This window comes from Leucopleurus acutus, assembly GCF_964270905.1.
Source record: "Leucopleurus acutus genome assembly, chromosome: 2".
NCBI classification, from domain to species: domain Eukaryota; kingdom Metazoa; phylum Chordata; class Mammalia; order Artiodactyla; family Delphinidae; genus Leucopleurus; species Leucopleurus acutus.
In genome coordinates this window covers 176,197,049-176,341,227 of record NC_139143.1, presented here as the reverse complement: position 1 = coordinate 176,341,227, position 144,179 = coordinate 176,197,049, and the positions used below count along the sequence as shown (strand labels likewise).

The 144,179-nt window shown below is 42.4% G+C and overlaps 1 protein-coding gene across 5 annotated transcripts; it reads left to right on the top strand.

Moving 5' to 3' along the window:
* Window positions 1-53,912: 53,912 nt before the first annotated feature.
* On the top strand, window positions 53,913-131,893 carry ZBTB40 (zinc finger and BTB domain containing 40). 5 transcript variants are annotated; one of them, XM_082833324.1, is made up of 20 exons: window positions 53,913-54,040; window positions 75,475-75,566; window positions 79,747-79,888; window positions 89,164-89,933; window positions 90,410-90,543; window positions 104,467-104,659; window positions 105,261-105,418; window positions 109,028-109,220; window positions 110,959-111,095; window positions 111,495-111,696; window positions 112,056-112,189; window positions 114,358-114,526; window positions 114,813-115,280; window positions 116,040-116,246; window positions 122,042-122,206; window positions 124,792-125,006; window positions 126,228-126,390; window positions 127,088-127,174; window positions 128,398-128,624; window positions 130,431-131,893. In XM_082833324.1, the coding sequence occupies exons 4-20, from the start codon at window positions 89,237-89,239 to the stop codon at window positions 130,623-130,625; spliced, it is 3,744 nt and encodes a 1,247-aa protein (XP_082689450.1). In that variant the 5' UTR covers window positions 53,913-54,040; window positions 75,475-75,566; window positions 79,747-79,888; window positions 89,164-89,236; the 3' UTR covers window positions 130,626-131,893. The 5 variants fall into 5 exon arrangements, with proteins under 5 accessions (XP_082689450.1, XP_082689453.1, XP_082689451.1 ...); XM_082833325.1 differs by lacking the exon at window positions 53,913-54,040 and adding an exon at window positions 54,764-54,995; XM_082833328.1 differs by lacking the exon at window positions 53,913-54,040 and having other exon boundaries at window positions 75,391-75,566; window positions 105,318-105,418.
* The last annotated feature ends 12,286 nt before the right edge of the window (window positions 131,894-144,179 follow it).

Genomic DNA, 144,179 nt, shown 5'->3' with positions numbered 1-144,179 from the left:
GCTCCCTCTCAACTCCCAATGTTAGTCATTTTCAATTCCTCTTTCTCCCCCTTCTTCCCAACAAGCAGTCCATCAAAACCACCAGCTCTACCTTCCAAATCTAACTGGGATCTGACCACTTCTCACCATCTGTACTGTTACCTCCCTGGTCCAAGCCATCATCATCTCTCACTTGCATTATGACAATAGCTTCTCACTTGCATTCTTGCCTCCCTATGTCCACCTTCCATGTAGCATCCAGAATGGTCTTTAAAAATGGACATCAGATCTCTTTCCTACCCTGCTTAAACCCTCCAATGGAAAACCACTTCAAGTCCTCACCGTGGCCTACAAGGCCCTGATTCCATCTGCCACCACCTGTCACTCTAATCTCATCTCCTATGGCTCTCCCCCTTGCTCATTTCACACCAGCCACACCAACCTCTTTGCTGCTCCCCACGCTTGCCCGGCACACTCCTGCCTCAGGGCCTTTGCACTTGTCATTCCCACAGATATTCCCAGGGCTTATTCCTTCTCTTAAATCACTTTCAAATAGCCCCATCTCTGACTATCCTAAAATAGCACTCTTGCCCTGCTACTCTCTGTCCCTGCTGTATTTTTCTTTCAAGCACTTATCACTTCCTGACATTGTATTTTATATCATTTGTTTATGTGACTCTGTCCCTCTGGAATATGAGTTCTATGAGGGCGCAGGCGCTCTTTGTCTTGTTTCATCTCTGTGTCCTTAGTGCCTAGAACAGTGCCTGGTGCATAGCTGAGGCTTGGTAAATATTTGTTGAATGAATGAATATTCTGTTTTGCAAAGGCTGTTTTTGTACACATAGCAATGCTTCCCGCCTAGATGATGTTCTTATTGAGGAAAGGCATTGTATACTCCAAAAGCAATTCTCAGAGTCATCAAAATTGTCTCCAAAAATAGTGGTTTTGTTGGCGTAAGTCAGAGGTGGCAAGTAACAGCATCCTGCTTCAATTCTGCCCTTCCACTCCCATGACAGACATTATTTATAGATAATGATTAACCAGGCTTTTCCCAAAAGAGGGTTTTAAATCTTGGACAGGTGACGTTATAGACTGCATGTTTGTTTCCCCTCCTCCAAATTCTTATGTTGAAATCCTAACCCCCAAATGGGATGGTATCATAAGGACGGGCCTTTGAGGGTAATTGAGTTTTGATGAGGTCATGAGGGTGGGGCACCATGATGGGATTAGTGCCCTTATGAGAAGAGAAAGAAATTGGAACACTCTCTCCACCAGGTAAGGATACAGCAAGAAGACAACCATCTGCAAACCAGGAAGAGGGTCCTCACCAGATACCAGATGTCTTGGCACCTTGATCTTGGACTTCCCAGACTCCAAAACTGTGAGAAATAAATGTCTGTTGTTTAAGCCCAGTCTATACCAATATGTTATAGCAGCCCAAACTGACTATGACAGGTGAGGTACTGCTAGGGCAGCCCTCATCACAGAAAACACCCTGGCCATGAAAGTCTGGATATTTTCTTTGACATGACTCACAGCAGGGAGAGACCACAAATGTGGCAGGGGACAGAATGCCCAAAGGGGCTGGACTACTCATTTGAAATTGACATAATGGAGTTCAAGCAAGGTCAATGTTGTCCTGCATTTAAGTTCCCGAAAATCAAGCATTGCAATTTACCCTAAGGAAAAAATATAGAATGTGGGTAGAGATTTATGTCTAAAACTGTTTATCATGACCTTATTTGTATTAGTGAAAAACAAGAAACAACTCCACTTCCAGCAGGAAGGGATTGGGTAAGTTGAATCTTGTAGATCTACATGATGGACTCCTAGACAGCAGGGTTCTCAGCCTCGGCACGATCAACATTATCAGGCAGATAATTCTTTGATGTGGAAGCTGGCCTGTGCTTTGTAGGATGTTTAGCGGCCAGTAGCAATGCTCCCCACGCCTACCAATTGTGACCACCAAAAATGTCTCCAGACATTGCCAAATGCCCCCAAGGGGACAAAACCACCCTCAGTTGAGAACCACTGCTGCATATTAAAGAAAAACAATACTTCTTAATGCCATGGGAAAGCTTACGTTATTATGTTGGGTTAAAAAGAAAAAGATGAAAAATGTGGCTTCAACTATATTCATATGTAAAATAGAAAAAAGTTTGGAAGGGACCATACCAAGATGCTCACAATAGTCTTTGGGTGGTAGAATTGTGAAAGATTTTCTTTTATTTCCTTATTTTTGTGCTTAAACATTTATTCATTCATTGATTCACTAGGTATTTCCTGAGTGCCTATCACATACCAGGTATTATTTTAGGCCCTGGGGGAAAGCTGTGTACAAGACAGACGTAAGTACTACATAGAGTTTTGCCTTCACATAGGTTAAGTTCTAGGGCAGGGGGATAAGGGAGGAGGATAGACATTAAACCCAGAACTTGTGAAGAACAATACCCTGAGTGGGTGATTGCAGAGTATGAAATACGATAGGAGCAAAGCAGAGGACAGAGAACGGGCCTGCCACTTACTACCCACTCAATGAAAATTTCTTGAATGAATGAAGAGTCCTTAAAAGCTGTTAAGTAGGACAGCTAAATGATCTGATTTCCATTTTAAAATAATTCGTATGAAAAAAATTTATTTTGAAAAGGTAATGCGTATCTGTTCTTATAAAAGTCCAAGCAGCGTCAAGGAAAAAGTATAAGGGAGAATAGAAAAATCACATGAAATGCAGCCACATAGAGTACAGCCATGGCCAGCATTTCAGTGGACATCTTTTCCAGCATGCTTCTCACTCTCTCCCCTTCTGTTCCTGCCTATCTCTGCCTCTCTTTATAAGTATATAAAAACATTTTATGCAAGTGGATTCAAACCATTCATGCTGATTTGTAACCTGCTCTTTTCCTGCCCTTTGTAATTTTATGCTCATTGTAAACTTTCCACAGTGGACATATATTACTTTTATAATCCAGAACATTAGAAAAAGCAAAAGACCACAAAAAATAAAGTGAAACCCACAAATATAGGATGAGGGATTGCTGGCTGAGCAATAACGCTGTGAAGAAAGGCTTTGGGGTTTAGGTGGCCACAAACTCAGCATGAATCGACGGCGTAATGTGGTTTCATGTTATCAGACAATTCCCCAGCTCCTAGTCTGGGAAAAGCAAAGGGCAAGATAAACAGGCCTCTTTGGGCTCAGCTCAAGGGAACTCAGTGTCTGCTCAGTCCCCTGCCTTCTAGCTTTCAAAGTACCTCCTATGCGTGAAACCAACATGATAACAGCTAATGTTTAATGAGCACTTACTCTTTGCCAGGCACTGTTCTAAGAGCTTTAAATATATTAATTCATTTAATCCTCCCAACAACGCTAGGACATGGATACCATTATTATTTTCATCTTACAGATAAAGAAACTAAAGCCCAGAGAAGTTATGTAACTTACCCGAGGTCACACAGCTTAGTAAAGCATTATGAGAAATAACAAGAGGAGCAGGCTATGGGTCTGCCCTCAAGGAGCTGACAGTCAAAAAAAACAACTACAACAAACTCACATTAATTCATTCCACAAACATTCACCATGCGAGAAGTCCCATGAATACATCCTCTCCATCCAGGCTCAGTGGATGTTCATTTCTTCAGTCATCCAACAAATTTTTATTGAGTACCAACTATGTGCCAAGCACCGTGCTAGGCCTTTAGGAGACAGGGGTGAACAAGAAAAAGCCCCCACAGTCCAGCTTACAATTGAGTGGGCGATAGAAGCACTAACCAAGCAGATAAGTACATGATCTCATTTAACGTGGAAGTAAGCCCTGTGAAGAAGAAGCAAGCAGGGTGAGGGCTGGAACGGACCAGTGTGGGGCCTGAGCAGGAGAGCCTGTGTAGGTCATTTAGAGAGAAGTCTGTCAGGAAAGGGCTCTCAGATAAGGTAGTTTTGGAAAAGTGATCTGAACAAAGTGAGGGAGAAAGTTTTGGGAACAGGTGGGACAGTGCAATCCAGGCATAAAGGATGCAAGTGCAAAGGCCCTGTGGCATGAACAAGCTTAGAAAGGCCAAGAACACCCAAGAGATCCATGTGTCTGGATCAGAGTGAGTGAGGCAGAATTGTAGGAGATGCCGGCTGAGAGGCAGTCAGGAGTCGTAACACACATGGGTATTTGGCTGCCAGGTGGGACTATATTACATCTAGGCTTTAAGTGGGTTTTTTTAACATTTATTTATTATTTATTTTATTTATTTATTTTGGCTGCACCGGGTCTTAGTTGTGGCACGCAGGATCTTTCGTTGCGGCATGCGGGATCTAGTTCCCCGACCAGGGATCGAACTTGGGGCCCCTGCATTGGGAGAACGAAGTCTAACTCACTGGACCACTAGGGAAGTCCCTAGGCTTTAAGTTTTAAACAGGGAAGTGACAAGATCTGATGTCCACTTTTGAAAGATCACTGGGCTGGAGGACAGCAGGGAAGGGGGAAAGCAAGGAGACAGGAGGAAGCTAGGTCAGCATCAGGGGCACAAGCTGATGGGACAAGACCAGGGTGGCAGCGGAGTGCCTGTGAGAGTCAAGATTCACTATTCAATTAGCACTGACCAGACCCGTGGATGCGTTGGATGCAGGATGCGAGGGAGAGAGAGGAGGCAGGATGGTCCAAAGGGTTTGGGCGTGAGCAACCAGTGATGCCAATTTACCTAGATGCAGAAGACTGAAGGTGAGTAGGTTTCAGGGACTTCATCTGCTTTGAGATTCGGTGGGACTCCTCCAAGTGGGAAGCTGGATGTAAGAGTCTGGGGTTCAAGGGACAGGTCTGGCCTGAAGATGGACATCTGGGAGATGTCAGCGCATAGAGCCTCTGTCCACAACTTCAGACTGGATGAGACCACCTCGGGAGCAGGTGGGGAGGAGCCCTGTGTGCTCCAACATTTATGGATTTGGAAGAGGAGACAAATCCCAGAAGGGCAGCCCTAGAAGGTGTGGCCAGGGAAGGAGGAGGAAAACCAAGAGTGTGCAGTCCTAGAAGCCAGTGCTTGAGGCAGGAAGGGGAAAGCAGCTTTGACAAAGGCTGCTGAGAGGGTGACAAAGATGAGGCCTGAGATCGCCCACTTTGGCATCTGGTTGCCACGGAGACCCAGAATCCCCAGTTCCCGGTTCCAGCCACAGACCCACCAGCAGCACAAGGACCTCTCCTCTGCTCACACAGGTGTCTGGCAAAGGATCTCAAGAAAATGTCAGCCAGTGTCCTGGCACAGCTCTCCCAGACCCCACCAGGCACAGACCCCATCCCGGCCAGCATGAGCTGAAACACTCATGGTGCAGTTTGCCAGAGGCCTCACCCTGCACTGTCCACCTCCTCCACGCCCACCCCTGATGCCTGAGATGACAGCCCTCCACCCAGGAGGAGTACCACCCTCCTTCAAAGGTCGCTGTGAGGGTCAAAGAACCTGAGGGGAGTCCCTGTCCACTCAAAGGTGACAGTGAACACTTTGTACTATGAGCTCTGATGTTGGTTATCAGAAATTAACTCCTCCTTCCTAGGGCTTTCCTCTCCTTCCTGCTCATCCGGGACCAAACTCACCATCCACCTCTGCTCCCCCTGCCCCTCCTAACTTAGCCCATCTCCTTTTTCAGGGGTCTCTTGTAATTCATAGTCCCTCCAAGTCTGCCCAGCTCTCCTCCCTTTCTCCTCGTTACGTTCTCTCCCGCCATCTGCTGAGGAGATAACGGGGAAGGAATAACAGAAGTTAGAGATGATGATGGTGAAGACGATGAACACCCATATTCCCTTTCTGAGCATCTCTCTGCGCCTGACCTAGCGAGACGTCATCTAGACTTCCCTGCAGCCGCTGAGGTAGGTGCTCTCCAAGGGGTAGTGACCGTCCCTGGCATCTGCAGGACAATGGCAAAGCCTACTCTTTATTAAGCATGTGTGACATGTCCAGTTTGGGATGAGCAGCTTCTTCTCACTCTGCTTCCAGCCTAACATCAGTGGTAGGAGATAAATACTCTTTTTTAAAAAAATTGGGGTATAGTTGTTTTACCATGTTGTGTTAGTTGTTACTGTACAGTGAAGTGAATCAGCTATATGTATACATATATCCCCTCTTTTGGGGATTTCCTTCCCATTTAGGTCACCACAGAGCACTGAGTAGAGTTCCCTGTGCTGTACAGCAGGTTCTCATTAGTTATCTATTTTATACATATTGTTGTATATATGTCAATCCCAATCTCCCAATTCATCCCACCCCCACCTTTCCCTCATTGGTGTCCATACATTCATTCCCTATGTCTGTGTCTCTGTTTCTGCCTTGCAAACAGATTCACCTGTACCATTTTTCTAGATTCCACATATACACATTAACATATGGTATTTTTTTTTTCTCTTTCTGACTTACTTCACTCTGTATGACAGTCTCTAGGTCCACCCCTATCTCTACAAATGACCCAATTTCATTCTTTTTTACAGGCAAGTAATATTTCACTGTATATATGTGCCACATCTTCTTTATCCATTCATCTGTCAGTGGGCATTTAGGTTGCTTCCATGACCTGGCTATTGTAAATAGTGCTGCAATGAACATTGGGGTGCATGTGTCTTTTTGAATTATGGTTTCTCTGGGTATATGTCCAGTAGTGGGATTGCCGGGTCATATGGTAGTTCTACTTTTAGTTTTTTAAGGAACCTCCATACTGTTCTCCATGGTGGCTGTATCAATTTACATTCCCACCAACACGGCAAGAGAGTTCCCTTTTCTCCATACCCTCTCCTGCATTTATTGTTTGTAGATCTTTTGATGATGGCCATTCTGACCTGTGTGAGGTGATACCTCATTGTAGTTTTCATCTGCATTTCTCTAATGATTACTGATGCTGAGCATCCTTTCATGTGTTTGTTGCCCATCCATATGTCTTCTTTGGAGAAACGTCTATTTAGGTCTTCTGCCCATTTTTTGATTAGGCTGTTTGTTTTTTTGATATTGAGCTGCATAAGCTGTTTGTAAAAACCATATGATCATCTCAATAGATGCAGAAAAAACTTTTGACAAAATTCAACACCAATTTATGATAAAAAAAAGCTCTCCAGAAAGTGGGCATAGAGGGAACCTACCTCAACATGATAAAGGCCATACATAACAAATCACAGCAAACACCATTCTCAATGGTGAAAAACCGAAAGCATTTCCTCTAAGAGCAGGAACAAAACAAGGATGTCCTCTCTTGCCACTATTATTCAACATAGTTTTGGAAGTCCTAGTCATGGCAATCAGAGAAGAAAAAGAAACAAAAGGAATACAAATTGGAAAAGAAGTAAAACTGTCACTGTTTGCAGATGACATGATACTATACATAGAAAATCCTAAAGATGCCACCAGCAAATGACTAGAGCTAATCAATGAATTTGGTAAAGTTGCAGGATACAAAACTAATGCACAGAAATCTCTTGCATTCCTATACACTAACAACGAAAGATCAGAAAGGGAAATTAAGGAAACAATTCCATTCACCATTGCAACAAAAAGAATAAAATACCTAGGAATAAACCTACCTAAGGAGGTAAGAGACTTGTACTCAGAAAACTATAAGACACTGATGAAAGAAATCAAAGATGACACAAACAGATGGAGAGATATACCATGTTCTTGGATTGGAAGACTTGATATTGTGAAAATGACTATACTACCCAAAGCAATCTAGAGGTTCAATGCAATCCCTATCAAATTACCAATGGCATTTTTCACAGAACTAGAGCAAAAACTCTTAAGATTTGAATGGAGACACAAAAGACCCCAAATAGCCAAAGCAATCGTGAGAAAGAAAAACGGAGCTGGAGCAATCAGACTCCCTGACTTCAGACTATACTACAAAGCTACAGTAATCAAGACAGTATGGTACTGGCACAAAAACAGAAACATAGATCAATGGAACAGGATAGAAAGCCCAGAGATAAACCTACACACCTATAGTCAACTAACTTTGACAAAGGAGGCAAGAATATACAATGGAGAAAAGACAGCCTCTTCCACAAGTGGTGCTAGGAAAACTGGACAGCTACATGTTAAAGAAAGAAATTAGAACACTCCCTAACACTGTACACAAAAATAAAACTCAAAATGGGTTAAAGACCTAAATGTATGACCGGACACTATAGAACTCTGAGAGGAAAACACAGGAAGAATACTCTTTGACATAAATCACAGCAAGATCTTTTTTGACCTACCTCCTAATGTAATGAAAATAAAAACAAAAATAAACAAATGGGACCTAGTGAAAACTTAAAAGCTTTTGCACAGCGAAGGAAACTATAAACAAGACAAAAAGACAACCCTCAGAATGGGAGAAAATATTTGCAAATGAAGCAACGGACAAGGGATTAACCTCCAAAATAAATATTCTTATTACAACCGTTTCTCAGGTGAGAAAAGGCTGAGTTGTTAAGTAAAAGAATAAGTTGTGGATCAGAGTTCAAAACTTAATTGGAGGGGGCAGGGAGAAACAGAGGCAGAGAGACTCAGAAGTGCCTGCTAACCATTGTGCCACCCTGAGAAATGCAGGTGAGGGGGTGCATTGTGCATCAGATGGGGGAGCGGGGAAACACACAGCCCTGTTTCCCTGCAAGCCCTGCCCTGGAGGAGGGATCCATGGGTCCGTGGCTTGTGGCACAGTGTGGGATCCTGGAGAGAAGTGAGGGGCATGGGCACCAGAGGTGACTTGAATGTGTCCCAGCAGGACTGTGGCAGCCCTTGCATTTTTGTGGCATGAGGTAGAAATTTGAAACAATAAGGAAAGGAAGAAAAAGTGACAGAAACAAGAAAGAAAGAAATAGCAAGGAAACGATAAAATGTTACCATCTTGCAGGCGCCAGGCTGGGCAATGAAACCGCTAATGAGCCCAGGTTCACGGAGCCCAGCAACTAATTCAAACCAGACAGATAATAGCCCCGGAACGCCCCTGTCAGAGCATTGAGAATGCGCCCTCGAAGCAGGGCTGGGGTTGGAGTCCCCCGCACACCCCATGTTGCCCATCCATCCGTCCAGCAGCAGGGCTGCATCCAGCCAGGGTGGAGGGGGGAGGTGGGGCAGTGAGAATATACTCACCTGGTCCAGGGAGCCATCCTGGTGCCTTCTCGCCAGGGAACCATCCAGTGCATCACTGGAGGCCAGCTTACCCACAGCTCCACCTCTCCCCATTTCAATCAGCATTTCATGTTGGGGGATACAGATCCTGCTAAACTTTTAGGGAGCTTTCCCCCGATTTGCCTATTTTTGAGCATTTTAAAGTTTTTTCTTTAGCTCACTTTTCATCAAAGCGCTTGTTCATTTGAGTAATCAACTATAACTGTATTTTGATCATTTTGCCATGAGTTTACTCCTTTCTAAGTATCTTGATTTCCTTTTAGGTATCTTCGAAGCAGGATAATGTAAGGATGCTGGAGGAGGGTGACCTGGGTTTGAACCCCAGTTCCACCAGTACTAGCTGTGTGATCTTGGGCAAATAATTAACCTCTCTGTGCCTCAGTTTCCCATATTTAAGATGGAGACAATGATGGTCTCTACCTTCTAAGGTTGTTGTCAGAATTAAATGAGAAGATACACGTAAAACACTTGGCACTGGGTAAGAACTCAATGGACTTAGCTGTTCTGTCTACTTTGATGCATTTTATTTATTTGATTATGCAATTATTACCTGAGCTTTTCCTGAAGTCAGGTGCTGGGCTGGGAACTAGGGAGATAATAGTGAATGTGACAGACAGGTCCCTGACTTCATGGTGCTCCCTGTCCAACCGGGAAGGCAGACCAGCAAAGAGGTGATTGCAACACAGTGTATTGGGGGTAAGGGAGCAGAGAACCTAACAAAGGCAACCAGTGAGTCATAAGCAATCAGAGAAAGCTTCCTGGAGGAGGCGACTTTCCAATTAAGACTTGAAAGACAAGCAGGCATTAGCCAGTATAGAGGGACTTGGTACCTCAAGTAGAGGGAACAGGGTTTGCAAAGGCTGAGAAGCATAAAACGCCTGGATGCTCTCAGAGAACTGCAAACAGTACTGGAAAGTTGCATGTGAGGGGGACGAGGCAGCTGACTAGGCTATGGAGGGAGCCAGGTGCCAGGCCACAAGGGGCCCCCTAAACCTCGGATGCTGGGCTAAAGAGCTTGAACACTATTCTGAGGTTGGTTTGAACCTTATTTTTGAGTTTCTATTTCCTCATTTATAGACCTAGGATATCTTGCAGAGCTGTTAGGATGAAATGAAATGGTGCAGATACTGTGCTTTGCACAGGGTCTGCCATGTTGCAAAAGCCCCACACATGCTAGCTGTAGTGAATATTGTTATTCTGATGGAGCAGAATTCTCATGAGACTAATGAAATAATGTAGGTAAAGTTCTCAGCACACAATTAGAGAGCATGGCTGTGAAGAATTTGAGTTCTGGAGCCGGACTCGTTGGTTTCACACTCTGGATCCATCCCCCAAGAATGAGGAAGTTACCTCACCTTTCTGAGCCTGTTTCCTTGTCTATAAAATGGGGACATTAACCCCATAGCGCTGTGAGGATGAAGAATGCATGTAAAGGGCCTAAGTGTTCCTGGCAGTTGCTAAGGGCTCAATGAAATTAAAAAGTTGGCAATTATCAGTGCTTACTCATTACAAGCAGCATCTTTGCACCCTCCACCAATTACATGCAACATTTACAACATCCGATTACACACAAGACTATTTGAATAAATAGTTTATTAGTTGCCAGGGTTTTTTCCAGATGGGGGAATAAGTCAAATTCAAATTCCACTGCTTTTTCAAATTGCTTGAGGTTCACAATCCCCTTAAAGTTACTGCGGAGCTAGTAGGTAAACAGAGAGACCTCTGCTAGATGCCAGGTCCTCGACAGTCAGTATCCCTGGTCCGCGTTATTAACAACGAGCACCTGTCCTGCACCACACACGGAACAGAGGGCTTTGGTGTCCACCACACTTTGAGGTGTGGCAACATCCCCACTTTGAATTATGGAGATGGAGACTTGGAGAGGTCACGTGGCAGCCAGCACTCAAACCCAAAGCCTGTGTCCTGAGTCAGGCTGTGTTCTCTCCGTGGCCACTTTTCTGAGCTGAGGGCCGATGCCTTGGGAAGGAAATGGCAGGGTCTTATCCCACCCCTTGCCAGTTTCCCTCTCCCCCATGGGTCTTCGCTGCATAAGAAAGTTCCGTTTCTCTGGGCTTCAAAGAGCAGCAGCCTCTCCTCCAAATTCTCCATAGAGCCTCCCTTTGGGGTTGGATTAAGTATTGCTTCTCCCCATGTTCCTGCAGAAACTACAGTGACCTGGAGATCAAGGAGCTGGGCAGGATCACCTACTACCCAGCTTTGGGTGCCCCTGTGCCTCCCAGAATCAACTGGAAATACTCCTTCCAGTGTATGAGGTGCGTGCTAGAGTCCACAGTGTAATGAAGGTGACAAAAGAAATCAGCGGACCAGGGGTTAACTCCTGACCTGCCATGAGAGGTCACTGCCCTGCTTTGAGCATCAGTTTCCCCATCTGGAAAATGGGGACATTAATGTGTTGCCTCACCTTCCTCATGGGGTAGGGTGAGATTGTGCGACTTACTATAAACCTGAAGGAACAATGTGCTGAAGGTCATCAGCTGACTGAACACAGATAATAAGAGTTATCTACTTTGTGGGGATGAAATCACAAGAATTTCTTAAGCACTGAGGGCTAAAATTCCTCACATCTCCTAAGCCGCCATTGACCCGATGCTCCAGTTCCATTGCACTCTTTTGATTGTCAGTGACAAAGAGGATTGAAAGGAAGAGAGACAGACAGAGACAGACAAACATCAGAGAAAAGAAAAAAGCTGCAGGGAAAATGACAAGACGGGAGGGAGACGGAGGAACAGAGAGCGGCCTACGACAATTGCAAGGACTGAAAACACTAATGCAGAAAGAGCAAAAGATGCCAGAAGAGAAAGTGAGGAACGGGAGAGACCAGCTGTGAGGACAGGAGAGGCTGAGGCTGAACGAAGAGAGGCTGGGGAAGCCAGGGGCGGAGGGCGGCGGTCAGACCGGCCAGGGCTGCACCACGGGGGCTCCGAGACGTGGTCCTGAGTGATGGGGGAGAGTCAGATGGTGAGTGGTCACCGGACCAGGACTGAGTGGCTCCTTCAGCTGCATGGCTCTGAGTTGGGTTGAAGAGAGTCTGTGCTCCCCAGACCCCACCAGAGAAGACCATCTGTTTGGTTCCTGATGCTAGAGCCTCCTCTTTACCACCAAAGTCCAGTCCAGAAAACCTGTGTCTGTTGACCACTCAGACATTGACCTTTGTACATTAGATCAATGATTTCTAGAAGGTCACGACAGCCTGGCACCTCAAGGCCAGCTTGGCCAGCCCTCCCACTCTCACTGATGAAGTTTATTTGAGGCCCAGAGGGAGGGAGAGCTGTTTAAATCACAAAGGGAGATAGAGGCTGTCCAGAAGCTTCGCCCAAGCCTCCTGGCTCTGGAGGAGAAGGACAGAGAATGGATGGGGGTGGAGACTAAGGAGAGGTCTCAAAGCTGGGAGGCTGGGGCAAGAGGGAGGCTTGGGAGAGGAAGGAGGCTGGGTTAGGGAGGATAGAGGCAGGGAGCAGAGGGGGAGAGTGGGGATGGGGGAGGAGGGACCTCTCCCCTCTGCCCAAGGCAATGTTCATATTCACAGAAGGGTCCCCAGCACCTAGAAGAAGGCCCGGAACATGGGAGATATTAATAAATATTTGGGGGCTTCCCTGGTGGCGCAGTGGTTGAGAGTCCGCCTGCTAATGCAGGGGACACGGGTTCGCGCCCCAGTCCGGGAAGATCCCACATGCTGCGGAGCGGCTAGGCCCATGAGCCACGGCCACTGAGCCTGCGCGTCCAGAGCCTGTGCTCCACAACGGGAGAGGCCACAGCAGTGAGAGGCCCACGTACCGCAAAAATAAATAAATAAATAAATATTTGCTTCAGACCCTGAGGTAAAGAAAAGCTGTCTGGTGATCCTTCTGCCCTTGACCAGAGCCTACCCCTTGCCAGCCTTGGGGCTCTGGGCGAGCTGGGGCTGGTGTTAGTACCAGGGTGTGGCAGAGCTGGGAGCAGGGTTCAGGCTTGGCTCAAGGTTAAGTTTTCAGACTGGGCTGTAGCTACGAGGTTGGCCACAAAGTTCATTCTGCTTTTTCCATAACGTGTCACGGAATGGTTCTGAGGGTTTAGGCCTGGGGTTGGCCGAGCTTGAGCTGAGTTTGGGATAAATTGACGTCTGGTTGAACTGTGGACAGGGCTGGGGCCAGGGCAGTGGTGCAGGTGCTCAGAGCTGCGGCTGGGACCAAGGTCCGGTCAGGGAGAGGGATAAATGGGATTTGGAGGAGGGTGCTGACGTCCAGCCTGAATTGAAGCTGGTTTGGGAATGGCCTTGAGATTTGGGCTAAGGCTGGTTCTGGAACTGTTGGAGGAATAGGGCCTGGGGTCCCCTTCCTTCCATTGCCCCGACCCCATGCTTCTCTCCACCAAGCCCGCCCAGTGGGTTCTTCCCAGAGTCTTGCCGTGGCCACTGGAGCCCAAGTTCCCTTCTGACTTAGTGCTGGGACCTGTGATGCAGAGACATGGAGGTGCCCCAGGGGTGCCAGGTGGGGCCCCAGCTCCAGCTGAGACAGCGCAGCCTTACAGCTCTGCTGGACCCGCCAAAAGGAAAAGGGCCCTTCCATTTACTGCCTTTTCACAGATAAAATACACCAAGTGAGAGGTATTTTTGAGGCAACAGTAAATATGTATCAGTGCTGTGGCTTCCTCAGCCCCTGATTTTTAGGGGACCTGGGCGGTGGGGCAGGATTCCTCCCAGGGGCTGCCCCAGCCCCTGAGCTCATGGGCGAGCATGAGTTCGGTTTCTACCACGCAGGGCTTGGCAGGGAGGTGCTGATGGAGCCAAGAGCAGTGATCAGAACTCTGCCAGCTGGGAAGAGGGAGACCCACCATCTGAGTCTCTGTTCCCACCTCTGTGTAATAGCACAGGATTTGCAGTCAGGCAAACCTCAGTTTTAATCTCAGCTCTAGGAAATAAGTTTCCTCATCTCCCTGAGCCTCACTTTCATATCTCTAAAATAGGGATACTCTCTCATTTTCATAGAGCTGTTGAAAGGGTATGCCCAGCTCAGTGTCTGGCTTATAGAAAAGGTTTGCTGTCCCCTCCTTCTTGTAGAGGTTAAGCGACTAGACTCTGGACTCAGAAAGACTGGGTTTAAATCTTGGCTTTGCCACTCATCATCTGGGGAAACCTGAGCAATTCACTTCACCTTTCTGGGGCTCACTTTCCTCATCTGTAACATGGGCAAAATGAGAGTATCTATCCCATAGGGACACATTGGTCAAAGCAAATGATTTCAAGCTACAGAACCTGACTCTGTCTCTCATGAGTGCAAAAGGGAATTTATTGGGAGGGTATTGGGAGCCCATAGAATCTACAGGAAGCTGAAAGACCAGGCCTAGAAGGTAAACGGAAAGCAAGGAATGATGGAGAGCAGGGCACGGAGTCCAGAGCAGCCCAGGTGCAGGCTGCTGCAGCCACGGTGATGACTCCAGCGGTCCCTGGGCCCTCACATTACTTGTTCAATCAATGTTCATGGCCCAACCTAAGTGATATGACAATGCTCGGCCCATTGCTTTGGTTTCCATAGTGGGGGAGCATGACCTCCCACCAATGTACGTTCACTAGGGATTCCCCAGGAATCATCAGGTGCTAATGAGAAGGGGGATTAGAACTAACAACAAAGGTTCATGACAGGGGTCTTTGAGGATGAAATAAGACAAGACACATGGTTCCCTGATGCCTGGCACCAAGTAGGGCTCCTTGAATGGCAGCCAGTAGCTGTCGTGGTCCCTGCCTGCAGAGACCCCTGTATTAAAGTGGCAGATACGACAGCTGTCAGTTTGACTCACCAGGCAACCGTCTACTCATCAGGCAGCTTGGTGTGAAGAAACGAGCCCTTGGCGAGGAGTCCGACTCTGCTTCTCATCATCCCTCTGCCGCTAATTAGCAACACCGTCCTGACAGGTCCCTCACTGGCTTTGAGCTCCCAGTTTCTCAGCTGGGAAACAGCATCGATGCTGCCTTCCCTGGTGGCTGTGTCACTGGAAGTTGGAAGGAGCATATGAGATAACACGTGGGAGTATTGTTTTTAAATGTTTCATGTTTTCTAATAACATTTAAATCTTTTAAAACGATTCACATGCCATAAAATTCACCTGTTAAAGTACACAATCCCATCTTTTTTATTATATTCACAAGGTTGTGCAACCATCACCACTAATTCCAGAACCTTTCATCGCACTCCTCCTGAAAGAAACCCTGTACGCACTGGCAGTCACTCTTCATTCTTCCTTCCCCTCATCCCCTGAAAACCACGCATCTATTTGCCATCTCTGTGGATTTGCCTGTCCTGGACATTTCATATAAATGGAATCATGCAGTATGTGGTCTTTTATGTCTGCTTCTTTCACTCAACATGTTTTCAAGTTTCATCTATGTTGTAGGACGTATCAATACTTCATTCCTTTTCATGGCTGAATAATATTCCTTTGAATGGATGTATCACATTTTGTTTACCCATTCACGTAGGAGTATTTGTTTTTGCTCACACAGGCCCAGGGCTGGGGCTTCCAGTGTTCTCAGAGTGAGGGAGGCCAGTGCAGAACCAGGGGGAGAGGCCACGTCTGGGTGGAGAGGTGTGTGCAGCCTGAGCAGATCAGTCTCTGGCCCTATATACTCTTAACGTGCCTGAAGTCATTCCAGAAACTCCCTGGATTCTGAGCATGAAGAATTATTGCTACCCAGGCTCTGAGCTTTTCATCACCTCTACTTCAAATCCCAGATTGTTGTGGGCACTACTGGGGACTTCCTGGGGAGGTAGCAGATGCAGTGCTGGACCAGACACATGGTCAGTGCTCAACAAATACTTGGATGGACAAATGGATGGAGAGAGATATATGGATGACTGAATGGAGGGAAGCAAAGGTAGGTGAATAAACAGAAGGATGGATGGATGGAAGGATGGATTGATAAATGGATCGGTGGGTGGAGCTGGCTCTACATTCTTGCCAAGACCAACTTTATGCAAAGGAGAGAGAGAAACTTTTTACTTGGAGAGACATCCTAGCCCAAGGCATCCTTGACTTAAAGGACCTATCATTCATGTACTAACTCCTATTCAGGAGGATTGAATCTCAAATCTCTGGAATTTTGAATCAAAATGATCACACAGTAGGTGCTTAATACATGGTGAGTGAGTGGTTGAATGAGTGAATGGCTTAAACAGTTGAGCGACCCTCTTCCCCACCCATTGTATGAAGCAGGACAGTGGCACTCATTTATAAATGAGAAAAGTGACACCTAAGGTCACCTAGCAGACCAGGGGCAGAGAGTGGTGTGGAATCCAGGCCAACTGGAAGTCCAGCATTCTTCCGCCCCCCCCCCCCCCCATTCCTGGCAGTTTCCTGGTTCCTGATCTCAGTGGGGAATATCTCATGTAAACCAGACAAGTCGTTCCAGGCTTTGGAATTTGTATTCTCCTACCTGTGACAAGGAGGTCACTGAAATGACCACATGTCTATTTGATGTTTGAGTGGGGGGTGTGCACACGCGCATGTGTGTGTGTGTGCGTGTGCGTGTGTGTGTGCAGACTCAAGAATGAAAAGGCAAATACGTCTTGTCAGCAGCTTCCACCTTTCAGTTGTCCAGCTGCAGCACATCAGGTGTATGGGGCACTCAAGATAAGCCGGCTTTGACACATTGCAGATGCCTTCCTACCTCCCAGGGAGGTTGTGACGGACCCATGTGACAGAAACAATGACATTCAACATCTGGGTAGCAGCTTATATGAGCTAATGATTCTGCCTGGCACGTGGTAAGTGCTTAATGAATGGTGGCTGCTTTCGTTAAAGACACTCCGCAGGGCCCAGGCCTTCTTATCAGGTGTCATACTTTCCAGCACCATTGGACTGGGAGTCAGGAGGTCTGGTTCTAACCTCAGCCCTGCTACACACTCTCTGTGTGATCATGGATGTCTAACCTCCCAGGCCTCAGTCTTCCCATCTTCAGAATGGAGCTAATCACACTTTCCTCTTGGGGCTGCTGGGGAGACAACAAGAGAGACAGGCTGTCAGGGTCCTTTGCATGCTGTAGACTAAGCAAAGGGCAGCAAACTACTAAGGGCCAAATCTGACCCACCACTTGCTCTTGTAAATAAAGTTTTATTGGAGCACAGCCACACTCATTCACAGGTGTATTGTCTGTGGCTTAGTTTACACTACAACAGCAGAGCTGAGTAGTTGCAACAGAGATTGTAAGGTCTACAAAGTCTAAAACATTTATCATGTAATCCGTTTACAGAAAAGGTGGCTGACTCCTGCCACTGAGCAATTATTCCCAGGTCTTAGCGCATAGACCCATGCTCCTTTCTTGGGAACTTGTTGAAAGTGCCACTCCCAGGCCCACCCCAATGTTGCAATTCAGTAAGTCTGGGGTAACTCCTTTTTGACAAGTGTTCCTGGTGGTTCTGATAAAGGGAGGTTCTTAGTCCAGATTTTGAAACAGCCTGGGATAGATAGAGCTGGGATCAAATCCCTACTTCTCTACATCCTATCTGTGTGACTGCAGACAAATTACTTAACCTCTCTGAGTCTCAGCTTCCTCGTCTACAAAATGGGGACAGCAATGCCTGTCCCTTAGGGCTACTGGGAAGGTTACATGTGAATCTCTATAAACTGCTCAGCTGGGTCTGGGTCCTCAGTAACTGACAGTTATCTTTCCTTCCTGCATCCCTATACGTTCTCTTTTAGCACCTGGGCAAGCTTCTTCTCAGTTCTCCCAGGACCCTCCTAGTTGTTCCCCTCAGCCCCACTGCAGCTTCTCGGGGGGACCCACCCCCTATCTTTTCTGACAGATCTTACTTCCCCAGCATTTGCTAAGAGGCAGCATCAGGGGGCCGGCCTGCTAGAGCCTGGAGTCCTCGGCCTATTTCTGACACTGAAACTGTTGCCAGCTCCATGTTTACACATTTACTCTCATAATATTTGCTTTCCGTGGCCATTATTTGCCTGAAGTCAGATGAAGACGATCCACTCCCTACGAGGCTTTCAAAAAGCAAGGTCAGCACCTCCCCATCCTCCCTGCACTGTCCCATCCCTTCTCTCCTTGTCTGAGTTTTCTAAACTAACCACACTCCAGGCAGCAAGTAACTTAGCAAAACGTGTTGGCATGAGACCAGGAGAACAGGTGGATTCTGGTCCCAACCTGTCACTGACCTTGGGCTGCCTTGGGCAAGTCTGGGTCTCTCCCTGGGCTTCAGTGCCTCATCTCTGCCCTGAGAGGTCTAGCTTACCTGGTCTCTCAGGCTCCTTCCAGGATCACGATTCCACGACTCTGGGACCCTAAGAACCCTCCAGCTTGGAAGATGCCAGAGTTCACCTGGCTCTGCCCTCCACGCTTCTCAAGTCAATGGAAGGATAGGAAGAAAGAGAACAGAAATTGGGAAAACGGAGCCACACTTCTATATATCTACAACCGTGCAAATAGCACAGTCTTTCTCTCATCAAGCTAGAAAATAAAAACTGAGAAAAACTACAAGCTCTTCTATTAGACCATCACCTAGAGGTATGTTCCTCCACCACAGCAAATACCCTGCATCCCAAACATCTCGGGGAGACAGGGGATGGACCATTAGGCGAGCTTCTTCCACCCATCTGCCACTTACGCATGCTGAGAGCTTGGTCAAGTTGCAGGTGAAGCCACCTGCTCCCCGCCACCCTCCCACCCCAGGGCCAGCTCGGCTTCCCAGGGGGGAAGGAAGAGACATGCACAAGTCCAAGGGAAGAGACAACTGCAAAATCAATTCAGGGTCCCTGTCCACTGACACAGTGTTTCGTGGGAAAGCCCTTAGGAGGGGAGCACACACCTCCAAAGGACAGATAGAGGGCCATCATCTGAAACCTCAGCCTGAAGCACTTTAGGAAGATGTGCGGAGCCCCATCCTGCTGGGCACGAGGCAGGTGGGTTCGGGCAGTGCTTGGAGCTGGATAGACTTGCGTTTGAGTTCCACTAAGGAGTCACTAAGGCCACCCCATGCAAGACAAGTTACCCCTCTGGGCCTGGGCTTTGCCAACTGTGAAATGGAGAGGATTATAATTCGTCCCTTATGGGGCCATTATGAGAATTTAGGGGAGGTAGTCTAGGGGAAGGGCCCAAGCCAGTTCTAAGTTCATATAGGCCTTATTAAACATTATTCTCCTCCCATGAGAAGTGTTGTTGAACGATTTTTTGAGGGTAAAAATGATAGATATTTACTCAGGCATAGAGAACATCCGAGTTCTGGGAAGCACTCATACGTGCTCTCTCATTACAGCATGTCTTACAACAGGCCCATAAGGCAGACACCATTGTCCCCATTTTACAGCTGCTGAAACGGAGCCTCAAAGAGGTGAAGCGATTTGTCCAGAGCTCACCGTGAGTCAGCGGCCTCCTGGCCAGTGCTCTGGCACATCCTCTTACAGGGCAGGTCCTACCGGCCCCATGTGACCTGAGTGGGCCCAGCTGTGTTCAGAGGGCCCCCAAGTACTAGCCCCAGGCCTCCCAAGTTCTCTCCAACCTCAAGTGAACCTTCTGGGCCATCGGAGGGAAGGTCGTAGAGAACTGTGAGGACACAGCGCCCTCCAGTGGCTTCTGTGCAGCAGTGAGGGAAGCTGAAGCCAGGGAACCTCAATTTCACAAGGGCTGCAGCCCAGTCCCATGCCCGCCCTCACCTGCCCAGCTGAGTGCCAGGGTCACTGGCTTCTTGACACCCAATATTCCCTCTGTCCCAAGACTCTTAGAATTCCATCATTTTAATCTGGAAGAAACTTAAACACCACCTAAACGATCCCTTTCTTTGCACAGAGGAAATTACTGAACCCAGAATGGAGACAGTACATCCAAGTTCACACAGGGAGTCAGGGCAGAGTGGACACCAGAGCTTGGATCGTCTGTCCTCTCCTCCAGCCCCAGCAGGAAGCTCAGGGAGGCTGGATCCACCAACCCTGCACCTGCCCCCGCCCACCTCCTTTCTCCCCTTTGCCAGCCCAACACCCCCAGGGCTGCCAGACACACCAGGTAGAGTGGGACAGGTTGAAGAGGCAGAGTGCCAGCAACAGGCACTCAAACTCTTGATGGCTGTGTGACCTTGTGCAGGTTACTTAACCTCTCTGTGCCCCAGTTTCCTCCTCTGTGAAATGAGGAAATAATGGCACATATGTCACAGGGCTGCTGTGAGGAACAAATAAGGTGTCAAGTAGAAAAGGTCTGTGGCACAATACCTGGTAAGTAGTAATCAGCCCCAAACATGTAACCCCTGCTACAATTTTTATTATTATTTATCTGGTGCCCTTAACACACTGGCTCACTGCTGAGGGGCTACAAGCTCTCCCAAGCACATCTCTCCTCCTCCCTTCTCTCATTCATTTCTTTTCACCAAACCCCAAAGTGGCAAAGGAATCCCCAGTACCTCATGTCTCTCCCATGTGAGGCCCTACAGAGGAGGTGGCCTGGTCAGGAACTGGGCACCCTGGACACTGCCCCTAGCGAGTCAGCAGGCCACTCTGGCCTAGGGTGAGCCTGGCTGAGTCTCAGAGAGGGGCTGAAATCCCAGAGGGTTTCTCTGGAGCCAAGAGGAGAACAGGTTAAGAAGCCCGAGCAATACCTTCCAGAGCTTCTGGAATGATTCTGAGGACCCAGCTCTAACAATTGGACACCAGCAGGCTCCGGTTTCATGATGGGGCCTTGAAAATCCCTCTCCAATTTTTCCTTCCCAACGGACTTGGAGCCAGGCAGATGGGCATTCAAATCCCGGCCCTGCCGCTCACGAGCTGTGCGATGTTGGGAAGAGGCTTGACATCTCTGAACCTCAGTTTCCTCATCTGTAAAGTGGGGATGATGACAGGATTGTACAGAGCTGTTTGGATTTGGAATAAAGTGCACAGTGCAGTACATGGAATGTGGTACTTCGACTTGTTTATTGAACAGCAACTTAGAATAAATTCATAATTCCCCCCACCCCCAAGTTTGCTCTTCCTCTTGGATTCCCTGTCCTGGTAGGTGGCAGCATCCACCCAGCGATCCAGGGAGATGGGGCCCATGTCCTCCGACTCTGTGTCAGCTCATCGCGCCTTCCTTGCCGGGCTGACCCTGTCCACCCTCTTCGGCCACTGCTCTTGATCCAGGATTAGGTTATGGTCGTTCCTCCTTCCACCTCCTGCACTGCCGCCATGGTGGTTACATCACCTCCTCTCCATTCCCATGCTCACTCTGTAACCCACATGCCCCTGCAGCGTGGCGTCCCCGCTCAGCAGAGCCGGGACACCCAAGGCCCCCCAGGATCGGAGAGACCCCTACCCACCTCCCCAGCATTATTCCTCCCACGCCCCCACTCCCTTACTCCAGCCATCCCAAAGCACTCAGGTCCCCTGAAAACATCCTGCTACTTTGTACCTCTAAGCCTCTGCCCACTGCCCCAACCACGCAGAGCATCTCCCTCTAAAACCTCCTCTGCAAGCCCTCCAACTGCCCCCACCTCCCCAGCTCTCCCCTCATGGACTTGAGCACTCCCTCCTCTGGGCCCCCCTGGCCTCTCTCAGAGCTCTGTGATGGCCTTTCTCACCCGACCAGTCAATCCCAGAACACAGGAGAGAACACTGGTTGAGACCAAGGCCTCTAGGGTCATGTCATTTGACCTGGGCTTAAGTCCTGGGTCTTTGTGAGTCTTCACTGAAAGGATGGGTGTAAAGCCCTCCCATAGTGTCTACTTCATAGTTGCTACTCAAGAAATGGAAGTGATTCTTTTTAATACCACCCCCCACAAGACGCAAGTTCCTAGAGGCCAAGACTCATGTCTTATTTATCTTTGTATCCCCAGCAACTAGCATGGGATCTGACCCGTAGCAGAAGTTCAATAGATTTTCTTCAAATGGAAGGATGAATGGATGTGACTGAAAAAGGAGGAAAAAATATGTAAGAGCTGCCATTTATCTGGTAATTAGGCAGTGATAGAAACAGGCAGAGCACTTTAAAAAGTGATGTCATTTAATCCTCACCCCAACCATGGAGACAGATTCTATCTCCACAGTTCATAGGAAGGGAAGATGGCTTAGAGAGGTAAAGACAACACGCTGATGCTGGTGACATAGGCGATATTCCGAGTCACTTCTCTCTGGCTACAAACCCCATGTAATTTCCACTTCTCCACAATGCTTCCTAAGAGGGGGCAGGTCAGAATAACAGCCAGCCCCCGAAGAAAATAATAACTGCATTTATTTAGAGTTTGCTAAAGTTGTCAGGTGCTTCAGTTATTATCTCATTTAATCCTCACAAGGAGGGAGGCTGCTGTCTATCATCCCCATTATATAGATGAGGAAACTGAGGCATAGGGAGTTTGGGTAACTACCAGCAGATGCCCGGCTCTTTACTACTGCATAAGCCATTCTGTCCCCCAGATGCTGGTGGTACCTAATGCAGCCCAGATGGACAAACCCCAAAGGGGGAATCTTGGGTCTGAAAGTTGAAAGCAATAGAGGCAAGGAGGCACAAATGCCTCCAGGCGTTCAGAACCAGGGTATTAGGGTGCCCAGGAAATGTTGCTGTTATTACTGTTATTCATAACATGCTCTATTATTATTGATGCTATGTAAGAATATACTATAAAATTACTTACATTGTCCTGCCATGTTATAGTTTTCAGAGCCCTTTTGCATGCACAACCAATTTTTCCTCACCAAAGTCCTTCAAGATATGCAAGGCAGGGGTTATTATCACAACCTTACAAAGCAAATAGCTTCGGAGGAGTTAGGCGAATACCCGCAAGGTCATATAGCTAGGAAGTGATCCTGGGTCCCAACCTACCTTTTTCTGACGTCTGATCTGTGCTGTTTCTCGCGTACCTGCAGCCTCTCTGAGACCCTGTGTTGTGTCGCAGGAGTATTGTTTAGTAGGTTGATGGGAGTGTCGGCAGAGGAGGATGGGAGGAGAGAAAGTAGGACGAATTGGGAGCTCAGAAGGGAGGCTCTGTCCTGCGCTGTGGCATCAGGACAAGACAGAACAGGACGAGACAGTCCAGGCCCCTCTGGACCCCTCCCCATGTCCCAGCCTCTGCTCAGAGCTGCATGCCAGGCTGGCGATCCAGATGCTGCCACAAGATGGCGCCCTTGGTTAGGGAGCGGACTGGAGTGGTGGGGGGAGCAGGCTGGGGACCGGCAGGACAGCAGACAAGGTGACTGGCAGTTTCCACCCAGCCTCTGGTGAGGAAGGGCTGTCTTTTAGAGAGGCTCTTCCATGTCTCCTCTACTGAAATCTTAGGCAAGTCCACTCAAATCCACAGACAATCGAGCCACATGCTTAATCAGGGGTGCACACTTACAAGCAGTCCAGTGCATCCAAACATTGGTGAATGCAGATTCTAAACACAGTCCAGGCATCCTAAATGAGGCCCCAGAAGTGCAGGGCAGTGGGTTTCAGCAGAGATCTTTCTAAAGTTTACTGAGCACTTCCAAAGGGACAGGCACGATGCTAAGTGCTTCCTCTGCGTGTAAGGTTGTCAGATAAAATGCAGGACACCCAGTTAAACTTGAATTCCAGATAAACAAGGAATAATTTATTAGGATAAGTATCTCTAATTTACTGTATGGGACATACTTATACTAAAAAATTATTCCTTGCTTTCCTGGAATTCTGATTTAATTGAGCATCCTGTATTTCTATTTGCCAAATCTGGCAACCCTAATCTGTATTATTTCATCCTTACAGCCCCTGAGGAGGAAAATTCTGCAACCATCTTCACTTTAACCTGCATTGTAACCAAGGTTCCAAGAAGTGAAGGAACTTGCCCACATTGCACAGCAGGTGAGCAGAGGGGCTGTAATTCCAATCCAGCTTCTGCCCAGCGCCTGAACCTGCACCCTCACCAGTTTCCTCTCTAATCAACACAAGGGACAGAGGGGAAAAAAGACTGAATTCCTGTGTTCTATCGGGGAAGTGGCCAGTTAAAGTGGTCTCTGAAGACACCAAATGTGAATATCCTCAGTGCGAGAATAATAGAGGTTGCATTGTAAAAACGAGAAAGGGTCGAATAAATCATCCACCTGAGAGGCAGTTGAGCTTTGGGGCTAAAGTGTGGTCTTTGGAAACACACTGTTGGGTAAAAGCCCAGCTCCATTCGTCACTTGCTGGAAGACTTTGGGAAAATGATTTTTTTTTAATAAATTTATTTATTTATTTTTTGGCTGCATTGGGTCTTCGGTGCTGCGCACTGGCTTTCTCTAGTTGCGGCGAGCAGGGGCTAGTCTTTGTTGCAGTGCGCGGGCTTCTCATTGCAGTGGACTCTCTCGTTGCAGAGCACAGGTTCTAGGCGCGTGGGCTTCAATAGTTGTGGCACGCGGGCTCAGTAGTTGTGGCCCGCAGGGTCTAGAGTATAGGCTCAGTAGTTGCAGCGCATGGGCTTACTTGCTCCGCAGCATGTGGGATCTTCCCGGACCAGGGCTCCAACCCGTGTCCCCTGCATTGGCAGGTGGATTCCTAACCACTGTGCCGCCAGCAAAGTCCCCACGGGTAAGTGATTCAACTTTTCTTTGCTTTGGTTTCCTCATTAAGAATATGAGGAAATACTAGTGTTGTTATAAGGATTAAATGAGGTGATACACGTACAGCACTTAGAACATTGCTGGGCACTTGCAAGCACCCAAAAAATATATATATCAGCTCTGGGTATGTAGTCCTCCCACTTTACTTCATGAAGGACACCACCGAAGCCCAGAGAGGAAGATGCCTTGCTCAGGGCCACACAGCAGGTGAGTGGCCAAGCTGAGCCTCAATGCCAGGTCTCCACACTGAAGGTGGTGATGTCCACCTCCAAAGAAGGGAAGAGAGGAACCGGCATCAGGTGGTAGGGAAGAGCCCAGTTCCAAGAGTGCCAGCAACAGGCACTCAAATCAGGCACTAGATCTTCCAATCCTAGTTTCTCCCATGACAGTTGGTACAAAGGAATCCTACTGTTTCTGAGGTCATTCACACAATTTAAATCTTCTGGTTCTTTTTCTCCGATACAATAGTGTAAATTCATTTCATTCCCTCCACAAACATTGAGTGAGTGGCTGCCACATGCCAGTCCCTGTGTTAGGCACACAGGCTAGAAAAGCAAATAGATACCAAGAGACACTGGTGTGATTAGCACCAGGAGTGGGGAGCCCAAGGCCTGTGGAGGGCAGAGGAGGGCCACCTGGCCAGCAGGTGGGAGTGACGGAGAGACAAGTGATAGTTGGTCTGGGCCCTTCAGGACAAAGGTGGTTGGCCAGGTAAAGAAGGGGCAGGAAAGGCCTTCCAGGGTGAAGGAACAGCCTATGCCAAAGCCTAGAGGCCAGACCCCAAAACATGCCACCCGCTGCGTGACCCATGACGAGGAGACTGGAGTTATATCCAAGTGAACCAAACGCTCCCCACACTGACCAGGGGAGCGTAACAAGCTGACCAGGCAGTGTAACAAGCTCCCCCCACTGGGATGGCTGCTCCATGGTGAAGAAGCAGCCAACCCAAAGATGTTCTCATGTCATAAAGAAACCACTGCTCACTCAAAGTGCTAAGCGGGACCCAAGTCAATGGCCCTTAAGGAGAGATTCTGTCTTGGAGATGGGCTTGGGTTTGCCCTTTGTGCTGTTCTGAATATGAATTCATCCCCCCTTGGGTAAATGAACCTGGGATGAAGGCCAGGTACCACATCACATCCAAACAGTCATCAGAATAAAAGCTGGGTGTCAGCTGAAGGCAGATCTTCAGCAAATCTCTACTTACTTCATCTTGACATGCTCGATGCAGAAGAAATATCCTAATTGCTATCAGGTCAGAGAAGCGGGCAGCTTGGCACTTTGAAGTCGGTGTGGCTACGGCCCCCGGGGTCGCAGAGTTTCCTCCAAATGGCTTTGTGCTAACTTGGACCTTCCTCTGAATGCCATTACCACCAAGGTCATTGGCAGCATTGCATCCCTGAGGGGCCAGGGGTATTTGCTGGTTATTGGATGATATTTCTTCCAGGGTCCTAAGGGAGCCTCAATTGTGTGAATGCCAGGAAGTCTGAAATGCCTACATTGCTAAAACCATTGCCCATAATCTATGCCGAGCAGCTCCCTCCCCTGCAGGTGCTCTCCCCTCTGCTACTGGGAGTCATCCCCACCTCCACTCCCTAGGAGAGAAGGAGGTGGATTTGAATGTGGAATCAGTCTTTACTTAGTCAGTGTCTTCTGGAGTCACCAGGGCGACCCCAACACCATTCCAGTGGGCTTGCGGTTTCATCTGCGGCTGAAGGCGGGTTTTAGCCACAAGTTGTAAGTGGAGTCACAGCCAGCCAGTTGTCCAAGTCAAAACTATGGGGGCCATCTTTGACTCCTACCTGTCCCTCAGCGCTCCCTGGCCATCAAGTCTTGGAGCTACTTCCCTTCCAAACCTCTCTCTGCCCACTTTCTCCACCACCACCCACTACCACTCTGCTCAAAGCCACCATCATCCCAAGCCTGTGCACCATCTTAGCCACCCAGCAGCCTGCCTGATGGCCTCCAGTCCTATCCCGTAGTGATCTATTTGCAGTTCTACGACTAGAGTGATGATTCTGATATTAGAATAGCATCCTCCTGCTTAAAACCCTCCCAGTCTTTCATTCATTCACTCAGTCAGTTATTCACTTCTTCAATAAATAATATTTGGTCCACCACAGGCCAAACATTATTTATTATATCATTTGGAGTATGTCAAGACAAAGGCCCTGCCTTCATAGCATTTACCTTCTAGTGCATGTATACCGAGAAATATACAAGTAAACATGTGATAGATGTCAAGTAGTGGTAAGTGCTAGGAAGAAAAATAAAGCAGAGAAGGAGATAGAGATTGATGGAGAAAATGGCCATTTTCTCTCGGATGGTCAGGAAGGCCTCTCTGAGGGATGTTTGAATAGAGACCTGAGTGAAGTAGGGTCTCAGAGCTACATGAGATGTGTCCTGGGTAAAGTCTGGTTAAAAAGAGCAACAACTTGAGCGCAAAATATCATAGTTAATGAAAAACAATATCCCATAGGAAATAGTATAACATTTTCTGAGTGTATAAAACTTAGCCAAAGCGAGTAGGTAGGTCATCCTTGCAAAAACCTAGGAGATGTTTAGAAAAGTTTTCATTAGCTATATAACCTTCCTCAGCTGACTTAGCCACTCTGCTTCTGTTTTATCATCTATAAAATGGAGATTCTATCATTAATACCTACTCATAAGGTTGTTGTAAAGATGAAATGAGTTAATGCATATAACATGCTTTAGCATGGCCCCTGGTGCATGTCAGCTATGCCTGGGATCATCATACCATCACTTTTTTTTCTCCGGACGCGCAGGCTCAGCGGCCATGGCTCACGGGCCCAGCCGCTCCGCAGCATGTGGGATCTTCCCAAACCGGGACACGAACCCGTGTCCCCTGCATCGGCAGGCGGACTCTCAACCACTGCGCCACCAGGGAAGCCCCCATACCATCACTTTTTAATGGGGATCAGGATTCCTTTGAGATGGATGAAAACGTGCACATGTACACACACAACTCAGCCCACAAATTTGGATGTTCACAGATTCCCTGAAGCACATCCACAACTCTCCCCAGTGAACAGAGCTTGGAACACCCAACTCCAGATTCAACTAGAGAAGCTCCATGTTCACCTATTTTACATATTTGCATATTGTATTTCTACATGTGCTTTCATTGGAAAAAAGGAGTTTTTTTTTTTTTTAATATGAAAAGTGCTCATCTTTCCCCTCTCATTTTGCAGATGAGGAAAATGAAGGTCAGTGAGGGGAAGACACACAGCCCAAGGTCACAGAGTAAATTAGGGGCAGAGTCAGAACTAGAATCTAGATCTCTTGTATTCCAGGTTAGTGGGAAATATGAAAGGGAAGCTGGCAGAGCCCTCATTGGGTAAAAATGGTCCCACTGGACTGGGCACAGTTCAGTGGACAAGAACATGCGTTTGGGAGACAGACCTGGGTATGAATCCTGAATTGACCACTTACTCACCTTGAATCAGTTTCTTAACCTCTCTGACCATCAATTTCCTTGTCTCTAAAATGATGTAAAAAATATTAAGGTGTCTCAAAAGTCCTTTCTCATGAAGGGGCAGTGCTGAGTATGGGATGGAAAAGGCAATTCATATAAACGTGTTTGACATCACTTTCAAATATGTCTTAGTGCCCTCCTGACCACGCTTGTCTACGTTTCTTTTGGATAAAATCCTAGAGTGATAAGATAGTCACTAAATAAATCCGTGAGGTTGAAGGGAACAAGTGCTTGATGTGCAAAGAGCATCAAGTGCCCCTGGGGAACAGGTCGGAGGGGACTAGAAGTGGGGGGTCTCTGCGGGCGCTCGGCACCTGTCTCTTGTAGTGGTGCCTTGTATGCCACTCTCTGGAAACTTCTACCTGGGGCAAGATAATTCTGTTGTTTCATTTATTGCTCATAAACTGCATGCTTAGGGGAAAGAAATTTTGAGACACACTAATAATATCAACTTCATAGGATTGTTGTGACATTTGAAAAAAATAATGGATGTAACGAAGTTCACTCTGTGCTTGGCATGGAGTAAACTTTTAGTAAGTGAATTCTGATTGAGGTCACTGTCATCATTGAAAGCAAAACCCAAAAACGATGGGGCATAGTCTGTGTCATTTGCCACAGAATCCCTCAGCACCTGGCACAGTACCTGGCACATAGTAAGAGCTCAATAAATTTTGGAAGAATGACTATGTAGACAGGGTGGAAAGATGAACACCAGAAGGGAAAAATACTTATTGGATTCATTATAAAAAATATACTGGACTCAATAGGAGCATAATAGAGAAGTTTTTACAAAACTCTTGAGAAAATTCCTCATTTGTACAGTCAGTGGACAATTAATGAGGGCTCTCTCTGTTCCAGGCACTGTTCCCGGTGTTGGGTCAGAGAAATGAACAAAGGAGACAGGATCTCCTTTCTCATGGAGCTCACATTCAAGTGTGGGGAGACAGATAATAAATGAATAAACATATAAGATGATATAGTAATAAGAGCTATGAAGAAAAATAAAGCAGAAGAAAGAATTTAGGGAGTAATGGAGATGCTGTTATAAATAGTGAAAGCCTTTCCAAAAAATGACATTTGAGCAGACACATGAGTGATGCCATGTGGATATCTGAGGGAAGAGCTTTCCACACTTGGAAATAGTTGAAAAGAGAACAAATGCATTTCATCCAGTACCTAGGCCTCATTTTCAATCTACTGAAACAAAATAAAGACTCTTTGTAGTGCATCGCCTGAAAGTTGAACAGAAACTACTCCACATGAAAGGCAAACCTTTAGTTAATCTGTTTTCATTGTTATTGAAATCTTAAGTACCTCCTTTATCACAGATGGCTCAAAACCTGCAGGGAAATAGATGCTTTAGAAACACAATTCCAAATGAAAAACAAAACAAAAAAACCCCTGGCAATGATAATGGCCTCACAAGAAATAACTTGAAATTGTGGGTGTGCTGCTTGATAAGCTTAAACAGTTGGAGGCAAACGATGCAAGCTCCCCAAAGGAAGATATTCATATGAACCATTACGCAAATCCCATGTTGTAGCACATCAGACTCAGCAATTTTCTGTTTGGGAAATAGTCATCCATTCACTCAAGAAACATTACGGAATATCCGATTATTTGTAAAACTGAGTGATTGTTTTGTGGCCTGAAAGATTAGTTGAACCCAGGTCTAGCTTACGGAGCTTTAATCTTGCCCCAGGTTGGCACATTTTTATTATTTATTTTAATTTTATTTATTATTATTTTTCAATTTAATTTTTTCTTCCATTTCCAGTCCATTCCCATTTCCCCATAGCCACTGTTCTCAGGTTCTCTGTCCATTTTATTTATATTTATAAATTCATTTATATAAACAAGATATGATATTGCTATGTTTGCATATTTAATGTACATAAGTGATATATTGTTATATATCTCATTCTGCTTCTTTGAGATCTATTCGTGCTGATTAATGTAGATCTAGTCCTCTACTTTTTGCCTGTTGCATTATATTCCATCATTTACACATATTTTATTTAGTAATTCCTTATATGGGAGTTTGAGATTAACATATACATGCTGCTGTATTTAACCATCAAGGACCTATGGTATAGCAGGGAACTCTGCTCAGTATTCTGTAATAACCTAAATGGGAAAAGAATTTGAAAAAGAATAGATACATATATATGTATAACTGAATCACTTTGCTGTATGCTTGAAACTAACACAACATAGTTAATCAACAATACTCCAATATAAAATAAAAATGTTTTAAAAGGCAAAAAATGAAATTTATTTCTAATTCTGTTATTATAAACTAATGCTGCAGTAAACATCCTTGAACATATATAGCCCTTTGCGCACTTAATCAAGAATTTCTCTGGGATTTATACACAAGACAGGATGTGCAGCATAAAGTAATATGCATTTTGTCCATATCACTAAGTACCCCCAAATTGCTCTCCTAAATGACTGCACCAATTTTCACTCTCCCAACAATGTATAAAAGTTACATTTTCCCCACATCTTTGGCACTTTGATATTAGCCCATGTTTTTTCTTTGGCTGTAAAGTAGTTTCTATTTATAGCTTTATTTTGTATTTCTCTGATCATTAATAAGGTTAAACATCTCTTTATCTGTTTATTAGCCATTCTGTTCTCTGGTTTCCTCTTCTGTGAATTGCTTGCCCATACCCTCTCCTTTTCACATTTTTATATAAAATTCTCCTCCTCCTTTTTTTTTTTCCTAGGTTATACATTTCAGATATTAATGTCAGTCATGTATGTTAAAAACATATTCTTCCAGTCTGTTAATTGCATTAACTCAGTCTCTGTGCTCAACTTTCCTTTCTTAATTTAAACAAACAAACTCTGATTTTAACTGGACACAAGGCTTCCTGGCATAAAGACTACATTTCCCAGCACACCTTGCAGGTGTGGCCATATGACTAAATTCGGCCAATAGGATATAAGAGAAAGTATTATGGGAAATTTGCAGAAAATATTCTTGAAGAGTAAGAGCTTCATTCTTTCTTTTTCTCCTTCTCACCATTTGGAGTATTGGATCATGAGTTGGGAGCCATGTGCTAAGGATGGGAAAACCATGATAGAAGGACTGGGTCCCTGATGCCAGCCCTGGACTTCTTACTTCTAGACTGCTTACTTCTCTCAGAGCTAAACTTAAATCTAACTGATATAAGCAAAAGTCTCATTAGTCAAATCCATCTGTTTTCTCCTTTAAGAAATTCTTGCTGATTCCAAAGTCACGGTGATATTTGCGTACACTTTTCTTCTAATACTTTTTATAGGTTTGCTTTCTCACGTTTTTAATCCATCAGGAGGTATTCTGACATTTTTTAGGAGGCTACCTTCACTTTCTTTATATTATGAGTCAATTCTCTCACCACCACTTATTAAACAGTAATTCATTCTTTCCTCACTGTGTTGTGATACCATCTCCATTGTATACCAGGTTCCCAGTACTACATTGAACAATAGTGGTATTGGGACATATATGTGTGGTTTCCATATTAACTGGAACTCTATGGGTTTTTTCATTAAATATAGTGTCTGCTATAAGTTTTTGATAGAGAATTTTTATCAGGTTAAGAAAGCTACTTTAATCACAAATAGATGCTTTTCCTGTATCTATTGAAATATTGATTATTTTCCTTTAATCTGAAACACCTTGACAGACTCATCTGATGCTAAGCCATCTCTACGTTCCTAAACTAAATCCTACTTGGGTTTTTTTGAATTAGGAATTTTGCATCTGTAATTATAAGTAAAACTGGCCTGTAATTATTTTTTCTCATAGTGTTCACATCTGGTTATAATATCAAGGTTTAACTAGATTCCTTAACTGGTTGGGCAATTTTCCCTCCCCTCTTCTCTGAGAAAACTTGATATAATATAACTTAGTATAGAAACTAGCTGTTCTCTAAAAGTTTGATAGTATTTACCTGCAAAACCATCCTGGTCTGGTGATTTTTCTTATTGGATGTGGGAATTGGGGTGGGGGAGGGGGAGTGGTAGTGGCACTTACTATCACATTTTTCAACAGTGCCTAGCACTTAATAGGCACTCCACAATTATTAATTGGATAAATGAATATTTTATTTAAATATTTTTCTTCTTCTTATACCATTTTGGGCATTTCTTATTTTTCCAAGAACATTTTGCTTAGGTTTTCAGTTTTTTGGCATAAAGTTGTTCATAACAAGAGCAGACACTATTGACCACCTCCCCAGTAGTCATTTCCCTACTCCTCCATTTTTCTCCACTCAGTCATATACTTCAGGAAAGTACAGTCCATCTCAGCCTTAGAGAGTGACTTGGACATTGACCCAGGTTTAGCCTATGCCAAACATTGTGGTCCCCTTTTCTTTGTCAGTGATTTGCTTAGATATGAGATTATAATGTAATGGGGCAGAAGAGTACATAGTAGGGGATGAAGGTATATGGGGAAATATTTTTTTTCTCTGACAGAATGGGAAACACAGAAAGAAACATTCTGCCTGTGAATGTAGTTGTGACAGTGTGAAGCCTGGAGCTGCTACAGCTATCTTGTGTCCAGGAAGGGAGCTCGTCTATGCATGAGTCTGATGCACTCAGGATGGAAAAGTAGAAAGAAAGAAACTTGACTTTGATGACTTAATGAAGGTGCAGTTAACCCATCCCTGAATTATCCTACTTTGGGGCTTCTTGTTATATAAAGTAATAAATTTCTTATTCTTAAAATCAGTTTAGATAGATTTCTTTTTTATTAATTGCAGCCCAAAGCATCCTGATACAACAAAAATCATCAACAGTTTTTTGGGTAGTTCTTTGGTTTTATTTTAATAGCTTTAAAATTAAAGTTTCTATTTCTGCTGTGGCTATACTAATTTATTCTTTTTTATTATGTATTTTGTTCATCTGTTCTGTCCTTCCCAAGTATTTGTCTATTTTAGTTTTAGGGATTTTTTTCCCTCAAAAACCAACTTTGGTTTTGTTAATTGCCCCTGTCCTCCCCTCATCACATTGATATTTGCTCTTATACATACTATTACCTTTATTCTTCAGGGAGAATTACTTTGCTGTTTTCATTTTTCAGCTTCTTTAATATTTACCTCATTTTATTTGCACTTCTTTGTTTTCTAAGAAATGTATTCAAAGCTATAATTTTCTCTATAAGAAATGTTTTAGTATCAGCTCACTGATTTTATATATCTTTGTCTTTAATATTAAATATTTCTTAATTTTCCTTGTCATATCATCTTTACCCCAAGGGTTATTCAGAGATATGATTTTTAATTTTCAGAAATATTTCAGTTCTCCGTTTCGTTATTGATTTCTGCTTCTATTGCATTTGATTTAGATAACTGTTCAATATGATATCCGTCCTTAGGAATTTATTAATCATTGTAGCTTAGTATTATATATAATACATTTTTCCACATTTCATGTGATTTGGAGAATTGTATTCTGGCTTTGTGTGTGTGTGTATATATATATATATATATGTGTGTGTGTGTGTATGTATATATATGTGTGTGTGTGTATATATATATATATATATATATATATATATTAGCTTAAGCTCATTAATTGTTCAAAAGTACGTTTACATGACTCAAACTTGAAATGATGTGTAAAGGTATACAGTGAAAAGTTGTGCTCCTACCCAGTTTCCATCCACTGTATGCCCGTCATCAATTTATCACCTCCCAGCTCTAAATTCACCCTCTTTATGTTGCTTTGTGATACTGGAACTAGACCCTGTCAACATTTCTCCTTTGGCAGATGGTATAATACTAGACCTTGTCAAGTAGAGGAGGCTGAAGGAAGCTGCAAGAGGAAGGGGCTAATCTTTTGATTCTGGTGCTTTTCTTTCTGGCTTCTATAGTGTGGTTGCCAGCAGATGGCTTCCTTGCTAGCAGGTGGCTTCTCTGTCAAAGATGTGCAGGAAACCCAGTGGTACACACATTCCAGCATCCCATGGCCTATAGCCATACCTTCTCCAGTGAAGTGTGAATCTCAGCTTTGGGGTGAGGGACTCTTCAAAGTTTGTTCTTCCTTGAGTATACTTCCTCAGCCTTAGAGGTAGCAGCTACTCCCTACTTCTGTGTCCTATGTGGTAGACACTCTACAAATGTGGCTACTTAGATTCAAATATAAATTAATAAAGTCAGTTTTAAAATTCAGTTCCTCAGTCATTCTAGCTACATTTCAAGTGTTCAGTAGGCACATGTGGCTAGTGACTACTGCATTGGACAGTGCAGATGTAGAATATGTCCATCACTGCAGAATGTTCTATTGGACAGTGCTGCTTTGGCAGCCTCTCTATTTCTCTTAGGATTTAGTCTCCTTTATTAGTTAATAATTCTTTACATTGTATAAATTAATATACTAGTTACATTACTAGTTAATAATTCTTTATATTATTTCCTATTCTAATTTCCATGGTTTCTGTCTCCTGATTGACCTGTAAATGATACACGTTCCATTTTTCATACGTATCTTTCCAATGTTTTTATGCAAGTATAAGCAAATACAAATATATATTCTTATCTCTACACCCCTGACCCCGCCACAACACACACACTTATTTACACAAAAATAGCAAACTATGGATACAGAGCAGAAGTTTGACTAACTACTGCTAGCAGACCAAATATAGCTAAATCTGTCCACACCCATATGCTGTCTGATTGCTTTCATGCTACAATGGCAAGGTGAAGGTCAAGCAGTTGCAACAGAGACTGCATGGCTTGCAAAGCTGAAAGTACTTACTGTCTGGTCCTTTACAAAGAAACATTTGTTGATCCCTGTTTTATATCTTGCTTTTTAAATTTAGCAATATATATAGGAGTTCTTTCCCTATAAGAATGTTAGCTCTTCCTCATTCTGCTTTTTTTTTTTGAAGCTGTATAATATTCCATTGAATGGACACATCACAATATACTTAAGTTTGTTCCTTTGGTTTAAATTCCATTTTTTTTTCCTATTTCAAGGATTATTTCAGTGAATAACCTTGTATATGTACCATTTTGTACACCTGCAGGTATATATACAAAATATTGATCAAAGGGAAAAAGCATTTTTAAATTTTGATAAAAATTGTTAATCTACATAGGGATTGTACTAATTTACATTCCAATAAGGGATTGTACTAATTTACATTCCAATAAGCAATGGAGTGCCTGTTTCCCATCTCATTGTCAAACTTCCAAAATTTTTCGAAATTTGATAGGTTGAAGAAAAGATATTTCAGAGTAGTTTTAATTCACACTGCTCATATCATGAATGGATTGAGCATATTTTTGTGTGTTTATAGGTCATCTTCATGTCTTTTTTTTTTTTTTAAGTTTCTGGCCGCACCCCACGGCATGTGGGATCTTGGTTCCCCAACCAGGGATTGAACCCATGCCTCCTGTAATGGAAGGCAGAGTTTTAACCACTGGACCACCAGGAAAGTCCTTTCATGCCTTTTTATGTGTGTGTGAACTGCTCCTTCATGTCTTTGCTCTTTTTTCTTTGATTTTCAGAAGACTTTTGGTCTTGTTCTTATTAATTTCTAGAAGCTTTTCATGTATTAGGGAAATTAGTCCTTTGTCTATAATATGTGTGGCAAATAAATCCTCCCAGGTTGCCATTTGTATTTAAACTTTGTTTATGGGTTTTAAATGTGGTTAAATTGATCAATCTTTTCTTTTTTGGTTTTTAGATTTTGAGTCAATTAGAAAGTCCTTCACCACCTCAAGGTTATAAAGAAATTTGCTCATTTTTTCCTAGTGCTTTAATGTCTACAGTTTTTTAGCTTTAGATCTTTGATCTATTTTTAGTTTATCCCAGCATAACATGTGAGGTATAGATAAAACTCCTTTTTCAAATGATTACCCAGTTATCCCCAAACCATTAATTATAAAGTTTATCTTTACTCTCACACCTTTAGAATATATTAAATTTCTGTATGAATTTTGGTCTATTCTTGGGCTTTCTATTTCATTCCATTGGTTTGTCTGTTTATGTGCTAATTACTCACTATTTTAATTGTTGAGGTTTTAGAATACAGTCTAATATCTGATAGGTCTGGTTCTCCGTATTCTTTGTTGTTTATTTTTCCATTTGAACTTTACAAATCAGCTTCTCCAGTTGCAGAAAAAATTCTGTTAGTGTGTTTGCTGAGAATTAACATTTTTATGATGTTTAGTCTTCTTGATATTTAAGAAATGATATATCTTTCCACTCAAGTTTTCTGTTGTGTTCTTCACCAATATTTTAAGTTTATACTTAAAATTTATTGATTATTTTTTGTTGCTATTGTATATATGGTCTTTTCTTCCATTATCTCCTCTACCCAGTTTCTGTATAAAGTTTATACATTGGCATATTACTCAAGTTCTCCAGAGAAACAGAACCAAAAGGATACATATAGCTACAAAAAAAGTTTATTATGGGAATTTGTGCTTGCAATTATAGATACAGATCTGCCATGATCTGCGATCTGTAAGCTGAAGAACCAGGAAAGCCGATGGTATAATTCAGTCTGAATCCAAAGACATGAGAACTGGGGGAGTTGAGCTGGATCTCCCAGCCCAAGTCCTGGGGCCTTTCTATTCTAACTGCTTCCTGTATATTTGTTTAATTCCCTGGCACCACCTTGCTTTACCACCTTCTCCTCCCTCTCCCCACCATCCTTCTCTCTCTTCTTTCTCTCCTAATAGGTTATTCAATCAAATCTTTAGGGTTTTCCAGGTATATAATTCTATTATCTCTCTTTTATCTTATCTTATTGTGTTGAGTAATATATCTAATTTAATGTTTAAAAAAAATAGTGGTGAAGCGGCCATGATTGTGTTGTTCCTAACTTTTAGAAGGAATGTATCAGGGTTTCCCTGTTTAATAGATGCACCATGCTAATAGTTTTCCTCTTAAAAACCAATAAATTGGATTTCATAAAATTCAAAACTTCTGCTCTTTGAATGACACCACCAAGAAAACGAAAAGGCAAGCCATCGATTGAAATATTCATTGCCGAGGACCAGCTGGAGAAAGAGGATTTCACCGCCCAGGGTCAGAAGGGAAGGGGTAAGGAACTGAAGTAGCACCAACGAATGGGGTCAGAAAGACCAAGACAACTGATGGTTGCAAGGCAAATTTTATTATGCTACAGTTGCAGATTATATAGACTAGAAAAAGGAAGGTTGCCAATTGATGGTTTACATTACCTACAGACTGTCTCGGCTCAAGGTTAACATCCCTGGGAGAAAACCCATAAACCCAGAAGCATCAAAAGTAACCTGCATGTGCAGGGGGGAGACAGCTTTGCTTGTCTCAGTTTCCATTCTTTCTGATCTCTGGGCCCTGGTCATTTATCTCCCATGGAATGAAACAAGGAGGGGGACAAGTAGGCACAGTCCCTTCGAGCAGGGGCGGCATGCCTGGCATGTCCGCAGCTGGCTCTCAAGGCTGACCGTTTCCCACAATTCATAATACATATATCTGATACAGGACTTGTATCCAAAATATATTTAAAAATTTTTATAACTCAATAATAATAAGAAAACCAACTCAACCAAAAGCAATGGTAAAATATTCAGAAACTTCTCCCTCTCCCAAAATATTAATGGTCAATAAACATGCAAAGGGAAACGCAAAAGAAAATCAAAATAAGATACCACTTCACACTTATTAAAGTGACTACCTTTAAAATAACTGACATGGGCTTCCCTGGTGGCGCAGTGGTTGAGAGTCCGCCTGCCGATGCAGGGGACACGGGTTTGTGCGCCGGTCCGGGAAGATCCCACATGCGGCGGAGCGGCTGGGCCCGTGAGCCATGGCCGCTGAGCCTGCGCGTCCGGAGCCTGTGCTCCGCAAGGGGAGAGGCCACAGCAGTGAGAGGCCCGCGTACCGCAAAAAAAAAAAAAAAAAAAAAAAAAAAAGGCTAAAATAACTGACAATACCAAATATTAATGAGGATGTAGAGCAGCTAGAACTCTCATTCACTGACGCTGGGAGCGTCAGTGGTACAACCACTTCGGAGAACCGTTTGGCAGTTTCTCATAAAGGTATGTAAATAGCCACCATGTGACCCAGCTGTTGCATTCCTAAGAGAAATGAAAGCATATGTCCAAACAAAGACTTGCACACAAATATCTATAGCAACATTATTCCTGATATCGTAAAACTAAAAATATCCAAATTAACAGGTGATTTAACACACAAATTGTAGTATATCTATAACCATGGGCCCAGCAATGAAAAGGGATAAAGTACTGATAAATGCAACAACATGGATGAAACTCTACTACATTATGCTAAGTGAAAGAAGCCAGGCACAAAATATTACCTATTACATAATTCCAATATATGAAATTCTTGAACAGATAAAAAGTCATCTATACTGACAGAAAGTAGATCAGTGGTTGCTGGGGGACTGGGAGGGGGAGAAGGGGAGTTGAACTGGGAAGGGGCACAAGGGAACTTTTTCAGGTGATGAACGTGTTCTAGAACTTCTGGTTTCTAGTCTGCCACGTAAGAAACTTGGAGGTCACCACTCCATTCTAACAAGAAGTAAAAGGCTGAACAAACTGAAAGATCAATAACTCTTCTTAGATCCATCAGAGAAGTGAGGTCACAGGTCAAACTGCTGCTCCCAAAATTGAAGAGACAGGCTCTTACAGAGAATCACAACTCACCTAAGAAACTCACCAACAGAAACCTCCATGGGAACCAGTACCAGAATAGGAAAACTAAACTGAAATAGATGCATTGCTAGAGGCTTAGTGTGGACAAGTCTGAGAGTTAAAAACTCCAGAGGGACTGAGTCATGGGGGGTGGGTGGTAAAGGGGGAAACACCACACTTTTGTGAGTTTTATCTCCTGGAGCTCTACTAGGTTCTCACAGTGAATAACAGAGAAAAATCCCCTAGTGCTTCTGGCAAGGGGAGGAGGAAAGGAACAATTCTGTAATACACCAGAGCATTCTATTCTTTTTAAGAATAAGGTCTTCCTTCACAGGAAACCATTTAACCAGAGTTTTGTCAGAGCCTAATTGACATGGGGGAAGGTAATACCCAACTCCAGCCCACTCTAGCCATCCTGTCCCACCTAAGGTGTTTAGGGGATGAGAAGCACTGGTGAAGTTCATAGTCCAGAGACACAGGCTCGTCAAAAATCTGAGACCTAATCATAGGACTACAAAACACTTTCCCTCCCCCTATACCTTCCCACCCCATCAGTAAAGGCCTATTTGCAACAACTCCTTTACCTAGTACATCATGTCCACCTTTCACCAAAAAAATTACAAGGCATAATAAAAAGCAAAACCACAGTTTGAAGAGATAAGCAAGCATCAAAAACAGAGTTAGATACACCAAAGACATTGGAATTATCAGACTGAGAATTTGAAACAATTATGACTAACATGCTAAGGGCTCAATGAATAAAGTAGGCAGCATGCAAGAACAGATCAGCAATGCAAACAGAGAGATGGAAATTATAAGAAAGAATGTCCAAAATGCTAGAGATCATAAACAATGTAACAGAAATGACTAATGCCTTTTATATGGACATATTAGTTGACTGGACATGGCTGAGGAAAGAATTTCTGAGCTTGAGGCTATCTCAATAGAAACCTCCAGAACTGAAAAGCAAAGAGAAAAAAAAATTGAAAAAAATAGTCAGAATATCTAAGAACTGTGGGACAACCACAAAAGGGATAACAGATATATAATAGAAATACCAGAAAGAGAAGAAACAGAGAAAGTAACAAAAGCAATATTTGAAGCTATAATGAGAGAACGTCCCCTAATTAATGACAAATACCAAACCACAGATCCAGGAATCTAAAAGAATGCCAAGCATGATAAATACTAAAAAAACAAACAAAAAAAAAAAACCTCTAGGTATATTATATTGAAACTTCAAAAAATTAAATATAAAGAAAAAAGTCTTGAAAGAAGCAAGAGGGGAAAAAACCCCACCTTACTTATAGAGGAGCAAAGATAAGAATTTCATCATACTTCTCAGAAACCATGCAAGCAAAAACAGAGTGGAGTGAAATATTTAAAGTGTTGACAGAAGAAACCCACCAAGCTAGAATTATGTACCTGAAAACTTATCCTTTGAAAGTGAAGAAGAAATAAAGACTTTCTCAGACAAGCAAAAATTTAAGGAATTGGTTGCCAGTAGACCTGCCTTGCAAGAAATGTTAAAAGTTCTTTAGAAAGGAGGAAAATTATATAGGTCAGAAAACTGGATATACATGAAAAAACAAAGAGCATCAAAGAAGAAATAAGTGAAGGTAAAATAAAAACTTTTATTTTTCTTATTCATACTGAGTTAACAGATAATGGTTTGTTCACAATAATAATGTCAACAATGTGTTTGATTATATAAGTATATAATATATATAAATATATATATAAGTACATATATATTTATGTATGCTTATGTATAAATGAAATTGATGACTGCAATGATACAAGGAATAGGAAGGAGGAATTAAGATTATTTTGTTATTATAAGGTACTGACACTACCTGTGAAGTGGTATAGTGTTATTTGAAAATGAACTTGGATTAGTTATAAATGTATATTACAAACCTAAGGCAACCACTAACAAAAGTACAATAAGAAGTATAACTGAGGGTTTCCCTGGTGGCACAGTGGTTGAGAGTCCGCCTGCCGATGCGGGGTACATGGGTTCATGCCCTGGTCCGGGAAGATCCCACATGCTGCAGAGCGGCTGGGCCTGTTGAGCCATGGCCACTGAACCTGTGCGTCCGGAGCCTGTGCTCTGCAACAGGAGAGGCCACAACAGTAAGACGCCTGTGTACCGCAAAAAAAAAAAAAAAAAAAAGAAGCATGACTGATATGCCAAAAAATAAAAGAAAATGGAATAATATAAAATGCTCAGTTAAAACAACAAAAGAATGAAAAGGTGTAGAAGACAAAGTTAAGAAAAAAGAAAAATGACAACAAATAGAAAACAGTAACAGATATGAAAGATATTAATCCCACTACATAATAATCACTTTGAATATCAATGATTTAAATGCACCAACTAAAAGAGATCAAAACAACATACAAAAATTAGTTGTGTTTCTAAACACTAACAAGAAACTATTCAAAAAGGAAATTAAGAAAACAATCTCATTTACAACAGCATCAAGAAGAATAAAATGCTTAGGAATAAACTTATTCAAGAAGGAAAAAACATATACACTGAAAACTATAAAACACTGATGAAAGAAATTAAAGCAGACACAAATAAATGGAAAGACATCTTGTGTTCATGGATTGGAAGAATTAATATTGTTAAAATGTCCATACTATTCAAGACAATCTATACGTTCAATGTAACCCCTATAAAATCCCACTGGCATTTTTTTCAGAAACAGAAAAACAATCCTAAAATTCATATGAAACCACAAAAGTCCTCAAAGACCCAAAGCAATTTTGAGCAAAAAGAACAAAACTGGAGGCATCACACGTCCTGATTTCAAAATATATTACAAAGCTACAGTAACCAAACAGTATGGTACTGGCATAAAAAAAGACATATAGACAAATGAACCAGAATTGAGAGCACAGAAATGAAAGTCTCTTCAATAAATGATTTTGGACAAACTGCATATTCACATGCAAAAGAATGAAATTGAATCCCGTCTTACACCTTACACAAAAACCAACTCAAAGTGAATTCAAGACTTACATACAAGACCTGAAACCATGAAACTCCTAGAAAAAAAGAAAAACATAGGGAAAAAATTCTACTTGAAATTGGTCTTAGCAATGATTTCTTGGATACAACACCAAAAGCACAGACAACAAAAGTGAAGGTACACATGTGGGACTGCATCAAACTAAAAAGCTCTGTAGAGCAAAAGAAAAATTAACAGAGTGAAAGACAACCTACAGAATGGGAGAAAACATTTACAAACCGTATATCTAATAAAGGGTTAATATGTAAAACATATAAGGAACTCCTACAACTCAATAGCAAAATAATAACGTAATTGTAAAATGAGAAAATATTTGCAAACTATATATCTGATAAGGGCTTAATATCTAAAATATGTAAGGAACTCCTACAACTCAATAGTAAAATAACAACAACAATAATAATAGTAATAGTGGTGGTAGTAGTAGTCATCATCATCATCTGATTTTAAAATGCGCAAAGGAAATGAACAGACATTTCTCCAAAGAAGATATAAAAATGGCCAACTGATACATGAAAAAGGTGCTCAACTCCACAATGAAATATCACCTCACACCTCTTGAGATAGCTATTATAAACAAAAACCAAAACAAAACAAAACCAAGAGATAGCAAGTGTTGGTAAGGATGTGAAGAAAATGAAACCCCTGTGCATTCTTGGGAGGAATGTAAATTGGTGCAGTCGCTATGGAAAACAGTAGGGAGGTTCCTCAAAAAATTAAATAGAACTACCATATGATCCAGTAATCCCACTCTGGGTTTATATCCAAAGGAATTGAAATCAGGATTCTGAAGAGATACCTGCATTCCTCTGTACATTATATCATTATTCACAATAGCCAAGACGTGGAAGTAGTGCAAATGTCCATAAACAGGTAAATATTTGTATCAAACATTTAATTTGATACAAAATGTGGTATATACATACAATGAAATGTTATTCAGCCTTTAAAAAGAAAGAAATTCTGCCATTTGAAGCAACATGGATGAAACTAGAGGATATAAGGTAAGCGAAGTAAGCTGGATGCAAAAAGACAAATGATATACGATTGCACTTATATGGGGAATCTAAATAGCCAAACTCAGAAGCAGAGAGTAGAGTGGTGGTTGCCAGGGACTGGAGGAAAAAGAAATAAGGGAGGATTGATCAAAAGGTACAAAATTTCAGTTATGCAAGATTAATAACTCCTATAGACCTACTGTACAGCATAGTAGTTATACTATAGTTATCAATATTGTATTGTATTCTTAAAAATTCACTAAGAGGATAGCTCTTATGTTAAGTATTCTTAGCACAAAATAATAATAACAACAATAATAATAAAAGAGGGTAGAAGAAAACTTTTGTTAGTGATGAATGTGTGTATGACATTGACTGTGGTGATGGTTTCACAGCTGTATACTTATCTCCAAACTCATCAAATCATATACATTAAATATGCACAGTTTTTGTGTCAACCATACCTCAAATAAGTGGTTTTTCTTAAAAACAGATTCTCAGAGTGTATCAAAAGACAAGGCATGACTATGTTGTCTGCAAAAAACCCACTTTAAATATAGACACATATAAATCAAAGTAAATGGATGGAGAAAGATATACCATGCTAACACTAGTTAAAAGTATGCAGAGGAAGCTATATTAATTTCAGACAGAGCAGACTTCAAAGTAAGGAAAATTATCAGTGGTAAAGAGAGGCATTACATAATGAAAAAAGGGTCAATACTCCAAGAAGACATAATCATCCTAAATGTGTGCGCACCTAACAACAGAGCATCAAAATATGTAAGGCAAACTGAAAGAAATGCAAAGAGAAATAGATGAATTTATTATTATAGTCAGAGATTTTAAGCACCTCTCTATCAGAAATGAACAGATCCAGCAGGCAGAAAATCAGTAAGGACATAGTTGAAATCAACAGCACCATCAGTCAACTGGATATAATGGACATCTATAGACTACTTCATCCAACAGCAGCAGATGACACATTCTTCTCAAGTTTACATGGAACATTCACCAAGATAGACCACATTTCGGGGTCATAAAACAGACCCTAACAAATTGAAAAGGATAGAAATCATACAATCTCTGCTCTCAGATAACAATGGAATCAAAAAAGAAATCAATGACAAGAAAAAAAAAAGATAGCTGGAAAATCCCCCAATACTAGGAGATTAAACAACACACTTCTAAATAACGCATAGGCCAAGGAAGAAATCTCTAGAGAAATGTAAAGACGTTTTAAACGAAATGAAAATGTAAATACAACTTATCAAAAATTTGGGGATGCAGCAAAAGCAGGGCTTAGAAGGAAATGTATAGCATTGAATGCATATATTAGAAAAGAAGAATGAGCTAAAAACCAATAATATAAGCTTCCACCTTGGAAAATTAGAAGAAGAAGAATAAATTAATTCCAAAGTAAGCAGGAGAAATGAAATAATAAAAATTAGAGTAGTAACCAATGCACCTGAAAAGAGGAAATCAATAGAGAACATTAACAAAACCAAAAGCTGGTTCTTTGGGAAACACTTCAATAAAATTGATAAGCTTCGAGCCAGGCTAAGACAGAAAGAGAGAGGACACAAATTTCTAATATCAAAAATGAAAGCGATCACTACAGGTCTCACGGACAATAAAAGGATAATAAAGGAATATTATGAACAACTCTATGCACAAAAATTTGATAACTTAAGTGAAATGGATCAATTCCTTGAAAGACACAATCTACCAAAACCCAAACAAGAAGAAATAGACAAAATGAATAGGTCTGTATCAATTAGAGAAATTGAATCAATACTTAGAAACCTTCCAAAACAGAAAGCACCAGACCCAGATGGTTTCACTCATGAATTCTACCAGACATCTAAGGAAGAAATTATACCAAGTATCTACAATCTCTTCCAAAGATAGAAGCAGAGGGAATACTCCCTAATTTGTTAAGACCAGCATTACATTAATACCAAAAACAAAGACATTACAAGAAAAGAAAGCTACAGATCAATATCTCTCATGAATATAAATGCAAAAGTCCTTACTAAAATATTAGCAAATGAAATAAAACAATGAATAAAAATAATTATACACCATAACCAAGGGGGATTTATCCCAGGTATGCAGGGCTGGTTCAATATTTGAAAATCAATCAATGTAATCCATCACGTCAACAGGTTAAAGAAGAAAAATCACATGATCACATCGATAGATGCAGGAGGGCTTCCCTGGTGGCACAGTGGTTAAGAGTCCGCCTGCCTATATAGGGGACATAGGTTCGAGCCCTGGTCCGGGAAGATCCCACATGCTGTGGAGCAACTAAGCCCATGCGCCACAACTACTGAAGCCCGTGTGCCTAAAGCCCGTGCTCTGCAACAACAGAAGCCACCACAATGAGAAAACAGTGCACTGTAATGAAGAGTAGTCCCTGCTCGCTGCAACCAGAGAAAGCCTGCACGCAGCCACAAAGACCCAACACAGCCAAAGATAAATAAATTTTTTTTAAAAAGCTTATAAAAATAGATGCAGGAAAAGCATTTGACGAAATCTAACATCCATTTATGATAAAAACTCTCAGCAAACTAGGAACAGAGGGGAACTTCCTCAACTTGATAAAGAACATCAACAAAAATCCTACAGCTAACATCATAATTAATGGTGAGAAACTTGAAGATTTCCCACTAAGATCAGGAACAAAGCAAGGATTTCCCTTCTCACCAATGCTTTTCAACATCGTACTGGAAATTCTAGCTATGCAATAAGACAAGAAAAGGGCATATAAGGTATAGTGATCAGGAAGGAAGAAATATAGCTGTCTTTGTTTAAAGATGATTGCCTATTCAGAAACTCTGAAAGAATCAACCAATAAAAACCTCCTAGGGGCTTCCCTGGTGGCACAGTGGTTGAGAGTCCACCTGCCAATGCAGGGGTCATGGGTTCGTGCCCCGGTTCGGGAAGATCCCACATGCCACGGAGCAGCTAGACCCGTGAGCCATGGCCACTGAGCCTGTGTGTCTGGAGCCTGTGCTCTGCAACGGGAGAGGCCACAACAGTGAGAGGCCCGCATACTGCAGAACAAGCAAACAAACAAACAAAAAAACTCCTAGAACTAATAAGCAATTATATTAAGGTTGCAGGATACAAAATTAATACAAAAATGTCAATACTTTTCAATATGCCATCAATGACAAGTAAATTTTGAAATTAAAAATGCAATATTATTTATCTTAACACCCCACAAAATGAAATACTTAAATATAAACCTAACAGAATATGTATAAGATCTATATGAAGAAAACTACAAGACTCTGGTAAAAGAAATCATAAAACTAAATAAATATATGATCTTATTTACAAAGCAGAAATAGAGACACAGATGTAAAGAACAAACGTATGGATATCAAGGGGGAAGGGGAGGGGTGGGATGAATTGGGAGATTTGGATTTACATATATAAACTATTGATACTATGTATAAAATAGATAACTAATGAGAACCTACTGTATAGCACAGGGAACTCTACTCAATGTTCTGTGGTGACCTGAATGGGAAGGAAATCCAAAAAAGAGGGGATATATGTATATGTATAGCTGATTCACTTTGCTATACAGTGGAAACTACACAACATTTTAAAGCAATTATACTCCAATAAAAATGAAAAAAAAATAAACTCACCCACTAATAGTGAATAAAAAAGTAAAAACTAAATAAATGGCGGGATATCCCATGTTCATGGATATGAAGATTTAATATTGTCAAAATATCAGTTCTTCCCAACTTATCTATATGTTCTATGTAATCCCAATGAAAATCCCAGCAAATAATTTTGTGGATTTTGACAAACTGATTCTAAAGTTTTTATGGAGAGGCAAAAGACCAAATAGCCAATGCAATATTGAAGGAGAAGAACAAAGTAGGAGGACTGATACTACCCAACTTCAAGACTTACCATAAAGCTACAGTAATTAAGACTATGGTATTGGCAAAAGAATAGATCAATAGAACAGAATAAAGAGCCCAGAAATAAACCCACATAAAGTCGACTGATATTTGACTAAAGTAGCAAAGGCAATACAATGGAGTAAAGATAGCTTCAACAAATGATGCTGGAACAACTGGACATTCACATGCAAATAAATGAATCTAGACACAGACCTTACTCTTCACAAAATTAATTCAAAATGGATCACAGACCCAAATGTAAAATGCAAAACATAGGAGAAAATCTAGATGCCCTTGGGCATGGTGGTGACTTTTTAGATACAACACCAAATGCAGAATCCCCGGAAGAAAGAATCAATAAGCTGGGCTCATTAAAATTAAACTTTTCTGCTCTGCAAAACACAAAGTCAAGAGAATGAGAAGACAAGCCACAAACTGGGAGAAAACATTTGCACAAGACATATCTTATAAAGGACTATTATCCAAATTATACAAAGAATTCTTAAAACTCAACAATAAGAAAACAACCTAATTTTAAAATGGGCCAAAGACCTTAACAGACACCTCACCAAAGAGGATATACAGATGGCAAGTAAGCATACCAAAATATGCTCCACACCATACATCATCAGGGAAATGCATATTAAAATAATAAGATACTGATATACACCTATTAGAATGGCCAAAATCCAGAACACTGGCAACACCAAATGCTGGCGAGGATGTGAAGCCACAGGGACTCTCTTGCGTTGCTGCTGGGAATGCAAAATGGTACAGTTACTTTGGAAAATAGTTTAGCAGTTTCTTACAAAACTAAACATACTCTTACCATATGCTCCAGTAATTGTGCTCCTTGGTATTTACCCAAACAAATTGAAAAGCTATGCCTACACAAAAGCCTGCATACAGATGTTTATAGCACTTCTATTTATAATTTCCAAAACTTGGAAGCAACTAAGATGTTTTTCAGTAAGTGAATGGATGAATAAACTGTGGTATATTCAGAGGATGGAATATTATTCAGTGCTAAAAAGAAATGAGCTACCAAGCCATGAAAAGACCAGGAAGAAATAAATGCATATTACTAAGTGAAATAAGCCAATCTCAAAAGGCTACATACTGTATGACTCCAACTATGTGACATTCTGGAAAAGGCAAAACTATGGAGACAGTCAAAAGGTCAGTGACCTCCAGGGATTTGGGTGTAGGGAGGATGAATAGGCAGAACACAGGGGATTTTTTTAAATTTATTTTTTCAAGTGATTTTTTTAGCTTTAATTTTAAATTATAAACATAGCATGTGAACACATTTGTTAGAAAAATTCAAATATCACCAAATATATAGCAGAAAAGTGAAAAGCCATCCCCAAATCTCATTCTCTGCCTTATATATAGCATGTTAAGCATTTGATGGGTTTATAATTTTTCATTTTTATAATAACTTTTAAATAGGAAATATGTGCAAATAGTTCAAAATTCAAAAGTTACCAAGTAGTTTATAGGAAAAATTGTCTCTTTCCTTCCCTGTTTCCAGCAATCAAATCCCCTTCCCTTGAAGAAAATCCTATGAACAGTACATATATTTGTGGGTTCTTTTAACTTTTTATTTTACATTGGAGTATAGGTGATTAACAATGTTGTGTTCATTTCAGGTGTACAGCAAAGGATTTTTAGAGCAGTGAAACTACTTTGTATAATGCTATAGTGATGGATACATATTGCACATTTGACCAAACCCACAGAATGTACAACACCAAGAGTGAACCCTAATATAAACTCTGGACTTTGGGTGATAAGGATCTGTGAGTGTAGGTATATCAATTGTAACAAATGTACCATTCTGGTGGGGACTGCTGGGGCAGGGGAACACAGGAAATCTATGTACCTTCCTCTCAATTTTGCTGTGAACCTAAAACTGCTCTAAAAAGTTAAAATATTCTATATCTTGCTATGGTGGTGGTTACATGGGTGTATGAATTCGCCAAAATGCACTTTAAATTAGTAAATTTTCTTTTATGTAAATTATATTTAATAAAGTTGATTCTTTAAATTTAATATTTAATTTTAATTATATTTAATAAAGTTGATTTTAATCAACTTGAATTTAATATTTAATTAAGTTGAATTTAATATTTAATTATATTTAATAAAGTTGATTCTTTAAATTTAATAAAGTTGATTCTTTAAATTTAATAAAGTTGATTCTAAAGTTGATTCTAAATGATTCTAAATTTATATTTAATAAAGTTGATTCTAAATATATTTAATAAAGTTGATTCTAAATTATATTTAATAAAGTTGATTCTAAATAAGGTGAAAGATTACACTGGCCTGCTGTCTGCAGAACAAAGTAAAGGATAATAAAAGAGACTGCAGGAGGAGCATATACAGTAGGTGAGGGATAAAAGTCATTTGCACTTTGGCTGTGGAAATAGAGGGAGTATATTTGGAGGTAAAATCAACAAGACCTGGTGACTAGTCGAGGGCGAGTGACAGAAGTGTCAAGGACAACTCCCAGCTGTGTAACTGCAGCAATCAGGCAGAGTGGTGGGTGGGCTGTCCTCTCTGAACTGAGGAGCTGGAGGGGAGGAGCAGGTTTGGCTGGAAAATTACAGCTTCTGTTTTGGATTAGATGGTTATGATGGGCTGTGAGCCATCTCCAAAGATGTTGATTTTGTCATTCTGAATGCAGCAGAGCCTTTTGTCTCAGAGGAAATTGGGGCAAGAGATTCATTCACAGTGCAAGATATTGGTAGGACCAGACCCCAGGGAAGTACCCGAGACTCTCATTGGCTGGGAGCCCCTTTGGAGTGAGGCAGTCTCTCCCTTCTCCTGGTCTTCTGCCATCTCAGATGGATGAGCAAGCTGACCTTTCTGAGTCATTTGGCAAATTCTAACAGCATCCTCATCTGAGACTCTCTGGCCTCCGCTGGGCAAGATCTGAAGACCAAGCTTCATTTGGATTGAAGAAAAGGGTAGGGAAAGTCTAACACTTAGAAAGCCAGGAAAAAGAATGCTAAGGCCAAGATACCTACTCTAGCAGATGAAAAGCATATGCTGAGCCTCTAGCAAACTTCACTTCTACAAATAACACCACCGCCTTGGGGAACAGCAGAGACATTTGACCAGGCAGCAGCTGTGCAGAGAGCGCTATTTAAAGACTCAGCTTTTGCAGCCCAAGGACTCCAGGCTTAGGATTTGATTGGAAGGCAGAGTGAAGACAGCAAAGACTGAGGAAAGAACCAGATATGGGGAAAAACATCACCAGGTGGTTGGCTGCCGATATGAACACTGAATATGTTAAATGAGTTCATTTTAATAAAAATAGGTCTAACCATCTCTCTCTGAGTAAATTAAATGTGTTAATTCATAGAAAGCGCTTGGAACAGTGTCCAACTCATAGTGCTTCTTGAAGGGAAACTGTCATTATTACCATCATTATCTCCCAATCTACCTACCTACATATATTTGCCCAGAGATGGAGAAATGCTCATCTATAATGATATGTTACTGTTAAGTGGTTGGATTTATAGTGAGTATGTTTTTAACTCTCTTCTTTGTATTTTTCTGTAATCCTTGAATTCTTTATAATGAACACAAATATTTTGTAAAAACCACAAGTCATTATTCTGGGGGGAAAAAGTGAAGGCTCTGGAGTCAGACTTCCTAGGTTTCAACCCCAACTCCACTGATGAATAGCTGTGTGACCCTGAGCAAATTATTTACCTCCTCTGAGTCTGTTTTCTCCTGTATAGAAGGGGGTAATAATGTTACTTACCTCATTTGGTGGTTATGGGAATTAAATGATATAATCTAGGTAGAGCTTGGCATGGTAACTGGCAGAGAGTAAGAGTGAGATAAATAATGACTGTTACTACTGGCAGTAGAAGTGGTCCTGGCTGTGTTATTTCCTTCTTGGGCAAGGATCATGTTCTATTTACTTCAGTGTTCTTGGAATGTAGTAGTCACTCTGGAAACAGTTGGTAGTTTAGCTGGGGCCACCTCAGGCATCAGCCTGGGAACATTCTTTGTCAAGGTAGAAAAAAGAGTGAAAAGACCTCAAGCACCTTCCCCCTCATGGTCAAGGGTTGGGTCCTTCCTTTTGGTGATTGGGAAGCACAAGTTATTTCTCCAAAACTCTTGAGACTCTCCCAAGAGATGAGGTCCTTAGAGGGTCCATCATTGGTTTCTTTTTTTTTTCTTCTTTTTTTTTAAAACATTTTTATTGGAGTATAATTGCTTTACAATGGTGTGTTAGTTTCTGCTTTATAACAAAGTGAATCAGCTATACATATACATATATGCTCATATCTCCTCCCTCTTGCGCCTCACCATTGGTTTCTTACTCTTCCATATGATGGCTAGCCAGAAGCCAGGGCCATTGCTCTCCATCACCTTATACTGTTCTTCATGGACTGTAGGCAAGTCATTTCCATGAGAATTTCTAATAATGTAAAACCTCAGGTGAACAATTACAAGGGAACTGCAGCCATTTTCCACTGACTGTGTGTGAGTGTGTTGGGGAATGACATTCTTTGTTATGTCTAAAACAATCCCTCAACATACAGAAAACTAATAGGCACATGAGATGCTTGCTCATCATCACTAATTATTAGAGAAATGCAAATCAAAACTATAATGAGTTATCACCTCACACCGGTCAGAATGGCCATCATTAAAAAGTCTACAAATAATAAATGCTGGAGAGGGTGTGGAGAAAAGGGGACCCTCCTACACTGTTGGTGGGAATGTATTGAATAAATTGGTGCAGCCACTATGGAAAACAGGATGGAGGTTCCTCAAAAAACTAAAAATAGAGTTGCCATATAATCCAGCAACCCCACTTATGGGCATATATCTAGAAAAAACAATAATTTGAAAAGATACATGGACCCTTACGTTCATAGCAGCACTATTTACAATAGCCAGGACATGGAAGCAACCTAGCTGTTCATCAACAGATGAATGGATAAAGAAGATGTGGCGCATATATATATATATATATATATATATATATATATATATACAATGGAATACTACTCAGCCATAAAAAAGAATGAAATAATGCCATTTGCAGCAACGTGGATGGAACTAGAGATTAGCATACTAAGTGGAGTAAGTCAGAAAGAGAAAGACAAATACCATATGAGATCACTTATATGTGGAATCTAAAATATGACACAAATGAACTTATGTACAAAACAGAAACAGACTCACAGATGTAGAGAACAGATATGTGGTTGCCAAGGGGTGGGGTGGGGGTAGTGGAGGGACGGATTGGGAGTTTGGGATTACCAGATGCAAACTATTATGTGTAGAATGGATAAACAACAAGGTCCTACTGTATAGCACAGGGAACTATATTCAATATCCTGTAATAAACCATAATGGAAAAGAATATGAAAAAGAATATATATATATAACTGAATCTCTTCGCTGTACAGCAGAAATTAACACAACATTGTAAATCAACTATACTTCAATAAAATTAAAAAAAATAAAACAATCCTTTAGAAGGAGAGAGTCCTTCCTATATTTTCTAAATACTCTACAACAAACATATATTCCTTTTAAAGTAAGAAATGAAAACTTTAAAAAACCATCCAATTCTTTATGACCATGGTCCCAGGAATTCAGCATATCCACATTTCTCCTGCTTTCTCCTTCTTGTCCCTATAAGATGCAGAGTCTTGTTAAGTTAAATAGGGAGGACAGATTGTGTCTGCACTTATTCCTGTTGTTTAAGAACGATAAGCATGAAGCCATCCACATTCCCATATAGTACATTGGCAATAATACTGCTTTTCAAAAATCCACTGATTGGATAAATATTTCCTGAGCACCTACTATGTGCCAAGCACCATTCTATGTGTTTGTCTGTTTGTTAAATGTGTCAAGCCGGTATTGAGGGCTCCCACTAAAGGAGAATGCAGAGATGGTGGAAATGAGTGATTAGGAGACACAATAGCTAGCTGTAGGTGTGACTCTAGTGACTACATAAGTGACTGTTGCCGACAGTAAATTTGACCCTGAATGTGACAGTGACATGTGAGTATAAGAGTGAAAGTGACTAAATGGTCAGTAACAAGGACAGCTGTTTACCCTGTTAGGGTCTACTAATATTGACTTGATTTTGTGGCAGTGAAAGTAGTTGAGTGATAATGATGGTGAAAACAACGGAAAAGGTGACAGCTGTGCACACATTCCAACTGCTATATTGTACAGAACTGTTTGAAGTTTGTGGTTATGGAGAGGGGTCGCATACTGGACAGTGACAGTAAAAAAAAAATGATGAACTGGATGACAGCAACAATGCAAATGACAGTTTTGCCCCGTAGATTGAATTTGTGATTAAAACGGTGATGGGAGTCAGTCCGACAATGACATCCCTCAGAACGACTCACTATCGACCCGGTGGATGCAACAGCTGTTACCAAAGAGGGAACTTGTCTTTGTACTGAGACAACTGGATTTGGGCGGCATGACTGTTAGTGACAGAAAAATTGCGTGTCAGGGACAGACATTGTGAAGCTCAGTGGGCCAGAGCCGATGTGACTTAATTTGATACTGTATGGATATGACTTCATTTATTTGGCTGTATGAAGGTGGCGAGAGGAATTCCAACATGGAACGTATACGTTGAGACAGTGCGTGACACAAAAACGGAGCACAAGCAAAACTAACGCTTTTACCCACAAGCCTCTACATCCCAAAATGGGGAGGAAGGAGAGGCGGGACCAAAATGCCTTCAAGACGCCACGATTGGTTGATACGGGTCTGTTAGCCTATTACGTCCGAGCCAAGCCTCTCCACCAATGAGAATGGGGCGCGGCTCACGTCACGTCTCCGCCTTGCACGTGAACTTGTTTTGGAAAAATGGAAAGAAATCTTTTGTGCCTAATTCTCTGCTGTTGTTTGAGATAAGATCTCAACTTTAGTGCTGCCCGGGCGAGGGATGGTAGAAACCCATTAGAACTTTCCTAAGGGAGTGTGGGGAGGAGAAGGAGTGGTCAAGGGTCAGAGGTCAGAGAAGCGGTTAGCAACGGGTTTCTCCCAGCGTGCTAGCATTGGTGGAGAGCGCGCGTCCCGCCCCCGCGAGGCCCGCCCCCAGCACGTGACTGTGGCGCGCGGGGCAGGCCGGGCCGCCGCCTCCTTGCTTATATCTCTTCCGCTCCGGCCTTAAAATGGCCGCCTGCTGGCGTCTCTGGCGCTGTTGAATGGAGAAAGCTTTATTGTTCCCTTCGGGCAGGAGTGTTCGTGTCCTTTATGGCGCTGTCAATAAAGAACCGCAGTTTGAATCGGTGCTGAACAGGTAACCATAGAAACGGGGCTGGGACTCAGCGTGGAGACCCCTTTTGCAGCTGTGGCCTAAGAGGCGCCCCGAATGAGGGGCGAACAGAGACCCCTCGGCGTGGCGAAGTCCGCTGCGCTCTGCCAAGTCCCGGCCGTCTCTCCCCGCCCCGGGACGTGGAGCCCCGGGGCGGCCTACACCCCGAGCGCAGGCTCCGCTGTCGTCTGTGGCGGGGAGAGGCCACGGGGTCCCGGCCGGGACGCTCGGCCGGGCCTACTCCCCGCTTGGGGCCTGTTCTCCGCCTGGGACCTGCCCTCAACCCTCGTCGCCTGCTACTCGGCGCGATCGGAGGCCACTCCTCGCAGCTGCTTCTCGCACTCTCACCCCTCCTCCCCTCCCGCCAAATCCCGACCCCGGGCCCCAGCAAGTTAGGGTCTTGGGCTAAATCCGCCCCGCACCCTCCCCCGTTTTTGTCAGCCGGGAGCTAAGAAGGTTTTACATTTTTTTTAATGGCTGTGAAGAATATTTCACATAATTTGTGACACTTGTATGAAATCAGATTCTCATGTCCGTAAATGAAGTTTTATTGGAACACAGCCGTGTTCATGGTTTATGTATTGCCTATGGCTGTTTTCCTTCTACAAGAGCAAAGTTGAGTAGTTGCAACAGATATCTGATGGCTTTGATCCCTTGGCGCACGAAGCCGAAAATGCTTTTGGCCTTTCACAGAAAAACTGTGGCGGCCCCAGCTCTAGACCCAAGTAGACCGGGTCAGTGTTGTCCTTCAGGGATTCCTCAGGTCCCTTCTCACGGAGTGGGAAACTCGAGTTACAACTGCCCTATGCACCCAGAGCTCTTTATTTGACCAACCACTCTGGCTTCCATTACCTTTTCTGGTGTTATTGGTGTATTATTCAAAATGGAATTGTTTCTTCTACTTTGAATAACAATAATACCATTCTACCGAGAGCCTACGGTAAGCCAGTTGCTTATTTATATTCATACACAGCTTTTTTGTACCAATAACTTTTTAGAAGTGTCCGTGTCTGTTTTGCGTAAGAGGAGGAAGCCCAGGTTCTGAGAGGTTAAGCTGTCTAAGACTGTAATAGATTATAGGTCTGGCAAATTGAGCTCTTCCCTGGGAGCGCCCTGCCTGGGGACCCATGTCGTTCTGCTTGGACTTCATTCTTTCACATCTCTCAAACTGGGACTATTGGTTCTTCGTTGGAATCGAATCCAAATCTTTGTATGGCTTGTGGAGATTTCATTACAGCCTCAACTGAAAATTTTCTCTACTTGGCTAAATCATCGAACTTCTGCCACACCCCACTTCCTAATTTAGACGCTTTTATTTTTTATTTTTAACATCTTTATTGGAGTATAATTGCTTTACAATGGTGTGTTAGTTTCTGCTGTATAACAAAGTGAATCAGCTATACATATACATATATCCCCATATCTCCTCCCTCTTGCGTCTCCCTCCCACCCTCCCTACCCCACTGCCCCATCCCACCCCTCTAGGTGGTCACAAAGCACCGAGCTGATCTCCCTGTGCTATGCGGCTGCTTCCCACTAGCTAGCTATTTTACATTTGGTAGTGTATATATGTCCATGCCACTCTCTCACTTCGTCCCAGCTTACCCTTCCCCCTCCCGTGTCCTCAAGTCTGTTCTCTACATCTGCATCTTTATTCCTGTCCTGCCCCTAGGTTCTTCAGAACCATTTTTTTTTTTACATTCCATATATATGTGTTAGCATACGGTATTTGTTTTTCTCTTTCTGACTTACTTCACTCTGTATGACAGACTCTAGGTCCATCCACCTCACTACAAATAGTTCAATTTCATTTCTTTTTGTGGCTGAGTAATATTCCATTGTATATATGTGCCATATCTTTTTTATCCATTCATCTGTCTATGGACACTTAGGTTGCTTCCATGTCCTGGTTATTGTAAATAGTGCTGCAGTGAACATTGTGGTACATGACCACAGTGTTTTGAATTATGGTTTTCTCAGGGTATATGCCCAGCAGTGGGATTGCTGGGTCATATGGTAGTTCTGTTTTTAATTTTTTAAGAAACCTCCATACTGTTCTCCATAGTGGCTGTATCAATTTACATTCCCACCAACAGTGCAAGAGGGTTCCCTTTTCTCCACACCCTCTCCAGCATTTATTGTTTGTAGATGTTTTGATGATGGCCATTCTGACCGGTATGAGGTGATACATCATTGTAGTTTTGATTTGTATCTCTCTAATGATTAATGATGTTGAGCATCCTTTCATGTGTTTGTTGGCAATCTGTATATCTTCTTCGGAGACATGTCTGTTTAGTAGACATTGTTCTTTTATAAGAGTTGTTCCCAAACCTAACTATTCGTCACTAGTTTAACTAACAAATAGATTCAGAACACCCATGCTTGCCTGCATACATTTGTTAATCATTCAGTATTTGTCGAGCACCTAGAACATACTAGCAATGATTTAAATCCCTGAAAGTACAGTGGTGAACAAGATCAACGTAATCTCTGCCCTTCCATGGAATTTAAATTCTGTAGGGGCTTGGACAGGTGGCATACAGGTAAACAAAGATAATTTCATATATAGCTGTCATTGCATCATAATAAAATCAGTAGTTAATATTTATTGAGTGATTCCTGTGTGCTAAGGACTTCACTATGTGCGTTATTTCCATGGCTTATCTTTTAATCCTCACACCAACACTATGACATAGGTAGTATTAATATTCCCATTTTAAAGATGAGGAAACAGAGTCAGGAGAGATGACCTTGGTCATAGCTAATGCATAAGGGAGCTGCGATCTGAAAGTAAACTGATCACACTAACCACCCTGAATTATTCCATCTCTTTGTTATCTTTCCTGCTAACTTGGGAGGTCTTGGAGGGCAGGGACCACACTTCACCTCTTCTTGTATCAGCTGCTAGCCGGTGCCCACACCCTGGTATTTGGTAAATAGTAAATAAATCCAGGCCATTCACTGAACAAATATTTGAGTGTCTGCTATTTACCAGGCACCACTGTGGCTATGATTATCAGGGTGAAACATGGACCCAAAACCGAGTGTCTTAACAGAGTAAAGAGGTACCAAAGTTACTCCAGATTGTGGCAACTGCTATAAAGCAAACAAAACAGTGTTGACCTGGGAGACCACCTATTATTACCAGGATAGTCCCCAAAGACCTCTCTTCTGGGTAGTTTAAGCTGAAACTTGTTGCATGACCAGGATCCAGTCCAAAGGAAGGGAAAGGGGAGAGAATTAGAGAGGAAGAACTTTTCGGTAGGTTCAGAGACTGTGAGATGGCAAGAACTTGGAGAGTTACAGAAGAAAGAAGCCAGTGAATGTGTTGTGTTTCACAGTCTTGTGCTCTGAGTCCCGGCCGTGTACCCAGCTTTACTGCTGATAGAGCTGCATGGTCTTGGGCCAGTTACAGGTTATTGTCTAAGTTGTCAAATGTGGATGTTACCTTCTCAAAGGATTGTTGTGTGTTTTCTTTTTGTTACACACATATTGCTTAATTCCAATTAGAGAAAACTAACCAAATTTGACCCCAAATGGAAACTTACTTAAAGTGATAAATAATAACAAAAATTCAGAAGTATGTTACAGATGAGGGTGTGTGGGGGGTGTGTGTGTGCATGGGTATGTGTGTGTGTGTTTCTGTCTTTGGGGGGAGGAGAACAGATCTTATTTTTTTTCTTTATGTTTTGTTAAGAGAGGATCTTTTCCAATTAGGATTTAATTTTTTAAACAAAATTATACAACTGTCTGTGGAGAGCGTTTTTCATCATTTTAGTGTTTTAAGCTTGAAACTATTTGTATTCCTTCATTCTAAGAAAATGATAGGCTTCTTCTAGTTGGTAGTAATTTTAGAATTGGTTTGCAAATGATTTGGGGTTTTCTCTAAAAGTTTTCAAAATAATGTTGCATACTTTAAGCAGAATGTTGAATGCTTTAAAGCTGGTAGACTTTTTGAATAGGTAAAAATAAATGATGATGTTTGGGTTCATGAACATGAAAAATTACAGAGGCAGTAATAAATTGAGCAAACCATATAGGAAGATCAGCAATGTCAAGTTTTGTTTTAAACTGTATCCAGTAACCATATTGCACGTGTCATCAGAAGATGTAATCCAGCCCAGCAAATGGAGCAAGGAACTGAATGGAGAGTGGCATGTTAATGCAATGTTAACCAACAAGCCCTGAATTAAATTGCTATTTTAGGTTTGGGTGGGGCCTTCACAGTTAAAGTATTGCAGTTTTACTCTGTGATTTGGGTCTGTTGGATTCCAGTAAAGAGTAGGTGGTAACACTAGCTTTGAAGGATAATATAAAACTGCAGGAAGAGCCAGGGTATACCAATTTGTTTTTCAGTCTATTTTATTTCAGTTCAAAGCATCATTGCAGACAGGCAGCACAGGGAAACAAGCCACACTTTGGCAATACTCACCTGCTTTTGGAGATTGAGGAAGACTGGGTATAACCAAAGTGTGGCTTATTTTCCTGTACTATCTATCTGCAAAGGTGCTTTGAACTGAAATAAAACAGATTGAAAACAAATTGGTGTGCCCTGTTGCCTCATACTGAGTATTTACATTACCCTTCTGGAGTACTGCCTGTACCAGCACCCTGGGGGGAAGCGGTGACCCTTCAGCCTCTTTCAACTCTTCAAGAGAGTGAGCTCTTTGATTTTCACAAGGAAACTGGATTGGGATATATTGTTTTCTGGATCTCCAATAGCCTGCCTTCTAAAGCCATCATCTTGATAATGTGGAGAAAGCAAGCTATAACCTATAGAGGAAAGAATTAAATATTAAGGGCATTTAAATTCAGAGATGAGGTTGTCACTTTCTTTAAGTCATGCAGAGGGTGCGGTATTTCATTTGCAGAGAGTGTGCAGTTGTAAGACTCCTACAGCTCTCAAGGGAGAGAAAGGTAGGGAAAGAAAGCTATCTTTCCTTACATTTCCCTAATGTTGTTATTTAACTCCATATCCTCAAAATCATGACATCAAGTATTTCATTTCCATAGATAAAGTAAATATGTTATTGCTGATCCACATTAGCTTGTTAATCTGGGGTAAATGGTCAAGTTGCAAGGGATCCATGAATCCTTTGAATTTGCCTGCAGATTTGTGTGAATGCCATTTTTTTTTTCTGGGAAGAGAGCCCATTACAGGCATAGCTTGGAGATATGGTGGGTTCAGTTCCAGACCACTGCAGTAAAGTGAGTATTGTAATAAAGCGAGTCACATAGAAAATACTTTATTGCTAAAAAATGCTAACCATCATCTGACAATGCATGGTTGCCACAAACCTTTAATTTGTAAAAACTGTGCACTATCTTCAAAGCACAATAAAATGAGGTGTGCTTGTACTGTAGTCAGGTCTCAGAGGGGTCCTTGACCCTTCAAAAGGTACTGAGCCAACAATGAACATGTAACACCACTGAACCGAAACAGTGAGGAGAATCCCCCTAAAACTAGTACTTTCTATTGTTCTGGGACTTTGACCTCAAAGATGTAAAGTAAAAGTGTCTTTTCTTGCTTTGTTTCCTGTCTAAACTGGTCAAACATAGTTGAATGTTTGTGTATAATATAGGCATTCACCCAATGAGGTGCTTCAGGGATACCTTAGAGATCATTGTCATTATTTTACATGAGACTGGTGAAATGGGGACGTGTTGTCTCGACAACCTGGTTAGCAGATGAACGTATTTGTTTCTTCTGACAGGTGAAAGGAAGAGTAGTAGAAGCCCAGTACTTTGGCTCTAGGCATCAACTTTTTGCAGGTGGAGTCAGTTCCTCAGGGTTAGGAAAGTAGGGTTAAAAGGGAGAGAGGAGGAGAGGGATAGATTCAAGGAAGCAGAGACAGGAGGCAAGGATGCGTCCCCTGCATTTGTCCTGGAGACCCTCTGTATCTGTGACAGTAGAGCTGCTATTTTGAAACCAAACTTATCTCGGAACTTGTCTAATATTAGGACCTCTGAAAAAGTCAGTTCGTGATGTAATTTCTGGTTTTATTAGTACCCGAAAGGAAAAAAAAAAAAAAGGAAGGAAGTATCTGTTAAATCTTCATGTTAGAATATTTTGTGAAAATGGGACCTCAATAGAAAATGGCTTAGGCCAGAGTTTGGCCCGTGTTGTGTTTACCAATTAGTTGCTTACATTTAAACATTTTACATCTGTCAGACCCCTGAAGGTGTTTGCATGAGTGACTTCTGCTATAAGCTCTAGAATCTGGTTCTGGGACATACAATAGGGCATGTTTTATGAAGGAAAGGGCCCAACTAGGTTGAGGGAGGTTAGAAACAAAGGATTATAAGTGTGAATAATAGCTTTTGAGGCTCCAAGTACTGTTACTGTTACAAGTACTGGTTAGTTGACTTATTTTTTTAATATAAAAAACAAAAATGAACAGTATATGATTCTATTTCTGACTTTGAGAAAATTTTACAAGAGGTAATCTAACTCTGCAGTTTCATCTGTTTCTCAGCTTTCTAGGACTGTGGCCTGACAGTTGGGTCTTCCTTCTTGACTCCCTTGGCTCCCTGCCCCCACGAGGGGCTCTGGCAGCAGTGAACTTAGCAGTTTTCTTCCATATGGTACTTCTCTTGGGTTCCTGGTCTCAGTGGATGGCACCACGGAGCTGCCAGAGGCAGAAACCCAGGAGTCATCCAGTGTTCTTCCCCTTCTCTCAACTCTCCACCCCCTTCCACTCCCCACCCACAAATGGCACACATTTTTTAGACTGCAAGCCTGTTGATGTCCCCTTTCTCTTTGGGCTAAAGCCACTGTAATCTCTTGTCTTGGATTACTGCGGCAGCAGTCTGTAGCTGGCCAGCCAGCTTTCCACCTTTGTTCCAATCCAATCTATTTTGTACACTGTTGCCAGTGATCTTTGTAAAGCACAGATCGGAACACGTTACTCTCCAGGCTAAAACTCCAAGATGGCTTGCCTGCCCTCTGTGTGGTTCCTTGGCATGGCTTGGGCTGCCCTCAAGCCCTGGCTGTGCCCACCTCAAGCCTCAACTCTTAGCACTTTCTCCACTCCCTCTTACCCTTCTACTTGAGCATCAGTCATTAACACTCAATGGGCAACATGGAACTTCACCCTTCCTGGACTATGGGCCATGCTCTGGGGCTTTCGGGCTGTTCCTTCTCTCTGGATTTCCCTGGCCATGTTATTAACCCGGCAAGTAGCAATGCTGCTGTCTGTCCTGACCATTAGATTACTGAATGTTGTTTTAGTTTTCTTTGTGGTTCCTTTTGTCCTTAGAATATATGCTATTTGAGTTGTATAGTCAAACATTGTCCTAAAAGTCACTTCATGTAATTATTTTCTCTATGTGGTATGCCACCAACTTGATAAACAGACCTATTTGTTTTAAAACTTAAGAATTGATTATAAAAATCTAATTTTGTTTTTTTAACTATGAAAACCATTTACATGGTTCCAAAATCAAAACTATACAGCAAGGTATATTCATAGAAGTTTTTATTTCATGCCTGACCCTTCTTTTCTGTTTCTCTTGAGTCTTGATGCTAGAGTTTTAGAGTTTTGTCAGTCTGTTAGGTAAGAAATAATATTTCAGTATAGTTTAATTTTGTTTTCTCCTTTTATGAGTTACAGAATATCTGCCCAATGTCTGTGGTATAAGTTACAAAAATAGTTTTTCCAGTTTGTCACATGTCTGACTTTACATATGTAGTGTTATTGCTATACAAAAGTTTTACATCTTTACATAGTCATAATGATCAGTCTTTCAGTGTATTGCTTTAGATTTTGAGTCAGAGTTAGGAAGTTTGCGCCACTCTCAATTTATGAGGAATTCATTAATGTTTTCTTCTAGTACATATATGGTTTCACTTTTTTTTTCTTTTTTTTCCTTTTTTTTTAGTATCTAAGACTCAGATCCATTTGGAATTTATCTTGGCATTTGGTTTGAGGAAGGATCCAATTTTATCTTTTTTCCAATGAATGGCCAGCCAGGTGTCCCAGCACTACTTATTAAAAGCTCTTATCTTTGCTCCACTGATTTGAGATGCTGTCTTTAGCAGATACTACTCTTATGTGCATTTGGGTTTCCTACTGGATTTTGTTTTGTTCCATTGATTGTCAATTCATATGCCATTGCAAAACTATCTTAATTTTAGAGGCTTTGTAATTTGTTTTACTGTCTGGAGGGGCTAGTTTTTTCATATTGCTCCTTTTCAGAGTTTTCCTCACTGTTTTGCTTGTTTATTCTGCCATATGAGCTTTGTAATAAATTTGTCTAATTTCCGGATGAAACAACTTGATGGTATTTTTATTGAGATTATGCTAAATTTATAAATTAGCTTAGGGAGAACTGACATCTTCATGATGTTGAATATTTCTATCCAAGATGATGGTCTGTCTTTCCATTTGCTCAAGGCTACTTTTGTGATTTTTCAAGAGTATTTTGTGTTTTTTCTTATATAAAGTTTGTTTGCTTCTTGCTCAGTTTATTAGACTTTCATTCTTAACTTTTTAAAAAAATAAATAATTCCTTTAAGAATCCCTCCAGAACTTCTCAGAGAAGTTATATACACCCACGTACTCAAAAATTTTTGCATATCGTTTCTGGTGGTTCATAGATACCCTCCTCCAAAAGCCCATCCCATTATATTGTCCCCTCAAAACCCCTTCTGTTGTCTGTCTTCCTCTCTTTCCCATTCTCAATACCTAGCTCTGTGTCCTGCTTACTGTAGGCAGTCAGTACATATTTGTTGAATGGAATGAATAAAGCAGTAAGGGGAAAAAGTGAATAAAAGAGTGAGAAACCTATAAGAGTATATTTGGGAAGGTTTTCCTTGCACAGTTGTTCCTCAGTTTGAAGTCTGTAGCCTTAATTCACTGGTTCATAGCATTTTGCTCTCCTCCTTATCCCCATCCCAGAACTTAAAAAAATACCATGTTGATAATAATAGTTAGCATTTAATGAACACCTAAAAAGTGCCACGCACTGTACTAAGTGTTTTACACAATTTCTTTTAATCCTCACAGCAACTAAGCAATAGATACTATTATCCCCATTTAAAAAATTGTTATGGAAATTTCAAACATAAAAGTGAGAATAGCATTATGAGCTCCCATATACATGTTCACTCATTTTGCACTTGAGAAAACAGGTTTTGAAAGATTAAGTAACTCAAGGTTACAGAGCTAAAGTCAGGTGTAGAACCCAACTCTTTTCAGCTCCTTATTAAGATTGTTTTTAAAATTTTAAACTCCAGCTGGCCAGGGAAAAGCAGAAGCAAGGGAGATGGTCAAGAGCTACTCTTCTAAACTGTAACTGGTAGTAGTAGTATATTAGTCTTCCCTTCTAATTCACGTCACAAATATTTCCCTCACTTCTACTGTTTGCAAACAGTAAGCCCTCCTCTCTCTCCCTCTTTATTGCTTCTCTTATGTCCTCTGCTTTTGCTCTGCCTTCTCTTTATCTTAGAGTTTTGTTAGTGCAATCTGATCTTAGTTCATTTTTAAAGGCCTGTCACTGTTTTGAGTACCCAGCTCCTAACATGATGTTGGGAACGTAGTAAGAACTTATAAATTTAAACAACAGTGGAACTTGCTGCTCTTATTCATTTAGCCCGTAGGTTTGGTACGGTACTATAACTTCTGAATGACGCTCAGAAGCCCTGGCAGTCATTAAATTTGACCACCTAGACACAAGCTGCTCTTATAGCTGGTACTCTGCTGTCAACTGCCCTCAGTTCCAGTCAGATTTAAACCAGAGGGAGACTTTCTAAGGTCAAAGTCCAAGACAGCAGAATAATTGGCCCCTAGAGTTCCGGATTTTTTTTTTCCTGGGCAGCAGAAAATGAAGTTTTCCATGTATTTCTTTGAATATTTTTGAGCAAATACTATGGAGCCCCATAGGCTCTTTCCAAACGTTAAAGACAATAGAGAAGTTATCCTCTTTTGCTTTTTTTTTTTGGATGTTAGTTCCTTAAGTTAACCCTCTTGTCATAATCCCTGCTGATGGATGGGAGAAAGATAGAGATGAAAATAATTCCCACTTCTTCAAAGGCAAGAGAAAAAGCTTACAGTACTAAGGGGAGAGGAGAATGGAGTTCATGTATGAAATATACACAGAAGTGTCCTGAAGGCTGGGTGATCTGAGTAGGGTAATAGGACAGTCTCACAGGAAGTTGGGGCTCCATAGACTCTTCAGTGCTTCTGCTGCTTAACTACAATGTAGAAGAAAAGAAGGATTTTAAGCTGCAAGTGGTCTCTTCTTCCCAGCTGTGCCATAAACTCCTTGAGAGCAGGGAGTATGCTGATTTCTTCTCTGTGTAGTTCCAAGCCAGTTAAGGCCATTTGGCTGAGCTCAGTAAAGATCTGCTGGACAGACAAGCATACACTGTCCACTGACTAGGCTGGGAAATGGGTCTTGGAGGTTTGCTGGGACAGCATGGGCTCCACATCCCCCAGTGGCACTATTACCAGCTGTATGGCCTTGGACAAGTCAGGGGGCCAGAGTAATGTGTGTATGGTGCCTCATATAGCGGGGAATAAGTAGGCTCTAAATCAAGGTCATGTTCTTCCTTTAAAACTACTTCATTTACTGTGTATCTTTGCACTGCCTCTGAACAGAGAAGTTACCAAAAAAGTAGGAGAAAGGATCAAGCGCTTCACTGCTTTTTAAATTCTTAAGCTTGGGCAATATCCAGTGGTAAAGGTCCGGCTCCAGAGTCAGACAGCATGGGTTCATTTACTGACTCTACTGCTCACTGGCTTTATGATTTGGGGCAAGTCATTTAATCTCTCTAGGTCTCCACTTTCTCAGTTAAAGTGGAGTTAATAATAGTAACTACCTCCCAGGTTTTGCAAAAATTATATAAGAGCACCCATGCAAAATGCTTGTCACAGTGTTGGGGATATAATAAATCTTCATAAAATGTTAGCTCCCATTGTTAGGTTGCTACCGTAACTCTTCCAAACTATGTCTTTCTTTTCCCCCTTGCCATAATGTCTTCCTCATTGCTTTCCACTTAAAAAATATATATCTGAGTCATAGTTAACAGAAGAGTCTGATTTCTGTTATTAGTGAACTGGAAGATCTTAAAACACTTCTCAGGGCCTCAGTTTCTTCATCTACAAATAAGGGAATTGGAACAGGTGATTTCGAAAGTTCTTTGTATCTCCTATTAATTTCAGTGAGTTAAAGGCTTTGTGTGAAATCTCTCAGATTATATAATCCAGCATGCTGTTATGAGAGGCCTAACCCTCTCCCTTTCCTAGCTTGACTCAGCTGTGAAACTTGCAATGTGATTGTCTATAAATTCTTTTTAAAAAATTATATAATATTTGACATACAGTATATAGAAGATATATATGTAACTTATATAAGTGATGAGGCAGAGTGATTAAAAACAAGTATATCGGACTTCCCTGGTGGTCAGTGGTTAAGAATCCGCCTGCCAATGCAGGGAACACGGGTTCGATCCCTGATCCAGGAAGATCCCACATGCTGCAGAGCAGCTAAGCCTGTGTGCCACAACTACTGAGCCTGTGCTCTAGAGCCCGCGAGCCCGTGTGCCACAACTACTGAAGGCCACGCACCTAGAGCCCGTGCTCCACAATGAGAAGCCGCTGCAATGAGAAGCCTGCGCACCGCAACAAAAAGTAGTCCCCACTCGCTGCAACTAGAGAAAGGCTATGTGCAGCAACGAAGACCCGACACAGCCATAAATAAATAAATATTTAAAAAAAACGAAAAACAGTATATCTGTGAACTGATCACCAGCCCAAAACTGTAAAAACAAGTATTTTGGCAGGTGTATTTTTATGCTTCCTTTTGACATTTAATGAATATTTACAATGTTATAGGAAATGCCCTTCATGTGCATTGACTTACTAACAGAGGCTTATTAATGCTTACAGCTACCCCATGAGATAAAACTAATATTATCCCCATTTTACATATTAGGAAACTGAGGCCCAGAGAGTTAAGCAACTTGCCTCAAGTTGTATAGCTGGTAAGAGAGGCAGAGCTGTGATTCACCCGCGGGCGAGCTGTCTCTACAGCCTGTGCCCTAAACCTTTACTGTTAAACACACAGCCTCCGAAGTCACAAGGCCTGTTTTGGTATTCTTCAGTTGCTTGAGCTCTTTACTTTTACATTAGATGGGTATCTTTGATTTTGGAATTTGCTACTGTGTGGTTGAGATTTATTCCCCCGTGAAGAAAAGTGTATTATCATAATCAGATTGGTGAAAACGCAGAACTCATCCACATTTTCAGGTCAGGACAAAAGTGTCAGTGATGAAGCCAAGGGTCTTTTGTAACACCTAAGAGGTTGAATGTGAAAGCACTGAAGTGATGATTGCTTGTTGAGAGTCTTGACTGCAGGATGGAAGAGTCGGCATTAGGTGTAATGCAGTCACAATCCCCAGCCACTCATTAGATGAATATGTTGCTCAGGAGATTTTGCAGTTTGGCCTGTGAAGAGTCATCGTTGATGAACTGCTGGATCAGAGCAGCATGGCCCGGAAAGGCAGGGGAAAGGCAGATAAGTCTCTCAAAGCCTCCTTCCATTATAATAGCCTTGAAAAATTGCTTGTTTCTATGAATTAGACAAAAGATAAGAGGACACAAGCAGTTTGTTATGCCAAACAGTTTGATGTTTTGCCTCATTGTTTTGAACACCTCAAAAGAAGAGTTTCGTTAGAGATTGAGAGAATCTGGAAAAAGAAATTAGTTGAATGTAATAGTTATTATAGGCTTATCAAGATTCAGATGCTAGCTGCCAGTTTTGAGACGTGAAAAACAACCTTTCTAGTGGTCCTTAATCTCCTGTCTCTACCTCCTTGAGAATATGGTGGTGAGGTGGTGGTAGTGATGATCATGATGACGATGACGCTGATGCTGATGCTGGCAGCTAGCAGATAATCAGTTTATTGAGCACTTGCTGTGTCCCCAGCATATAATGCTGGTGCTTTAGCTGTGTTAATTCATTTAATCTTCCAACAACCCAGTGAGAGAGGTACTATTATTACCCCTATTTTGTAGATGAGGAAACTATGCCCCATGGAGTTTAGGCGATTTTTTCCAAGGTCACACTTTGTGATTGGGCATTCAAACTTCACACTCAGGTAGTCTGGCTCTAGCTCCGGCCTTTAACCACTGAGCTACACTGCTGCTCATGACCTGTCTCCCAGAAAGTGTGCAGTTGAATAACACTGTGTGTCCAGTAATTTAAAGAGCATTATAGATGCCTCTTCCCCTTCCCAGTCCATGGACTTGGGTTCAGACCCCACCCTGGAGTTATGTAAATTCCTTGTGGGCAGAGATTATATCTTATTTAACTTTGCTTGGTAGGAGCTAAATAAATGTCTTATGAGTGTATAGTATGTTGGAAATGACACTAGCTTTGAAGCCAGACAACCTACCTGGGTTTTTTAATTTGCAGGTTATAAAAATAATGCATGTTTACTGTAGAAAAAATTTGAAATATATGAAGAAGAAAATAAGTCCCCCATAGTGATACTACCTAGGGATAACCACTATTAGCATTTTAATATATTTTCTGTCTTTTTCAATGCAAATGTATATATGCATGTACATATATTTTTAAACCAAGTTGGAATTTATATATACAGTTGCATCCTGTGTTTAGTATGTTGAGAGCATTTCACCACATTATTAAAAATCTTCAAGAGCCTAATTAAAAATTTTTTATTTAGATATAATTCACATACTATACAATTTACTGTTTTAAAGTGTACAATTCAAAGTCTGTGTAACTATCACCACTTTCTAATTCTAGATCATTTTCATCACTCCAAAAGAATACCCCATACTCATTAGCATTCACTCGCCAGTCCTCCTCCCAACCTCTAGCAATCACTAAGCTTTCTGTCTCTATGGATTTGCCTATTCTAGACATTTTATATAAAGGGGATCATACCCTATGTGGCCTTTTGTGTCTGGCTTCAACTTAGCATGTTTTCAAGGTATACCCGTGTTTGTAGCACTATCATTATTCCATTCCTTTTTATGACTGAATAATATTCCATTGTATGGATAAACACAATTTTACTTGTCCATTTATCAGTTGATGGCTGCTTGAGTTGTTTCCACTTTTTGGCTGTTATGTATAATGCTGCAGTGAACATTAGTGTACAAGTTTTTGTGTAGACATATGTTTTCATGTCTCTTGGGTATATACCTAGGAGGGGAATTGCTGGGTCTGTATATAACTTTTTGAGGAACTGACAAACTATTTTTCACAGTGGGGCTACCGTTTTACATTTCCACCAGCGACGTATAGGATTTCCAGTTTCTCCACATCCTCAGCAATGCTTGTATTTTTTGTTTGTTTGTTTGTTTTATTATAGCATCCTAGTAGGTGTGGAGTGATATCTCATTGTGGTTTTGATCTGCATTTCCCCAGTGACTACTGATGTTGAGCATTTTTCATGTGCTTATTTGCCATTTTTTATATCTTCTTTGGAGAGACATCTGTGCAGATCCTTTGCCCATTTTAAAATGGGCATATTTGTCCTTTTATTGTTGAGTTGTAAGAGTTCTGAATACCTTATATTCTGATCCACTGTGTTTACATATTCTGGATACCAGACCCTTATCAGATATATGATTTGTGAATATTTGTACCCATTTTGTGGATTGTCTTTTTACTTTCATGATAGTGTCCCTTGATACACAGAAGTTTTTAAATTTGATGAAGTCCAACTTATTTTTTTTTTCCTTTGGTTATTTGTGCTGTAGGTACCATATAGAGAGCCTGATTTTTAATGGCTACATGATATTCTATAATATGTCCGTATACCATGTTTACTTTAAAAATCTCATATTATACATCTAAGTTTCCAGTTTTTTACCATTAAATCTATTGCTCTGAATACAGTGTGCATAAATATTTTATTATATCTCTAATTATTATCTCTTTATAGATATACTTAGAAGTGGGTCTAAAGGAATAAACATTAACAATTTTTTTCTTCTAATATCATAGGATTCTCATTCTTTTTTTAATTTGTAATTATACAACTGATATATATTACAGATACATTCTGTAAAACACATCCTGGTAAAACATTCAAACAGGGCACGTAAAGTATATCCTCCTCAATCCCCCCAAATTCTCATGTCCCTCTCCAAGGACATTTTTTATAGCTCTACATGAGCAGATTACTTACTAGATTACTTCCCTGAATGATTTTTACCAGTGTACACTCCCATCAGCACTGTGCAGTGTCAAAGACAGATGCACCAGGCCACCACTGAATGTTGAGAGATGTAGTCTCTTCTGTGATTCCTAAAAGGCTTTCTGATCATACTTGACCTTGCTGCTGGAATTTTTTCACAGATGACTGCAGAGAGTAGGCACATTTCACTAATAAATGAACTAATAAATTGACTTTCTGATTTATATTTCTTCTCTTAAACAATTAGTTTAGACAGTACTATCCAAACTCCCCAAGTCTGATTAATTTTGAGACTTTTACAGGATAGGGTGTTTGTATCTATGAGGTTGATAACCAAACTAGACCTTTGGTAAATTAAGTTCAAGCCGTTGAGGGAAGTCTCTTGCCAGTCTCTTCCTGGCAAGCCAGCTGGCCTGTTCCAATAGACACATTTCCATACATCTTTTAGCAGAGACCAGCAAAAGACATGGCATCTCAAATGCAGGTGATCCTGTCAGGGCATCTAGCCGCACATCTCTGTCTGTGAGAGGAGTTGAGGAATGATAGCACTGAGCCCCGAAATCCTCTCAAGACTAAGGTAGTAATTAAGAACAGGGAGCCAGGTAGATCTGCATTTGAGCTTTGCTCTAACTTAATACCTGTATGGTCTTGGGCAAGTTGCATAATCTTGTTGGACATTAGTTTCCTCATCTGTGTATTAGGGATAATAATGGTGTCTACCTCATAGGGATGTTTGGGGAATTAAGTGGGAAAATGTATGGACAGAGCTTAGAACAAATGCTGGACATCATTACCATCATAGAGTAGTTAATGACCTTGCCAAAGGCATTCAGGAGATTCAAGGATAGGAAAAAGAGCAGAGATCAGTGGATTGGGCAAAAAACGATGTTTTAATCACCTCCTCTTCACCTCGTTGATGAGGGAGGGATTCCTACCCTAGGGTTGTGGGGATGGCTAAGCACACAACACTGGACACTGGCAGATGAGACTGAAAGCAATTTATACTCACAGCCCCAGAGGAGGACACAGAGGGTGTACTCAGGAGCAAGTTAACAACCAGGGGCTGTGGGAGGCAGGCTTGCAGTATCAAGAAGGTGGGTGCTTTCTGGTTTATGCCAGAGGATGTGATTGGCTTGTTTGAATAATTTTGGGGGCTGGCAGGGAACTGAAACCCACTACCCAGGAATAAACAGGAACAGTGCCTGGCCCCTCTGATAAGGAGGATTGTGTGGCTCGGGGACCTTGTCCACGGGAGCAGGGTGGGTGCTGGAATTTGTGGTTAGGACCTTTGAGGCCTTCTTGATTTTACCAGCTGTCAAGGCAGCACATACTATTAAGCCTTAATCTTTAGACTTTATACCACAAAAGAGAATATAGGCCTTGAAATGCTGTTCGATATGGCTTTTAGGGAATCTGGGTATGGAAGGCTATGGAAGACAAGCAGAGTTGTCCTGTTCTCTGTGGGAGAAGACAGATGGGCATAGTAGTTAGAATGGAAATGTCACAGTAGGTCATGTATGGTGCCATGAGCCCAGATCTCTTCACTGTGTCCAGTTCAGCATACATTTATTGATTGGCTGTACCATCCTAGAACCTGCCAGGGCTTAACCAGGTTCAGGTGACCAGTTTACTCTAGATCAGGAACAGTTTGACCTCCATTTACTTTAGTAGCAGCCAGGGAAGCTTGTCTAGCCCTGGAAGTCCGGGTTGCTGGAATGCATTCTAAAGGAGTTTTGGTTGGTGCCAGGCCACAGAGCTATTCACCTAAGGCCTGGTTATTAGAATCCTCCGTATTTTGTAGGTTTTATTCTTAAAGCTGTTCTGACTGGAGCAAGGGCAGGTGCAAAAGGGAAGGTTTTGAGGATGACTTGGAACTTTTTAGAGGTGAAGGGTTGCTTAAAACATATTTGATAATAATTAGATGTGAAAAAATGTGATTTGAGAACAGGCAATGTTGTATAGTGCTTTGCTATTCAGAGAGGATTCCTTGGACTATCAACATCTGAGTCAACCCAGAGCTTATTAGAAATGCAGAATTCAGATCCCACTGCAGACCTTCTGGATCAGAATCTTTTCTTTGACAAGATCCCCAGGTGATTTTCACGCACACTAAAGTACGAGAAACTGTTCTAGTGGGTAGAAGGGCATGAGCCTTAAAAGGCTCAGACTGGATTTTGTATGTGATCTTGGGCCTGTTCCTTAACCTCTCCACTATTGGGACTTAATTATAAATTGGGTTTAACTGTCTTGCTGGGTTATTAGTATTAAAGGGGGTAACATGTAAAATGTGCTTATTAGTAGCTCTTATTTGTGATTATTTGATAAATAATATCCTTGATAGAATATGAAAAGAGAGAGCAGGATACCATTACGGCTAACTGTTCACGAGACATGAATTGGTAATTGAGAAAAGTACAGTCTCCTGAGCCAATGGGTCAGTGGATATGGTTGGCTCACTAAACAGTTCCCCTCAGGGTGAGACCGTAAGTGTACGTTAAGTAACCAAGAGTTGACAGCTATACTCTTTAATGGCTACTGAGCCCTTGGAAGGGAGAATAATCTGCAGAAGTGGTAGCTAAGTCTTGGATTCCAGTGAGGCCTTCATATTATGGAGAAAAGAACTATGGCTTGAGAATTGAGACATGGGCTCACTTATGCCCCTTGTTAGTTCTGTGGCCCTTAACAAGCCATTTAACATCCCTGAGCCTTAGTCTTCATCTGTAAAGCAAAGGTAAATGGAAGGATGAGGTGTAAATCCCAGAATATAGCAAGGTATTATCCCTACTTGATATGTACCATAGAGCTCGGTAGACAGCCTCCCGAATCCCCAAAGGTGACTCTTAGGCCAATTCAGCTGCTTTTAGAATCTTCAGTACTGATATTCTTCAGAGCTGTTCTGGCTACCTGGATTTCCCAATGACCAGAATGTACCTTAGGAAAGCACACAGGCCGTTCAGGTATTACTACAAATCTCAAAGATTGGAACAGTAGTAGACTAGTATTTGGGATGGAATGATGATGATAGTGATGATAATAATATTAGAAACAACAATGACAATACATATAAAAAGGTACTACCATGAACCCAGGACTATCAAATACAAAAATCTCCATCCCTTACACTATATATTGCTGCCTTTCAGGCTGGCAGTGTAAGAGAAGAAACCAAATGACAGCTGCTTTTGAACTTGAGCAATGTGGGCCTGCTAAAAGCTACGGTCACCCTTTTCTAACCTCACCAATCCTCCTTGCATTCTCAGAAATAATTGCTAGTGGTTCTCTTTTAACTTAGCTCATTCCTTAGATACGTTACATTTTAAATCATCTTTTTGTGTGTAGCAGATGCCCCATTTCTTGTCTCTGAGTGTGTGATCTTTGCTCTAATTATGTTGAGAGTGCCTGTTATTTCACCTGATTCTGGTTGGTTGTGAGATACTAAATAGCCATGGGGTTAAAGCTGACTCGGATCAAAGAGCAACTCAGCCTCTCAGGACCTCAGTTTCCTCTGTTAAAAAGGGGAGGGATTGGACTAAGGTCATTTGGTCATTGGACAAGAGTACGTGATAGAATAAAGTAATAAAGTAATGAACGTCTGTTTGCTGAAAGCAATGAATAGGGCTCTCCAAGGTCCCTTCCAGCTCTCTGGTTCCAGCAGAATCCAGAAATCAAGACAGAACTAAAGATTATATTCTGGAGATAGGGATTATCAATAGCAACAGTAAAAACAAAACAAACTTTAAGCAGATAAGGTTGCATTGAGCCAGGCCATATGAGAGATGTCTCAGACTATGAGATAGATGTGCCCAAAGGAGAGTGCAGAATTGTTAGGAGAACTGGAATGGAGGGCCCTTGATCAAGTATTAGGATGGCTTTTCTTTCTTGGGTATTGGGCTATAGAAATCTAGGCAGATGTGTGTCCAACTTCTGCTCCTACGGAGCTTTATTTATTATTAGACAATATATATAGGTTGCTTGTTCTTCCTTCCCATTGCTAGTCACTTTTCCGTATTAGACCATGCCATCTGTCACTGGAATAGCTCTGCTTTAATTGTGCTGTATTTCAGAAACTCCTCCCTCAAAGCAGGTTAAGTTCCTCTGCTCATTTTCTGGCCTCCCTAACCTAGGCAGCCTAGTGTTCCACATTTCCTCTTAAATGGGTATTTTTGGAGACCCACCCTAGCCAGCCCAGTGTCCATAATAATGATGGCAACAACTTACTGGAGGGCTTTCCAGTGCCTTTCCAATGGGTCCAGTGCTAACTGCCTGTGCACATACATGATTCCAGAGCACTCTCCCTCTTCACCCTTACCTGTTGAAATTGTACGTAACTTGCATTTACCAACTCCAGTCCTACCCTTTTCCTTTCCACTCACTGGGATCAATCTGTTTTTTTCCTTTCTCTCGTCTTCCTTTCCCTCTTCTTGTCTCTTGAGTCCTTTTAAGACTTCTGTTTTCAGTCATTCCAGTTGAAATAAGTTGAATCAACTTTATTACAGGCTCTCTGTGAACAAGGACCTTGTTTTATATTTCACTTGGCTCCCACACAGCACCTAGCAGTGGGCTGAGTAATTGGTAGGCAATTGACCCATAAATAGTTGTTAGTTGACATATGTGTATTGCTGGCTGAAGACTTATGGGGAAATAAGTACAGTAAATTGGGGAATGGCAGGTCCAGTTCCTGAGGCCCAGAAAAGAGTCTCTTACCCTTCATCAGTGGCAGCAAAGTCTTTTATTTGAGTGTCTTGCTGAGGACATTGCCAGCAGTTGTGGATTTCAGAACATCTACTTTATTTAATTAACTGATGTATATAAGAGACTGTAAGTCTTTAGTGTTACTTTCCTTCTTGTTCATCAAAGGGATTCCATGTTTCTTACCAGCTCTGACTTAAGTTCTCACTTGTGCTTTTCCTGGTTTTTTGGGTTTTTTTTCCCCCCTGTGTGTAACTGTTGTTTGTTTGTAGCTTAAAGAATCCTCAAACTTTCAGATTCTTTTTAGAAGTAAACAAAATAAAAATTTAAATAAATAAATAAAATCTTTGTGCTTCTTTTAGAAAGCTGGCCTAGTTTCCACTTTGTGTTGAATTCCCATTTGTGTTTTGGGTCATTATGCAGCACTAGGTTCAGCCAATTAAGTTTTTTCTAAGTATCTTTATTCTATATCAGTATAGTCTTTTCTTGAGGCTTTAATATTGTTGCTTTGAGGAACATGCATCCTTCTGGTGCTCTTTTGTTGCTTAAATGTTCTTCCCTTGGGACCTTTGACAATTTTCCCAAGCCTAGTGATTTCAGTTAAGTGCTTAATAACATAATTTAGGTTGCCTCTATACAGGAATCTACAGGACTTAAAGATTCCAACATGCTGTGTTCCACTATAGTTTCTTAGCTCTGAAAAGCATGCTTTCGTGCCATTATATTTAGTGCTATATTCTCTCCCCTCCATTTAACTTCTTTGCAAAGGGAGTTAGGGGGAAATAGTAAAATATATGTTAGAGGCTTTTACATTTTAGTTGTGCGATCAACAAAGTGTAGTTTAGCCTCTATAGTACATTTCAGTAGCCCCCAAGTCACTAATGTATCCCTCATGATTATATATTAGATTTATTTAATAACAGTATTCTGTACCTGAAAGTGGTCTACAAAGATTATATAGTTTAACTGTTTATTTACAGGTAGGTACTTTAGCTGTCATGTCAGATGGCTAGTTTCAAAACTATTTAATGAGGAAAATTCAGTCTTTCTTGGTAATAATAATACAGCTAACACATATAGTATTTACTACGTGCTGGGCACTGTTTTAAGTGTAAACACACCTACACATTAATTCTCTTATAAGTAGCATATGGCTGTTTTTTTAAGAATCCAATCAGAGAATCTCTGCCATTTAACAGGAACGTTTAATCTGCTTCTTTATTGTGATTACTAATACATTTGGACTTATTTATTTCTACCGTCTTAAGTTTTTTTCTATTTACCTTTGCCTTTACCTTCTTTGCCTTTCTTTTTCCCCTTTTCCACTTGCTATTGTATTAATCACATTTTCTTAATTCCCTTTTATACTTCTTGTTTGCAAATATTTGTTCAGTTTCTGTTCCCTTGTATCCTTACCTGTTAACATACATACTTTACTTAGGCTAAAAGCTAAAGTTAATCATTATTTTTGTCATCCCCTTGACTCTTAGAACATCCTAACTCTAGTGCTCCTTCTCTCATCTTCCATGTTCTTGTTGATTTTTAATTTCAGAGAGGCAGTGGATTTTTAAGAATATAGACCTCAGAGCCAGACTGCCTGAGTTTGGAGCCCAGGTCTGCCACACACTAGTTGTGTGACCTTAGGTAAGTTGTATAACCTCTCTGTGCCACATTTTCTTATATGTAAAATGGGGATGATAAGAGTACCTACTTCACAGGGTTGTTGAAAAGATTAAATGAGTTAATAGATGCAAAGCATTTAGAACAGTCCCTGGCACATACTAAGCATTAAATAAGTGGTAGCTACTATGGTTGTCATTATTCTACTTTGTTTTTAACCTCCCCTTCCCATATCCATTTTAAAATAGCCAGTGCATTTTAAAACACATTTCTTAATTTCTTTTCTATTAAGATATAATTAACATACAGTTCAATGAATTCTATTTGAAGAGTTTTGACAAATATCTACTCTTCAACCACCATCCAAAATAAGGTACAGAACATTTCCATTCCCCGAGAAGGTTTCCTTGTGTCTCCTCCTGTTTAATTCCCTTCCCCCACACCACCCCACAACCTCCACAACCACTACAGTATTTGATCGCTATCACTGTAGATTAGTTTTTTCTGTATGTCTCTTTCCTGTAGATTTAGTCATATATATGTACTCTTTTGTGCCCGGCTTCTTTGACCTAACATACTGTTTTAGGGTTTATCCATGTTGTTGCTTGTATCAATGGTTAATCTTTTATTATAAGAAACCTCCACACAGTTCTTCAAAGTAGTTGTACCATTTTGCACTTTCCGCAGTAATGTATGCAAGTTCTAGTCATTCTGCATCCTCATCAACATTTGGTATTATCAGTTTTTCTGATTTTAACTTTTCTAGTGGATACGTTTAGCAGTTTCTTTGCTTGCTACTTGCTATTTTTTCTTACATTCTATCCTTTCTTTCTGGTTCAGTTTGCTTCTTATAGTAATTCTTTCAGTGACAGTCTCTGAGCCTCTTATCTTTGTTTGAAGGTGATTTTGTTTCAACTTGTATATAGATACATGGTTGATTATTATTTTCCTTAATATTTGAAAACTGTTACTCCATTTTCTTATATCGTTATTAATGAGAAGTCTGTACCAGTCAAACCGTCTTCTTTGATTAAGTAATAATCTTTTCTTTTGGTTTGCTTACAATTTCTTTTTCTCAGTGTTGTTGATACTTCAAAGTTTTTATTCTGAAGACTCATGTCTGACTTTAGTCCTAGAACATTCTCAGATATTATATCTTCAAATTGCTTCTGCCACATGTTCTTCATTATCTCTATCCGGAACACCTATTCAGATGCATGTGAAACCTTCATATTCTGTTTTCCATATCCTTTAACCTCTCTTTCATATTTCTGTTTTTGGGTTTTTTTTGTTTTGTTTTGTTTTTTACCTCTCTGCTACCTTCTGAGTAATTTTCTCAGACTTCTTTTCCTAATTACTCATTTTCTCTTTAGCTGTATCTAATCTGTTTAATTCATTGATAGATGAATTTCAGTGACTTAACTTTTATTCCTAGAAGTTCTTTTGGTTCTTTTTCACATCTGCCTATTCTTTTTTCATATTATCTTTTTCTTCCATTATGGCTTCCCTTCATTTTGCCTGTTTATTAAAATGAAACAATTAATTTGTAGCATTTTTTCATAGTATTCTATAATTTTTAGGGTTTTCAATTCTTGGAGGTGCTATTTGTACTCTTTCTTGCATCTAATGTCTTTCCGTTGTGGTGATTCATTTCCTCATGTGACTTTTTGTTTTTACTGTTTGCCTTTTGGGGGTGGCACAGGAATCCTCCTCATCTGAGACACTCTAGCATCTATCTTGGCAAGGCCCTTCTCGTTTGATTTTTTTTCCTCCTTCACCTCCTACCGCTACTCCTATTTCCCTCCCCTTTATAGCACTTACTCTAATGTATTTGATAAAATGTCTTTTGCTACAATGTAACTTTACCTTACTGTTATTCATTGTTTTGTTTTTGTGTTTTTAACTTACATAAATGGAATTATGCTCTAGATCTCATTCTGGTTGTTATTGTTTCATTCAATTGGGTATTTAAGATCTGTTTCTGTCTGAATAGTCAATTGTTGCTTCTTTCTAATGCACTATATTCCATAGGATACATTTTGCATATTTACTTAAATTCTTTTTGTGACTGACATCTAAATGACCTCTCATTTCCCTGCTACAGAAAACAATGGCCCAGTGATCTTTCTGGCCATGTGTCCTTATGAACCTATGTGAGAACTTTTCTGGGAAATGTACTCAGAAATATGATTCTTGGGCCACAAGGCATATATGCACAGAAAATTTCACTAAATATTACCAGAGTGTTTTTCCAGAATAGCTATATGAATTTATATACCACCAGTTTTACTCTAGATTCAAATTTATGTTCTACCACATGTTACTGTAAGACCTTAGAGAAATTACTTAACCTCTCTGGGCCTTAGTCTCCCCATCAGTAAAAGGGAATAATAACAGCATCTGCATCATCAGGTTGTTAAGAGAATGAAATAAATTAATATATGTAAAGCATATTCCTGAATATAATAAGCACTTCCTGAATATATAATAAATGTTAGCTGCTTTTACTGCTATTGTAACAACTACTCTTACTTGTTAGCCAGTTAAGTGAACTCCTTTTCTGAATTGCCATGTTACGTCATTTGCCCATTTTTCTCCCCATTGGATTTTTTTCCCCTAAGGTTTCCAGGAATTTCTTATGTATTCTAGATATTAACTCCTTGTCTTTAAACTGTATAAATATCTCCTGGTTCTACCATTTGTCCATTGTCTATTAATCATATCTATAGACTATAGAGTTCTTTGACAGAAACCTTTAATATCAGTATAATCATATTCATCTTTTCTTTTTTTAAGCTTTTGGGGCAATGTTTAAGAAGTTTCCCAACACCTGCTTCAAAGATACCCTCTGACATTTTCTACTGTTAACGTTTATAAATTTACCTTTCACATTCAGGTCTTCCTCATATGGTTTGTAATAGTGAGCTCATTTCTCTCTATGTTTTTCTTTTTTCCTGTGAGAGTCTCTGTGCCTTGGGTTTTGAAAGTATTCTGGTTTTTTTCTCCTGCATGTCAAAGACCAATTTTTATGTTAATTTCTCAGCCCAAGATTCTTATACGATATAATATATAAATTTGGATCCTTCACCTCTGTATGTCATAGGCCTACATTTTAGATTTCTTGTGGGTGCCATTTCTTCTACTCAAGGCCCAGATAATTAGCAACTTTTATTCTGTTTCCCTGAGCCAGTGAGCAGATTTTTCAGACTGCATATAAAGGAGGGATAGTTGTTTGAGGCTCTGTGCTTTGTGCAAGGGTCTCAGTTCCAACTCCCCCACCTTCTACCTGCCTGAAGCTATATTTCCAGTCTCCATGTGAGCATTAATGCTTTCTCCTCCAAGCCTAGGGCCTGTATTAGAGTTTGAAACCCCTTTGGGCCATCATGGTCTCAACTCCCACTTTACTGTTTCAGCTTTGATTTTGATGTCACTTCCATTTCAGGTACCTGGGAATTTCCTTTTTTTTTTTTCTTGCTTGACTATATATATATATATATATATATAGATAGATATTTTTAAAATTTATTTTATTTATTTTTGGCTGCGTTAGGTCTTTGTTGCTGCCTGCGGGCTTTCTCTAGTTGTGGCGAGTGACTCTTCGTTGTGGTGCTCAGGCTTCTCATTGCGGTGGCTTCTCTCATTGCAGAGCACGGGCTCTAGGCGTGTGGGCTTCAGTAGTTGTGGCTCGCGGGCTCTAGAGCACAGGCTTAGTAGTTGTGGCGCACGGGCTTAGTTGCTCCGCAGCATGTGGGATCTTCTCAGACCAGGGCTCTAACCCATGTCCCTCGCATTGGCAGGCGGATTCTTCTTAACCACTGTGCCACCAGGGAAGCCCTAGCTTGAATATATATTTTTAAAGCATTTTTGTTACATTTTATCCAGTGTTTCTGTGTGTGAAGTGGGAGGAAAAGGTCCATTTACATCAGCTCAGTGTGCCATTTTGCCAAAAGTCTTTCCTTTAATTAGTATTCCTATTAATCTCAGTAAAATTTCAACTTTCAACTTTACCAGCTTACATTCATTAAGTAACCTTTGAATTTATTCTGCCTTAACTATCCCCATTCTCCTTTTATTGCTCAAGTTTATAACCATGGTTTTAGTATCTATATATTGGTAAACCACATAATTTTGTTCAGTTTTTTTTTAACCTTGCTCAGTTGCTTATTCTGTTACAGTTATTCTATTATTTTCTTATCTAATTTAGTTGTCAACAAAAATGTGAAATAGCTCTGGCCACAATCCTGTAGTTAATGCTCAAAGTACCTCCCTCTGCATCATTGGTGGCTCTTCGTATTTTTTAATCTGATGAAAGACTGACCAGAAATGACCCCAAAGCAACATTTTAAGTAAGTTTTAGTTTGTCCTAAAAATATAATCCCAATAATGTGTTCCTTATTAATAGGATTGTTTGAAAAGATTTATGTCCAGGTAAGTCTTTTGATTTACTGTAATCCATAGAGCCTATGTCTTGTCTTAGGAAGAAAATCATATTCTCCTGATATCATTTGTTCTTTAGAAAAACCACATCAGTGTCTGTTTAGTTGTTTTGTGTTATTTGCAAATTGAATTCTTGTTCTGATTTTTTTCTCAGATATTAAAATAAGTTAATTTACAAATTTTCAGACTTACCTCCTTTTTTTCTAAAGATAGCTCGTACTTTTGTCTGTTTTAAATCTTACAGAACTCTTTTTTCTGTTTTCCACAAGAACTGGGAGATATTCCAATCCTGCTCCTGTTGCTACTACTATTTCAGCAACAAGTCAGTTAGCTCCTAGGCCACAGTTTATCTTTAAAAAGTATGCATTTTTATAACACAGATATTAAAACAAGCTGTAGTGAAACAGTAAGGTTAGATGTTCTCAAAGCTACTCTTTGAGTAAGCTTTAAAAAAATTATATGAATTCATGAATGTTCTACAATCTATACCCTAGTATAGATAGGGTTTGGGGTGATTAGTACTGAAAATTTACATTCCTAAAAGGAAAAATTTCTTAATAGATGAACTTTATTCTTTAGAGCAGTTTTAGGTTCACTGCAAAATTGAGAGTAAAGTGCAGAGTTCCCATTATAATCCTGTCCCCACACAACCTCACCCACTGTCCCACAACACAGTGATACATTTGTTACAATCAGTGAACCTACATGGATACGTAATTGTCACCCAAAGTCCATAGTTTTCATTAAGGTACACTTTTGGTTTCATACATTCTCTGGAACTTGACATGTATATGATACATGAATTCACCATTGTAGTTTTATACACAATAATTTCACTGCCCTAAAGATCCTCCGTGTTAAACCTATTCATCCCTCCTTACTCCCAACCACTGGCAACCACTGATCTTTTGACTATCTCCATCGTTTTGCCTTTTCCAGAATGTCATATGGTTGTATTCATATAATATAGAGACTTTTTATATTGGATTCTTTCACTTACTAATATGCACTTAAGTGTCCTCCATGTCTTCCCATTGCTTGATAGCTCATTTCTTTTTGCACTAAATAATATTCTATTGTCTGGATGTACCACAGTTTGTTTATCCATTTATCTGGTGAAAGACATTTTGGCAATTACGAATAGAGCTGCTGTAAACATCTGCGTGCAGGTTTTTGTGTGGACGTAAGTTTTCAGTTTTTTTAGGTAAATATCAAGGAGCACAATTGCAGGATCATATGATAAGGATATGCTTAGTCTTATAATAAACTCCTAATCTGTCTTACAAAGTGCTGTACCATTCTGCATTCTCACCAGCAATGAATAGCAGTTCCTGTTGCTATACATCCTCACCTGCATTTGGTGTTGTTAGTGATTTGGGTTTTGTCATTTCTAATAGGTTTTATTTGTAATTCCCATATGACATATGACGTTGAACATCTTTTTGTATGCTTACTTGCTATCTGCATCTCTTCCTTGGTGGGATGTCTGTTAAGGTCTTTGGTCCATTTTTTAATCAGGTTGTTTTCTTATTGTTGAGTTTCAAGAATTCCTTGTATGTTTTAGATAATAGTCATTTAACAGATATGTCTCTTGCAAATATTTTCTCCCAGTCTATGACTTGTCTTCTCAGTCTCTTGACATTATCATTCATAGAGCAGAAGTTCTTTAAGTTTAATGAAGTCCAGCTTATCCATTATTTCTTTCAGGGATCATGCCTTTGGAGGTGTATCTAAAAAGTCATTGCTATATCCAAGGTCACCTAGGTTTTCTTCTTTGTATTTTCTAGAGGTTTTATAGTGTTGTGTTTTTACATTTAAGTCTGTGATCCAATTTGAGCTAAATTTGTGAAGGCTATGAGGTCTGCGTCTAGATTCATTTTTCTACATGTGGATGTTCAGTTGTTCCAGCACCATTTGTTGAAAATACTGTCTTTGCTCCATTATCAAAGATCAGTTGACTGTACTTTTGTGGGTCTATTTATCTATTCTTTCACCAGTACCACACGGTTTTGGTTACTGTAGCTTTGTAGGTAAGTATTGAAGTTGAATATTGAGTAGTGTCAGTCTTCCTACTTCGTTCCTCTACCCTGATATTGAGTTGGCTATTCTGGATCTTTTGCCTCTCCATATAAACTTTAGAATCAGTTTGTCAGTATCCACAAAATAACTTGCTGGGATTTTGATTAGGATTGTGTTGAACTTATAGATCAATTTGGGAAGAACTGAAATTTTGACACTACAGAGTCTTCCTATCCATGAACATGGAATATCCCTCCATTTACTTATTTTTTCTTTGATATCTTTCATTAGAGTTTTGTAGTTTTTCTCATATACATCTTGTATGTATTTTGTTAGACTTATCCTCAAGTATTTTCACATTTTTAATTTCTTTTTTGGGGGTGCCAATTAAATGGTAATGTTTTCATTTCAAATTTGACATGTTCATTGCTGATAGACAGGAGAGTGATTAAGTTTTTTATATTTACCTTGTATCCTGCAGCCTTGCTGCTATTGCTTGTTATTATTATTATTAAATTTTTTGTCAGTTCTTTCGGATTTTCTACATACCTCATCACAGTCATATCATCTGTGAACAAAGACTGTTTCGCACCTTCCTTCCCAGTCTGTATACCTTTTAGCTGGGAATTCCAGAATGACATTGAAAAGCAGTGGTGAAATGAGACATCCCTGCCTTGTTCCTGATCTTAGGCAGAAAGCTTCGACTCTAATGTTAGCTGTTGGTTTTTGTAGCTGTTCTTTATCAGGTTGAGGAGGTTCCCCTCTATTCCTAGTTAGCTGAGAGTTTTTATCATGAATTTTGTGGATTTTTTCAAATGCTTTTTCTGCATCTATTGATATGAACATGCGATTTTTCTTTTTTAGCCTGTTGTTATAATGGATTACATTTACTGATTTTCAAAGGTTGAACCAGCCTTGAATACCTGGGATAAATCCCACTTGGTCATGGTGTTAAATTATTTTTATTATTGTTGAATTTGATTTCCTAATATTTTGTTGAAGATTTTGGTCTTTGTTTTTCTTATAATGTCTTTGTCTGGTTTTGCTGTTAGTGTAATGCTAGGCTCATAGAATGAGTTAGGAAGTATTCCCTCTGTTTCTATTTTCTGGAAGAGATTGTGGATATTTGATATAATTTCTTCCTAAACTGTTTCGCAGAATTTACCAGTGAACCTATCTGGGCCTGCTGCTTCAAGTGTTGGAAAGTTATTAATTATTGACTCAGTATCTTTGATAGATTAGGCCTATTCAGATGTCTAGTTCTCCTTGTGTGAGTCTTGGCAGATTGTGTCTTTCAAGTAATTGATCCATTTCATTAAAGTTATCAAATTTGTGGGCATATTATTATATTATTCCTTTTTTATCCTTTTATTGTGCATGGGATCTGTACTGATGTCCCTTCTTTCATTTCTGATATTAGGAATCTGTGTTCTCTCTTTTTTCTTAGTTAGCCTGGTAGAGGCTTATTGTTTTATTGATCTTTTCAAAGAGCCAGCTTTTAGGTTTGTTTTTTTTTTCTCTTGATTTCCTTTTCTCAGTTTCATTTATTTGTCCACTATTTTCTTTTTCTCCTGCTTACTTTGGATTTACTTTGTTCTTCTTGTTTTAGTATCCCAAAGTGGAGGCTTAAATTATTGGTTTTAGATCTTTCTTCTTTTCTAATGTATGCATTCAGTGCTATAAGTTTCCCTCTAAGCACTGCTTTTGCTGCATCCTATAAATTTTGATAAGTTGTATTTACATTTTCATTTAGTTTAGAATATTTTTGAATTTGTCTTAAGATTTCTTCTTATGTGTTATTTAGAAGTGTGTTGTTTAATCTCCAAGTATTTGGAGATTTTTCCAGCTATCTTTTTGTCATTGATTTCTAGTTTAATTCCATCGTGGTCTGAGAACAGAGTGTATGGTTTCTATTCTTTTCAATTTGTGAAAGGTAACTTATGGCCCAGAATGTGGTCTATCTTGTTGAATGTTCCATGTGATATTAAGAAGAATATGTAATATGCTGTAGATGAAGTAGTCTATAGTCAATTGCTTGATGGTGCCATTAACTTCACCGATGTCCTTACTGATTTTCTGCCTTCAGGCTCTATCCATTTCTGATAGAGAGGTGTTTAAAGTCTCCAACTATAATAGTGATGCACCTATTTCTCTTTGTATTTCTTTCAGCTTACCTTACATGTTTTGATGCTCTTTTGTTAGTTGCCTACACAATAAGGATTATTATGTCTTGTTAGAGTATTGACCCCTTTTTCATTAAGTAACTCCCCTTTATCCCTAATATCTTTCCTTACTTGAAGTTTGCTCTGTCTGAAATTAATATAGCTCCCCTGCTTTCTTTTGATTACTGTTAACATGGTATATCATTCTCCATGCATTTATTTTTAATCTATATGCAACTTTAAGTGAGTTTCTTGTAGACAGCATCAGAGTGGGTCTTGTTTTTTGATCCACTCTGACAATCTGTCTTTTAATTAGTATATTTAGAGCATTGATCTACCATATTTGTTAATGTTGTCTGTATGTTGCCCTTGTTCTTTGTTCCTGCTTTTGTCTAACATACTTTTTCATTCTTTTGTAGTTTTAATTGAGCATTTGACGTGATTCCATTTTCACTTCTTTTTACCATATCAGTTATACTTCTTTTTAAAACTTATTTTAGTGGTGTCCTATAGTTTGCAGTAGATTTACAACTAATCTAAATCCACTTTCAAATGACACTGTACCACTTCACATGTATTATAAGTACCTTATAATAATAATAACATAATCTTAATCCTTCCCTTCTCTCCCTTGTATTATTGCTGTCATTCATTTCATTTATACATAAGCATATAGAATTGACCCTTGAACAATGCAGGAGTTAGGGACAGTGACCTCTGGCACAGGCAAAAATCTGCATATAACTTTGTAGTGAGCCCTCTGTATCTGTGGATTCAACCAACTGCAGATTACGTGGTACTGTAGTATTTAGTGTTGAAAAAATCCACATGTAAGTGGATCTTCACAGCTCAAACCTGTGTTGTTCAAGGGTTACCTGTATAAACATAAGCATGCATAATCAAATACATTGTTGCTGTCATTATTTTGAACAAACTGCTATCTATGTCAGTTAAGAATAAAAAATAAAACTGCTATCTATGTCAGTTAAGAATAAAAAATAAAACTGCTATCTATGTCAATTTTTGTTTTACCTTCACCTATTCATTATTCAGTGCTCTTCATTAGTTTATGTAGATCCATATTTCTGTACTTTATCATTTCCTTCTCTCTGAATAACTTCTTTAACATTACTTGGAAGGCAGGTCTACTGGCAGGCAAGTCCCTCAACCTTGCTGGTCTGGAAAGTATTTTACATTCACTGTTAAAGGAAAAAATTTCAGGGTAGAATTCTAAGTTGGTAGTTTGTTTTCTTCTCTCAACATTTTAAATATTTCACTCCACTCTTCTCTTGCCTGCATGGTTGTTTGAGGAGAAATTAGATGTAATTCCTATCTGCTTCTCTGAAGGAAAGGTCCTTTTTCCTCTGGCTTTTTTCAAGATTTGTTTTTTAAACTTTGATTTTTCTATAGTTTGAATATGATGTGCTTAAGTATAGTTATTAAGAGCATTTATCCTGCTTGGGGTTCTGAGCTTCTTAGACCTGTGGTTTGGTGGCTAACATTAATTTGGGGAAATTCTTAGTCTTTATTGCTTCAAATATTGCTTCTGTTTCTTTTTCTCTTCTCCTTCAGATATTCCCATTGCACATATGTTTTACCTCTTGTGGTTGTCTCACAGTTCTTGGATATTGGTTCTGTTTTTTTCAGACCTTTTTCACTTTGCTTTTCAGTTTTGGAAGTTTCTTATTGTTATATCCTCAAGGTCAGAGATTCTTTACTCAACCATATATAGTCTACTAGTAAGTGCATCAAAGGCATTCTTTATATCTGTTACAGTGTTTTTAACCTCTAGCTTTTCTTTTTCATTCTTTCTTAGAATTTCCATCTCTCTGCTTACATTGCCATCTGTTTTTGCATGTTGTCTACTTTTTCCTTTAAATCCTTTATTAATCTTTTTTTTTTAATTCCTTGTCTGATAATTCCTGACATATCTGACTGTGGTTCTGATGCTTGTTCAGTCTCTTTGAAGTGTGTTTTTTGCCTTTTAGTATGCCTGGTAGTTTTTTCTTGAAAGGGAGACATAAAGTACTGGGTAAAAGGAACTGTGGTAAGTATAACTATAGTGATGGGGTGGTAAGATGTGAAGGGAGGAAGTGTGTTTTATAGACCTATCATTAGGTCTCAGTCTTTTGGTAAGTCTGTGCCCCTGGACTGTGAACTTCACTGATACTTTTCAGTCTCTCCCTCCCCACCTCCTTAAGTGGTACAGGATGGCTAGAGTGGGCTGACGTTGGGTATTTCCTTTCCTCCAGTTAGGTTAGACTCTGGTAAAATAGTTTCTTCTGATACTAGGCCTTGTTGAGAAGAACAGAATCCTCTGTCATATTTTAAAATGGTTACTTTCTCCTTCCTCCTGACAGAAGCAGAAGGGAATTTCCCCCCAGTATTCACTTGAGTACCCAGTAGAGCTCCTGGAGTTAAAACTCACAAAATTATGACTCTGTCCCTCTGGAGTTTTTAACTCTCAGACTTGTCCACCCTGAGCCTCCATCAGTTCGTTAACTTAGGTTTAGTTTTCCTATTCTGGCACTGCTTCCCATGGATTTCTCTTGGTGGGTTTCTGCTCTGAGAAGTTGTGATTCTCTGCCAGTCTCTCCAATTTTGGGAGCAGTAGTTTTGCCCTGTGACCTCACTTCTCTGACAGAGCTAAGAAGAGTTGTTGATTTTTCCGTCTGTTTGCCTTTTTACCTGCCAAGTTAGAATGGTGACTTTTAAGCTCCTTCCATGCCAGACCAGAAACCTGGAAACCAGAACTTGGAAATATTTTCATTTTTATTTTTATTTGTCAGTTTCAAATGTGGGAAAATAAGGAATAGTGGTGGAGTGGAAAGGTAACAAAGGCAACCAATGTTATTTTGACAAATGTCAAAGACCATGTGACTTTCCTGCTTAAAGCCCTTCAAACCCTTCATTGACTCCTCATTGTCTTTAGGATAAATCCAAGCTCCTAAGCATGGCCCATGTATCTTTCTGTGGCCAGAACCTCTGCCTGCCTCTCCAGATTCATCTCCTGACACTCCCTGTCCCTTTCTATATGTTCAGTATCACTGAACTCCTTATAATCCCCTCCTAAACCTCCTTCCTGCCATGTGATGTTTTCTTATTTGTGTGCCTCACGCAGGCTTCCCTGCTTGGAGTGCCTTTTTCTCCCACTCTTTTCACCTCATCAGTGCCTGCTCACTTATTAAGGCAGGTTAGCTGTTAGCTCCTCCACAAAAACCTTACTGTAACTCTTGGATATCCCTATTCCCCAAACTGGGCTTCTAAGTACAAATCTCTATCATTACATTTCCTGCCATTCATTTATTCATTCCACCAACTAACCAAGAGTGTTTGTGTTAGGCAGAATTTTAAGCACTGGGATGCAGCAGATGATGAAAAAAAAAAGTTCCTTCCCTAATGGAGTTTATATTCTAGTGAAGGGGGGTACATGATAAGTAAGTAAAAATATGTGTCAGTAGGCTATGATAAAAAATAGAGTAAGAGGGATGGAATGTTCTGTGGTTGGAGAGGAGGTTGCTATTTAAAGAACATGGTCAGATTTGATTAAATGTTCTAAATCATTAAAAAATAAATAAAATAAAGAACATGGTCAGGGAAGACCTCATTGATCATGTGGCCATTGAGCAGAGTCCTGATGGGAGTGAGAGAGTGAGCCATGCACACATGTGAAGAAACCTACAGGTGAATATGCTTAGGGTGTTCCACAATCAGCAAGGAAGGCGTGGTGCTTACAGCAGAATGGGTGAGGGGGAGCGAGGCAGAAGATGAGGTTTTAGAGCTAATGACAGCCAGAGTAAGAATTTTGGCTTTTGGCTTTTACTCTGAGACCAGGAACCATGGAGGCTTTTGTGCAAAGTGACATATATGGCTATGTGCTAAAAAGATCTCTCTGACTACTGGGTTGAAGATAGAGTAGGGTAGGGGTAGGGCTAGGAAGGGGTGGAGGCATGGGGGACCAGTTAGAACATTGTTGCAATATCCAAATAAAAGGTGATGGCGGCTTGGGCTGACCAGAGTAGAACCAGTGGAGGTAGTAATAAGTGATTGGATTTTGGATATATTTTGAAGGTAGAGCCAACAGGATTTATAAAGGATTGGGTAAGGGATATGAGTAAAAACAGGAGTTAAGGATGATTTCTAGGTTTTTGGTCTGAACAACTAGAAGGGACAGAATTGCTGTGAAGTGGGGAAGATGGCAGGGGAGTTTGGATTTAAGTTTAAGAAACCTAACAGGCCTCCAATTAGAGATGTTCAATAGGTAGTTGGAAGTGTGCGTCTGCAGTTCAGAGGAAAGGGCTGAGCTGGAAATACAAATCTAAAAGCTCTCAACATTTAGCTATTTCAAAGGTATGGAATCAGATGAGAGAGAAGAAGTGAGATGACAGTCCTGGAGCACAGCAAACTTTAGAGGCCAAAGTGATGCAGAGAACACAGCAAAGGAACCAGAGAGCGCAGGATCAAGTGAAAAATGCATTTTAAAGGGGAGGGAATGACGACCTGTATTCAGGGCTGCAGATAGGTCAAGTAATATGAGGACATTGTATTATAAATCTGTTTATATATATATCTATATGTCTCCTTCATTTGGCTGAGAACTTGAGAGCAGAATGCATGTAGCAATATAGTTACTTACAGCTTTGAAATCAGTGAGACATGGGTATGCCACTTAATGGCTGTTTTTCCTTAAGCTGGTTCTCTCAGTCTCTTTGAGCTTCAGTCTTATGTATAAAATGGGGAGGATACAGTACTTTTCCAGTGAGTTTTTGTGAGGATCAAATGAGATCATCCAGATGACACACTAAGCATAGTCCTGTTCATGCAGTTAAACCCATGCCAGTTATTATCATGATTAATTCAGTATACCTGGCACAGTACCCCTTCCTGTTCAGCAGCATTTGCTGAATGAACCAGTGAATTGCCTGTTCATTTTCATATTTCATTCAGGGCATTTCCCTGTGTGCTTATGAAGTATTAACATGGCATTTTTGGGGTTTTTCCAGGATCTAGTGCTGATCCTCACAAAGTGATTCTGGAAGAAGAGAGGAAAGGAAGTCCTCAGACAGAGCTGATGCGATGGAGCTTCCCAACTATAGCCGGCAGCTGCTACAGCAGCTCTACACGCTGTGCAAGGAGCAGCAGTTCTGTGACTGCACCATTTCCATTGGTACCATTTACTTCAGGGCCCACAAACTTGTCCTGGCTGCTGCCAGCCTCCTGTTCAAAACCCTGCTGGACAACACAGACACCATCTCCATCGATGCATCTGTCGTGAGCCCTGAGGAGTTTGCCCTCTTGTTAGAAATGATGTACACTGGCAAACTACCTGTGGGCAAACACAACTTCTCCAAAATCATCTCCTTAGCCGACAGCCTACAGATGTTTGATGTGGCTGTTAGTTGTAAAAATCTTCTAGCTAGCCTTGTAAACTGCTCTGTTCAGGGTCAGGTGGTGAGGGATGTCTCCACACCATCCTCAGAGTCATCCAGGAAGGAGTTGGAGAAGCCTGAAGTAGAAATCCTTTCCTCCGAGGGTGCTGGAGAGCTTCATTCTTCCCCGGATGTTTCCACCCCTCCAGGGGGCCCTGTGAAAGCCGAGGTGGGGGAAGTGATCCAGACGGTTGTGCAAGAGATGAGTGTGGATCCTTCCGCTGCCCAGGGGATTCAGGGGAATGCAGACACCCCAGTGGAGACTCCTCTGACAGCTGAAGATTTTTCCCCTTCTCCTGTTGTACAAACCTTTAGTGAGGCAAAGGAAGCAAGCCCAGAATCAGGTAATATTCATTTAATAGTTGTTTTGTAATCTGTCCTTCCGTTGTCAGTTACTAGATTCAGTGATCTTTTTGATTTTTTTGTTTGTTTGTTTGTTTCATTGATAAATTTATCAAAGATCACTGTTAGATTGGAAACCAAAATCCAATGCAATACTTGTACTAGGATATTCTTCTTTTAAAAGTGTCTGTGGTTTTGAGTGTTGCAAGCCTGAAGATGAACCACAGAGCAGAAAAGCAGTATTGAAATAACCATGTACCATCTTTGATTCTTACCCGTTATTTTAACTATGATGATGATGGCACAAAGGAGGAAGCTATTAGAGATGCTGTTTGCTATTACTCATAACTGATACATTAGCTGTTTTGTTTACAAATGCAGTACATGACCTAAAGGTTCTCAGACAGCTTAAACTTTTAAAAATTATTTCAAGTAATCAATCACTGATTTTTTAAATTTTGTTTTGTTTTACATTCAGAGTATGAGGGGAAGCATTACCAGCTGAATTTTCTTCTAGAAAATGAAAAAATCTTCTCAGATGCACTCTTGATTACCCAGGATGTTTTAAAAAGACTAGAAGAATGTTCAGAAATTAAAGGTGCACAGAAGGAGGTAGGTACCACGAGTTTTATTTGTTTGCTGGTTTAGTGTTCTCAGGATAGCAGATCAGTTATCAGGATCTCAATTTTTTTCAAACTTTAAATTTTTTTTTTTTGACATTTATCCCCTAAAGGACAGTCATGCAAAAGTGCTAGGTAAGAGACTTTCAAAACGAAGTTATATTTTGATCACTAGGTGGATCCCAGCTTACAACCGGTTTTGATCCAGGATACTTAACTGAGCTTACCAGTTCCTCCTGATTAATCAGGAATAAAATGGGGCAGAAGGTAGTTATGGATAACCCCAAATCAGAGATGAAGTAATAAAAACAAAAAACCAAACAACAATAAATACTCAAAACATGGTACGAAAAGGATTTAATATGGACTTACACAGTAAATTGCATCGTGTTTAGGAATGCAGTGGTCATTTTCAGACATAAAAACAATAATGGTGAACATTTATTGAATTCTTACCTTGATACACTTGGTATCAATACATATGTTATCTCATCTAATCCTCACAAAAATCATTGAGGCGGATACTATTTTATTATTTTTTATCACTGTTTTATGGATGAGAAGAACTGTCTCAAAGAGGTGATGTAACTCGGCCAAGGTTGCAGAGCTCATAAAACTAAGCTCTGAGCAAGAATTCAAACCTAAGCATTCTGACTTTAGAGCTCTCCTCTTACACATTGAGTTACTGCCTCCCAAAGGGATAAAAATGATGCGTGTATGTCATGTATGTATAAAGGTACATAGGCATCACCTGACAGAAAACTGTCAAATGGTTATCATGCTCTATTTCTTAGCTGACGTTTTCTGTTTTTTCATTATCTCAGTGAGGTGCATCCCCACCTGTGGGCTCCCTCACTACCCAGTTCCTCACACCTGATGCTGTAGGGTTGACTGCACTGCCACTTTAGGACTCCCTTGCTTCCCCTTTCTTCCGGCCATGCTTCCCATTCTGAGAGGTGCTGGCAGAGTGAGCGGGCGCTGCCCCTGTAGTCTTGCTCATCTGACTGAGGGGTTAGTGTGGGGAGGCCTCCCATGTTGCTGTAGACAATTTAGTGTCTGTTAGTTACTTTTTTTTTTTAAAGGGAGGTTGCAATTTTAATTTTTTTATTATTTATTTATGGCTGTGTTGGGTCTTCGTTTCTGTGCGAGGGCTTCCTCTAGTTGTGGCAAGCGGGGGCCACTCTTCATTGCAGTGCGCGGGCCTCTTACTATCGTGGCCTCGCTTGTTGCAGAGCACAGGCTCTAGACGCGCAGGCTCAGTAATTGTGGCTCGCGGGCTCAGTTGCTCCGCAGCACGTGGGATCTTCCCAGACCAGGGCTCGAACCCATGTCCCCTGCATTGGCAGGCAGACTCTCAACCACTGCACCACCAGGGGAGCCCTGTTATTTACTATTAATCCAAGCAATAAATGCCTTCTACTATTTAAATAGTTCCCTGATTCATAGCAAGTTACTTTTTAAAAAACAAATTCAAGATCAAGTATTTACTTTAACCATGGTTTATCGACAGTTGGCTCTAAATTGTTTTTTTGAGAGATAAGCTGTTTACAAGACTGGGCTGACCCTGATGACTCTCTTAGGGGAGGTTTCAAGTGGTAAATCCTTGATACTCTTTGTACTGATTATGCTGAAGGACATTATGGTTTTGTATTTTTGCACTTGGATGTTCTCTTAGCTGTTCAATCCATCATTTTGTCACTAGTTTGTTACCTCGATAGCTTATAGACACACCTCTTCATTTTCTCTCTTAAGACTTCCTCTCCACTTAACTTTGGTTACAGAGGAGCAACATCATTCCTTAGATCAGCAATACTCAAGTTATTAGTGTCACCTCTGTACTAACTTAAACTGTGCCTTATGCATTTTTTTCCCAACACGTGTACCTAAAAGTGTCTGGCACATACAGGTGTTCAAGAAATGTTTGCTGTACAGGGATTCATTCAACATTTCCCCCCGCACTGCTTGTCCTAATCATTTGATGGCAATAACGTTAATAGTACTTTGCAATAACACTGATTCACTGTTGGTGATCATTATAGGCTTATGTTATTTCTTCCTCGGTTTTAGAGGTCAGAGTAAGAGCACTACAAATCACTTGGTAGCTATATTTAAAACTGATTCTGTTTTATTCTATAATAAATTGTTCAGCTACAGAAAGAAAAAAGGAAAAATACTTTAAGAACGTAAGATTAAATTAAATATAGAGTTGGGGAGGTACTGCTTTGTATGTAGGCCCTGTACTTCTCTCTTTCTCTCTCACTTTATTTTAGACAGCTTGAGGTATGATTGATGTACAGCAAATTGTACATATTTAAAGGTTATAGTTTGCTAAGTTTTGAAACCTGAAATCATCATCACAATCAAGATAGTGAACATAATCATCACCCCTAAAAATCTTGTCACATCCCTTTGCAATCCGTCCATCCTGCCCCTTTCCACTTGCTATTTCCCAGGTAACACTTGTCTGTTTTCTCTCTCTCTAGATGAATGTGCATTTTCTAGAGTGTTTTATAAATGGAATCATATAATCTGTATTCCTTTTGGTCTGGCTTCTTGCATTCAGCATAACTATTTTGAGGTTCACCCAAGTTGTTGCATGTTCATTCCTTTTTATTGCTGAGCAGGGTCCCATTGTATGGACATACCATTTATCTATCCAGCTCTACCATTTACTAGTATTGTTAGCTTCAGCAGCTTAATACCTGAAAGCCTTAATTTCCTAATTTGTAAAATTTGGTAGTGTTATCACCTACATCATAGGGTCATTGTGAAATTAATTAAGATTTATGTAAAACTCACACTAAAACGGCAGGCACATAGAAGGAGCTCAGTAGGTGACGACTGCTTTTGTTTGCTGATACATTAACTCAGTATTTTTTTAAAATTTTTTATTTATTTATTTTTAACATCTTTGTTGGAGTATAATTGCTTTACAATGGTGTGTTAGTTTCTGCTTTATAACAAAGTGAATCAGCTATATGTATACATATATCCCCATATCCCCTCCCTCTTGCGTCTCCCTCCCACCCTCCCTATCCCACCCCTCTAGGTGGTCACAGAGCACTGAGGTGATCTCCCTGTGCTATGTGGCTGCTTCCCACTAGCTATCTATTTTACATTTGGTAGTGTATATATGTCCATGCCACTCTCTTACTTCATCCCAGCCTACCCTTCCCCCTCCCTGTGTCCTCAAGTCCATTCTCTATGCCTGCATCTTTATTCCTGTCTTGCCTGTAAGTTCTTCAGAACCATTTTTTTTTAGATTCCATATTTATGTGTTACCATACGGTATTTGCTTTTCTCTTTTGGACTTACTTCACTCTGCATGACAGTCTCTAAGTCCATCCACCTCACTACAAATAACTCAATTTTGTTTCTTTTTATGGCTGAGTAATATTCCATTGAATATATGTGCCATATCTTCTTTATCCATTCATCTGTCAATGGACATTTAGGTTGCTTCCATGTCCTGACTATTGTAAATAGAGTTGCAATGAACATTGTGGTACATGTCTCTTTTTGAATTATGGTTTTCTCAGGGTATATGCCCAGTAGTGGGATTGCTGGGTCATATGGTAGTTCTGATTTTAGTTTTTGAAGGAACCTCCATGCTATTCTCCATAGTGGCTGTATCAATTTACGTTCCCACCAACAGTGCAAGAGGGTTTCCTTTTCTCCACACCCTCTCCAGCATTTATTGTTTGTAGATTTTTTTGATGATGGCCATTCTGACTGGTGTGAGGTGATACCTCATTGTAGTTTTGATTTACATTTCTCTAATGATTAGTGATGTTGAGCATCCTTTCATGTGTTTGTTGGCAATCTGTATATCTCCTTTGGAGAAATGTCTGTTTAGGTCTTCTGCCCATTTTTGGATTGGGTTATTTGTTTCTTTGATATTGAGCTGTATGAGCTGCTTGTATATTGCAGAGATTAATCCTTTGTCAGTTGCTTCGTTTGCAAATATTTTCTCCCATTCTGAGGATTGTCTTTTCGTCTTGTTTATGGTTTCCTTTGCTGTGCAAAAGCTTTTAAGTTTCATTAGGTCCCATTTATTTATTTTTGTTTTTATTTCCATTACTCTAGGAGGTGGATCAAAAAGGATTTTGCTGTGATTTATGTCATAGAGTGTTCTACCTATGTTTTCCTCTAACAGTCTTATAGTGTCTGGTCTTACATTTAGGTCTTTTATCCATTTTGAGTTTATTTTTGTGTATGGTGTTAGGGAGTGTTCTAATTTCATTCTTCTACATGTAGCTGTCCAGTTTTCCCAGCACCACTTATCGGAAGGCTATCTTTTCTCCATTGTATATTCTTGCCTCCTTTATCAAAGATAAGGTGACCATATGTGCGTGGGTTTATCTCTGGGCTTTCTGTCTGTTCCATTGATCTATATTTCTGTTTTTGTGCCAGTACCATACTGTCTTGATTACTGTAGCTTTGTAGTATAGTCTGAAGTCAGGGAGCCTGATTCCTCCAGCTCCATTTTTCTTTCTCAAGGTTGCTTTGGCGATTTGGGGTGTTTTGTGTTTCCATACAAATTGTGAAATTTTTTGTTCTAGTTCTGTGAAAAATGCCATTGGTAGTTTGATAGAGATTGCATTGAATCTGTAGATTGCTTTGGATAGTAGAGTCATTTTCACAATGTTGATTCTTCCAATCCAAGAACATGGTATATCTCTCCATCTGTTTATATCATCTTTAATTTCTTTCATCAGTGTCTTATAGTTTTCTGCATATAGGTCTTTTGTCTCCTTAGATAGGTTTATTCCTAGGTATTTTATTCTTTTTGTTGCATTGGTAAATGGGAGTGTTCCCTTAATTTCTCTTTCAGATTTTTCATCATTAGTGTATAGGCATGCAAGAGATTTCTGTGCATTAATTTTGTATCCTGCTACTTTACCAGATTCATTGATTAGCTCTAGTAGTTTTCTGGCAGCATCTTTAGGATTCTCTATGTATAGTATCATGTCATCTGCAAACAGTGACAGCTTTACCTCTTCTTTTCCAATTTGGATTCCTTTTATTTCTTTTTCTTCTCTGATTGCTGTGGCTAAAACTTCCAAAACTATGTTGAATAATAGTGGTGAGCGTGGACAACCTTGTCTTGTTCCTGATCTTCGTGGAAATGTTTTCAGGTTTTCATCATTGAGAATGATGCTGGCTGTGGGTTTGTCATATGTGGCCTTTATTATGTTGATGTAAGTTCCCTCTATGCCTACTTTCTGGAGGGTTTTTTATCATAAATGGGTGTTGAATTTTGTCAAAAGCTTTCTCTGCATCTGTTGAGATGATCATATGATTTTTATCTTTCACTCTGTTAATATGGCTTATCACATTGATTGATTTGCGTATATTGAAGAATCCTTGCATTCCTGAGATAAACCCCACTTGATCATGGTGTATGATCCTTTTAATGTGCTGTTGGATTCTGTTTGCTAGTATTTTGTTGAGGATTTTTGCATCTATGTTCATCAGTGATATTAGCCTGTAGTTTTCTTTTTTTGTGACATCTTTGTCTGGTTTTGGTATGAAGGTGATGGTGGCCTCGTAGAATGAGTTTGGGAGTGTTCCTCACTCTGCTTTATTTTGGAAGAGTTTGAGAAGGATAGGTGTTAGCTCTTCCCTAAATGTTTGATAGAATTCACCTGTGAAGCCATCTGGTCCTGGGCTTTTGTTTGTTGGAAGATTTTTAATCACAGTTTCAATTTCAGTGCTTGTGATTCATCTGTTTGTATTTTCTGTTTCTTCCTGGTTCAGTCTCTGAAGGTTGTGCTTTTCTAAGAATTTGTCCATTTCTTCCAGGTTGTCCATTTTATTGGTATATAGTTGCTTGTAGTAATCTCTCATGATCCTTTGTTTTTCTGCACTGTCAGTTGTTACTTCTCCATTTTCATTTGTAATTCTGTTGATTTGAGACTTCTCCCTTTTTTTCTTGATGAGTCTGGCTAATGGTTTATCAATTTTGTTCATCTTCTCAAAAAACCAGCTTTTAGTTTTATTGGTCTTTGCTATCATTTCCTTCATTTCTTTTTCATTTATTTCTGATCTGATCTTTATGATTTCTTTCCTTCTGCTAACTTTGGGGGTTTTTTGTTCTTCTTTCTCTAATTGCTTTAGGTGTAAGGTTAGGTTGTTTATTTGAGATGTTTCTTGTTTCTTGCGGTAGGATTGTATTGCTATAAATTTCCCTCTTAGAACTGCTTTTGCTGCATCCCATAGGTTTTGGGTCATCGTGTTTTCATTGTCATTTGTTTCTAGGTATTTTTTGATTTCCTCTTTGACTTTTTCGGTGATCTCTTGGTTATTTAGTAGTGTACTGTTTAGCCTCCATGTGTTTGTATTTTTTACAGATTTTTCCCTGTAATTGATATCTAGTCTCATAGCACTGTGGTCAGAAAAGATACTTGTTACAATTTCAATTTTCTTAATTTTACCAAGGCTTGATTTGTGACCCAAGATATGATCTATCCTGGAGAATGTTCCATGAGCACTTGAGAAGAAAGTGTATTCTGTTGTTTTTGGCTGGAATGTCCTATAAATATCAATTAAGTCCATCTTGTTGAATATGTCATTTAAAGCTTCTATTTCCTTATTTATTTTCATTTTGGATGATCTGTCCATTGGTGAAAGTAGGGTGTTACTATTGTTGTGTTACTTTCGATTTCCCCTTTTATGGCTGTTAGCATTTGCCTTATGTATTGAGGTGCTCCTATGTTGGGTGCATAAATATTTACAATTGTTGTATCTTCTTCTTGGATTGATCCCTTGATCATTATGTGTGTCCTTCTTTGTCTCTTGTAATGGTCTTTGTTTTTGTTTTTTGTTTTTTTGCGGTACGCGGGCCTCTAACTGTTGTGGCCTCTCCCGTTGCGGAGCACAGACTCCGGACGCGCAGGCTCAGCGGCCATGGCTCATGGACCCAGCTGCTCCGCGGCTTGCAGGATCTTCCCGGACCAGGGCACGAACCCATGTCCCCTACATCAGCAGGCAGACTCTCAACCACTGCGCCACCAGGGAAGCCCTGGTCTTTGTTTTAAAGTCTATTTTGTCTGGTAAGAGGATTGCTACTCCAGCTTTCTTTTGATTTCCATTTGCATGGAATATCTTTTTCCATCCCTTCACTTTCAGTCTGTATGTGTCCCTAGGCCTGAAGTGGGTCTCTTGTAGACAACATATATACGGGTCTTGTTTTTGTATCCATTCAGCCAGTCTGTGTCTTTTGGTTGGAGCATTTAATCCATTTACATTTAAGGTAATTATTGATATGTATGTTCCTATTACCATTTTCTTAAATGTTTTGGGTTTATTATTGTAGGTCTTTTCCTTCTCTTGTGTTTCCTGTCTAGAGAAGTTCCTTTAGCATTTGTTGTAAAGCTGATTTGGTGGTGCTGAATTCTCTTAATTTTTGCTTGTCTGTAAAGGTTTTAATTTCTCCGTCAAATCTGAATGAGATCCTTGCTGGGTAGAGTAATCTTGGTTGTAGGTTTTTCCCTTTCATCACTTTAAATATGTCTTGCCACTCCCTTCTGGCTTGCAGAGTTTCTGCTGAAAGATCAGCTGTTAACCTTATGGGTATTCCTTTGTATGTTATTTGTTGCTTTTCCCTTGCTGCTTTTAATATTTTTTATTTGTATTTAATTTTTGATAGTTTGATGAATATGTGTCTCAGCATGTTTCTCCTTGGATTTATCCTGTATGGGACTCTCTATGCTTCCTGGACTTGATTGATTATTTCCTTTCCCATATTAGGGAAGTTTTCAACTATAATCTCTTCAAATATTTTCTCAGTCCCTTTCTTTTTCTCTTCTTCTTCTGGGACCCCTATAATTCGAATGTTGGTGCATTTAATGTTGCCCCAGAGGTCTCTGAGACTGTCCTCAATTCTTTTCAATCTTTTTTCTTTATTCTGCTCTGTGGTAGTTATTTCCACTGTTTTATCTTCCATGTCACTTACCTGTTCTTCTGCCTCAGTTATTCTGCTATTGATTCCTTGTAGAGAATTTTTAATTTCATTTATTGTGTTGTTCATCATTGTTTTATGCGCTTTAGTTCTTCTAGGTCCTTGTTAAACGTTTCTTGTATTTTCTCCATTGTATTTCCAAGATTTTGGATCATCTTTACTATCATTACTCTGAATTCTTTTTCAGGTAGACTGCCTATTTCCTCTTCATTTGTTTGGTCTGGTGGGTTTTTACCTTGCTCCTTCATCTGCTGTGTGTTTCTCTGTCTTCTTATTTTGATTGACTTACTGTGTTTGGGGTCTCCTTGTCGCAGGCTGCAGATTTGTAGTTCCCGTTGTTTTTGGTGTCTGTCCCCAGTGGCTAAGTTTGGTTCAGTGGGTTGTGTAGGCTTCCTGGGGGAGGGGACTAGTGCCTGTGTTCTGGTGGATGAAGCTGGATCTTGCTGGTGGGCAGGACTGTGTCTGGTGATGTGTTTTGGGGTGTCTGTGACTGTATTATGATTTTAGGCAGCCTCTCTGCTAATGGGCGGGGTTGTGTTCCTGTCTTGCTAGTTGTTTGGCATAGGGTGTCCAGCACTGTAGCTTGCTGGTCGTTGAGTGGAGCTACGTCTTAGCATTGAGATGGAGATCTCTGGGGGGGCTTTTGCCGTTTGCTATTACGTGGGGCCAGGAGGTCTCTGGTGGTCCAATATCCTGAACTCAGCTCTCCCACCTAAGAGGCTCGGGCCTGACACCCGGCTGGAGCACCAAGACCCTGTCAGCCACACGGCTCAGAAGAAAAGGGAGAAAAGAGAGAAAGAAAAAAATAATAAAATAAAGTGATTAAAATTTAAAAAAATATTAAAAATTAAAAAGTCATTTAAAAAAAAGTCATTTTTAGACTCAGTCAGTCTTGAAACTCCTTTTTCACTTAATGCCTTATAATATCCTAGTGCCGTGGTCACTTACTCTGACATGAGATGGTTTGCTGTTGATGTTTTAAGCTTAGTTTGCTTAAGTCATGCTTTCAGATAGATACCATTACCCTTGGAAGTAGCTTCCTGAACTGCAGGTGTAGTGTCTCATACAAAGCCATCAGTCTCTAGAACAGCAGTTCAGTATATATAAAAATGATGCACTTGTTAAAATGGTGGATTTGTTAAAATGTACACCTCCAGACCGCATTTCCAGAGTCTGATTCTTACGTTGTGGTAGAGCTTGGGAATCTCCATCTTTAACAAGTTCCCCGTGGACTGCTTTTTTGGTATCTCTAGACTACATTTTGAGAAGCATTGCTGGAGAAGTTAATGGCTTAACAAAATTCTTAATGTATGATGGCAGATGTCACAGTGTCTATGCTGACAGCTCTCAGTGTTTTGAGTAGCTGCTGAATACGCATTTCCCAAGTGTTATTCTTTGCTTTCTCCTTGATTCAGCAAATATTTACTGAGCAACTGGTATGTGCCAGGCATTGAGCTGGTTGCTAGGAAAATAAACATAAATAAGACTGGATCCCTATCCTTACAGAATGTCTTGACAGCAAAGAAATCCTGCCACGTATGTAATTTTTTGAGACGTGTATACAGAAGTCACCCAACTACAGGAATCCCCAAAAGACTTCAGTGTCGAACGTATTTATTAGAACTGTTCACTTGGAACATCATTCTGCATTTTAGCTACAGTTGTAAAGGTTGTTTGGGGGTTTTGTTTGTCACTGTTCTGTTTATACATCTTTAGCTCCCAGAGAGCTTTGAATGTTTTTTGTTGTTGTTGGCTGTTATTTGGTTCATCATCATAAATTAAAAAGATGGCTCAACGTTAACTATAATCTACACTTAGGTGTGTAATTTTGAGGCCTGTTAAGGCTTGTGAGTGATGTTCTGATTGAGATGGACCAGCCTGTTCCTTTTCTTAAAAACAGATATGAGGTATGTACCTGACCTGGATTGCGTTAAGGGAGGACATCATGAACCAGTGTCCTGATTATTTTATTTCCTGAGATAAATGATGAAAGGTGGCAAAGCCATTCCCTGAGCAGTGATTGCAGCAATATGAGAAGAATCTGGGCAGCTTGAATTGCGTGAAACCAAAGCCAAAACTGATTAAGGAGAAATCTCTTGGGTGCCGGGATGGGAAAGTGGCTTCCCCTTGTCTGTATCTCAGTGTAGTATCTCTTACCATTAGAAAAAGCTGATACTGACCTAAGAGGCTTTCTGGCTGAGCTGAGTAAAACCTGTATTTAAAGGCAAACTTATACTTTTTTACACCTTTTATGTTAGAACTTTTAATTGTCTACTTGCTTTATTCCTAGCCGTGTCCCTGCTTTTAATTAATTGTGTAGATAGCAAGGTGAGTGTTTGACTAGAATAAGGAGATAACTTTTTCTACTATTGATTTCCTTGCTGTTTGATCCACTTTTCACCTAAAGTTCTAGAAAGACTCCCAAAGCTGAAGACCTGGTAGCATCCTTTTTTCCTTCAACTTTGTTTCAAAGGCAAACAACAGTGAAGGCTCTTATGTGAATCTGATGTTTTCATCTGTGTTACTACTTCAGAGGTTTGTCAAGACCTGTAGGTCTGTGTTTTGTGGACTGTGTTCACTGACACAGTATAGGGTAACCTTCTTGAGAAGTGAGTGGATAGGGTTCACTTTACAGGTCTATGAGAGATGAACTTAAGTTGTTTTTTTCAGATCTCCTCTCTGCTAATTATTAAATCTAAGATATGCAGCTATAGCTAGACGGGTTAGTGGTCTTATGGGAAGGGAATTTCATTCAGTTAAACAAACATTTATTAATCACCTATTGTATACCAGTCTCTTCACTAATCAGTGAGACCAGGAGGAATGGTACAGATTGTCTAGATGCTACCCAGTGTTCAAGTGATGTTGACTCTAGTAAGTCCAATAAAATCCAGTGAAATGGATTTGGTTACACTCGAAGTTTGGGAGATGGAACTGGGTGAAAGGTGTGCCAGATCATTGGAATGAGCTCAGTGTTTCATCAGGGTATTCTGCTCACTAGCCATGCAAACTTGGGCAAGTTACTTCACCTCTCTGACTCTCCTTTAAGTAGTCGTAGTAATGCCTCCAGGATCTGATGTAAGTAGTAAAGTAGATGGCAAGTATGCACGGTATCTGGGATGGTATTGAGCTGTTGTGGTCTGTCTCATTATTGCCATTGCCTGGCCCTCAGCATTCAGGAAGGCATGAGCGAACAAGAATATAGTGTAACAAAGACAAATCCGAAGGCAGTAGGCAAATGGTTGGGAAAATAAGTAAATTCAATTAAAAGATCTGAGCGTAAGGGAAAGATTAAATGGTTTTTTCACATATAACAGAGGGAAAGAAAACTGTCCCATCTTTAAACATATTGACCTATATTTCACTCATAGATAAAAGTACTTTGAGTACTTCTGTGACCATGAATTGATACAAATTTATTGAAGTACCTTTAACTCTAAGAATCAAAGGAGTTCCAAATGTCTGGTTAAAGAATAAAACACTGTTTTGGTCCATTTCTTAGAGTTCTGTTATGTGATAGCAATCAGTGAATTCCAGCCTATTGCAATATGTGACACCCTTCTGTTTAGTCAGATCGCCTATTTCAGAAAAGGGCTCACTCCACTGTGGAACCCCAGGCAGCTTAGGGGGCTGGTAGAGTAAGCTACAGCACTGGCTCTGGTGCAGGTCCCCAGTAGGTACTGGAAGAAAGAGCAGAGAGCAGGGCTTTCCAGGCAGCTGTCTGCTCCCTTCTGGCCCTTTCATCAGCCTACCCCCGCTTCTCTTCCCAGATGGTCACCCTGGTGTCACTGCTGAGCAATGAAGTTAACAAATGTTTTAATTTCACTGCTGAGCAGTTCTGCAGAGGAGGAAACAGCACAGAGGATAATGAGAAGCGCATCAGATGCCACCATTGATGAAAGCTTCTCTTCCCCACTGGCTCAAATGATAATGCCAGACAAATTGGATACTGAGAGAGGTGGATCTGGGGTATTCAGAGAGCTTCGGGGGGAAGAAAACTGGCCTAGGATAGAATGAGATAGCTGTATGTTGTATCAGTTAAGTGCACAAGAGGGAGGGAGGGAGGGAGGGAGGGAGGATAGAAATGGAGAATAAAGAGGAAGAAACAGGTTTAAAACTAAGGGCATTAGCAATAGTGGGTCTTTATAATATAGATACCTACTCCTGTGTTGAACAAATTAGTCTTAAAATTTAGCAGCTTAAAAGAACAAACGTTTATGACCTCACAGTTTCTGTGGGTCAGAAATCCAGGCATAGCTTACCTGAGTCCCTGGCTCAGGGTCTGTCACAGGGCTGTACTCAGGGTGTCAGCCTGGGCTGCAGACATGTCGATGCTCAGCTGGGGAGTGTCTCTTTCTAAGCTCACTCACTGACTGTTGACCGGGGATGTGAGTTTCTTGCCACATGGGCCTCTCTATAGGGTACCTCTCAACATGGCAGCTTGCATCCCATAGAGGAAAGACACTGAGGGAGTCCACACATGGGCAAGATGGAAGTCACAGTAACCTAGCCTCACAAGTGGTGTCCCATTACATTTGCCATATTCTTTTCCTTAGAAGCAAGTCATTAGGTTCCGCTCAAGGGCATGAAAACCTGGAGGCATACTGGGAACCCCAGGCTGCCTACTCAGGTCCCTACTGCTGTCAGGGAAGAGGCATTCTAAAGAGATTTTAGGCCAACTAATAAAAGCAAGAAAGCATGAATAAATGCGACCAAAGAGAATTAAGCATTCAACTTACATTTTTATCTCATTTGTTTATTATTTTTAAAATAGAGACAAAATGAGTTTATCTTATGTTCATGGAAGTTACTTATTCCAATAAAAACTTAATAAGGATTATTAAATTGTGTTTTATCTATGTTTACTTTTGGAGATGACCAAAATTCATAGGAACCTTTTTTTTAAGTTTAACTTAGCTCTCTGATCAGGAAACAAGCTAGAACAAACTCAAGAAATACAAAGTCTAACTCATTTATAATCCTGTTTATTTGGGAGGAGAGAAGGAGATAAAGTGCCTCTAAACAACAATTTTAAACATATAATTACTGTCAGAATATATAATAACTGTCTAGGTGAACTTTGCCAGTGTACATGTTCAAGAGATCCTTTTGTGTTGTGTATGTGGCTGTGTGTGCATGTGTGTGTCTAGAAAACCTTTTTGCTCTCTAAAGACTCTCATGAGAAAATATTTTCTTTTATAGTATCGACACTAAAAAACATCAGAGGTAAGTTGTAGTTTTGCCAAGTAGAAATATAAAGATTATACATAAGACTATACTCATGAAATTAAGTTTCAATTACCAGATTTTTCATTATTGCTGAAATAGAGATATTAATTCTGCCTTCCAGTTGGCATTCCTTCCATTTGTGTGAGAGATGCTCTGTCAGACGGAAGAAAGGAATGCTAATGTTGTTTATTTTACCCCTGGAGTTGTTGATATTTTAATGCTCTAGGTTTTGAAAAGTCATGAAGGGAGTTGGGTTTTAGGCATATGGTGCTGAGACCCATGGAGGATAAGGTACATCTAACAGACACTGTGGCTCTGGATTGAGACAGAGTTCAAGATTAGTGCACTGGTTTTCAGGGTTGTCTTCATAAAGGTGATAGTTAAAGCTATATGTGTGAGAGCTTTTCAAAAGGAGAGTATATAAAGTGAGAAAAAATAAAGAGTTGAAACCAGTCTTAGGTACTGCTTTTGCTTATGGATTTGGAAGAAGAGCCAGTGAGGAAGGCAGAAAAAGAGTGGTCAGAAAGGTGAGTTCTTACCCAAAATGCTTCAGTGTCAAGAAGTCAGAGGAGAATTGTGCTGTAGAGGTGATAGCACCGTCAAATGCCATAGAAAGGTCAAGTAGGTGGGGATCAAACTGTTGAGGGCCCACTTGCCAAATCCAAGGAGCATGGAGTTCTTGTGGCTGGCTAATCTGTCTTTCTGGGCACTTGTGTTCTACAGACCATAATGGGATGTCTTGTGGGTGAAGAAGGACAGTCAGCATTCCAGAGAATCCTGGATAAAGTAAGAAGTGAGAGCCTGGATGTTCAGACTGTCGTGTCCCTGTTGAGGCTGTTCCAAGATTCTAATCCTGCGGTAAAGACAACACTGTTAGACAGACAGCCAGAGGCTGTAGAAGCAGTGCAGCCAAAAGGTACGAGAAACCTTATCCACCTGAGTGACTGAATTTTATTCTGGGCAGATGCTGTAAAGCTTGCTCCAGTGATACATTTCTTCAATGGCTTAGTTATTGTTAAAGTGATTTTCACATAAATTCTACCTGTAGTTCCAGAGACTGCATGTTAATATATACAAACTGAATTTGAGTCTTCATTTCTACCCCCTAGTTAACTAATCTGACACCTTGGAGTTGGAGAATACCATCAGTGTTCTCCTGCCCTTCAGAAAGCCACACATCCAAATCAGTGTTTTGAGTGCCCACGGTGAACTGGTTTGCTGACAGCACTTAAAGGCTGAAGTTTCTCTCGTTTGGGTTAGATACAAAGCAGTGGCCTTGCCAACCAGAGGTTAACCTCTGGCTGGTTTTACAGCTTTGTGTTTCGACAGATACATGAAACATTTTTCCTTTCATAGAGTTTAAACAGAATAATAAAGCATTTTCCTCTCCAAAAGGAGATTCTGCATTCGGGTGCTCAGAATTGGCTGAGAATCACTTTACTATTCTGTTAGATCTCTCTTGACAAACCATGCTGCCATTTTCTTCAAATTGACGAGCTTCTCTTGTTCGTCTCTAGCTCTTTCTCCCCCAGGGAGCACAGAGGAGGGAAAGACCTTGTCTGTTCTGTTACTAGAACACAAAGAGGACCTGATCCGGTGTGTAACACAGCTGAGACCTATTTTGGAGCTCCTGGAAACGGGCGAGGAGGAATTCCTGACTGGCTCTGAGAAAAGGGTAACTGTCGAGTATCTCTTCCTCCTTTCTGCAGCACTTGTTTTAAACCTCTTTTGTGACACCGAGCACTTTTTACCTTGCAGTATTTCTTCACATACTACATAGTAAGCACCTTGAAGCTCAGGTTCTTGCTTCATACCTCCGTGTATCCGCTACACCAGCTTGCTGAGTGCCTTGCATACTATAGTCAAACATTACATCTTTAGATGCGTGGATGGTTGGATATTCCTGCTCTGACTCCGTGGGATTTTGATATAAAACATTTGCCCCAAGAGTTAAAGTGTTTAGGCACATTTCTAATTGTTATGACACTTTTTACAGAAATGATACACTGTTCATCTTTAGAAAATTGGGAAAACAAGCAGAAAGAAAAAAGTCCAAATCTTCCACCATCTCACCACCCAGAGATGATCACTACTAACATTTTGGAACATGTGCTCCCACTTTTTCTCATTTGAATCATCCTGGGATGGGATTATCATATAGCTTTGTAACTTTATTTTTTAATTGAATATATTGTGAATATATTTCCATACCTACATAAGGATTTTGGTAGCTGCATTGTATTGTCTAATGGATATACCATAATTCATTAATTATTTTGGGGCATTTGTTTCTTAGTTTTTGCTATTCAATATTTTGCTATTATAAATAATGTTACAGGGGAACATTTTACACACAAATTGTTGCATACTTCTCAGATTATTTTCTCAGGATAATTTCTAAGAAGTGAGATTTTGGAATAGAGAGTAAAATTTTTCAAGTGTTTGATATATATTGCCAAATTGCCCTTCAGGAAGGTTGTACCAATTTACACTCCCACCAGCCAGCTGCTAAAATCCTCATAAAACTGCTGGCATGACTTCTCAAATCAACTAGATAACTGTATTTGTTGGTGTTATGATTTCAACTTTGTGCTAAAAATATTTTTATATCTGGAAGGAAGGAATAGGGACAGAGAACTTTTGTGGTATCAAACTGTGGGAAGTGGCTTAAATGTTCAGGAGAGAAAATGTTTAGAAACCACTGGTGTGGTGGCTGCGTACTGGATTGATAGTGAGGACTGGATCCTAGATTTTCTTCTTCTCGATCTTATATTGCTCTTTTTTTCATATAAAATGGGAAAACCTTTAATCTCAAAATTGTATTTTGCAAGTTATGTTTTTAAAAGTTTAACTCCTTTGCACTTCTTGAGAAAGATAATATATGAACAGAATAAGATTAAACCCCTGTTTTCTCCTTAGACTTCAGATTAAGTTTAATTTCAGGCACTCAGTTTAAGTAAGTTGCTTATAGCTCTAGAAATATCTCATTCCTCGTTTAGTGATTTCATTCAATTACTCATTCAGACTTTTTCCTTATTAGCTAGATTGAATGTGTCCTTTGAACTGTTTCATTATCTTGATAAAAATAGCATTTATAGGTAGAGCCCAAACTCAGCCCCATTCCCTGCAGCCAGGCAGACCATGCTGTCATTTTCTTCTGTCACTTTCAGTTTACTTGACAGAAAGGGCTGAAGCAGAAGAACTTAAATTAGTTGTAAATCACAAAAACACTTCTTAGGATTGGGGTTCCACCAGAGCTTCATTAGGCTACTCTTTCTCATGAAAATTGAAGCAAAATAATAAAGCAGGAGTGTAGAGGTGAATGTTGATCGCATAGGCACAGGGTTTTTACACCATGTGGAACATGCTCTCAGGCCTTTTGGAACTTTTTCTCTCTTATGGAATGATGCTAATCATAGGTACCATGGCCCTTCTGTAAACATACCTTGGGTTCTGGGGGTAAATAGGCATTTTTTCACTTCAGGATTGGAAACAGATACAAGAATAGTAATTGCTATAGCTGCCATTTATTTATTTATTTATTGTTTACTGTGTGCCAAGTAACGTACTGAGGACCTTTAAAGCATTACTAAATTCTACCCCCGCAGCAACTTTATGAAGTTATGGTTAATACCCTAACTTTAAAGATGAGAAACAGAAGCTAAGAATGGTAAGCAGCGTACCCAAAGGCACAGCTGCTTGGGGCCAGCATTGGAACCCAGACTTCTAAACAAAGCACATCTCTTACCCACTGTGCATCCTGCTTCCTAATGATATCAATAACCACTATCATTTATTAACAATCACATATGTCCTAGGAGTTTTGCTCAGCTCTACAAATGGCAACTTCATTTTAGAGAATTGTCATACTGACAGTGCAAGAGTTGGTATTGTTATCTTCTTTTGCAGATGAGAAGAATAAGGTTTAAAGACTTAATTGCCCAAGGTCACACAGGCCATACATTTTAGAACTGGATTTCAAACTAGGCCTGTCCGGCTTTAAAGTTCATACCCACTCTTTACAGTATCTGGCTGCCTCGTTTTGTATCAGTTTATTGTTTACGAGCTAAGACATAGCACAAAAATCAGTATGATTTTTAGATACAAGCCCTTAAGTTTTAAATTTTAGCTCATTTAGTAGAAATCTAATATATATTAGACCTTAAACAAAGAGAAAGACTATATTCTGTATGGACAAGGTATGTGACAACTTAATTTATAATATACACATGCCTTTCATATATGTAATATAGATATTTCTTTTACATATATAAAACCAATTTGGTTTTATAGCTAAATTTATTATTTTAAAACAGAAGTAATTTGATAATAGCGTCCTCTGGCATGCTACTGTGACCATCTGCTTGACTCTTTCTCCGGAGAGCTGGCATTTTCCCAAAGGAAAGTTCAAAATTCAGTTACTGTAGATTACATGTATTGAAATAATCCCCTGCATTATCCACAAGAGCCAAGTTATACATATTTAATTGCAGTCCATTAAGGCTAGTTCTATTGTGATTGGAAAATATCTTTAAAATAACTGTCAGGTGTTTGATTTTTCAACCTTTTGCTGGAGGCCTGTGCCCTCTTGACTCAGAAAACCCTCTAGCATACCAGGGAAGAACAAGTGGGTAGAACTGTGGGATGGTGACTGGAGCTGGTGCATGTGGCCACTGGGGAGGAGAGGGCTGGATAATGAGGAATCTGCTAGAAAAATTATCCTGAAGTGCACTTTAAATCTATTATTTTGGAGGCCACAGACAAATGTATGAAGTATCCGGGTATTCAAATTGCAATGCAAATAAAGTAAAAGGAAGTAAAGTAATAGAATTGCTCTGAACTTTCAGCCTCTGCCACTGTCATGTACTTGACTGAACAGAGATGAAAAACACTGTAACTGTATTTATTAATTGCCAGTCAGTTTTGCAATCTTAGTGTCTGAACAAACTCAATCTAAAGCTTAGATGTAAGCTGCTTGCTCTATCATATAGGCCTAGCGTAAGAATATTTTCACAAAATGCAAACTGTCAGAGGCAAAGAATATGCACAGACCTGCAATTGAGAAAGAAAGATTTTCATGGAGCTGTTTGCTTGGAGAATGTTTTGGATTTTTATTGAACCAGAATAAGGAAGAGACTATGACAAAACTAGCGCTAGAGACAAGCAGAAGAGGACCTGGAGTCGGGGCGGTTTGTAATGCTGTCTTGCTGGTCTTTCCAGTGGTGTGTCAAATGCACTTAGAATTTCCAGTAACTGGTGTCGGGTTGATTGCTTGCCACTGCAGGTGATTCTGAATTGCTGTGAGGGTGGAACACCCAAGGAGACAATAGAAAATTTGTTGCACAGAATGACTGAAGAGAAGACCCTGAGCGCTGAGAGTTTGGTAAAACTCCTTCAGGCTGTGAAGATGACATTCCCAAACTTGGGCCTTCTGCTGGAGAATTTGCAGAAATTAGCTGCTTTGCCGAGCACCACAGGTATTAGTTAATTATTGACTCTCTGGACTGGAACCACTCCTACAGAAAATTATAGCTTAAAACACCCTTTTGGCTCCTTGCTGGCGGGGGAGATAAGACAATGTTAAGAAAGGCCGTTGTGAAAGAGAAACTAGCTGTCACAAATCAGTGATTCTCGATATCTCTGGAGTTAGGATCGGAAATCTAAGAATTTCTTCTCCATTAAGCTCCCCCGTGATGTTCCCGTGGTTCAGGGTCTAGAAGTGTGGCTTTCCCGGGGCTGTCACGTGCCACCTGTGAACACCTGTGGAGCAGATGGACTCACACGTGTGAGCAGCAGGAACTCAGGTCCTGACGTCCCCACTCCCACTGGAGTGCTGTTCGGTCCCAGCAGTGCCCAGAATTAACCACCCCTCGTGTCCAGCCAGTTTGCGACTATCCCTTTGAAAAACAACCCAACTCTAGCCAATCATCCCCCGTCCCAGAACGTTTGAGAATGAAATGGTTTTCAGAAGAAGGCTATTTGGGAAATGAGAGAACTTTCTAACTAGCTTGTAAGAATAATATATACTTATACAAACTTGAACAGTTTAAGAAATAAGAAAACTTCAAATCCCACCACATGATAATTTCAGTATTAAACACATTGACATATTTTATCTATCACATTATTTTTACAATGTTGAGATACTCTACCATATTTTACCATTTCCCCCACTTATCAATATAACATAAACATTCTCCTCCACATTTCAGAACACTCCCTAGAATTCTATTTTTTTTAAGGCTATGTAGTTTCTATCATAAGTATACTTATGCTGTCTTACTCATGCCCATGTCTAGGGGCACATGTAGCATAATGGTTAAGACTATCAAGATTACTGGGATTTGCATCCTGACTTCTTTGGTAGCTCTGTGACCCTGAGTAAGTGACTTAACCCTTCTGCACCTCATTGTCTCCCCTGTGAGATGGTGGTAAGAATGGTACCTTCCACCTTCATTTTTGTGGCTACTTTGAGATGATATATGTAAACATGGAGCACAGTGCTCAGCACATAATATAATACGCACTCAGTAAATATTAGTTGTTATCATCATCATCACAAGCTTCTCAGTGGCAAATATCTTTGTACACAGATTTTTTTTTTGCCTTCAGATCATTTCTTAAGGCTAGATTCCCAGAAGTGGAGTTACTGGGCCAGAGAGGAAAATAAATTTTTAAATATCTACAAAGCTAATGGGAATGCCTGATAGTTTTGATTTTTCTTTACTTTCAAATAAATATAACCTTTCTTAAAAGAGAGTAACTAACAGATTGGCTGAGAGGGCATATAAACAGAAGAACAATGGGTCAGCTTTGCTACCCCCGTCCTGACTCGTGCCTGCCTGTACTTTGGATCGCTGCATGGATCCTTTACCTCAGGCCTGGTAGATAACATCCCTTGAATCTCTACATCTGCACCTCTTACAAGTGCAGCCTTCTAATTACCCCCGGTTGAGCAATCACTAGCTTCTACCACTGGGCGCTAACTTTCAAAGTATTGGTGGTTTTGTGACCCTGCAACACTGAGTGATTAAGTGTAGACCAGAGGAGACGTGAGCATACATGTGTGAGGCCCCAAGCCACGAGCTGCACTTATGCTCCAGAAGAGACAGAGCTGCTGTGCTAATCTGTTCTTCTGTCCGCATTTGTAACTCCCCTCATGTTGTGTAGAAAAGGCGTTAAGGAGGTTTTGTTGTTGTGCTAATATCCTTACAGTCCAAGCAAGCCCTGATGATTATGGGATTGAACTATTGAGGCGGTATCACGAAAACCTCTCAGAGATTTTCACAGACAACCAGATGTTACAAAAAATGATCCCACATGTGAAGAGTTTAGCCCCTGGAGAAAGAGAGGTAAGAGAGAGGGAGGAAGGGTGGGCAAAATTGAGAAAGAAGGAAAAAAGATTAACATATATATATTTTTAATGTATTTCTATTTTATATAAACATACACACATGCAGCCATGTTGACAAATGCTAAGGGGTCAGCAGAGAAGGAGATAGTAGGTGATTCAATTTCTAAGAGTGACAAGTAGGATAGTTGTAATTTCTGCAGTGATAAGGAAAAGCATTCAAAAGGAGGAATGAAGAACCTTCTCGTGTATAAACATCTCTCAGGTTGAAAGAAGTGAAGGATGTTGAAAAACTCCCCAGAAATACGTTCACTACGACCCAGTGCTCAGACTTGCAGCTCTGCAGCTGGGCCAGTGGCTAGAAAGTCCCTTATGTGTATGTTTGTGCCGCATCTTGAAGGTCATGGAGAAGCTTGTGAAACGTGACTCTGGTTCAGGTGGTTTCAGTGCTCTGATGTCAGCAGTTCTAGAAGAGCAGACTCTCTCTGCAGCAGCCATTTGGCGACTGCTGCTTGTGGCTCAGGAGACAAAGGCCTGCCCATTGAACCTGCTCACGGAGGAAATACGAAGGGAGCCTGGCGCAGACGCCTACTTCCGGGCAGGTAGGTTGCCTGGCCTCTGTGCTGGCTTTGCCCCCACCAGAGATTATTGTCAGTCTTTGCAGGAAACAGCTCTCTTACGGTAGTCTTCCACATCCTGACCAGTAGAAGTAAGGACTGGCAATTTTGTTCAAGGACGTGGGAGTCTGTAAACCTTTCAAAGTAAAATGTGCAGCAATTCTTCTAAGCTTATATTAATTATACTGTGATTACAGTGATGTTTGCCATCTTCTTCACTCCCAACTCCAGGTGGGAGATAGATGAAGTATATTCTCATTATGATGAACTGAGTTGAGAAAAGATGAAAGGGAAAAATGGTGCTCATAGTTTTACTAATGAGTTTTCAATCCCTCTTTGTTCAGTGATGACCCCAGAAAGTGCTGCCTTCGAAACCATCCTGAGGCATCACAGGTTGATCCTAGAGGCCATCCAGCAAAGGGCTGAACTCAAGTGCTTGGCCTCAGAGGAAGAGCGCCTGGCAGAGACTGTGAAAGAGGTGTGGTGGGGATAACAACACAGTGTTTGGGGGAGTTTTACAGCATTGATGCCCGGGACTGTCTTCACTCCTAAGGGAGGAACCAGCTCCTTGGAGCACCTGCTGTGGGCAGGCCCAGGCTAAGCAACACTTGTCATGCTTTTGCTCTTATAATCCTCCCAACTCTGGGTGACAGGTGATGCCACCCACATTTTACAGATAAGGGAGCTCGTGCTCTGAGAGGTCAGTGATGTTTCTAGGATGTACCAGCTAGTCATAGAAGCAGCCAGGACTGGAACTCAGGTTCAAGTGACTCAAACCCAGATTTATTCCATTTGTTTAAACCTAGGAAAACTCAAAGGGAACCATGATACTGGTCTCTCACATGTTGTAAGGAGCAACTTTTTTCAGAGGAAGAAAAGTAAAATTGGTCTTATTACATGCTCTATTCTGGCTTCTAGAAAGAGCCAAAATAAACATAGAAAGAACAAAGCTTTTGCCCATATGGGATAACAAATAGTGCCAACTCATTTTCTGTAAGGCTTCTCACGGTGTGGCCAGCATCCCAGAAAAACCAGGTGGGAATTGCAGGGGGAATTCACGGATGTTCATCCCAGGATCATGTGCATCTTGAGTGGGAAAGAATTATAAAGGAGCATAAAATTAAATTACAGATTCACCTGTCGTGCTTTTTGATCTGAGTAGGCATGGAAGGTGTGTAGAAAGGCTGTCCTAACTCTGTCTACACAGGTGACAGCCCCACCTTGGTCTGACTCTCAGATGGGCAGAAGATGGCACACATTTCTGTGGGGCTTCAGAGGAGAGATTCATCTGCTAGACTCTCTCCAGCATGCCTCGCACTTCAGAGATGGGGCTTCTGCCGTTGATCAGTTTTAGCCTCACTAATTAGTCTCAAGCCTGCCTCCAGGGACATCAGGTTTATTTAGATAGACTTGAAAAGAGCAGAAATAAAATATCTTCCAAAATGAAAATTCCATTTGGCCATCTGTGGATGGTTTAGCTTTATTTTCTCAGTGTACTGACTCTTTTCTGCTGATAGCTGTAACATTCTGAGAGGATGGCTTTGAAATAATTTTCTTGGCTTCTTTAAAGCCCCTATTTGAACCTTCTTTAAAAACCTGAGTTTCGGGCTTCCCTGGTGGCACAGTGGTTAAGAATCTGCCTGCTAATGCAGGGGACACGGGTTCGAGCCCTGGTCTGGGAGAATCCCACATGCCACGAAGCAACTAGGCCCGTGAGCCACAACTACTGAGCCTGCGCGTCTGGAGCCTGTGCTCCAACAGAGGCCGCGATAGTGAGAGGCCCGCGCACCGCGATGAAGAGTGGCGCCTGCTTGCCACAGCTAGAGAAAGCCCTCGCACAGAAACGAAGATCCAACACAGCAAAAATTAATTAATAAACTAAAAAAAAAAAAAGAAAGAAAAATCTGTTTAAAAAAAAAAAACCTGAGTTTCGGGCTTCCCTGGTGGTGCAGTGGTTGAGAGTCCGCCTGCCGATGCAGGGGACACGGGTTCGTGGCCCGGTCCGGGAAGATCCCACATGCCGCAGAGCGGCTGGGCCCGTGAGCCATGGCCACTGAGCCTGTGCGTCCGGAGCCTGTGCTCCGCAAGGGGAGAGGCCACAGCAGTGAGAGGCCCGCGTACCGCAAAAAAAAAAAAACAAAAAAAACCCTGAGTTTCTTTATGAAAGAAAATGATGTTTAAAAGGGTACACCTAAGTATCTAAAAACGTGAAGCCACTGATCGTGCAGAATTACTTCCCAACATTGAAACAGTTATATATTACGAAAAATTATCTTGATCATCAAGACAGAAATGCCAACAACCAAGTCCTATAGCTCTCCAAGCATATAATACTAAGCTCTAGAAAAGTTCTTTGGGAGACTCCTGGTTTCTGAGAAGATGCTTCTCACAGAAAATCCTCAGTGCTTCCTTGCTTGCACCTTTATATTTGCACATTTGTCTTCATATGTGCCTCCTTGTTAAAGTTTTGTTAATTTCCCTATTCTTGGAGAAAGAGGGCTCTCCACTGTATTTATGGCACGAAATGTATACTTGTTACAGATGGAGCAATGCCTCCCTGAAATTAGCTTTGTTTTCTATGTTGAAAATAATGGAGAAAATCTGCTGATACTAACCGCAAACCTTTGTCTCATGGTATTCATTTAGATTCTGAGCATTTCCTCTGAGACAGCCAGCCCTGAAGCTTCCCTGAGAGCATTGCTGAGCAGAGCCATGGAAAAAACCACCTCGGCCATTGAAATATGTCAGCTCCTGTGCAGCATCCACAGATCTTTCCCAGGCCTGCAGCCTGTCATGCAGGAGTTGGCATATGCCGGTAAGAAACAGGGTGGGTGGGGTCCTGTTAGGCCCCCAGGTTGTTTCCTTATTGGAGAGAAGAGGCAGCCGTTCATTTAGGAGTTCACCCATCGCTGCTTTATTTTATGTGCTCTCAAATACTTAGAAAAGTCATAGACATAGATGTAAAATGATGCTATCTGTGTTTATCAGAGAGTAAAGATGACAGTCCCAAGTAGTCTCCATTCTCCCCTAAGAAGGAAAGTTAGAAAGCAAAGTAGAAACATAGGAAATTCCCAGAGCCATCAGATCTCTCTCCTGTGCAGGTTTCCTTACTGAGGAAAAGGGAGAGAAGGAAAGGTGGATGGTGAGTAATAAATTTCACCTTGAAGCCAAGGACAAAGCAGATGAAAAGGCGGCTGAGCCAGCTGAAGAAAACTGCCAGCCTGGGAAACAGAACGGTCAAGGAGAGACTGGTTCCTTGCCAGAACAACAAGAGAAAGATACTTCTGCCTCCCCAGACTCTGCCAAGAAGAGCTTCGTCTGTAAGGCCTGCGACAAGAGCTTCCATTTCTACTGCCGCCTCAAGGTGCACATGAAGCGCTGTCGGGTGGCCAAGAGCAAACAGGTGCAGTGTAAGGAGTGTAACGAGACCAAGGACTCTAAGAAAGAGCTGGAGAAACATCAGCTGGAGGCCCATGGTACAGGTGGAGAGCCTGACGTCCCCAAGAAGAAGAAGAAGAGGCTTCCAGTGACGTGTGACCTCTGTGGAAGAGAATTTGCTCATGCCTCAGGTACATTCAAGAAGGCGAAGTAATAGAGGATGATAATTCAGATATTGTAGTTTGGATTCCAGGCCTTTCCTCCAGTATGCGATAAGGGCTGTGGAAAGGCTTAGAAAATAGAGCAGAGGCAGGGTAATGTTTTGAGAAGAGCATGAGCTTTGGAATCAGCTCCCTGAGCCTTAATTTCCCCCTGTTAAATAGGCACCCTGATACCACCTACTTTTTTGAATTGCTATGAAGATTTAAGATAATATAGCTGAACACCTAGTACAGTGCCTTCAATAGAGTTAGTACTCAGTAAATTGTGGCTATGATTATTCATAATAATAATAATACCTATTAATAATAATAGTCAGCTGTTTCACACCTGACTCTTAGGTTTCTATGTATCACTTGTTTCTTGATAGTAAACAAGAGTCCTAGAAACCAGGGGATGTAGAATTTGAATTGTTTTCCCTTGCCCCAAACCTAATGAAACAGAAAAGTGAGTTTTGTTTCACTCTTTCTGGGTGACTGGGTCCTATTTAAGAGAGAGAGAGGAGATAGACAAGATAAACCCAGAACACTTGATGCCTGACCCAGCCAGGAACGGACCAGGGCGGCTTGGAGCGCTGGGTGGTGGGCTGATGAGCAGCATGGCCTGGCGTCCTGTGGTTCACGCTGTGCTTCCTCTCGAGGCCTGGCCTGAGACAGTGCTCGGGTATATCCTCCTGCTGAATTCATAACATTGATCACTAGCATCTCTGGCCCCTGGTATGGCTTCCCTAGGCATGCAGTACCACAAACTGACGGAGCATTTTGACGAGAAGCCGTTCTCCTGTGAGGAGTGTGGGGCAAAGTTTGCGGCCAATTCTACCCTGAAGAACCACCTTCGCCTTCACACTGGGGACCGTCCATTCATGTGCAAGCACTGCCTCATGACCTTCACCCAGGCCTCTGCCCTGGCCTACCACACCAAGAAGAAGCACTCAGAAGGTAAGGCTTGGAGAATTTCTTCACTTTTCCTACAAACTTTAACACTGTGAGCTGCCTAAAAACCCATTTGGGATTAGGCGTGATATATATCTCAAAGAGATCAAAAACAGAAACAGACGTGGACTCTCTAGGTGCACAGTTGCTGGGAAATACATATGTGCAAAGACATGTAAAATGCTTTTGGTGAGCGTTTCTGAAGAGAAGCTGGTTAACATAATATTATGACTTTCTAGTTATAGAATTTACATAAAGCCAGGAATTCTTTGGGCTTTGAGGTGGAGTTCAAGCATAAGAAAACCCTTGGTTGAGCATCTGCTGTGGACTGGGCAATGGCGGACACTAAGTGACTTACCTGGAATACCTGGGATCACAGAGCTGACGGTCCAGCGTGTCTCTAGTATAGAGACAGTTACCATGCAGGGTCAGGGTCATCCATCAGAGGTGTGATATGGAATAATACCATTACAGGGAGATATGGAAGAATGAAGTAAGGGTTTCTAGTCCAGTTGGAGTGGGGGGCGGTGTGTTGTCAGGGAAGGCTTCTCAGAGGATTCTGTACATCATTTGGAGCATTTATGTGTGAGTACAAATGCCACCATCATCTCGCCTGGATTGTTGTTGTAGCCTCCTAACTGGTCTCCTCCTCTCGCCCTTTCTCTGGACAGTGTTCTCAGTACACAGGCCCAAGTGATCCTTGTAAAGCTAAACCACGTTAGGTCACTTCTCTGCTCAAAACCCTGCAAAAGCTTTTCACTTCATTCAGTGTAAAATCTGAAGGGTAGCCTGCCAGGCCCCGCATGATCAAGTCCCCGATACCTCTCCAACCTTATCTCTTACTGCTCTCCCCTTCACTTGCCCTGTTCTACCCGTTGCAGCTTCCTTGCAAGGCCTCTGACCTGCAGGCCTCTGACCTCTGACCTCTGCTTGGAATGCTTTCCCTTCAGACACCTCGAGGCTTCACTTCCTCACCGCCTTCAAGTCTTTACACAAACCTCACGTTCTCCTTTAGGCCTTTCCTGACCACCCTGTGTAAAGTCTCAGTGCCCCAGCCCCAGTTCCCCTGCATTATTTTTCTCCCTCTCACTTATCATAGGATCTATCATCTACGTATTAATTTATTTTGTTTATAGTTAGTCTCCCCCTGTTAGAATACAAGCTCCGTGAGGGTAAAGCTCTTAGTCTTTTTTTTTTCCTTCCCTCTGATGTATCTGTGGAACTTAGAATAGTACTTAGCAATAGGAGGTCCTCAATAAACATTTACTGAGTGAATGAATTTCTTGAGCATTATTCCAGGCACTAGGGATAGTGTAACTATACACAAGCCCGCGGAGCTAACATTCCAGTGGGTAAAACAGACCATATATATATGTGTAATATAAATTCAGATAGTAGTCACTGCAATGAGGAAAAATAAAGCAGAATAAGCAGCAGGGGTGGGGATTGGGAACTATTTATTAATATTTGTATCATCAGAGAGAGCAGAGGAGATTTCAGTAGAAACCTGAACACAATGAGAGACAGAACCAATGGAAGATCTAGGAGAAGAATATCACGAGTGCAGAGCACCCCCTCTCCAAGTGGGAACGAATGAGACTTACCTGTTTGAGGGACCGAAGAAAAGTAGAAGGGGCTAAAGCACAGTAAGTGAGGGAAAAGTGTTGAGAGATAAGGTCAGAGAGGTCACCAAAGGGCAGAACTTGGGACTTCCCTGGTGGCGCAGTGGTTAAGAATCCGCCTGCCAATGCAGGGGACACGGCTTCGAGCCCTGGTCCAGGAAGATCCCACACGCTGCGGGGCAACTAAGCCCGTGCGCCACAACTACTGAGCTTGCGCTCTAGAGCCCGCAAGTCACAACTACTGAGCCCACATGCCACAACTACTGAAGCCCACGTGCCTAGAGCCCATGCTCTGCAACAAGAGAAGTCATCTGCAACAGGAGACACCACCGCAATGAGAAGCCCGTGCACCACAATGAAGAGTAGCCCCCGCTCGCCGCAACTAGAGGAAGCCCGCGCTCAGCAACAAAGACCCAAAAATAAATAAAAATAAATAAATTTATTTAAAAAAAAAAAAGAAACCAAAAGGCCAGATCTTATAGGATCTTCTAAGCCAAGGTAAGGACTTTGGTTTTTATGTGAGGTGTGTTCGTTTCTATTGCTGCTGTAAAAAATTACCAGGAACAGTGGCTTAAAACATCGCAAATGTATTGTCTCATCACTTTGGAGGTTAAAAATCCAGAATGGGTCTTACGAAGCTGTGTTGGAGGAGTTGTAAAAAAATGTTCACGTTTGGGGATATGTTGTTGAAAGTGGAAGTGACAGGACTGATAATGGATTAGATGTGGGATATGAGGGAAAGAGAGGAATTAAGGGTGGCTTTGGGGGTTTTGACATGAGCAGCCAGGTAAATGATGCTGCCATTTACTGAAACGGGGGAAACTGGAGTGTGTGTGTGTATTTATAGGTGGGTGGGTTGCGGGGGTGGTGGCGGTGGACTCAGGAACTCTGTTTTGGCATGGTGGTAAATTTGAGCTACTCGGACCTCCAGCTGGACAACTAGGCTGATAGGCAGTGGATATAAGTCTGAAGTTCTAGGGACAGCTGGGAGATAGAGAAGTAAATGTGGGAGCTAGAGAGAATGTGGGAGCTAGCAATGTACAGGTAGAATGTAAGGCTCTGAGATAAGATCATCTAGAAAGTGGAGACAGAGAAGAAGGCCAAAGGCTGAGTCCTGGGCTTCTCAATAATTTCAACTCTTGATTCAAGAAACCCTATTTTTCTTTTTTTTTTTCCCCTGCTGTACTGCTACTTTATTTTTTACATCTTAGAGTATAATTGCTTTACAATATTGTGTTAGTTTCTGCTGTATAACAACGCGAATCAGCTCTACGTATACATATATCCCCATATCCCCTCCCTCTTGCGTCTCCCTCCCTCCCACCCTCCCTTTCCCACCCCTCTAGGTAGTCAGAGAGCACTGAGCTGATCTCCCTAGGCTATGTGGCTGCTTCCCACTAGCTAGCTATTTTACATCTGGTAGTGTATATATGTCCATTGCCACTCTCTCACTTCGTCCCAGCTTCCCCTCCCAGCCCCCTGGTGTCCTCAAGTCCATTCTCTACGTCTGTGTCTTTATTCCTGTCCTGCCCCTAGGTTCATCAGAACCATTTTTTTTTTAGATTCCATATATATGTGTTACCATATGGTATTTGTTTTCTCCTTCTGACTTACTTTACTCTGTATGACAGACTCTAGGTCCATCCACCTCACTACAAATAACTCAGTTTTGTTTCTTTTTATGGCTGAGTAATATTCCATTGTATATATGTGCCACATCTTTATCCATTCATCTGTTGATGGACACTTAGGTTGCTTCCATGTCCTGGCTATTGTAAATAGTGCTGCAATGAACACTGTGGGACATGACTCTTTTTGAACTATGGTTTTCTCAGGGTATATGCCCAATAGTGGGATTGCTGGGGCATATGGTAGTTCTGTTTTTAGTTTTTGAAGGAACCTCCATACTGTTCTCCATAGTGGCTGTATCAATTCACATTCCCACCAACAGTGCAAGAGGGTTTCCTTTTCTCCACAACCTCTCCAGCATTTTTTGTTTGTAGATGTTTTGATGATGGCCATTCTGACTGGTGTGAGGTGATACCTCGTTGCAGTTTTGATTTGCATTTCTTTAATGATTAGTGATGTTGAGCATCCTTGCATGTGTTCGTTGGCAATCTGTATATCTTCTTTGGAGAAATGTCTATTTAGGTCTTCTGCCAGTTTTTGGAGTGGGTTGTTTGTTTTTTTTGATACTGAGCTGCATGAGCTGCTTGTGTATTTGGGAGATTAATCCTTTGTCAGTTGCTTTGTTTGCAAATATTTTCTCCCATTCTGAGGGTTGTCTTTTCGTCTTGTTTGTGGTTTCCTTTGCTGTGCAAAAGCTTTTAAGTTTCATTAGGTCCCATTTGTTTATTTTTGTTTTTATTTCCATTACGCTAGAAGGTGGGTCAAAAAGGATCTTGCTGTGATTTATGTCATAGAGTGTTTGGCCTATGTTTTCCTCTAAAAGTTTTATAGTGTCTGGCCTTACATTTAGGTCTTTAAACCATTTTGAGTTTATTTTTGTATATGGTGTTAGGGGGTGTTCTAATTTCATTCTTTAACATGTTGCTGTACAGTTTTCCCAGCACCACTTACTGAAGAGGCTGTCTTTTCTCCTTTGTATATTCTTGCCTCCTTTATCAAAGATAAGGTGACCATATGTGCGTGGGTTTATCTCTGGGCTTTCTGTCCTGTTCCATTGATCTATATTTCTGTTTCTGTGCCAGTACCATACTGTCTTGATCACTGTAGCTTTGTTAGTATAGTCTGAAGTCAGGGAGCCTGATTCCTCCAGCTCCGTTTTTCTTTCTCAGGGTTGCTTCGGCTATTCGGGGTCTTTTGTGTTTCCATACAAATTGTAAAATTTTTTGTTCTAGTTCTGTGAAAAATGCCATTGGTAGTTTGATAGGGATTGCACTGAATCTGTAGATTGCTTTGGGTAGTATAGTCATTTTCACAATGTTGATTCTTCTATCCAAGAACATGGTACATCTCTCCATCTGTTTGTATCATCTTTGATTTCTTTCATCAGTGTCTTATAGTTTTCTGAATACAGATCTTTTGTCTCCTTAGGTAGGTCTATTCCTAGGTATTTTATTCTCTTTGTTGCAGTGGTAAATGGGAGTGTTTCCTTAATTTCTCTTTCAGATTTTTCGTTGTTAGTGTATAAGAATGCAAGAGAATTCTGTGCGTTAATTTTGTATCCTTTACCAAGTTCATTGATTAGCTCTAGTAGTTTTCTGGTAGCATCTTCAGGATTCTCTATGTATTGTATCATGTCATCTGCAAACAGTGACAGTTTTACTTCTTTTCCAATTTGGATTCCTTATTTCTTTTTCTTCTCTGATTGCCATGGCTAAAACTTTCAAAACTATGTTGAATAATAGTGGTGAGAGTGGGCACCCTTGTCTTGTTCTATCTTAGAGGAAATGGTAAGAAACCCTTTTTTTCTTAACAAAATCTTATTCCAAAGTGTAACATATAAAAAATGAAAATGAGGTGGATTGCCCTAGTTGAAGTCACCCCTAGGATCTGGGCTGTCTGGACCCTCACCTTATTGATTTTCCCATTTCTCTATTAGCCCATAAGGGAGACTGAAGGTACATTTGGTCTAGCATTTTTTTTACAAATGCCGATTTTCCAGACTTGCTCTTTACCGGTATTTTCTAATGCTCTCTGGCAGTCTGGTCATTGTATTTTCATTAGTGCATGAGAAAATAGAGAAGCCAAGAGAATCTTTATAGCAAGTCGCTGGCAGAAAGCTGTCATTCTTTTCTGAGTCCATGTCTGTCATTTTTATGTGCAGTTGCATTTCTGCCCTGTATGTTTTTTAAGGGATCCAGGCTCACGTCTTTCTGGGCTCAAGGATATATCTGTTTCCTGGGAATGGAATGAGCTCTTACATACTTGTAGTGGCCAGATTAACAGATGGCTAGTCTTGTGTGATGAGAACTCTGTCCTTATCCCTCAGGGTAGGGAGACACTGATACCCTCCCTGTGTGATCAACTGTGTTTGTGAGGTACCATCTGATAGGATGGCTCAGACCTCTCACCCAGTGTATTACAAATTGCCTCGTGTTTTACTGTCATCTCCCAGATTATATTTCCCTGCTGTGTGCCTTAGAATGTGACTTTGTTTTTATGAATGCCCTAAATGTTTAGTGCTGCCTCTAATAAACTCATGTATATTTCCAGGAAAAATGTATGCGTGCCAGTACTGTGATGCTGTGTTTGCCCAGTCCATTGAGCTGTCCCGCCACGTGAGGACCCACACCGGGGACAAGCCATATGTCTGCAGAGATTGTGGCAAGGGCTTCCGGCAAGCCAATGGCCTCTCCATCCACCTGCACACCTTTCACAGTATGTACTGAGATTGTGGATATTAGGCACTCAGCACCAGGCCTGGCGCTGGGAAGGCACGCAGCAGTCATAACAGAAGTCATCACTCCACCAGAGCTGGGCCCCGTTCAGTGCCTTTCCCTCTCCTATTCTCCTGCAAAAGCCAGAGTCCCTCATTCCTATTTCAAGAAGAATCCCATTTTAACGTGTCATTGTGTGATTCTCTGTCCAGGCTGTTTCCTTGTCTTCCGTTTTAGCCCACCTGGCTCTTTTTGGCTGACAGAGGCCCATTATGTTTGAAGGAAAGGGTCTCTATAACAGACAGGCTCACAGAGCACCAGAATATTTCCATTTGTCCGCTGAGCTTCGTTTTCCTACTCCCACTCTCATCTTATGGTCATAACGTGCCTTTCCCCATAGGAGCAGCCTGGACGCTTTCTGAGTTAATATGTACCACTGTGAGTGGTCCCTAGTCATGTTCCCTTAAAAGCCTTCTGCCCAGCATTCTCTTCCAAATGCCTTGTATTTACCCAGTTAGTAGGGTCTGCCCCCATCTTTGTCCCCTTCTACTAGAACTGATACAGACAAAAACATACTTCCATTCAACACACACAGGGGAGGAAGAGGAGATTTTGTGATTCCTTATCACATCATCAGGAAATCGCCAAGGAGGCATCCGCTGGTCACGTCACATCATCTTCAGCTGCTCTTGTTGTAGCAGTCATGTGATCAGCACAGCCCAGCAGGGTGGTTAAGAGCTTGGGCTCTGAAATCACACGGGCCTGGGCTTGAATCTTGACTACTCTGCCATTTACTTCTTTTAGGCCTTAGACAAATTTCTTTACCTTTTTAAGCCTCTTATGCCCCTTCTGTAAGGTAGAGAAAATAGTAACACTACCACATTGGGCTGTTGTGAGAATAAAAGAGATATCACACGTAAAGCATGAAGCTCCATGCCTGCCACATAGAGAATGCTCAATAAATGCTAGAGAGTATTGGTGACAAGAGCAGCCTTCTCCAGGGCCACCTGTCACCATAAGAGCCTGCCTTTTTTTTCATGCCATGCACCTTGCATACCCTTCTTCCCTTTTCCCCTCCCTACCTTTGTTTCCCACACACCAGTTTCTAACTGTTGGCAAATACAGTATCTCACAAACATGTGCTTTCTGTCAACACATTCAAGTCTGTTGTCAGCCAGCCAACAAGGCACTTCGCCAGAGCTTGTATGTGCCCAGCATGTGGCTGGACACTGGGCAATACAGGAAAACATAAAGTGTTGCCCCCCACTCCCCCCAAGGAGTTTACAAGGTTGTCCAGCAAATCCAGTTGCAGTAGACTTCCAGGTGAGTGGGATTTGGCTTGGATCCAGTGCCACAACTTTGAAGTCCTCTCAATCTCTTTAAATGACATTCCGCTTTAGTCTCCTTTTCCCAGTAGCATCACATGAAGTCAGGAAAGGGGAAGACATTATCAATTTTCAGAATAGAGAAGACCCGAAAAACTTTGCCATGACTTGGAGCGGATCACCCAAAGCAGGCCCAGCATCCAGGCCCCTCTCTCATTGACTGTTCCTTGCCTGTTTCATAGGATCACATCATTGCTTACGGAGAATTCCTTCCGAGTATCTTAAAAGATAGTGTGAAACTGAGATCTCAAGAGCTCACGTCCACAGGGATACTAGTTAATGATGCCGAGTGCTGCTGCATGTCAGAATCCCTGAATTAGCTGGATCAGCACACGCATAAGATTGGCTGATGGGCTGGGCCTTTCTGTGGGCAAAGGATTTTATTATTCAAACGTTTTACTTTCTGTTACCTTCAGAAAAAGACTGAACTTTCCTGCCACAGGGATGGCAAATGTATTCTTCATCAGTGCTAGTTCTTACTTTTGAGGTCCCACTGAGGAGTTGCCTTGTCCAATTCAGCATGCAGCTCAGAGCATGACCTTGGGAGTGAAAGCTGGGATTGTTACCCAGCTCAGCAATATCATACTTGTGCCATTGGGCACTCTCTAAACCTTGATTTTCCTAATCTATAAAATAGGACTGGTAGTAGAACCTACACATAGGTTATTGGAAGTTTTAAGTGATTTAATATATGTAGGCACTTAAAACACGCATGTCATATAGCACTTAATAAACATTACTTATGAAAATGTTTTTGTTGTTGAATCTAAAGTGGGGATCAAGGAAGCATTCATCCTCTGCATTGTACTACTGACAAAAAAGGAAATAGTGATGCTTTGGGGAGTATGTGGGAAATCTCTACAGAGAATTAGAAAACCCCAAAACACCCACTGCAGGCAGGGGAAGAGCAAAGGTGGTACTCCCTGGAAAGTAGTAAGATGGAATTTAACTTGTAAGATGTAAGATGAGGAATTGAGGTAAACTCATGCTCAGAGGTGGTTAATCCAGAAGCCTCAGAGGAACCCCACCTCCCAGGATGAAAGTAGGAGGTAGTTAGGTGATGGATGCAGTGATTTCTGGTCCTTCGAGTCTGTCACCCTGCATGACCTCTAAACAGTCTGGCTTCTGGAGCTGCACACAGAAAACCACTTGTCACTGATTGTTGCCTGTGGTGTCTCCCTCCCTCCCCTCATGGAACCAGACATAGAAGATCCATATGACTGCAAGAAATGCAGGATGAGCTTCCCCACTCTGCAGGATCACCGAAAGCACATCCACGAGGTGCACTCCAAGGAGTACCACCCGTGCCCCACGTGTGGGAAGATCTTCAGCGCCCCTTCGATGCTGGAGCGGCACATGGTGACCCACGTCGGAGGGAAGCCCTTCAGCTGTGGGATCTGCAACAAGGCCTACCAGGTGAGCTCAGCTTCTGCGGGCACCTTTCCCGGGCCCTCATCCACTCTCCCTTTGGTCTCCCTTGGCCCCCGTGTTTGTGGCTTGCAGAACACCTCTTGTCTCCAGGATATGACCATTTGGCCAGTTCTCATGAAGAATGCAGCTGATAGGTTATTCAGATCCTCTGTGGTGACCTGGTCAGAGTGGGGTCAGTGGGGGAGCTTTAATTGGAGGCAAGAGTTCCTGCACTTCTTCTCTTAGATTTCAGCCTCCCTGAACTGAATCCTGCATTTTCCCTGGATATTTACATTCTTTAGAACCTGTTGATCCCACGTGTTGAGGGATGTGAGAATGACACTGGGGTGTGTAACACTACCTGGGATTATCTTGTTTAGCACAATTATTGGTGTTTTTTGGAGGATTTTTTAACTCCTGGGGAAGAGCTCTGCTTTTTTACCTTAGAATTTGCTATGTAATTGAAGGGAAACCCCATACAGATCTGAAAAGAAACCACTTCTTTGAGAAACTCTAAGACCACAGAGAAAAGAATGGCCCTCGCTGGCATCTATAGCATTTGGGTACAGAGAGAGAAACCCAGCAGCTAATTTCAGCTCAACAGAAATTGAGAGCTAACTTTGTTCCAAGCCTTGTGCTGTGACGTTAGGGTTACAGAGCTGGGTAAAACCTGGGCTTGGTCTCTGGGAAACCAGGGAATTGTACGAGAGTGTCGCAGCGCTGCTCTGGAACCCGGGAAGAAGGGGGCACTGGCTTACGGAGTAGGGATAGCACCTGCCCCTCTCCAGCAGGTTTCCCTGCTGCGCCCTGGGCCTCTGACAGGCAGCAAGACAGCTCGGTGGTGAAGCACAGATTCTCCATTCAGAAGGCCAGGGTGTGAATCCTGGTCCTCCTGTTTACTGATCATGTGACCTTGGGCAAGTCACTTCACCCCTCTGTGCCTCAGCTTCCACGTCACTGGAAAGAGCCTAACACCTCCCTCCTAAGCTTGTGAGGAATGGGTTTCTGAAGGCCCCGGCCCTGCCCTGTGGTGACCTCAGTGAATACACAGGTGCCTTGTTCCCATGAGCACCAGCGTCCCCTCGCATGTCAGCACTCACTGTGGTGGGTAAGAGTGTGACTCCAGGTCCATAAGCTTCCCTGGGAGCGCTTTTCTCTCATGAGGCTTTGTGAACTCTCCAGCTTGCTGGAACATCCAAGACCTAACATTTGCCACATTCCTTTTAGCAATTGTCTGGTTTGTGGTACCACAATCGGACCCACCACCCTGACGTGTTTGCTGCTCAGAACCATCGATCTTCCAAGTTCTCGTCACTCCAGTGCAGCTCCTGTGACAAAACCTTTCCCAACACCATTGAACACAAGAAGCACATCAAAGCAGAGCATGCAGGTGAATTGGGGTGCCCTGGACTGGGAGTGGGGGCTGAGGAGTGGAAGGGGCTTGGTGACGTAGCGTTCCAGTCCTAAATCCCGACTTCTAGTGCTAGAGTGTGGTGTGCTGCAGTGACACCCTCTTCCTCCCCAGCACACCGGCAGGTGCCACGTCAGTCCATCAGTAACACTAGCTTGAGTAGCAGTAGTTCTTGCAACTGGAGACCTAGAGCAGTGTGACTCCTGCCAGCCTCGGTGGTGATTGGTCGTGGCACATGGGAAGGGTGGCACACAGGCCAGGGTGGGAATCCTAACTCTAGCTGTGTGACCTTGGCAAGTGACATCTCTTTCTGAACCTGTTTCCTTTTCTTCAGAAAGTCAATTATTCATACCTGTGTTACAGATAAATTGGGGGATAATCACAACAGCTCGCAGTTATGAAGTGTCTCCTGAGTGCACGGCACTGTGCTCAGCACCCACGTGTGTTTTCTCCTTTAATTCTCACAACAACCCTCTTTGCATCCGGGCACTTGGATCCGGATCTGGCGCTCTTTACCACAGATTGCACTAATGTAGCATAGGCATCAGGTTCCTGGCACTTCGTAGATGCTCGCTAAGTGTGAGCCGTCACCCCGCCCCCAGCCCTGTTACTCCCCAGGCTCAGAGAATCTTCCTTTTGTTCTCTCCCACCACTTCTTTCCTCGTGTGCTTTTCAGATATGAAGTTCCATGAATGTGGCCAGTGTAAGGAGCTCTTCCCCACGCCAGCCTTGCTGCAGGTTCACATCAAGTGCCAGCATTCAGGTCAGTGCCCCTTCCAAGATGCTCCTGAGCTGCACTGCCCAGGGATGGGTCTCGTCTCCACCACCCACAGCTGCGCGACCCAGGCTAAGTAGCAGCTAACTTGTGCCTCAGTTTCTTCATCTACAAAACAGGGACGGTTGCAGTACCTACGTCATAGGGGAACCGTGAGAGTTGAATATGTTAATACACAGAAAACACTTAAGGCCTGGCACCAGTAAGCATCTCGTAAGCGTTACCCATGATTATCATTGTTCCTGCCATACCTTATCAAATCTAAAATGCCAGTTCTATAAGAGGCACCATTTTAATGAACCATTAAGAAAGAAAAACTGCTGCCAGTTAAACTATGCTTTCTTATCACTTAGAGTTTGCAGGTTATCCTAAGTGCTGCTTTGGACTTAATTTGATGTAGATTTTATGCACTCTTGTATGCATACATAAAAAAAGGAAACGTAAGAAATAAGTTGATCAGTGTAAGAATTCAGCTTCCCAGAGTAGCTCTCAGTTCAGATTGTTGGCGTGAGTGTTATTCCACGTGGTGTTGCCCTCCACCGTCAAGAGCATTGGTGATGGAGAGCACGGTAAGGTGGTTTTGGTCTCTCGAGCATTAGCAAAACTAGTCTTCTGATTCCTGCTTTGGGAATGTAGCTGAACATCCAACCCTTACCTCCTCCCTCTAAACCATTTGTTTCCTGTGAGTTTAAAACATGCAGTGCTCCTGTCTTAGGGCTTTTCTTTCAGACTGTGGACATGCATTCTGCAAGTCTTGATGCTGCCCCTTTAGATGTCTGTGCAAGTGCACTTGCTGACAATTACACCCACCTCCATGGCCTGTAACAGTAGTAAGATGCCATTGATCCCATTTCAGAGACGTTAAAAGGTGCTTCTTAGAATTGACGAAATAAACATTGTCAGCATCATTACAGTTGAATGAATAATGGACTTTGGCAGAGGCAGATTTAGCCTGAATCTGATGCTAATGAAGCTGTGCCTTGGAGCCTTGCACTTGGTGGGACCCTTCCAAAGATCTGCCCCTAATCCTGTGTGTGTAATTCTGTATTAGTCTTCCTAGAGAGGGCTCCCCAAATTGTACACGCTCCAGGCCCCACAGGAGCTGAAGAGCTGCCTCTGGACCTGCCTGTGCCCCTCGCCCCCGCTTGCACCTTCCTCTCCCCTCCCTCCTCTCGTTTCCCTCAGTCATTCCCTCTGTCCCCTTCCTCCAGGGTCACAGCCGTTCCGGTGTCTGTACTGTGCAGCCACTTTCCGCTTTCCCGGGGCACTGCAGCACCACGTCACCACTGAGCACTTCAAGCAGTCGGAGAGCACCTTCCCCTGTGAGCTCTGCGGGGAGCTCTTCACCTCCCAGGCCCAGCTGGACTGTCACTTGGAGTCTGAACACCCAAAGGTGACGGGCACTGAAAGCCAAGTGGCCGCCTCACAGATGGTGCAGGTGATTCTGGGGCCATCAGATATGAGGGTGCTGACACGGGGTCCCTGAGGCTTCTCTGGAGGCAGTCCCATCACGACACCTAGCCTTTCTCCCCGGGGCTCTCAAAGGGCCCCGTGAGTGATGCATTCATGACCAAGAGGATCTTGCAGAAGAGTCTCTCTGGACCTCTTACCAAACAGAACAGAAAATTCTAGCCTCCTGGTGACCACATGTGAAATGGCCCCTGAGTAGAGGGAAGCTGGAACAAGAATTTTCAAAAGCAGAATGACATTGGCCTCTCCTCCCAATTCACACACTCCCTCACCTTCTGCAGAACACCATGGGATGTGGTGAGAGTTGCAGGAAACCTTGGAGGAGCGTAGATGAGCTCTTTGTTGAGACCACCTTCAGCTGAAATGCTTTGGTAACTCCTCTGGGCTGGGCACAGGGCACATTTGAACGTCTGGGCTTCTCACCTTTACCTGGGTGTAAAGCCCCCCCTCTTCTGATATTTCAAGGCTACGCTTGCTCCAGCCCCTCTTTGTGTCTCTAGTTCTATTACTGCCTTCCCGTCTTCTCCAGAGAGGGTGGGCAGGAAGGGAAAAGAAACTCCATTCTGTTGATTGACAGTAATTTGTGAATGGACGGGAGAGGAACTGTGAGCTGGCTGGGCCACCCCCCGTCCTGTCCCTTAGAGCAGCCCCTTATAGCCGTGTTCTTACAGGCCTCTGTGGGGAGCAGAGGGCAAGTCAGGCGGCCAGGCCTCTGGGTGCCAATCCTGCTGCCATTTCAATGAGAACAGCGCTGCTATTATCTTTTTTATATATTAGGATTCTGGGTAAGATGTCCTTTGGGGCGAAAAAAATATTCCATTGCTAAAAGAAAAAGAAAAACAGTTTGAAAACTGCTGTCCTAGATGATTTTTTATTGAACATCACAATTGGTCTCTTCACTCCTACAGCAGAGACATGGCTGAGCTTGGCATCTCCATTTCTGCCCACTCAGGTCTAGTGGAAAGCACTTTCTGCTCTCGGCAGCTCTCAAGATCCAGGGTTGCTGTGCCCTCTGCGGGCGCTCTGTGTTGAAAACATCCAGCTGTTCTGAGCTCCATGGCTCAGAAACATCAACTCGGAGGTTCAGGCAAGAACTGGGTGTACTTAACCAGACTAGTTCTCCCTGAGATGGGAAAGTCATCTTTAACAGATGCTGCAGATTTGGAAGGGGTGTGTGTGGCCTGTGGAGGAGAGAAGCCAGTGCCCTCCAGCCTGGTGAGCTGCGTGAGGGAGCTGACAGAAGCCACATTTTGTCTACCCGTTCTTCTTCCTGTAGCCATTAGCTCTGTAGCCACGTAGCCTCCAAGTAAGGCTCTTAGCCTGATCAAGGTCCAGACATGCCACCTTTGGCAACCCGAGGCTTCTGGTAAACCACTCCCATTTCCATGGTTCAAGCATGACACGAACCACTTTGATTCAGTAGCATTCCTTTCACACGGCACTTACTTCTGCAGTGTAATCCTCAAGACAGGAAAACCCAGTGTGAGAAACTGAGCCCGCGTTCACTGGTGTGTAATCAGAGTCCAGGCACCCTAAGGTGGCGTACGGAGCTAAATTATAGCAGTTTGGCACAGAGTTACTTAACTTGTTTGCCTGCCTTCTCTTTTGCATCACTGGTGTGTTAGACTTGCCTCTTCCCATTAAGCACATGTAACTGCTCTCCTCTGGTGAAAACATAAATATCATCATTACAGCGTGAGATGAAAACCATGTAAGTTCTGGGGAGCCAACTGTGGACACTGCCCAGAGCAGCCTCACGGTCTTTCCCTTTCAGGTGATCCAAACCCCAGAGCCGGTGGCCCAGACGGAGCAGGTGATCACTTTGGAGGAGACCCAGCTTGCTGGTTCACAGGTGTTTGTGACATTGCCAGATTCGCAGACATCCCAGACCAGCTCCGAGCTTGTGGCAGTGACCGTGGAGGACTTGCTAGACGGTACCGTGACCCTAATCTGTGGGGAGGCCAAGTGAGTGGCTGCTCATCGTGGAGGGTCCTACGTTTGCAATAGAGAGAATGCTCCACACTTGCCTTTTGCCCTTCCTCCCTCGATGTCCTGAGTATTGAGCATCTTAGCTTAGCACCAACCTAAGTGGTCTCACTTGGGAAACGGACAGAAGCATCATGGTTCTCATAAAACCAAGTCTGAGTCATCAACAGCAACACGACCGCCCTCCGTAGCAGGCAGGCCTGTTCCTCACAGGCCTGCTGCTGTGGCCTCTCTGACACTGTCCATCCCCAAGTGGAGTATAGCTTCTGAAATAGAGCCTGAAAGAGCAGTGGGATAGGAGCTGGTGACCAGAGTAACCAGAGCGGTGTGATGTGCTGGCAGCCCTCAGCACGCAGAGCAGCAGTTCAGTGCAGGACAGTGGCCCACAGAGTGGGGCTGCAGGTGCTGCCAGTGCCTTCTGGCCATTTAAAAACGAGAGAAAATAGGGGGCTTCCCTGGTGGCGCAGTGGTTGAGAGTCCGCCTGCCGATGCAGGGGACACGGGTTCGTGCCCCGGTCTGGGAAGATCCCACATGCCGCGGAGCGGCTGGGCCCGTGAACCATGGCCGCTGAGCCTGTGCGTTCGGAGCCTGTGCCCCGCAACGGGAGAGGCCACAACAGTGAGAGGCCCACGTACCGCAAAAAAAAAAAAAAAAAAAGAGAGAGAAAAGCACCATCAGACCATCTGGGGATTCCCAGCCTTGAGCACACTCAGCACCTTCCTCACGTCTGTCATCCTTCCAGCCTCCTCTCATGGTGGCAGTAGGACAGGTAGCAGCATGCTGACACAGGAAGGCTTCATTTCCATGCTGAGTCCCACCTTGTCAGTATAGTCAGCCATTCCCAAAACAAAGCCTTTGGAGTGTTTCTTCTGGGAATGTTCAGTGTGAGGCCATCTAGCTGCAAACCGTCTCTGCCTTACCAGGAAACTCTTCATGGTATTCTGCACCTGAGGCTGGTTCCCATAGCTTTTCTGTGGTGTCCTCAATCCCCTTTCCCTAATCAAAGCCTAAAGCTTCTACCCAACCTGGAGGCCTCGTCCCCTCCCTGAGGAGCATGTGATACATGTAACGTAGCAGTGAACCAGCGCCAGGTGGAGTAGCACCCGTGGTGGCCCCTGAGTCTTCCTCCTGCCAGGGTCTTCCCTGCCTGTGAGTAGCCTGTTGTCTGAGCTCTTTCCAGCTGCCACTGTGACTGCAGGTCAGTGATCCTTTGGAGTCTGAATTTTACAAAGCTTTTTCATCTTCAATTCCTAAAATATAATCTGATAATTAATGGTTTATGGAATCCATTATGAAGTGCAATTAGATGGAAGGAATGACTAGCATTTATCTTCCTTTCCCTGATGGCAGAAGGTTGAAGTCTGCTAGGGCAGTGTTTACACACCCAGCACAGCTCCCTGCCACCTTGTGTGGTTGACCCCCTGCGGAAGGTACTGCCCAGTTTGATCACTCACCCTCAAAATACAGGCTGGCAGAAGACAAGGCCACCCCTTCTTTCTAAGCACATTTCACATCACCAGGTACCAGCAGGGGAGGGGTCGATCTGGGTCATGGTCGCTACTTCTGTCACCATCACACGTTGCCTGAAGGGCAGAAGGTGGGACCTTAACACTGCCAGTGTGTCTGCTGGCATCCATCCTGCTCTGTGCAGGCAGCTGGGCCAGCTCACCCCGCTCCAGTTGTGTGCTCATTTTATGTGCAAATCACTTGAGCTTGTCGGCTCAGGGATCGTCCCATTCTGAAGTAAATGAAGTTTTCAGAGGCCAATAACTGACCAGAAGATGGTGCTCAAACCTTTAAGACTTTGCCTCCCTGTGAGGCCCTCACTGCTTCTGCCAAGGCCATCTCTGTCTTCTTAAGGGTTTTCAGTTCTGTGAGCTGTCGGACCGGGATTGCTCTTGATCAGCAAGTGATGAGATGGCACCGAATCTCCCCTTAGCACCAGATAAAACCCATTGAAAGAGTGGAGCAGCCCTGCTTACAGGGCACGGAGGCCAAGCCCGGCAGATAAGAGTGCATGGGTGGGTGGGAATCGCAGCGTTATCAAAACTTCTTCCAGCCAAAAAAAACAAAATAAATTTAAAAATTAATTGCTGAGGACCTGTAGGGGAAAGTGATTTTTCTTTTTAAAAAGTCTTCTGAATAAAGAAAGCTATAAGCTTTAAACCCAACTTCCAGATCCTTTCAAGTACTGAGGCACCCTTTCTCAGGTTGCTGGTGGAGACCCAGATCGTGGCAGGACACTCGTTTTCTTCAGAATCACCAGACTCACAACTCACTTTGCCAAGAGCAGACAGAGCAGTGGGCTATGCTGCCGGCTGCACCCTCACCCTGTGGCACAGCCAGCAGGAGCACGAGGCCTGTGCTGGTTCTGGTCAACATGAGCGAAAGGTCCGCCTCGAATTTCGTCTCTGCTCCGAGTGGGCCTCGGCAAGCTGCTGCGCCGACAGCGCTTTCACAGCGCTGCTGCCTAGAGACGCCCAAGCCTGGACTTTATCGTAGGAAGACTTTTTCTAGCCCTACTTGGCCACTTTATTCTTTTCTCCCACTTCTGCTCAAGAGACCTTCTGCATTGCTGCCACGGAGGACATGTTACCGGGGTCCCCTTGTCCACATCACTTGCTCTCATGTGGCAGTGGTGGTCTCTGCCTTATTGCCGTGGTGCTGCCCTTGTGGCCTCAGGGCTGAACCCTGGGGGCACTGGCAGTGGTGTAGAGGAGTCTGTGGACTGCTTGGAATGCATATTTATTCAGTAAGACCCCAACTCTTCTCTGCCTCCAGAGCTTATGAAACACCTGGTGAGGAGGAAAGGGCAGACAGATTCCAAGCTGGAGTCTGATTCCGTGGGGATCACTTACGGAACGGCATTTGCCCGTCCCTGGTGAGTGAGACAGACAGCAGATAGATGGCTCAAGAGCGAGGATCGCTCTGGGAAGATGGGACTGTGCAGTGTGTGAGCAGAGCCTGAGGGGCAGCGAAGGGGCAGAGACTTGTTTATTTTATAAAGCCTGAGTCCAGCAAGTGCCGCAGTCTGCTGTGTGAATGCCAGGTTCCCTGGTCATTCATGTCCTCTGAGGAAGCTGTCTGACTCTCCCCTCCCACCAGCCATGGAGTGTATTTCAGCTTCATCCCCCAGGGAAGAGCCCTGAGAGTCGCGGACTGAGGGTGAAATAGATCCAGTCAAACAGGGGTAAATGGGGAGACAAGGGCCCTGTTCTCTGCTCATGGTGTAAATCGAGGAGAAAGATGAGATGGGCCCAAAGAGTTTCTCTACCCCAGGTGATGTTGCGGTCACCATAGGCTGATTACTTATTAATAATATGGGGTGGGGGATTTAACTCTCATGTGCCTGAGATCTAAGAATTGACTAAGGGTTGGAGGAGCTGCAAGCCTTACCTAGCATGGTTCTAGGGAACAAGCAATATTTCTATTAAATTAGGACTAGGAAGTTGGACAGTGGTGGAGAAAATCCTGGGATGCTTTAACCAGTCCTCCCAAAGGAAGACTTCAGCAGCCCCTGCCCTGCTCCGCTTGGCCTAGTGTATTGCAGGGATACTTGGGAAGTAGGGAGAAAGTGGGAGTGAAAGAAAAATTAGGGGTTGAAGGGAGTATTTTGTCGCCATGGAAAACCTTGGGGCTGGTAGGACTTGGGCCAGAAGCACAGCCAGAACTCAGAAACTTGCTATACCTGTGACTTGTCCTGTAAGGAAGGGAGAAGTTGCTGTGCTTCGGGGATTACATTGTTGGGGAAAAAAAAAAAAAATTATCCCATCAACTAATTTAGATTGCTTCCAAATCATGGAAATGTTGCATCATTTCCCTTACAAAGGCCAGTCACACCTGCTACCACCCACGGTCAGGACAGGGTGCACATGTCAGGCCAGGTCAGCCAGCACACTATGGCTGTTTAAATTGGATTACAAACCATTGTTCGTGTTCAACTTGCACTACTCTATGTAAATAAAATATGTACTTTGAAAAAAATTATGCTGCATGAGTTTCAAATGGACTGTGATGCTATAAACCTGTTTTCTCTTTGGTTCTGGGCAGCTGTCAGATGGGACCAGGCTTGATAGGCCTGGTTTCCTAGGGGCTATTGTGTACCTGCGGGCCTTGTTAGCATGGCCTGGGAAGGACAAAAAACTCTCCTGTCGTGTGGAGCCTCATTTTTCTAAACCCTCGTTCCCAGGGAGCAAGTGTGGTGCAGGGTTTCCGAGACAGGCTTTGGTGTCCAACCTGGGTACATCCCAGCTATGCCACTTTATGACTGTGTGACCTTGGTGAGATACTTATCCTCTCTGAGCTCCCTCCTTCCAGCTCCCGTTCACAAATGGAGGAAATTATTGTATTTACCCCACAGAATTGTAGTACTAATCAAAAGCCTAGATTTAACGTTTGGTGTTTGAAATTTGGTGTTGAAAATTTTAGTTGTAATTAATAAAGTCCTTCACATACAGGTCAGCCATTCCCTACACTTTCTAGCACTGGGAAGATTGTTCATTCCTGCACCTTTACGTGTCTTGTTCATTCCTATACCTTTACGTGTCTCTCATCTTCCTCTCTCTGTCTGCATCCTTAGGGATCTTTATAACAGCACTTTTCGTTTATCTCTTGAATCTCAACTGCCCCCAAAGCACAAAGTGCTCAGCAGATAACTGTAAAATAAGCAGAAACTTTTCATGGTGAACAGCTGAAAATGTCATGTTGCTGACAGCCAACAAAGAGACAAGAGAGGCAGACACACGGATAGGATGTGCATAATTTCTGCAGTAAGAGTCCTGCAGGTAAGGCCAGGGGCGGGGGCGTCATATACTGCAGCCCCTAAGCTCAGGTCCGCCCTGAGGCAGGGCTGGGGGTGACTCTGCTCACTTCTCCTGGGACAGTCCTAACCCTTGCCCAGAGCCCACAGGGCCTTTAGGAAGTATGCCTTTCTGCCTAAGTGATGTCTTTGGAGAGGGGCTGGAGTGTCGTATCTGGAGCAATAATCCTGAGTGTCCCAGGCAGCTGGGCTCCGGCCATGAAACGGTGTGTGTACAGAGGTGAAGTGCTGCTGTGGGTCAGGAGTGATTGAGCAGAGGTAGGAAATGGGCCGAGCGATTCCCTGGTGGTGTAGTTACCGTAAGCCTGGGCCAGGGGGCTGGGTGCAAGAGGCAGAGCAGCGTGGTGCAAAGTGCACGGGCTGGGGAGCTTCCCAGCCCCCACTCTAAACAGACTGTGACCTTGGGATAGTCATCCCTAATGATGACAGTGAGGAGGACAGGCAACATTTGTAAAATGGCTAATAGTATAGATGCTTTGTAGATGGTGTGTGTTAGTGTTTCTAACACTTTAAAAGAACCTGAGGGAAGAGGGCAGAGAAGGGCAGAAAAGGAGGATGCCTGATGTATCCTAAGATAGAGGGCCTGGGGTGGAGGCTAGGGGAGCCCCAGACCAAGGTCAGATGGAGCTCTCTGGGCTGCATTATATATAATAATCCAGAGCCTCTGTCCCAGGCCAGGGTGGATGGTGATAAGAGGGGGGACAGGACCTCCTGGGTTGGAGCCAGACTCTCAGAGCTCCTTGGTGCCACAGCTGAGGGGTCATGTCCGAGGAAAGACACAGACTGGATGTCAGGCGGGAGCACATCCAGTGAGAGCGAGGGAAATGGAAGCACTACGTTTGTGATGATTTCCGGCCTTCCTACCTTGCCTCTGGAGCTTTCAGATTCATTGTTTATCTTCCCCTCCATGAGCTGGTACTCGGGCGCGTGGTTGGGTGAAAAAAGAGAAATAGCTTATGGCTCAGTGCGGACTCGTCCTAGCCCTTTGTTGGGAAACACTCCAGGACTCAAGCTTTCACTGAGAAGAGAGGATCTAGGACATGGGCTTGGAAGCTGCGCTCACCTTCTGGTGAATGTTCTCCAGGCTTTTCCTTGTGCATCTGTCCCGTCCTCTGCTCTGTCACACAGTGCTACCAGAGCAGAGATCCCACGTCCACTAGACGCTTGTCTCCCTGCCATACCTGGCACCAGACAGTGAGCCTGGGGAGCTTGGCAGGTGTTGCTGCCGTTCAGCCAGGAGCGGGCAGTGCTGCTCCCGCCAGCCCTCATGTGCTTAGAGCCCAGCTTCCACCTCTCACCCTGGCCAGCGAGCAGGTTCCCAGGTTCCCTGTGGGCTGGTCCATCAGAACATCCTCCTTTCTTTGTGCTCTGAGGAGAGCGTAGCAGAAGGCTAACAGCAGCTAGCTGGGCCCAGAGCCTCCCAGCTTTTCTGATCAAACACCACTCCTGCCGGCTCTTCTTGCACTGGTTCCCCCAGCGCAGACCAGAAACAGCTGGTCAAACACATCAGTCCAGGGACCCACAGCCCTCTCCAGGGGAGATTTCATAGACCTGCCATCAGGAGGGTCTGATAAAAATGTGCAGGGGGTGGGGAAGGGGACCCATGAGGCTGGCACAGGGCCAAACGGCTTTTCACTCCATTTAAGGTTGAAACCTCTGTGCTCCACACAGGGTCCAGACCAAAGCTAGCATTTCCAGAGAGGCCAGGGCTAGAGCTGCCTGTGAGCCCAGGGAACTGAGGGGAAATGTGCATGCATGCATGACTCTGGCGGGGTGAGAGAGATGTCAGGTAAGAGTGCGTGTGGGTTTGGGAGCATGGGATTATTAGATTGTCACAGGATGATTTAAGATCCTTCCTCGCTAAACTGTGACCCTTTCAAGGGCAAGAACCGCGCGTTATCCTTTTAGTTCACACACACACACACACACACACACACACACACACACACACACACGCAGTTAGCCTGGCACAGAAGGTGTCTTTTAGTCCTGAAGTTCTGGAGTCTCTGAGGTCCTATTATGTGCGTGGACCCATGCCCAATGCTGTAGAGGTTGGGACCGTATCAGGCTAAAATAGTGTGTGATGTCTGCTTCTAGGGGACTGTTAACCTGGTTGGCTAGGCAAGGGTTGTCTATGAGAAACAAGTACCAAAAACACCATTCCAGGGACTTCCCTGGTGGCACAATGGATAAGACTCTGTGCTCCCAATGCAGGGGGCCCAGGTTCAATCCTAGTCAGGGAACTAGATCCCACATGCAAGCCACGACTAAGAGTTTGCATGCCACAACTAAGGAGCCCGTGTGCCGCAACTAAGGAGCCTGCCTAACGCAACTAAGACCTGGCACAACCAAATAAATAAATATTTAAAAAAAAAAAAGCACCATGCCAGTCCAAACGCACAACATAAATACCTATAAATGCTGTTTCTTTTTTATTTTTGTCTTTTTTGGGGGGGGGAGGATTAATATTTTTGAGAAACAGTCTCATAATTAATAATTACTGTTATTAGGTGCTTACTACGTGTTGGATACTGGGCAAAGAGCTTTATGTAATTTTTATTTCACCAATACCATGATGTAGGTACTGTTACCCCACGTTACAGGCAAGGAAACCTACACCAGAAAAGCCACTTGACAGTTAAGTGGCCAGTGAGCTGCACAGCTGGGATGTGATCCAGGCTGCCTGACTCCAGAGCTTGCTCTTAAACACCAAGCTAGATTCAAGCATTTCTTGCTTAATACCCAGGTAGCCAGAAAATACCTAGGCAGCCATACTTCCCAGTCCTTCAGCCACGGGTCTGTGCCACCTGGGCTGTTGTCATGGACCTACCACGTCTCCCAGCCTCCTCTCTCCTTCCTCTTCCCCTCTATCCATCCTGCCTGAGACAGCCCGCCAGGCCTGAAACTCTGCTTTTCTCAGCTGGAAATGTGTCCAGTAGCAGCAAGAGTCGTGTTCTTTGCCTTGTTTGGGGACTAGATTGTGGCCTGGGAACTGTCACTTTTGGGGGCCCCACTGCCCCTCACAGTGTCACCCATCCTCAGTTGACCCTTGAAGGCTCGGGCGGGGCTCTTCCTTAGAGTCAGAGGACAGCTACAGGTCCTGCCTCGGCTCCCACTGAGCCCAGCACTGGGCCTGGCCCAAGTGGGTGAGGGTGGTTCCCCACCAGGCAGCTCAGGGAAGCATCTTGGCTTCTCTGCCTTCCCCGTCTCTCCTCTTATCCTGGGCTCCTGAAGGAAAAAACGTTTTCTAGAAGAGTAATCATTTCATTGGAGAATACAGGATCAGAAGACAATATAAAATGCAGTGGTTCAGGGTCCTGTTTTAGAGTATTCAGATCTGAGTTCAAATCCCTGCTCTGTCCCTTGTTAGATGTGTGCTTTGGGCACGTTAACTTTTCCTTGATTTTTTTTTTTCTTATCTGTAAATTGGAGGTAATAAAAACTCTAAGAATTGTGGAAATTAAAAGGAACACGTGTAAGACTCTGGTGTAGATCATAGCATGTAGGAAGTGCTCAATAAAAATGATACCACTCATGTTATCAAGAGACCCAAAGCCTCAGGTGGTCCCTGTCCCAGTGTAGAGACCCCACTGGGTGCTTCTGAAGCTCAGGTAGGGTGGACTTCTGTGAGGGAGTGGAAGCTGAAAGAGAGGGCCAGCCAGCCAGAGTCCCTGGAGGGCAGGGCCTGGTATTAGCCGTCTCTCCATCCCCCATTTCCTTGGTGTCTGGCACCTGTCTGGTGTCCAGGGAACACCTGCTTTATGACTGCTGAGCAGCAAACCCAGGAGCAGCGCTGGGCTCTGGAGGCCTGGGACCTCGGAGCCACCTGGAGCGAGATCCTGCAGCCCAAGGGACACGTCACAGATGGAAGCGGACTTCCTAGATGTGACCTAGCCCTGTGGCCCAAGCGGGCTTGGTGTCTTTTTCTGGCATCAGCAGAACAGGCTCTCTTGACCCACTTGGTGCCCCCATTTCTGTCCCAACCTGGTCTCTTGGCTTGGAGCAGGAGGGGTTTCACCTGGTGGGAGCAGGGCTCTCCGGCAAGTGGAGCACAGAAAGGAGTGGAGGTGGCAGGTGCTTGGCTCAGCTGGGCCTCCCTCGTTTTGTACAGGAGCAGTGGTCCCATAATGCCTTGCTCTTGAGTAGCACTCTGCTGCTTTCAGATACATCATTGATCCTCTCGGTAATGTGAAAGTTTACAGTATCTTCACTGTTACCCTTTTACAGTGAAGGCGTTTAGACGCGGCCTCCTCTGAAGCCTTAAGGGCCCTCAGCTAGTGATAGGTGGGATTGCAGTCCGGTTTTGACCCAGATGGAGGCTTTCCCCTTCTCGCTGTGCTGTCCCTGCGACTCTATAGTCCGCACACTTCAGAGCACTTGCAATCATTTACTTGCTTGACCGGCACCATTGCTCTGAGACTGGAGGGGTATGGATTATTAGTTTGCAAATGAAGAAATTGAAGTTCCAGGAGGTGACGTCACTTGGTCACGTGGTAAGTCAGTAGCAGAAATGCAGTCAGAGCAGCTGGGCCCAGCATTACATCCACGCTGCAAGAAAGAGCACAACTGAGGCCAGGTGAGGGAGGAGACTCAGGGCTCAGCCAGAGTGCTCGCAGCAGGGACGGGCTGAGCGCCCCTTGTGGCCCTCTGCCCTGCCAGGCCATGTGTGCAGCATTCCCCGTGCAGGCGCCACGTCCACGTTCAGGGCACAGGTGAGCACTGTCCAGGAGGACTCCCTGTGATGAGGGAAGCGGTCTACCCTGCACTGTGCCATGCGGGAGCCACTAGTCAGATGTGGCTTTGAGCACTTGAAACATGGCCAGTGTGACTGAGAAGCCGAATTTTACGTTTTAATTTAAATAGTCGCGTGTGGCTAGTGGTGATCGTCTGGATGGCATAGAACTAGCTGGAGGGCCGGGGATGAACGTCATACGGCAAGTGGCTGAGCCTAAATTCAAACCCAGGTCTGTCAGACTCCGAAAACCATGACCTTTCCCCAGTGCCGTGTCAGGAGGGAGGTGCACGTGAGTGAGTGGTAGACATTGGCTGCGGGGCTCAGAACACTTAGTTTCGTTCAGTAAGGCTGTCCCTTGCTTTACACTCATATAGTTAGTGCCATCGCTGCTCTGTGCCCCCCCATCTTCATCCTCGTCGTCGTCTCCACCGTTTATTATACCAGGGGCTCTACTCCATCGTGACTGATGCTGCTAATTCCTCCACAGTGACGTCACTGTTACCCCATTCCACAGACGAGCACGTTGATGCTCAAAAGGGTTGAGAAACTTGTCCAAGCTGGGTAACCTCTTGCTGGAAGAGTCACGCTGGTATAATAAATACAGAATGCCCAGTTCTTACTCCTGTTTCTCTCCAGCTCTAGACCAGAGCTAAACTGAAGTTAGAAGGTGCCACGGAGGCAGCCAGGAAGCCCTCTCCCTGTCCTGTCCTTGAGAAGACATTGCACTGAGCACGCTGCCTGGGCACCAGCCACTGTCCACACAGGAGGGGGGCGCCAGGGGCCACGCATGCTTTGGGGGGACAGGCTCACCTTTGTGTGTCTGTGGCTTTCTGACAACTATTGTAGTGGAAGGCACTGGCCTCAAAACACATTTTTTTAAAAGCCTACCACAATCTTAAATGCAAGTTTTGTTTCTCTTGGAGCTAATATGTGGCAACGTGCCAGCACGTTTATAATGAGAGTCATGGGAAAACTAAGTTCCTTGTCACTCATGAGCTTGGTGACCTTGGACAGGTCTCTTCAGCCCCACCCACCCCAGCGAGTGGATTAGGTGACCTCTAAGCGCCCTTCTCCAGTGTCCTATGATTCCCACAAGTAGTAGAGAAATCAGGATCTGGGCCTGACCCTACTGCTTTCACATTGTGTGACTTACCTCTGAACCTCTGGTTCCTCACCTGTCCTGGTGCTGCCCGCACAGCGCTGTGAGGCCTAAGCTGGGCAAGGGGCTGCCACGTGGCGAGTGCGCAGGCCCTGATGGGCTTCCGGGCTGCATGCACAACACCCAGCAGTACCTTGTCACCCTGCTCTCAAGGAAGAGAAGTTGGAAGAAGGGGAACGTGTCCTCTTTGGGCCAAGACGCTGGCACAGGTGCCAAGAGTTATACCAAAGAGAGCCTCCTGTGGCACCATCCAGCTGGTACAGCCCTGCCTCTCCTCACTGTAAGAGGGACCGCCAGCACAGCGGGGAGGAGCTGGCAGGGACAGGCGACAAAAGCATCTAGGCCTGGGAGAGGGAAGCTTCCTGGAGCTTGTGGGGAGGAGCTGCCCCAGGATTAGAGGGCCATCAGCACAGTGGCCCTGCGAGCCCTGGTCTGAAGCAAGCCTAGGGCCTGGGGTAGCCCAAGGGCTGAGAGTCAGGGCTGTGGAGTCATGTGGTCTAACGTCAGCCCTGCCACTGCCCAGCTCTCTGGCTCTGGGCAAAGCACTTAACCTCTCTGAGCCTTACTGTCCTTATCTATGAAATGGGAAGGATAATAGTCCTTGCCTGCCTCTTAGGATTATAAAATTACACCCGTGAAGGCCCTTATGTGCCAGGCAGAGAAGGGACTCCATAAGTGGTTATTATTAGCTTCCCTGGACCCGACCCCAGAAAGGCCAGCTGTTGCAGGAGGAGACTGTGCTTCATAGTCTGGACTCTGATGCCCACAGGGTAACAGGAGGAGGGAGTCCTGCTAGGAGTTCCACCCCTGACCTTAGTTAGGCTGTGACCTTAGCACTAACAGGGAGAGGCCTGGCTGGCTGGCTGGGCAATCGAGACCAGAACCCCAGGTTTATGGGGGGTTCCTCAACCCACCACTAAGGAGGCCTGAGGGGATAGGACCCCCTGGATCCCACAGGTTGCCCCCATCTTCTGGTCAGAAGCTTCCCCACAAGCCTTCCTGGGGGCTCACGAGCAGGCTGCCAGGTGGAAGGGAGAAGTGACAGGGACCCAAGATTCCCGGCATGGAGCCCTGTGTACCCCAGCCAAGCACACACACTCAGGGGCAAGCTTACCTCCAGGCCTTGGCCCAAGCTGTCCCCATCACCCGCCCATGCCCCCTGCCAGCCTTTTCCACCCAGCTTTTCCCTATCCTTCAAGGCCCAGCCCAAATGTCTCTCACTCCAGAAAGTTTCCTTCAGTTACCTCAGCCAAAATTGTCTTCCCCTGGACTTTTCTGATACGCTGTGTGACCCACGATATTGATCATATGGTAATTTGTGTTCATGTCTTTTTTTTTTAACTTTTTTTTTGTGGCAAAATATACATAACACTTATCATTTTAGCCTTTTTTTTTTTTTGCGGTACGTGGGCCTCTCACTGTTGCGGCCTCTCCCGTTGTGGAGCACAGGCTCCGGACGCACAGGCTCAGCGGCCATGGCTCACGGGCCCAGCCGCTCCGCGGCATGTGGGATCTTCCCGGACCGGGGCACGAACCCGTGTCCCTTGCATCGGCAAGCGGACTCTCAACCACTGCGCCACCAGGGAAGCCCCATTTTAGCCATTGTTAAGTGTAAAGTTCAGCGTGAACTACATTCACATTGTTGTGCAACCATCACCACTGTCCATCTCCAGAACTTTCTCATCATTTCATACTGAAACTGTGTCCCCATTGAACATTTTCATCACCCCTGAAGGAAGCCCCATTCCTGTTAGCGTCACCCCCCATTCCCCACTCCTCCTGGAAGCCGCCATTCTATTCTGCTTCCTGTCTCTGACTCTGGCTAGTCTAAGTTTCTCACAGAAGTGGAATTATGCAGTATCTGTCTGTGTTCATGTCTTAACCCTCCATGGAGCCCTGTGCCTCTACTGAGCGACTGAGTAAAAGCGGCAAATGAAGGAGCAAAAGAACAAAGATGATGCCTAAGGCTTCCTGAGACAGGCCTGGTCCCCTGCCACGCCCCTCACATCACTAAGCTCCTAGAATTCAGTCATTTGATGACAGGCATCTATTAAGCACGCACTGTGGCTGAGACAGGGTTCTAGGTGCTGGAGACACCACCGTGGACAGAACAGAATAAAATCCCTGCTCTCGTGGAGCTCATATTTTAGTAGAAGAGACAGACAATAGATGAGTATATATATAGTCTGCTGGGCATTGCTGAGCGTCCAAGAGAAAAATTAAATTGGCAGCGGGGCAGGAGGCATGGCAGAGGTTTAGATGGGGGGCTGAGAAAGGCCTCACTTATTAAATGATTCCAGCAGAGACCTGATGGCTTTGAGAGCCTGGCTGTGTGAATGTCTAGGGGAGAGCATCCCCAGCAGTGGGAACAGCCCATGCAAGGGCTCTGAGGCGAGTGCACGCGGCCAGTATGAGGGGTACAGAGGAGGCCAGTGGGCTGGAGCAGAGTGGGCCAGGGAGAGAGTAGTAGGAGATCAAGTTAGAAAAGTAGTCAGGCCCAGATTACACAGGACCTTCTAGGGCATTGCGAGGGTTTGGTCAGTGGAGGGTTTGATCGAGTGCTGCGGCTGCCGTGTAGAGAATAAACATAGGGAGAAAGGGTGGGTGCTGGGAGATGACTTAGGGGTTATTGCAATATTGCATCACAGAAGAATTTCATAAAGATAAAAAATTAAAATGAGGCTGCAACCTAAGTTTCTGAGTGGCTCATTTGTTAGCCAAGCAAGGAAAATGATGTTGGCTTGGACCAGGGTGCTGGTGAGGAGTGGTCAGATGCTGAAAGTAGAGAAGACAGGGTTTGCTGATGGATTAGACATGGGGTCT

Coding starts and splice junctions, on each gene's coding strand:
- ZBTB40 (XM_082833327.1), top strand. CDS start 89,237: ATGGAGCTTCCCAACTATAGCCGGCAGCTGCTACAGCAGCTCTACACG. Junction 105,419..109,027: donor TGACTGGCTCTGAGAAAAGG/GTAACTGTCGAG, acceptor TTGCCACTGCAG/GTGATTCTGAATTGCTGTGA. Junction 111,096..111,494: donor TAGCCCCTGGAGAAAGAGAG/GTAAGAGAGAGG, acceptor CGCATCTTGAAG/GTCATGGAGAAGCTTGTGAA.